The 144179-nt window shown below is 41.1% G+C and overlaps 1 protein-coding gene across 1 annotated transcript; it reads left to right on the top strand.

Annotated features, from left to right (window-relative positions):
- Positions 1–7989: 7989 nt before the first annotated feature.
- Positions 7990–119286, top strand: LOC124775906. Its single transcript, XM_047250741.1, has 6 exons — positions 7990–8569; positions 32488–32646; positions 57606–57853; positions 76390–76561; positions 80451–80902; positions 115415–119286. Exons 1-6 carry the CDS (start codon positions 8438–8440, stop codon positions 116340–116342), a joined length of 2091 nt encoding a protein of 696 aa, XP_047106697.1. The 5' UTR covers positions 7990–8437; the 3' UTR covers positions 116343–119286.
- Positions 119287–144179: the final 24893 nt, after the last annotated feature.

A 144179-nucleotide genomic window follows, 5' to 3' on the forward strand; every position in this document is an offset into this window, starting at 1 on the left:
ACCATGAAAATGTCACGTCACACCTGCTGCCTGTATATGAGGAAGAAGTCCAGTAAATGAAAATTACATTACCTACATGGTAAAGAATGAGAAATTTTACGGCGTCGGAAGAAGCACCTAACAGACATGTGTAGATCTCGACAACAGTGAAGTTAGTTCAACTTAATATGGACTCAAAGAAGAGAAGATATAAAGTTACAGAATTTGGCCATTAATTGGAAAACAAAATAATTGACTTCTGGTTAAAAAAATTAACTTCCTTATTTAGGTAATTTTATTATTACTACTAAGAAAAATTTCATATACAGTCAAATATGAAACCATTTGCATGCAACTCATTCCACGCAACGAGTGACACAACCCAATGTCGTCATGTAAACTAGGCTTAACCTGCTGTTTTTGGTGCAATTCGAATTTATACTTTCGTAATACGAAAATATGCAGCGTATATGTTGCTGCATATCAAAGGTCTTTCCAAAACGTCTCTCCTTTTTTTCATCAAAAGTCTTTCCAAAATTTCTCTTCTGCAGATTTTTTTCTGGGAAGTTATACGCCAGTATATAAAACGTTAACCATTCAAAGGATTGATAAGTTTTACAGTTCTGAGGGAAAAATCTATGGAAAACATACTATGTATTTTCGCATTTGAAAAAGTATATTTTTAATGGGATATCTGGCAATAATACAGGAATTTTTTTTCTTGTCTATGTATACACCCTGGAATAAATTTGTACGAGATGTGCGGATGGTGAAGTGTTAATAAATTTTGCTCAGAGCAGCACTTAGAAGCTTGTGCAGCAGTAGTAGTGTTTTATGGTAAGTCCTTTATAATAGTAGGTATATACAGATCACCTTCAGACAGTTTTAACCTCGTCATAAAAAAAATCTGGAAGTCTCGTTGTCCTATTTCACAGTAAAAAAAAAAAACAAAAAACAAAAACACAAGGAAATAGTGGTTGCTTGTGATTTTAATGTAGTTTTATTGAAAATCTCTGTCAGTGAACAATTATCACAATCAGTAACAGTATCATTCAATTTAGTTTACTGTGAACTTTGTTGCTAGGATATGTAAATGCTTTGAGCCTGCTATTGCTAATATCTTTGTAAACAAATCTAGGGAAAAACGTTTTATCACAAAACCAATAGTAAATGGGCTATCTGCTCACAACTTGCAGCATCTTGCATTAAATGTTGAAACTTGTCAGTATAAAAAATCTATTAATATGATTACAGGAGGGTAATAAATAAGTCAAAAATTGAGTAATTCAGGAAATTGCTCAAAGACATGAACTGGATGGATGTTTAGAATACTTCTGAGTCAAATGGAATATACAAAGCGTTCATTAATAAAGTTCCCTCCACTTTTGAAAATTATTTTCACCTAAAGATAACTCAAATCACACATAACTCAAAAAATAAACCATGAATTACACAAGGAATAAAGATATCATGTGGGACAAAAAAGGAGACTTTATCTAATATCTAGGAACAGCTCTGATGTTAGCATTGTAATGCATTATAAAGAATACTGCAAAATATTGAAGCAAGTAATCCAGAAATCAAAGCAACTTTATTATGATAAGAATTTAATTACATCTGGCCACAAAATAAAAACTGTGTGGGATATAGTAAAGAGAGAGACAGGTGGGGCCAAAAACGAAGAGGAACAGATAACTCTAAAAATAAATGAGACTTTGGTAACAAGTGTACGTAGTGGTTAAAATATGTTAAGCAAGTACTTCATTACTGTTACTGACAGCTTGGTGTTATCAGGTTTGGTGAACAGTGCAATGAAGTATCTGAGACCAATCTTTAAAACTAACTTCAGTAAAATGAAAATGAACACATGTCTCCCAGAGAATTAGTATCCATCATAAAATCTAAGTATTTTAGTGGGTGGGATAACATATTGATGAAGTTAATCCAAGAGTATTCATACGAGTTGAGTTCCAGCTTAAGTTATTTATGTAATCAATCTCTTATCAGTGGAATATTTCCAGAAGTTCAGCTTCTTTACAAGAAGGGGTAAAGAAATATCATCAAAGTATTGACCAATTTCACTTTTGCAGGCTTTCTCAAAAATATTTGAAAAGATTGTGTTCAAGCAGCTCTTTAAGCATCTGACTGCAAATAGTATATCGTCCAAGTCACAGTTTGGATTTCTTAAGGGTTCTGATATAGAGAAAGCTATAAACACTTACAGTGAAAATGTAGTTAATTCATTAGATAATAAATTAGAGGCTACTGGCATTTTCTGTGACCTGTCAATGCCTTTGACTGTGCAACCCACACCATTCTCTTAAAGAAATTAGAATATTATGGTGTTACTGGCAGTGCTGCGAAATGGTTTGAGTCTTATCTAAGTAACAGAAAACAAAGGCATCTTGCCTTGGTTCGGGCGGCTCCCCCTCCCCCCCCCCCCCCCCTCTCAGCAGTTTGGTCCCATAGGAACTTACCACAAAGAGTGTCATTGTGAAATACCTGTGCAGTAAGCGGTCAGTCTTCATCTGATTGGGAATTAATTACATGTGGCGTTCTTCAAGGTTCCATCTTGGGTCCAATGCTTTCTCTTGCGTTCATTAATGACCTCTCGTCTGTTACATTGCCAAATGCTAACTTTATTTTGTTTACATATGATACAAACATTACAATAAGTAGCAAGTCGAGTGCAGATTTAGAAATAGCTGCTAATCAAATTTTCACTGAAATTAATAAACGGTTTAAAGTTAATTCACCGTTATTAAACTTCGAAAAGACACATATATGCAGTTCCGAACCTGTAAGAGACTTCCTTCCAGCATGTGCATAACATATGAAGACATGCAGATTAAATAGATTGACAGTGTTGAATTTCTGGGACTACAACTTGATAATAAATTGAGCTGGGAAGGGAATACCATAGAATTGCTTAAGCTCCTATACAAGTCTATCTTTGCAGTAGTAGGGGACATAAATATAATTATGTCATACGGAATCATTTTCTGGGGTAATTCATCAAACTGAGCAAACGTTTTTAGCATGCTAAAGCGTGTAGTAAGAATCATTTGTGATGTAAATTCAAGAACATATTTTAGAAACTTATTAAACGAATTTTCTGTTCCAACTAGTAGATTTATTCCTTAATGTCATTTGTTGCAAGTAATAACTCTCTATTTTCAACCAATAGCTCAATACATAGTATTAATACTAGGAATAAGAACAATCTACGTGAAGACCTAAAAACATTTACCATGTACAAAATGGTTTCCAATATTCAGGAAAACACATTTTCAGATAAAACACGGTTTAGAGTTTGAATGACCTTTTGATAGATAACTTCTTCTACTTTATAGATGAATATCTTAACAGAAATTGTTAAGCCAGCTTAAGTAAAAATGTCTGTTAGATTTCAGTTTTTGACAGCACTTATTCACAACAGTCAAGATTAAGTATTTTGTGTATGATAAATTTATTGAAAGTGCATAACAATATTTCATTCTGACAGTGTATTAATTACGTAAATATTTACTGTTCCAGTTTATTGTATTGTATTTACCTGTTTTGACCATCTCCTGACAAATGATCAGGGTAGTAAGTATTATATTCAAATGTTTCATGTTTTTTATGTTATACTTTCTGACATGTTCCACATCCACGAGAATCATCTCATTTTTTCGGAACAAAACTGAATCTAATCTAATCTTTTCGTCATTTTTCGTTATTAAGGAAATAAAATACGACAAGTGATAAAAAATCTGTTGCACAGAGGCAAGGTTTAGAGAAGCATATAGAAGATACAAGGCAATAGCTAACAGTAAACAATAACTAATCACACACAGCATCATATAGTGTACATGGCAATGGTATTTTTTTCTGTATAGCAGAACAATTTAGCACCTTGCACCTCTTTAACTCTTTCAGGTATACAGAATTTGACCAAAAAGACAGCTCTAGAAGTACATGACTTACTTATATTCTCAAAAATCGTATAAGCAACATATTTATAATAGAATGATCATAATTATTACCATTCTACACAAAAATTTAATTTTTTTGTAATCATTGCTGGTCACAAGGGAGGTAGTTCATTTTTTGTACCACCATGCATTAAGATGCATGGTAGTCTTGGAAGCAAGACTTCCTTTTCCCTAAACGTAGAGGAACCTTACACATACTACACATCCAGTTGCTGTGAATTTGTTGTTTCTTGGGACTACATGCTGCGCAGCGCCTCCTTGTACATATTTCTGGCTTATGAGATGAACTTTGAAGATGCACAGATTTCGGGACAATGGGTTTCTTCTTGTTGAACTGGATAATGCTGCTCCGAGTTCGCTTTTTTCCTCTTGAAGCTACCAAGGCAGAAGCCACTAAGTCCCTGGTGATTTTTCTTCTGAAATCCTTCATAGTCATCTTAGGCAACTTCATTTCTTTATGGATGATGAAAGCATTCACCACAATGGTATCAATGAAGTACCAAAATATTCTGTGCCGTTATTTTCTGCTCTTTCTATCAGTTTCATATACTCCCTTCAGCTGGCCAAATTTATTGACACAATTCATGTTGGCATTGTAATCAGAGAAAGCAATGCGGCAAGAAAATTTTGTTTCATTTAAATCTTTTTCCTTTCTAGTACCCTCCCTTCTTCGAATTGGATCATGGAATTTGAAAGCAGATGGATCTCTTATCTTTCCACTTCATCATACTCAGGCCTGCATTGCTAATAGCCCAACAATAGTCACCTCTTTTCACTTCTTGTCACATTTCATCATGGGTAAGGACTTTCTACTTGGATTCACTGTATCACAAGCATGCATATTGCACTCTATCAAATCTCGAAGGAGATCTGGGCTATTGAAGTAATTATCAAAATAAACCCTGCGATCCTAAATTTAATGTTTTCAGTGAGATCTTTCACAACTCTTTCTCCTAATTTCTTTTCTACAGCATTATCTGTCTTTCCAGTGTAAATTTTAAGTTCCCAGGCATAGCCAGATTTGCCCACTAGTACCCACACCTTATAGCCTCTCTTGATAGGCTTCTTTGGCAAGTGCTATTTTGGAGAAGATCTGCCTTTAAATTTAATCATGGATTCGTCCACTGCCATGCAATCATTTGGATTTAGTGCTTTCTGAAAGATATGTGCAACATTTTCTAGAAAAGGACGCTACTTATGAAGTTTATCATAGTTGGTGTGCCCTTGTTGTTGCGTTTTACTGTTGTCATTCAAATGCTGGTTGGTGAGAAACCGCTTGAAACGTCTCCTTAACATTAGCTGACTCTCAAACTATCATGTAGGTCAGCACCTGAACTCCAGTAACATCTGTAACTAGGAAGTGGTTTTATGCTCATCAAGATATTTATCCATAACAAAGTTTTTAATTCTTCCTTGGATGTTGGTACATAAGGTTTACCAGTAGTCAGAGACGACTGTTGAGCATACAAGTTCATCTGAAATAAAATTAACTCCATAATATCGTATGAAAGCAGAATGCCAAATAACCAAGATGGTAATGGTGTACCTAACTCCACAATAAAATCACTGGGACCACACTGGGAAGTAAATGCAGGGGCCTCAGTAGGGCATTCAGTTTTGCTCCACTTATGTTCAGTCTCCAATTGATCATCAGCAGTCTCAGATGGAGTCTGATGTGCTGTGACAGTTTAGCTTAGCTCAGTGTTTGGTGGCCTAATCACTAAAACGGTAGCTGGGCACTCATCCTCAGAAAAATTGACGTATCAGAATCAAACAGAATATTTTTGGATGCAGTCACTGCTCTCATCATTTTCCCCGGTATCAAGGGCTTTCAAAATTTCAGACTCACTCAGTTTTCTGTGGCCCCTCATTATCACTGAAAAGTAAAGAGTAAGATCTACCCACGTTTGAAGTAGACTGAGTGTTATGGTATTGTATTGTATTGTATGGAACTGGGGACCTAGAAACGACGGAGAGGCCTCGTCCCTTCCAAAGGCCTCAGTGGTTCACAACCACACAACAGGCTACAGCAGTCCACTCATCCCACAGCTGCCCCACACCAAACCCAGGGTTATTGTGTGGTTCGGCGCCCAGTGGACCCCTCCCCCCCCCCCCCCCCCCCCCGGAAACGTCTCATGTAACCTCAATGTTTGCGTGGTAGAGTAATTATGGTGTTAGCATACATGGAGAAAGTATTTGCGCAGCAATCGCCGACATAGTGTAACTGAGGCGGAATAAGGGGAACCAGTATGTATCCACTGAGGCAGATGGAAAACCGCCTTAAAAACCATCCACAGACTGCCCGGCACACCGGACCTCGACACTAATCCGCCGGGCGGATTCGTGCTGGAGACCTGTACACCTTCCCACCCGGAAAGGAATGCATTAGATTGCACAGCTAACCGGGCGGCCGAGTGTTATGGTACGGCGGTAGATATTTTGAACCGATGAATAATTAGCTACATTTTAATAATTTTTCATAGAATTAGTCTGAACAACACAAAAAATTGTAATAAACAAATGTACTTACATATTACAAATGAAATTTTGTTGGTGACTTCCCTTAGCAGCTAGCAAATAACAATGTTGCACAAACAGTGCCTTCAGTGTTCTTGAGCGCGATTGACGTAGAGATACACGAAGTACTAGCGCTGTTGCAAGAACCCAATTACTGCTGCCATCTGATGCATACATGTAAGAACTACACAGAACGTGCCCTGCTAGTAGTTCAAGTAATCTGTCACGAGGTGTGTTGTTATACGCATCCAGAATGGTGGTTTAAATAATGTACCACCATCCAACTGCGGCCCAACATCCGGTGATCCACTTACTAGATAACTAACATGTTGACGGAGGTGACAGTAGAACTTTTGGTTTGGGCACCACGATGGTGCGGGCGTGGAGGGGCCCCATCTCTCTTCAACTGCGGTGTAACATAGTGTGGTACACAAATTGTACCACCAGACTTGAATGAGTTAACATGGTGACTGACGTCACGCGTCACGGCTTTGCTTCGCGTAGTAGTGTCTCTCCGGTTTAGTATTGAGCTCACTGTTTAATAATAATGTCAAAGCGTGAATATATTGAACGTCTAAAGGGCCCATATTGATGTACTGTCAGTACTAGAAATATGAACAAGCAGTATTGATGGCATTCAAAATATTCTCTGTACTGTCAATACATACTGAACGTTTGAGGTCAAGTATTGACGGTTTGACAATATTCTCCATTGTGATATTGACAGCTTCACGTATCAGTCACGAGGCGTTTTAGTGTGCGCCTTTTGTTTTCAGTTGGCCTTTGTTCGTATCATACATCAGATTCAATTTTTCAAGTGGTCTTTTAACATAAAACAATTTTAATAGACCTATGAGAGGCAAATCATAGCACATACAGCCTTCGGATGGTGAACGGAGGGGTCTCTATGACACTGCTTACATTAGGACAGAATTACAAGGCAGTTCGGAAAAACGCTTCCTCTTCGAAAAGTACATCATATATTTGCAATTACTAGTATGAGGTGTGCGAAATACACTTCAATTTCACCAAATTATTACAAAACGTAAAAAAAAAGTTTTACACCTGTTGTCAGAAAATATTTTTTCTAGTCGGGTATAATTGTTTCACAGATTTAATAGAATTATAGTAATTGTGTTTCCTGATATTACAGAACAAGACTTCGAGCATTCGAATGACCAGAACGTCGCCAGAAATATCAAATATACTCCTCTAATTTCTCGTTGGCTGCGATTGCGTCTCTCATTTACGTATCTTGCTTCCCTGTTTTATCTCGTTTCAAAATTAATAACTTGTTGAGCCGATACGGTGCAGGACTCGTCGGAAAACGTGTGAAATCTTTAGGATATATGGTTCTGATTGTCAGTAAATTAATATGTGGACAATCGCTCCTTTTTTCAGCCATTGTCGGATCCATTTCCTCTTTGTCTCCTGTTGTTGCAAGTTATAGCTAATATAATTGCAGCACACGCTTTCTTTTGGGTGTTCGACATCGTGGCCTTGTAAAACCGCATCGTCAATTGACAATTTTTGTCAATGGTGCGAGGTCGCTTCAGTATAGCATTGTCAATAAATACTGAACGTGTGCAGGCCCCTTAAAATACGAGTGCATTGTTGATATGGTTTATTTCTTGATCAGTTCTTTGACCATTCGTTAAAAGACACCGTGAAAATATATTAACGTTAGAAATACAATATAATGGTGCTTTACATTCTGCCAACATTTCCCTATTCGGTACGAAGCACCACAAAATTTTGCATAGCCCGAAACAAGCTAAAATAAAGTACTTTACTGTCTCTAAATTCGTTATGACGTACAAAATTTTTTCGCTAATAATGTATAGAGAAAGTGTAGAAGTTGTATAGGAAGGAAGGTACGCACCAATAAAGTTTGTCTGTGCTATTCACCAAACACCCGCGGTAGACGGGCGTCGAAGTCTTCATGGAATGAAATAAGAGAGGAAATGATGGTTTTGGAACCGGAAATTGATCCGAATTTGTGCCGACTTTGTGGTAAAGCAGATGGCCTTAAAGTTGATATATTTGATGAAAAACACAATTATCAGAAGAAAATCCATTCATTGCTACCAGTTGCGGTAAGATTCTGTAATGTATGCTTTCTTTTGTTGTGGCAGGTGTCCTAGTTGTGAATGAAACAAAACAGAGTTTTATAATCCGTGCAGTGTAAAATTATGATAAGTTTGAAAATATGGTCATACGTCGAGAGTTTTAAAGTAATTTGTCGGCTGTTTGCGAGATCATCGCACTAGTGAAACAGGCTGTCAACACACATTATAGTCAATAATCATGTACGTTATATTCCCGAATACGGTCGCTCCAATACCCATTTTAACATCACCACACTCGAAAGCAAAACTCCAAATTCACAGTTAATTATAGCATTTATAGAATATTACTTTGTTCGCAGATGACCTCAGCTTGCATTTGGTGGATATCACATTTAAATGAAATTGTAAAAAAGGCAGTGATAATTGTTTGTTGAAAGGCCACTCAGGATAAATTCGTGCCCAGCTACAACAGAACAGATTTTATTTGATGCGGACCAACAATACAGATACACTAAATTTTGCTCGGGGCAAAATATATAGTCAAATTAGTTGCACACGTGATTAGCACCAAAAATGAAATACCAATTTATTTTACACATTTACTTTGAATGTGGTATACATAATCTGAAGGCTTTGGGTGATGGCACTCTAAATAGTGACACTGTTTCAAATGTTGTTTATGTCTGAGAATTTATGTTATAGGTCCAGAAAGTTACATTTTAGCCCATAAATGATGTATGGAATAAGTATGTAGCTTTTCTGTGAAATAATAATTGACAGACTGTTCACAGGTAGATTGTTTGGTGTCTGAAACTATTATGTACCTGTTACATAACTGAGCATTGGTTAAGACAACCCTTTAGATACAAAAATACCATCACATTGTAATTTATCTAATAGGTTTCTTAAATCTGCTTGTGCAGGGCTGGTTCCATTGAGGAAGTAACAATTGTTGTTTCTCAGCCTTGTAAGTATTGGGCTTTAATTGATAATGTAACATACAAACAGTTGCTTGTCTGTTCCATGCCTCAATCCACACCTTTGTTTTGTCTTCTTCATGCTGAGATCTACAAAACACAAGCGATGACTTACGAACTGCCACCATCATTCCTGATGATAATGACGACGAGTCTCATTGGTAGTGCAAAATTCATTGCTTGTGTTTTATTGATATTAGTGCCAAGAAAAGGAAAAAAAAAAAAACAAAGGTGTGGGTAGAGGCAAGGAATGGAGAAACAGCTATTTATATGCTTCACTATTAATTATACTTATTTAAGTATTCATATATGATGTTAATCAAGAGGGGAGTGCTTCATTCTACTTTGAAGAAATATTAGCTTTTTATGCACCCACATTCTCCAAAAAGCACAAGTTTGAAAGACAGTGATCAATGAATAGACTGTCTCTTCCTCTAATACATCAGTATAAGGAGAATGCCACAAAAGAATTATGTAAACATTTAGAATTAGTAATCTGTAGTGTTGCACTGGGAAATGGGTGGGAGCATGGTGTGTTCTGAATGACAAGAGTATGCATATTGGGTGTCACTCATATAGGCCTCCCTTATCAGCCTCATGTTCAAAAACTGTATGAGATTTTTCAGCTAAATGTGTTTCAAGCAAACTGACAAATTGAATAACAAACCCCACATGGTCTGAAAGAAAAGCAGGAAGCAAAGTTAATTTCAAATGGGCATCTAGGTTTAAAATATACATAGCTGAACAGAGCTCTCAGAATTAAACTTTTGTGGTTTGGAAAGCTTTTGATACTAAGAATTCTTATGAAGACAATGTTCTTGACATTGACAGATTAAATGATGACTGGAGAATAGCCTACAAAACGTTTTATAGAATAACATATGTGCTTAAAAATTGTTTCTAAACTTACAGAGAGGAAGAGGGGTTTTCAAATTCCTATTTTAAATAAATGTATGTTACAGTAATACATAAGAATTGTAAAATTTGATGTGTTCTTTGTCTTTTGTCTATTTGGCCATGATGTGTCTGGTCCATTGTTTGGTGGCCAACTGTAAATTTTTGTAGTCAGTGTGTTGGTAGGAGGGGCCGGCCAGACTTTATGTGATTAGCCATGACCCTTTTTTGTTGAGGTGACAGTCTATCAGCAGTGATCAGCCGTAAGAGTTGACATGACGAGGAGGCATGCTGGTCACTAGTAACTACAGAAATACATCTGGATACTAAAGGTGCCACAGAAGTGCACAAAACAAGATGTAAAGCATCTTATTTTGAAGATCTGAACAGTTAAAAAAAAGGGGGGGGGGAGGGGATGAACTTTAACTTTCAGTGCAGAGTCAATTGTCTCGCCTATAGTGAATGAGGCAATATGGCTTGTGTAGACTGTTCAGTCCTTCAGTGTGCCTTGAAGAGTCATTTCCACTAATGACTTTCTTAGCAGGACGAACTGATGTGTATGTGTTACTAATAACATTTACTGATACAAGTATTATGTACAATCTGTTTTCTGTTCAAATTTAATGCAGTAATGCATTCATTGTAAATAATTGTTGTAAAATGATTGTTCTATGACAATGAAAATAATCAAAAAAGAAAGATGATGAAACTTACCAAACAAAAGCGCTGGCAGGTCGATAGACACACAAACAAACACAAACATACACACAAAATTCTAGCTTTCGCAACCAATGGTTGCCTCGTCAGGAAAGAGGGAAGGAGAAGGAAAGACTCTCCTTCCCTCTTTCCTGACGAGGCAACCATTGGTTGCGAAAGCTAGAATTTTGTGTGTATGTTTGTGTTTGTTTGTGTGTCTATCGACCTGCCAGCGCTTTTGTTTGGTAAGTTTCATCATCTTTCTTTTTAGATATATTTTTCCCACGTGGAATGTTTCCCTCTATTATATTCATATCATTAATGAAAATAATCAGTTATTGATAATATAATGTAAATGGATATATAAAAAATCTATTCACCAGGTAGTGGGAGGGGAACACACACAAAAGGGTTAAAGTTATACAAGCTTTTGGAGCCAGTGGCTCCATCTTTTGGGAGAAGAGTTTAAGGGGGAGGAAGAGGGGTGAAGGAAAAGGACTGGAGAGGTTTAGGGAAAGGGGTACAGTTCAAAGAAGTCACCCAGAAGCCTGGGTCAGGAGTGACTTACCAGGTGGGATGAGAAGGAAAGACCAATTGTTGGGAACTGCACCAGACAAGATTTGAAAACCTGAGAGCTTAAAGATGGAAGACAGGGTAATATGCACAACAGAGATTACTACTGAAATATCATGCACAAGTTTATAAGAGTGAAAAGCTAAGTGCATTGTAAGTAACAAGAGGTGGGAGGGGGGATGGTAAAAAATAGAAAATGCAGAAAATGAAAGATGTAGAAAACTAAAATGGAGTGGAGAAAGGAGTAGTTACTATGAATAAATGCTGAGACAGAAGAAATTAACATAAATAAGGCCAGGTGGTGGTGAGAACCAAGGACATGTTGTAGTGCTAATTCCCACTTGTGGAGTTCTGAGAAACTGGTGCGTGGGGGAAGAATCTAGATGGTACATGTGGTGAAACAGGCACCAAGGCCATGACTGTCATGTTATACAGTATGCTCTGCAACAGGATATTGTCTCTCTAGGCTGATAACTAGGTGCTAGTCATGCCAACATAAAAGGCTAAACAGTGTTTACATATCAGCTGGTATATGACATGTGTTGTTTCACAGGATATGTTCTGCCAGTTACAGGGTTGGAATAGGTGATGGTAGGAAGGTGCATAAGGCAAGTCTTGCAGTAGGGATGGTCACAGGTGTAGGAGCCATAGGGTGGGGAGATCGGTGCAGATGGATCATAGGGTCTGACAAGGATATTGTGGAGATTGGGAGGGCGATGAAAAGCTGTTCTAGGTGTGCTGGGCAAAATCTTATACAGAATGGATCTCACTTCAGGGCATGATTTTAGGAAGTCATGGCTTTGTTGAAGTTGCTGGTTAATATGTTCGAGACCAGGATAATACTAGGTGACAAGTGGTGTGTTCAGAAGTTGTTTTTTGGAGGGATCAGCAGTACCAGGATTGGATATGATGGCCCAGGAAATCTGCTTTTGAACTAGACTGTTGGGATAATTATGTCCATTGAAGGCTGAAGTGAGAGTGGTGGTGTGTTACTGTAAAGAGTCTGCATCTGAACAAATCCGTTTGCCTCAAATGTCAAGACTGTACGGGAGGGAACATTTGATGTGAAAAGGATGGCAACTGTCAAAATGTAAGTACTGTTGGATGTGGCTGGAAGTGTGTAGCTGGCCCTCGGTGAGGGTGAGATCAACATCAAGGAAAGTGGCATGGGTTTCAGAATAGGACCACGTGAAATTTAATTGGGTGAATGTATTTAGACATTCCAGGAATGTTAACTGGTCAGCCTCACCATGAGTCCATACGGCAAAGATGTCATCAGTGTATCTGAGCCAGATCTGGGGCTGAAGGCTTATGGATCCTAGGAAAGCTCCTCCAAGCAACCCATGAAAAGTGTGGTGTCACCGCCAGACACCACACTTGCTAGGTGGTAGATTAAATCGGCCGCGGTCCATTTAGTACATGTCGGACCCGCGTGTCGCCACTGTGTAATCGCAGACCTATCGCCACCACAAGGCAGGTCTCGTGATACGAACAAGCACTCGCCCCAGTTGTACGGACGACCTAGCTAGCGACTAGATGTACGAAGCCTTTCTCTCTCATTAGCCGAGAGACAGAATAGCCTTCAGCTAATTTAATGGCTACGAACTAGCAAGGCGCCATTAGCCTTACAGTGATTGTAATTAAAGTCTCCTGTGTATAGTCAAGAGCGATGTACCACAATGATTGATTAAAGATAAGTATTAATCCAGCTACGTACTTTTCTTCATAGCATTAATTACGTAGCCTGTTCTAGTACTTCACGCCCGTCTGCGTTAGTCTAGCGTGCATTTTCAGCCATCTCGATCTACAAGGTGTTGGCCCAGCTGCCGACACATCAAAAAGGTTGGCATAGGAAGGAGCCATCCTGATTCCCATGGCCGTACCCTTGATCTGTTTGTATGTCTGCCCCTCTAAGATGAAGTAATAGTTTGTAAGTGTAAAGTCTTTCCTTCTCATCCTGTCTGGTAAGCTTCCCCTGACCGATGTTATGGGTGACTTTTCTGAACTGTACCCCTTTCCCTAAACGTCTCCAGTCCTTCTCCTTCAGCTCTCTTCCCCTTCAAATCTTCTGCCAGAAGAAAGAGCCACTGGCTCCGAAAGCTTATAAAAGTTAAACCCTTTTGTGTGTGTGTTTCCCTGCTGCTGCTTGGCAAGTACATTTATTATCTATCCATTTACAATATAAAATGATTTTTCTGTTTTTAATGATACAGGGCTACAATAGCCTAAGAATTATCACTTGCACTTCAATGTATTGAATATTTACATGTTTTTTTAAAAGTTTGTTGTTACCTTTTAGATGAAAACAACCTTAAGATTTTTTGACTTATTTCACATCAGTGAGTAACATTTCACTTGGTATCTGTGGAAGGTATATTAGCATATCCATTTGTCTTTGTCAACATTTATTGTGTATTTGTGTTTTCTGACATGTTTTACATCCTGGAGTAACTCTTCCCTGTGTATCTATTGGAACAAAAAATGCATCTAATCTAATGTAATCTATACCATGTGTGTATTGTCACTTTACGGCAAGAAGGTTCGATAACATAAGTTCTCCCTCCAGATTGTCACACATCACAGCTACCTGATGTGAACATTCAGCTGTTATCACGTGATGCACCACATTGAAGATATGCCTAATACTGGTCGTCCACACTCAACAACCCTAGTGAATGACTCTCCACTGTTCACAAACCACTCCACATGAGCAAGTTATTCTCTAGGCATCCCTTACAAGCCCGTAGCACTTTAGTGTAAGAATGGTGGGAAAGGGAACTACTGGAATAGAACCAGGGTCAATGGTATTGGGGGGGGGGGAGATTTATTCGCTGCCTCAGAATCGTCGTGGAAGAGAGCTTATGGGACCAGGTACCAGTTCGTGTCTCAGGCATGCAGTTTCAAAGGTTGAGCAGAAACAGTGGCAAGCCAGCCAGCTTATCATTTAAGGATGTTGTATATCATTCATTGCTGTCCTGATGAAAGCATCCTCCAGCCTACTGTCCAGGCTTAAAATAGACATATCGGTTATGGGTTATTCTTTCAATATAATGCACAACCACACTATGCACAGCTCATGAACACCTCCCTCTATGAGGTAGGATTCAGCTGAATGGAATAGCCTGTAGCATCTGCTCACATGAACCTATTTTAGCATGCATCGTAAATGAACACATTCAAAAGAGGGAGTGCAGAAATTATTGTGAGCATTTTGTAAAGAAACAAATAATTTCCCTGTATTACACCCCCACACAGGAAAGATGACTTCAGTAGCAAAATGACTAAAAGTGACTGTGCATTATTTATTACAAACAGGCATATCACGTCAGCTGTTCCACTCATTAACATAATTTAGAGATTAACTGTTTTCATTCATTTATCACAGAAAGTAACTGATGCACAGCATATTTCCCATCTCATGATTTTCTTTATGAAGAGGTGGTGTGTACAATATGCCGTGGGCTCCAGCAATAGCTGCCTATAGATGAAGTTCTCAACAGTCGCATTGCATCAGAAGACATTGTCTAATGAACAATAGGCAAGTGATTCACCTTGGCCAGATGGTTGTTATTGGCTCTTTGAGTGCCTCTCACGTAGCACACAGAAGTCCTGAAACATGCTGGTGTTCAGACAGGGAATGTTCAGATTGTTGACTGACTTCATGTTGCAGCTTCCATTTGTGCAACAGTTGCGCAGCTTGATTGGACATTCACTCAGTGTTGTACCGTTGTATTTCCATTTGTTCCCCTCACTGATTAAAGTTTTCGACAACTGGTCAGATGCTAGATTCCTGTGTTGCTGGCTATGCATCCAGCCTATAGAATTCTATAAACAGGGCATTTGAAACTTGTTTCCGGCATGGAAAAGTTGTCAAGAGACTCGATGTATTTGTTGAGACTGCTGCTTGTGGCAGTCGTGACATATCAGAATCGACTGTCACCTTTGCTTGCATCATCTGCATCATTATGGTCTTCTCCTGGGGCCACTGTTTACGTGAACAGCATAGGCTTGTTTACTTAAATATTACGCAATGTTAGGCTTTAGTATTCTTAATGCAGTACTACTTTTAATGTTTTATAGTGGGTTAGTTGATTTAGAAAATACAAGTAGCGTGGAGCGTATGATATTCAGATTGTGTTTTGCTTTGGAAACTATTTGGAAATTCCACTGATTTGGTCAGATATATCGGTGGAAGTAGACATCGTTATACTAAAAGTAAATTGAGTTACTGCTACTAATAATTATTATAATGGAAGTAGATTGATGCTGGCATATAAACAGACCTTAATTTTTTTCTAGACTGCTCCCATAGCCAGTAGGCTATTGGATGAAATGTGTAGATTATCATCTTTTGTTTTCTGTTTATAGGGTCATTAATTTTGTATTGTGAAGTTTGATGCATGGAGAGCTGTGTCAAATCAGTCTCTAGACTGAAGATCTTAACAACAGCAACAACAACAATAACAAAGTTTGATTTTTAATTTTTGGTTTCTGATCTTGTTTGTTCATTCTGGATGGTGAAAGGTTTTAAGTACTGTTGGCTATAAATTTACTGAAATAATGAAACAAGTTATATCATGTAATTTTTTCCAACACATTTTTAGAATTCAACCCATCGTAGATAACAAGTTTAACAAAAACAGTATAAACAAATTTATAAATTTTGAACTAATATATCACTTTTCTGTCCAAAACATTGAATGTCCTGATAATTAATTTCTATATGTAATTTTTTGACCATTCTTGTACTGTAAGTTTAGGAGATCTCAATTTAAGGTAACAGTAACTTAAAAGACAAATGATTGTCAGTACAATGCATAAACATGTGATAAAAAAGTAATGAGAATTTTTGTTTTTCTCAAAGAATATTTTTTTATTCATCAACAACAACTTTGTCCCCTTCGAAGTAATTCCCCTCAGATATAATGCACATGTGCCAACAGTTTTTCCAGTCTTGGAAGCACTTCTGGAACTCACTTTTCATCATGATGTTCAGCTCTGCCTGTGATTCTGTTTTTACATCATCATTGGTGGCAAACTAACGTCCTTTCATGGTTCCCTTCAACCCTGGGCATAGAAAAAAGTCGCAGAGGGTCATGTCCGATGAATGCAGTGCCTGAGGCAACATAATGGTTTTGTTTTTACCCCAAAAAATTCTAAATAAGTATTGAGGTGTGAACGGGAGCTCTGGCATGATGCTATTTCCATGAGTGGTTTTCCCACAATTCTTGTCATTTTCTTCAGATTGGTTCATGCAAACGGCGCATAACTTTTAGGAAGTATTCCTTATTGACAGTACCACCTTAGGGCAGGAACTCATAATGTACTATCCCATTGCAATTGAAGAAAGCAGTGAGAGGAACTTTCGCATTAGATCGAACTTGTTGAAATTTTTTCGGTCTTAGTTCTTCAGGCAGTTTCCGCTGGGGCAATTGGGCCTTGGTTTCAACGTCATACCCATGTACTCATGTTTTGTCACCTGTTATAAGCTTCTCTAGAAGTTCTGGATCATTGTTGACTTCATTCAGGATTTCCTGAGCAATGTCTATGCAATGTCATTTTTGGTTGAAATTCAACAATTTAGGAACAAACTTTGCTACTACATGTTTCGTGCCCAAAACTCCCCAAAACATTGCTTGGCAAGAGCCAAAGGATAGGGTGACATCATCAGAAACCTCTCTAATGGTGATTCGGCAATTTTTCCAAAACCATTTTCTTTACACCTTTCACATTGTCATCGGTAATTGATGTAGTAGGATGTCCTGAGCAATGTCTATGCAACGCCATTTTTGGTTGAAATTCAACAATTTAGGAACAAACTTTGCTACTACATGTTTCGTGCCCAAAACTCCCCAAAACATTGCTTGGCAAGAGCCAAAGGATAGGGATGTCAAGGGTGGTCGTTGTGCTCATCTTCGTGACTCTATTTGAAATGTTTATAGCACTCTTAAATTCTTGTCATACTCATAGTAGATTGCCAAAAGCCACAGGCAACAGTACAAATGCGGTATTGTACTTTATTCCAGTTTCAAACAAAATTTAGAGCAAATTCTTTGATCCATCTTTTTCAAAGGTAAAAATTCGCTGAACACTTGTAAATATACATAACCTTTCAGACTGTCAGCAATAAACTAAATATTCAAAACAGCTGAAAATGCCAGCATACACCAGGAACATGTGTACCAACAAGACTTTAAAAAAAATTGTGTGCAACCTGTGAAATTAAAAAATTTCCAGAATGAAATTTTAACTCTGCAGTGAAGTGTGCAGTGATATGAAACTTCCTGGCACATTATAACTGTGTGCCAGATGGAGACTTGAACTAGGGACCTCATATTTGTTCTGTGTGTACACAAGTAATCCTCCTCCCAGTCTTGATGTAGGTTTCACTCACACACACACACACACACACACACACACACACACACACACACAGCCAAAGTTTCAGCACAATTTAGTTGGCTGGGACTACGCCACAGTTTTGAAACGTTTATATTCCATTGACTCTGAAGAAGGAATCTTTCAAAAGCTAGAATCATTATCAGTTTTCTTTATGTGTCTGTTGATGACTATCATGTCAGCTATTCCACAAATTGTTACATTTAATCAAGTATTGCAGTTTAACAATGGCATTCGTAAGTAGCTGGGGATTGTGGGGCATAAATATTTGTCACTGTCACTACTTTTATTTATAACACAACCCACATAATCAGAACACATCAGCTTGAATAATGAAGTAAGAAACAGCAACAGCAAAAGGACACAGAAGTTCTACACTCCTAGGTATTAGCAACAGGCAGCCTCACCCTACTAGTGGTTGTTGTGCAACAAGAGTTCGGAGTGGTATGTGGTGGTGGTGGTGGTGGTGGTGGTGGTGGTGGTTGGGGGGGGGGGGCTGTGGAGGCATAAGTAATTACCAGCTTCAATACTTTTATTTATAATATAACCTATCTAATTAGAGCACATCAGCTTAATCCCTTAAGTGGACATTTTTCAAGCATGCTCCTCTGCCTCAGTTGGCAATTTCTGCTAGCACTGGCTAGTGCCATGTGTCTTACCCAGTCATTAAAACATTTCTTTCTTCATTTTAGTTTGTGGACCAGTACAGAAGACGGGTTGAAGTGCTATGGAATGAAAAAGAGAAATTAAATTTCATTTTTTGCGTTACTACAGATTGTTTTCTGTGTCAAATATTTTAAAATGTGATGTTGCACGTAGGACTCTTAATGCATACTCCATACATCCTTGTCGGTCTTTTCATCATTGTGCATGGCAAAACCTCTAGAAAATGCCTGGCTGCAAGACAATTCACTTTTGGTGATTGAGGTGCATGTCCAATTGGTAACGCTTGTTATGGAGAGGATTCGGACAGATATTCCCCAAGATTAATAATGAATTCCAATCTGCTTTTTTCACTGCCATATTTTTTGTACAGAATGTGTGCATTGAAACATGCAATGAATCGCAAAACACACTCTGATAATATTTGTTCAGTTTGTTTCTAGTCATTTGCTGTCGCTGCAACTGGGAGTCAGTGCTATTGAGCTCTCCCGTATCCCGTAGTCCTTGATAACAATTGGCTTTACCTGATGGAATTCTTCAAAATTACTTCTTGTAATGTATCATCATGAAACCTCCTGACTATAACAATGTCCCTCTTGCTTTCCATACACTCAACATCAGTTTTTTTCTGTAGACAGCCGCCCCCCCCCCCCCCCCTCCCCTCCTCCGGTGGGGCTCATGGTTCTTTCGTGAGTCCGTGCATGGCGCACATGGGTCCCTGAGCTGTTATGGCCCATTCTTCGCCCTTGGCTGCAATTCCTTCAACCTGCCCCCTCTCTCCCTCTTCTCGCTTCTTCCCCGTTGCCACCTCCTTCCCTCGCTCGGTGTTTTTTGATTTATGTCGACCAGGCTATCCATCTGGTTACCTGTATTGGTTGCAATTTTGTTCCTCTTGCCTGTTCTTTCAACCTTTTGGCTTTTAGATCCCCACTTGAGGTTAGACCTCCACTTCAAAATTTCCTGTTTTTAGTGTGAGCCATATGGGGAAGAACTCCCTCTCTAGCATCTACGGTGTGGATTCCTCTCCCCCCTTCCTTCCCCTCTCCCTTCCCAACTGTGGCCCCCTTCCACCCTTCTAGGTCACCAGCACATGTAGCCAGTCCATGTGGTGGGGTTGTTATTTACCCATATGGCTGAGCCCCCTGACAACACAGGGATCCCACTACTGATACCTGAGCTGTTTCCTCCCCATGTATTCCAGGGAGTGGTTGCTTATCTAGTCGGAGCATCAGAACTCCCTGCAACGGCCACTATGCCGGACGGCCCTCGCTGGGGCTGGGTGGCACCCGTGGGGAGAGCCCCTGATCGGAGTGGGTGGTATCATGGCAGATGCTTGGTGCATGAAGTGTATCAAGCTGCAAAAATCTGGCCATTCTCAAACAGCCGTCTCTTCAAATGCTGAATTATCATTAAATGCTGCTTCATATGACCCGGCAACCGTCCCCTCCCTGACTACACCATGGGAGGAGGGCCAGGCTCGCCGTCTTGGGATGAAACCCTTTTCCTGTTACTTTGTCTGTACTAGGATGGTTGAGGACACATTCACCGCCACAAAGCCATTGTTTTTCGTGGGAAATATTGAGGACAAGTTTGGTGAAGTGGAGTCTCTTAAGTGAAATGCGATTGGGCTCCCTGTTGATCAAAGCTTCTTCTGCCACACAATCTGCGGGTCTTGATACCTGTGATAGTCTTGGCAATGTTCCAGTGTGTATCTCTCCTCACCAGTCTCTGAATATGGTCCAGGAAGTAATTTTCCATAGGGACCTCATCCTGCAAACTGATGAGGAACTCCAGGCTAATGTGGAGCGGAGTGTTGTACATTTTGTTCGACACGTGCAAAAGGGTCGCAAAGACAACTGCACTGATACTGGTGCCTTCATTCTGGCTTTCGAGGGGGATACTCTCCCAGGAAAGGTCAAGGTTATGTGCTACAGATGTGATGTGAAGCTGTACGTCCCTCCACCTATGCGGTGCTTTCGGTGCTTGAATTTTGGGCATATGTCTTCCCACTGTATGGCAGACCCTTTGTGTAGTGACTGGCCACCACTCCATGAGAGAAGCCCCCGTGTTCTACCATCTGTGTGTGTCAGTTGTGCTGACGGCCACTCCCCTCGCTCGTCGGATTTCCCGGCTCACAAGAGAGAAAAGAAGATCCAAGAATACAAGTCCCTGGATCGCCTGTCTTATGCTGAGGCCTGCCAAAAGAATGAGACACTCCATCCAGTGTCACTATCTTCAACTTTTGTCTCCGTTACTTCCTTTCCTCCTCCTCCTCCTCCTCCTCCTCCTCCTCCTCCTCCCCCCCCCCCTTTGTTCTTACCCCAGCCCCACCCCACTCTCCTCTCCCCCTCCCCTGCAGTTCCCATGACCTCACTTCAGTGAGCCGTTCCCCCTCCGTGGCCAAAGAAATGCCGCCCTTCTGCGGCAACTGCCAGTGATCGGGCTCCCTCCTGAGACCCCTCTCCTCGCCATCTTCCCCGCCAGAAGACTGTTACCACCACTCGGCCACGAGGTGCACCATCTGTGCGCCCCAAGTTCGCCCGCTCTCTTTTGGTTCCTGATCTTGCAGAAGCCTCTAGTCCCCCTGTGCCCCGCTCTCCTCCACCTCAGACAGAGAAGAAGAAGTAACATAAATGAAACGCAGGGGTCATTGGTCCCCTCCCCCCTACCGGAGAAGCAATAGCCTCCTCCGGCTCCTCTCATGTGGAAGGGGTCCATTGGGGCCCTCTCTCCCAAGGTCTCCACTAATGCCATGGCGGACACTCACCAGTGGCTCAAGGAGCCAAAAGATGCTGGACAAAGAGCTTCATAGTCTTGTTCCATGCCTGAAGCTGCTTCGGAGAAATCTTCCTAGCAAGTCCCTGAAGAGAAGTGAGAGAGCAAGCAAACTAAGAACAAGTCTGCTAAGAAACAGGGCCCTCTCATGGCTCCACCACCATGCCCTATCCATTCTGCATCTCAGGATGCAGTGGAGATCTTAGCGTCCCCTGTTGACGTGGAGCTCACTGATGCCTCAGCCACCGTAGAAATGGCTACAAATACTCATCCGGAGGCAGCAGGTGACCTTGAGGCATAACCTGCCTCCTTGTGCGCTTCATGGCTTCCCAGCCTCATGATGACATCATCCTCCAGTGGAATTTCGGCGGTTTTTTCCACCACCTGGATGAACTACGGCAACAGTTAAGCTTTACACCTGCTTTCTGCATTGCCCTCCAGGAAACCTGGTTCCCAGCAATGTGGACCCCTGCCCTCCGTAGCTATAAGGGATATTACAGGAACCATAACAATTATAATAGAGCGTCAGGTGTCTTTGTCCTGAACTCAATATGCAGTGAACCTGTGCCCCGTCAAACCCCTCTTGAAGCTGTGGCTGTCAGGTTAAGGACGATACAGAAAATAACTGTCTGCAACATATATCTTCCTCCAGATGGTGCAGTACGCCTGAATGCATTGACTGCACTGATTGATCAGCTCCCTAAACCTTTCCTACTTTTGGGAGATTTTAATGCTCATAACCCCTTGTTGGGTGGCACAGTTCTTACTGGCCGAGGCAGAGATGTCGAAAATTTACTGTCTCACAGAATGAGATTTTCACTTTGCAGCGGAGTGTGCGCTGATATGAAACTTCCTGGCAGATTAAAACTGTGTGCCAGATCGAGACTCAAACTCAGGACCTTTGCCTTTTGCAGGCAAGTGCTCTACCAACTGAGCTACCCAAGCATGACTCATGCCTCGTCCTCACAGCTTTACTTCTGCCAGTACCTCGTCTCCTACCTTCCAAACTTTACAGAAGCTCTCCTGCGAACCTTGCAGAACTAGCACTCCTGAATGAAAGGATATTGCGGAGACATGGCTTAGCTACAGCCAGGGGGATGTTTCCAGAATGAGATTTTCACTCTGCAATGGAGTGTGCGCTGATATGAAACTTGAGGAGGGGGCGTGAGTCATGCTTGGGTAGCTCAGTTGGAAGAGCACTTGCCTGCGAAAGGCAAAGTTCCTGAGTTCTAGTCTCGGTCCGGCACAGTTTTAATCTGCCAGGAAGTTTTACTGTCTCCATTCAACCTCTGCCTCATTAATACAGGGGATGCCACACATTTCAGTGTGGCACATGGCACATATTTGGCCATTGATCTTTCGGTTTGCAGTCCTGGCCTTCTCCCATCTATCCACTGGGGAGCACGACGACCTGTGTTGTAGTGACCACTTCCCCATCTGCCTGTCACTGCCCCGACGTCAGGCCTGTGGACGCCTTCCCAGATGGCCTTTAAACAAGGCGGACTGGGAAGCCTTCACCTGTGCTGTCACCGTTGAATTTCCCCCACATGGTTACATCGATGTGGTGGTTGAGCAGGTAACTACAACGATCGTTTCTGCGGCGGGAAATGTGATCCCTTGTTCTTTAGGGTGTCCCCGGCGAAAGACAGTCCCTTGGTGGTTGCCGGAAGTTGCTGAGCTAATTAAGGAGTGTCAGCAAGCTCTACAGTCTCATAAGTGGCACCCTTCACTGGAACACCTCGTAGCCTTTAAATGGCTCCGTGGTCACATTTGCCAGCGTATCAAAAGGCAGAAACAGGAGTGCAGGGAGAGGTGCATGTCGACCACTGGGTGCCATACGTTACCTTCCCAAGTCTGGCCAAAGATCAAACGAGTTTTTGGGTACCAGACCCCAACAGGTGTTCCTGGTGTTGACTTAAAAGGCGTGTTATCTACCGATGCAAATGCAATTGCTGAGCACTATGCTCGTGCCTCTGTGTCGGTGAATTACTCCCCAGCCTTTCAGACTCTCAAACGGTGGATGGAAGGGAAAGTCCTCTTGTTCTCTACATGCCACAGTGAACCCTATAACGCCCCATTTACGGTGTGGGAGCTCCTCATTGCCCTTGCACATTTCCCCGATACAGCTCCTGGGCCCGATCGGATCCACAATCAGATTATCAAACATCTGTCATCTGACTACAAGCGACATTTCTCGTGATCTTCAACCGGATCTGGTGCGATGGCGTCTTTCCATCACACTGTCGGGAGAGCACCATCATACCAGTACTCAAGCCCGGCAAAAACCCACTTGATGTGGATAGTTATTGGCCCATCAGCCTCTCCGACGTTCTTTGTAAGCTGCAGAATGTATGGTGTGTTTGGAGGTTGGGTTGGGTCCTGGAGTCACATGGCCAACTGGCTCCGTGCAAGGGCAGCGTCCGCGTGGGTCGCTCTACCACTGATAAACTTGTGTCCCTTGAGTCTGCCATCCGAACGGCCTTTTCCAGATGCCAACATCTTGTTGCCATCTTTTTTGATTTACGAAAAGTGTATGACACCACCTGGCGACATTATATCCTTGGCACATTATATAAGTGAGGTATCTGAGGCCCACTCCCGATTTTTATCCAGAATTTCCTGTCACTTCGTACTTTCCGTGTCAAAGTTGGTGCCTCCCATGGTTCCCCCCCCCCCCCCCCCCCCCTGTACTTTCCGTGTCAAAGTTGGTGCCTCCCATAGTTCCCCCCCCATATCCAGGAGAATGGTGTCCCGCCATTGTGTGTCCCATCCACAGGGCTCTAGCCCACGGCTTTCAGTTTTTAGCTGCAAAGTTGTGTGTTATGCACTTCTGCTGGCGTCATACCATTCATCCGGAACCAGAACTTCACCTTACTGACGATCCCCTCACTGTAGTCGAGACGTAACGATTTTTAGAACTGGTTTTCGATGCCCGATTGACTTGGCTTCCTCACCTGCATCAGCTTAAGTGGAAGTGCTGGCAGCACCTCAATGCCCTCTGCTGCTTGGACAACACCAACAGGGGTGCAGATCGCTCTACGCTGCTGCAGCTATACAGAGCCCTTGTTCAATCCCGCCTTGACTGTGGGATTCTGGTTTATGGCTCGTCAGCGCCCTCAGCTTTGCATTTACTCGACCCAGTGCACCACTGTGGCGTTCGAATAGCGATGGGAGCTTTTAGGACGAGTCCAGTGACCAGCGTCCTTGGGGAGGCTGGAGTACCTCCATTGCAGGTCAGGCGTGCACAATTGCTCACCAGTTATGTTGCACACATTTGTAGTTCTCCTGCTCATCTGAATTACCAACTCCTTTTCCCATCCGCGGTGGTTCATCTCCCGCATCGGCGGCCCAGGTCAGGGCTTACAATTGCATTTCATGTCAGATCCCTTCTATCTGAACTGGAGTCCTTGCCTTTACCACCGATATTTGACGTCCAATCGCGTACACCTCCATGGTGTACACCAAGGCCGCAGCTTCGCCTGGACCTTTCACATGGCCCAAAGGACTCAGTTCATCCCGCAGCTTTCCGCTGTCACTTCATCTCGATTCTTGACATGTACCAAGGCCAGGACGTGGTTTACACCAATGGCTCGAAGGCTGATGGTCACGTTGGCTTCGCATATGTCCATGGAGGACATATTGAACAGCATTTCTTGCCCGATGGCTGCAGTGTTTTCACTGCAGAGCTGGTGGCTACATCTCGTGCTCTTGAGCACATCCTTTCATGCCCTGAAGAGTCGTTTCTTCTGTGTTCTGACTCCTTGAGCAGCCTACAAGCTATCGACCAGTGCCACCCTTGTCATCCTTTGGTAGTCCATCTATGCCCCGAACAGTCTGGTCATTCAGTGGTATTTGTGTGGAGCCCAGAACACGTCGGATTCCAAGGCAACGAACTTGGGTGACAGGCTGGCCAAACAGGCTACGTGGAAACCGCTTATGGAGATCGGCATTCCAATAACTGACCTGCATTCGTTTTACATCGCCAGGTTTATCGGCTTTGGAGACGGAATGGCATAGTCTCAGTACACACTACAAACTGTGTGTCATTAAAGAGACTATGAATGTGTGGCAGTTCTCCATGCGGGCCTCTCGCAGGGACTGTGTGGTTCTCCGCCAGCTCTGCATTGGCCACCCTTGGGCGACCCACAGCTACCTCCTGTGCCGTGAAGACCCGCCTCAGTGTCGATGTAGCGCCCGGTTGACATTGGGCCATATTCTGGTGCACTGTCCCACTTTGACTGCCCTGCGACGAAATCTTCTGTTACTGGACTCGTTGCCGCTAATTTTATCTGACAACGTCCCATTGGCTGATTTAGTTTTATGTTTTATTGATGAGGTTGTGTTTTATCATTGGATCTAAATTTTAGCACACGTCCTTTGACCCTCTGTGTCCTTCATCGTAGTGCTTTTAGGGTGGAGGCTCTAATGTGTTGCAGAGTGGCTGGCATCTCCTTTTTATTCTCATGTTCAGCCAGCCATGGTAATCTGTTTTATTGTTTTAATTTCTTCTATCTGTTTCTTGCGTTGCTGTGGTTTTCTTCTCCCCTTTTTTCCATTTAAGTGTTTGTTGCCCTTCCGTTGTTCTTGTGGTTTTTCCTTTCTCTCCATTACGTGTTTTCAGTCTTGCTTGTTTTATTCTCACCCTTGTGGCATTGTTTTACTCGGAACAAGGGACCGATGACCTAGCAGTTTGATCCCTTCCCCCCTCTTTTAAACCAACCAACCAACCTTAGCTCTTCACAAGACACAGTCCCAGAGCCGGATTCCATCCACAACCAGATGATCCAACACGTGGATGTTCCCCAGAGGCAACAGCCCCTCAGGGTCTTCAACCACAACCACATTTGGCTCACAGTTGATTTTTCTGTCACAGTGGTGAGACAGTATAGCTATTCCCATCTTTAAGTCCGGGAAAAACCCAAAGTTTCTAGACAGCTACCGCCCCCCCCCCCCCACTCCATTTAGCCTTACGAATGTACTATGTAAACTGCTCAAAAGAATGGTCTCCTTCAGATTATGTTGGCTACTCGAATCTCAGGGCCTTTTGTCTCCATATCAGTGTGGCTTCCAGGCAGGGCGATCTCCAACTGACCATGTACTCTGATTGGAATCAGCCATTCGACAGGCTTTAACTCACCGCCAGCACCTTGTCGCGGTCTTCTTTGACCTACGTAAGGTGTATGACATGGCTTGGCACCATCACATTTTATTTACCCTTTATGACTGGAGCTTTCGTGGTCCCCTTCCGATTTTTATCAACAAGTTTTTATCTTACCGGTTCTTCCAGGTTTGAGTTGGCAGCGCCCACAGATTCAACAGAATGGTATCCCACAGACTTCTGTGCTAAGTGTCACAGTCTTCCTCATTGCCATCAATGGGCTTGCAACCTCTGTTGGGCCTCTGTTTGCTCTGGCATTGTACGTTGACGATTTTTGCATCTGGTGCAGCTCCCACACGGTAACGTCTACTGAGCGCCAGCTCCAATGCGCCATCTGATGAGCCTCTGTGTGGGCCACTGCCCGTGGCTTCAAGTTTTCTCCCTCCAAAATGCAGGTTATGCATTTTTGTCGTCGAGCCACAGTACACCTCGATCCAGAACTTTATTTAGGCAACCAGCTCCTCGATGTTGTAGCACAGTCCCGTTTCTTGGGCCTCTCTGGTAACAAGCCGACATAGCTGCCCCACATTCACCACCTAAAGACTACATGTTTGCGGAAGCTTAATGCTCTCTGCCTTCTGGCCCACACATCTTGGGGTGCAGATCGTTCCACTCTTCTCCATCTTTACCGAGCTCTGGTCTTAATCAGACTAGATTGTTACAGTCAGGTTTATGGCTCAGCAGCTCCTTCCACTTTGAAACTCCTTGACCCTGTCCATCATTGGGGAGTGCATCTGGCTATTGGAGCCTTTCGCACCAGTCTCCTCACAGAAGCAGGGATTCCCCCTCTGCACATTTGACGGAGCCAACTCCTTGTTTCTTACGCAATTGCCATTCTCCAAGTCCCTGACCATCCTGTGTACCCTGTGCTCTTCGCTAATGAGAGATGTCTCGTTCCTAAAACCTGCCCATGGATGGGATTGCTGGTTGGCATGCTTCTCACTTTCCTCTGCCGGGATCTCCATCTCCACTCACTGGACTGCACCTTGTGTTTTTCCTCCCATTCCCCACCTCCCCCCCTCACCTCCTCTCCCCTCACCTCCCCTCCCCTCACCTCCCCTCCCCTACCCTCCCTCCCCTCACCCACGAATTAGGACTGATCTATTCCAAGGTCCTAAGGTCTTTGTTGCTCCTGTGGTTTACTGGCGTCTTGTATGTGCTATCCTTACAGAGTTCCAGGGTGCCACCATCTTTTACACTGATTGACTATTGATAAGGTGGGATACACTTTCACCCCTTCTACTGGCTTTGAGCATCATCTATTGCTGGGATCATGTAGTGTGTTCACAGCAGAGCTTCTAGCTATTCACAGGGCCCTCCTTTTTGTTTCTCAGGCCTCCCTGCAATGTGTTTTAATTTGTTCAGACTCCATGAGCAGCCTGCAGGCAATCAACCGATGCTACTCTCGTCACCCATTGGTCTATGCTATCCATGACCTTCTCTCTGCCCTTTGGCGTGCCGCCTGTTCAGTCGTCTTACTCTGGGTCCCAAGTCATGTCAGCATCCCAGGGAATGAATTGGCTGACCGTTTGGCTAGAGAAGCAGATACTTACCCCCCATTTCATTTCATGATTCCAGCTGTGGATATGCGGATCTACGTCAGATCTCTCTTTGCCCAACAGTGGAATGTCATCTGGACTGCTACTACTCATCGTAATAAAACTCCACACAATCAAGGAGTCTACTGCAATTTGGCGCTCTTCTTTCCGCTCCTCTCGGAAGGAGTCCACTGTTGTATGCCATTTACGCATTGGTCATATCTGGCTCACCCATTGTTTCCTCCTATGTAACCACCCACACCCAAAATGTGGTTGTGGAGCCAGACTGATGATGTCTCACATATTGGTGGAATGTCCCCTTCTTCCGGCTCTTTGTGTTAAGTATAGTCTTCCTGATTCCTTAAATTTAATATTAGCAGATGATCCACAGATGGTTGACCTGGTCCTCAGTTTCCTCCATGAAAGTGGTTTTTATTTCAAGATATAAGGTTCTCCTGTAGTCTTGGAGCAGGGGCAGGTTGGTTGTGATTGGAACTACTTTTGCAGTCTTCTCGGTCTGTGACCCCATGACCGCACCCCCTTTTTTCCCAGTTTTTAGATCTGGTCTCACCTTTTATGCTTTTACTGGGTGTGTTTAATGTTCATTATTTTATAATTTGAGTCCCTTGACTGGATCTGTCCACCTGTAGCAGATGCCCTTCCTTCTGTAACTCACTTTGGAACTGTGGGACTAATGACCTCTCCACTTGGTCCCATACCCCTCTCAATCAATCAGTCAATCTGTTACACAGTTATGTATTCACTTCTTCAATTTTTCATTTTTCATGAAATTGGGGAAACTTCTTTGTGTGTCACCTCATTGGGCCATCAACTTCGGTGTTCTTACTCGTTAGTTTATCAACCTCATATGGTCTAGTTCACCAGTTTTCGAGGTAAACAGAGCACACAGCAAATCAAGAGTAAGGTAGAGGGGGAGAGAGGGGGGGGGGGGGAGGGAAAGGGGGGGATCGATAAGTTATTTTCTCTGCAAGAAAGACTGCCAGAGTTCATGCCTTTGCCAGTATAAGAGCTGAATACTGTTATAACTTTTAATTGGTCAATAATGCATTGCCTCGACTGACAAGAGGTACCATATAGTACAGGAATCATTAGCTATTAGCGTTATAACACATGCTGAGCTGATCTCGTCATTCGCACAGGATGCTGTGGATGGATACATCCGACAAACCCACTGAGAATGAGAAGGCCATGGATGTATATATCTGTTATGTCCACTTAAAGGATTAAATAACAAAATAAGGAAATATTACTTGCACATGACTCCGACAAACAAAAAAGAAGCAGTATATCTGACGTTAATGTTGAGAAAATCTTGATCATTTAAGTAAATGGTGCTTTAAGCTAAACTAACTTTATAAGCTGGAAAATAACTGTAATAAAACAAAGTTGCTGGGCACAAGCTCAAAGTAACAGATAATGGGAGAGGACAGAAACATTCAAAAGCTAAGGCTAAATCTGCAAAACAAAACTAAATCAGGAGGAAATAGTTTCAACAGCACAGGAAAGTGCTTACACTACACTCAGCCTAGATATTAAAAAAGTTACTGAGTTAAAATGACATAACAGTAATATAAGACCATGCCCCCAGGGCCTAATTTGTCACTGAACCTTCTGTAACTGCAGTGTATTTCAGGCAGGCACAACCTGTCTTTGCAGTTGCTCCACCATTAAGACAATAGTACACAGGAAAACACTAAACACTACAACTGTTAAAATAACATAAAGGTGAATCACAGCTAAACCACCGGTGAATTCACAACTGATTTTTTTGTCGAGCACAACCGGCACGACACTCTTCTAGTACACGGCTGTTCAAGTGCGCACACCATAGGTGGTATTCAGTTATGTACGGTTTTCACTGGAGGCAAGATGTCAGGAACCCATGTCTGTGTGCATATAAGTTGCCATTAGCTCAGGCCTAAACTTCATACCAGTCTGCCCCACTACTGACCAAGTGAACTTGCAGCTCTGTCCATATCATGCACACTGCTGTCTCTGTTGTTCTCTTATTGAGTCTTCCGTCTTTGGCTCTCTACAGACTGACTGCTCCAGTTGAGCCCACCGTTAGATTGATGTCTGAAATACTCCTCTGTGATACAGACAAGGGGGATATTGAGTCAGTAACTACATCACTGAAGACTAAGGACTCTCATGGATGTGGTGGAGTGCCTAGCAGAACATTAAAGTACTGTGCTTCACTTGGTAGCCCTGTAGTTAAATGTATTTGTAATTTTTCCTTTAGGAATGGTCAGTTTCCTGAATGATTAAAGTAGTCAGTAGTGAAGCCACTGTATAGAAAGGGATAATGGGATAATGTAGACAATTTTAGACCTATTTGTATGCCATCAGTGATGCTAAAGTTACTGGTAAGGCTGTATGTAAGGATAATTGATCATTTTATATCACATAATTTGCTATCAGATGTACAGTTCGACTTTAGAAGTCAGTTTAACAACTGAAAGTGCTATATTCTTTTTTCTCTGTGAGGTACTGGATGGGTTAAAAAAAGTTTAGAATGCTAGGCTTTTTAATTTAACTAAGGCATTTGATTGTGTTGATCACAAAATATTGCTCCGGAAATTGGATCAGTATGGAACATGAGGAGTAGCTCACAATTAGTTCACCTCTTACTTTAACAACAGACAGCAAAAGGTCATTCACAGTGCTGAGAATGGCTGTGATGTGCGATCTAATTGGGGCACAGTCAGATTGGGGGGGGGGGGGGGGGAGGGGGGAGGAGGGTGCTCCAGAGATCAGTGTTAGGGCCATTCCTGTTCCTTATTTATGTAAATGATATGCCCTCTAGTATTACAGGTAATTCTAAAATATTTCTGTTTGCTGATGACACTAGCTTGGTAGTAAAGGATATTGTGTGCAACATTGGCTCTGTTTTCAATTGTGCAGTTCATGATATAAGTTAATGGCTTGTACAAAATAAACTGGGCTTGTACAAAATAAACTAACTCTAAATCACAGTATGACTCAGTTTTTGCTTTTCTAACACACAATTCAACAAAACCCAACATTTTAATTTCACATAATGGGCATATGATTAGTGAAACTGAACAGTTCAAATTTCTAGGTGTTCAGATAGATAGTAAACTGACATGGAAAGCCCATGTTCAGGATTTGTGCAGACTTAATGCTTCCATTTTTACTGTTCGAACAGTATCTGAAGTAAGTGATCGTTCGACACCAAAATTAATTTACTTTGCTTATTTTCATTCACTTATGTTCTATGGTATTATATTTTGGGCTAACTTTTCCCATTCTCAAAGAATATTTTTGGCTCAGAAACGGGTAGTTCAGGAAATAAGTGGTGGAAGTTCGCAAACCTCTGGTCGACCCCTGTGCACTGGTCTGGTATTCTGACATTGGCATCTCAATGTATATATTCTTTACTGTTGTTTCTTGTTAACAATATCAGCTTACTCCCAAGAATTAGCAGCTTTCACCCAGTTAATACTAGGCAGAAATCCAATCTGCAATTGGATCACACTTCCTTAACTCATGTGCAGAAAGGTGCGCAGTATACTGCTGCATCTATTTTTCAATAAGCTACTACAAGAATTCATCAATCTTAGCAGTAATCCACTCATTTTCAAATTGAAACTGAAAAGTTTCCTCATGGGTCACTCCGATTCTGTTGAGGCGTTCCTTGAAAAATTGAGATGATTCTTATGTTATATTGTTGATTGCTTTACTTAAACTTATGGCTTGACTTTTTTTGGGTTCATAAATATTCTATTTACATCTTTATTACTTTTATGTTGTAATTTCATGTAGTGACACATTCCATGACCTTGGAGATTCGCTACTCTATTGGTCCTATGGAACTTGAGATGTGTAAATAAATAAATAAATAAATAAAAACAGCTAGAGCAGGCTGGCTCTGTCAACAAACTACCACATTTGACATGTCCATTTTAGTAGGTAGAATTCAATGTGCTGCATTCCACCAAGGACATTGCTTTACTTTATTTATATCAATTCTTTTTCATGCCATTCAGCACTGCTATTTTGGTGAGTTGTGGCCTGTTCTCATAGATTATTTCAGAACATGAACTTTTCAATGTCAGTTCAGTTCTGATAATTAGAGACACAAAACATCTGAAAGTGTGTGGATTATTATGTAGACAATGTGATGATTTTTTTAGTGAACAATGTTAGTTGTAAGAAAATTGGTTTTCCTAAAAACAACTACAATGTTGGTACATAGTCAGAACTCACCTACAGTATTTATTGTTGCAGATATACGAGTATGACCCTCTCCCAAAGAAAATGTGCCATCGCTGTATGTTCCAAGTCGATGGCTTTTATGAATTTAGAGAAAATTGTTTGAAGACTGAACAGTACTTAAAATTACAGCTTCCGTGGATGCCACGTAAAGCAAGTAATGGGAGCACTGATGTGAGTTTCAGTTTTTTTTTTAGCTTATTTACTAACACTTTTGAGGACAGCATAGTCCTCTGGAACATAGAGCAAGACGGCTAAGGCAGTGTTAATGCACTTACATTCAGGAGAAGTGGAGTTGGTATCCTTTGTGGCCATTTTCCACGGTTTTCGCAACTTGAATATTGGGATGGTTCCATTGATAGCATCATGCCAGCTACCTGCCCTATTCTCACCCAGTTGTATCCTAGTTTGTGTATGTTTTATATATGTGTGTATATTATTTCTGTGATATATGTGACATGGCATGTACTGTTGTGCCAGTTGGTGAAACAATGGATGGGTGGATGGATGAGTGAATGAATGAACGAATGAATTAATTAATGAATAAATAAATAGATAAAAGTACCATGAGGTGATTTTGTTGGCAAGCTTCCATCATGTGATTATCTAACAAGTATTAAAAATGCAAAAAGTTTGCCAAAGAGGACATTTTAATTCAGCAGTGAGGTTGATTCTAGATTGTAGATTGTATTTTATTGGTCCTGTTGTCTACATAGCAGCTTATGCATAAGACATTGGACAAGTCAAGTTATAAATATACAGGCTGAAAGTAATTTCAAGGCATACATATTTAAGCTTACAATAATACACTTTACACACAAGTATTTATATAACTCATTTCATAAATTTAAATATTCTTCAATGGAGTAAAAGCAGTGATGCTGTAAATATGACTTTAGAGATTTTCCAAATGTATTGACCTCAGTGATAGCTTTTATGTTTTCAGGAAGTTTGTTATAAAGCTTAACTCCCATGTGAAAAGTACCTTTTTGGCACAGTGCTGTGCTGATTTGAGTCATATGTAAGTTTCTGTTTTGTCTGGTAAAGTGCTCATGTATATCACAGTTTTTTTGTAGTCTCTGGTCCTTGCCTATTACATTTAATTTAAAGAATAAAAGGGTTTCCATAATGTATACACACGGTAATGGGGGAATACCAGATTTCTTAAACAGGGGTTTACAAGAGTCTCTAGGCTTGCACCCAAACAAGATTCTAATGGCCCTTTTTTGTAGTTTAAAAGTGCTATTAGCTATTTTAGAGTTTCCCCAGAAGGTGACCCCATATCTAAGACGAGAATGAAAGTACGCATGATATGCATTCAATACTGTTTTCTCACTACAGCATGATTTTAATGAACAAAGAAGATAACATGTTTTGCTCAGTTCTGCATTGAGACATTCAGTATGCTTATTCCATCTGATGTTACTCTGCAGCCAAAGTCCTAAGAATTTGGTTTCAGTACTGTTACTAACTGGTTCGTCATTGATAGAGACTGATGGGATAAACATGTCCTTGTTAGGAACATTGTGGAATTTTAGAGCAACGGTTTTCTTATTGTTTATTACAAGCTGATTACTCTGTGCCTAGCTGCTAAGTTGTTTCGTGACCATGTTTACTGTCTGCTGTAACTGTTCATCATCATCACCTTTTAGTAGAATCGTGGTGTCATCTGCAAATATGATTGATTTGTGTGCATCAGTATTTAAGCTTAGATCATTTATGTACAGAAGAAACAGAAGGGGTCCCAATATGGATCCTTGGGGTACACCACATTTTATTTGTTTATAGTCAAATAAGTGATTAGATATAGTTTTTAGTTCAATATTTGTGTGCTTGACGCACACTGCCTGCATACGATTTGTAAGGAAGGAACTGATCCACTTGTTGGACAGACCTCGAATACCATATCTTTCTAGCTTTGATAGCAGAATTTTATGGTCCACCATGTCAAAAGCTTTTGACAAGTCAATAAAGACTCCTATTGTTTCCTGTTTTTTGTCCATCAGGTTTAGGATGGAATTGATGCACTCATAGACAGCAGTTGTTGTTGATCTCTTATTTCTGAATCCATGTTGTTCATTACATAGGATGCTGTTTTTATTTATAAATTTCATAAGTTTCTCATACATAACTTTTTCCAGTACTTTAGAGATGCAGGAGCATGTTTCCGTAAATACACATGTTAGAAATTCATTTTAAGTAAATTGTATTATAGGTCTTGAATGTTCTTACAGCTGTGAAAAAGCCAATCTCTCCACCAATCTGGTATTCCAAGAATACTAAATCTGTGAAGTTAGCAGGAGCCTCTGTTGAGGCTGGAATGGAAGGAGAATGATCATATAGGCTCACTCATATTTAAAGAAAGTGGATGACTTCAGGATACTGGGAAAATGCAACCAGTCTGCAAAGGTGATTGCTAACTAAACACCTGTGCAATCCATCCTAAGATATTGCTCAGACGTGTAGGCACTGAAGCAATCATTGTTTCTACTCTTTATACACAAAGGGAGTAGGAAGAAACCCTAATACCAGCTACAACTGAAATTACCCTCTTCCAGGCATGTTACATTGGTTTGCAGACTAAAGTTGCAAAGGTAGATGTTATAATGGCACATGGAAGCAGCAAGCTGTTTTGTAACGATTGCTGGATGGTTCAGTTACTTGAGCACTGTGACTAAATTCAAGTGTTCACATTTCAGTAATCACTCTAAAGTAACCTGTCAGAAATGTCATTACCTGTTAATTCCTTTTCACTATTTTCAGTTTATGTTGTTTCACAAGACACACCCATATAGCTGAGTGTGTTAAGCACCTGCTGCTGGTTCCAGATTGTATCTGCATTGTGAGTTAACAACAGGAAATGGTGTGCCAGCTAGCCTGAATTTGGTTTATATGCAGTTTCCCACATCTACCTTCGTAAATACTGCACTGTTTCCAGGTTTTGCCTCAGTTGCGTGCTGCCCAAACACTTTGAAAAGCAGTTTTACTTTTTACCAGGCGATATGTGCTATTTACAGACAGAAGGTGCCCAAAATTTAGTTACATAGTAGCAAAGTGCCACTTGAAACTAGTATCTCTTCAAGGAAATTAGTTGTAAAGATACAGGCACCATAAAATTCACATCCTGTATAAAGACACAAGAATGTGTTTTAACCCTTTCGTGGGCAAAATTATTGAGCAGTTTTTTTTAATGAAGGGAGAGCAGATAGTACTTAACAGATAGGTATATTTGTCATATAGAATATCAAATTTGCTCCAACTGTGAAAGTGGGGTCACACACAACAAGGTGGGAAGTATTCTTCCCACTGCACTTCCGTGGAGTTAAAAGACAAAAACAACTTTTTCATTATGTCATATTTATTTGATAAATTTACTTCTCTTGTTACAATGATTGTTCACAATTACTTGCCATGAAATTTTTTGAAACATGGTTCCACGCAAAGTGGTAAGTGACAATATGTACAAACACAGCGAGTGCTCTTTTCCGCAGCTTTGGTACTACAATCACGGCACGTCCAGTAGGTTTCTCCTAAAATGGGTTGATGCTCCCCTACAGCCACATGACGAAAATCTTCAGGTACTTTACCCCTTTTTGCCAGAAAGACAGGTTTTTGTCCACGCCTTTTTTGGGATGAGGAGCCAGCAATCAATTGTCTGGCTAGATGGATCCTGTATGTGAGCTGATCATGCTGTCCACTTTCTCTTATTTTCCGCAGGATAAAACTGTTCACTGCAGCGACGTCTACCAGGAAATAAAATATTCTGTGCCACCATTTTGCAGAACGTCTGCCAATAGTATACCTTTCTCGTAATTGATCAAACTTATCGTCACCACCCATTATTTTGTTGTATTCTGCCACAACTTCAGGACAAGAAATCTCTATACTAATACTATCTTTGTTTTTCCTTTTCACTGTGGCTGTTTCTCATGGGTCATGAATTGAGGACAGGAAAGTGACTGGATGGTTATCCATCCATTTTACTGCAGAAATGGGTCATTTTGTTTCAAACTGGAACTCTCCTCATTCCAATTTTACGTTTTCCTTCATAAATTTGGGTAAATCAAACGTATTTACCTTATACTATAGCTTTGAGGAAAAAATCACAAAATGTCACGCAAACAGCACTGAAAGGCTCCTCTACAGAGCAACACTCAGCTATACAATGCCTCTGCGCGAAGGTACAGCAAAAATGGCGGGAACTTCCGATTGGAAGTAGTACCCTGTACTGTTCACCAGGGTGGTAGCACCGTACAGAGGTGGGAGCTGTGAATCCCACGGGACTAGGAGCGAGTTCATTGTAGTGGAAAGCACGTTTCCCACGGCTCATGAAAGGGTTAAACTGGACTTAATATGGACAGATCAGTAAGAGACATGTTAAAAGAATGCAAATCAGTAAACAGTAGAATCTCTCATATAACTGTAATGGCCCAGATGTTTTGTATGACTTTTCTGAATATAAATGATCCTTGTAACAGTGAAGAAAAGCTAAGGGATCAGTTCTGTAGCCAAGTAGACTTATTCAAAACACAATGTTAAGATGGAATGTAATGCAACTACCATTGCTCAGGCATCATATAGAGGTGGGCAACGTACAAGTTTTCGTGGTCGCAGTTACTTATCTGTACTAACTGTCTGACCGGACCATGTTTTGGTACCTTGACGCAGCAGACTCCTTTCTCAGGATACCAAGTCCATGCCAGCTGAAAATCTCAATTACCAGTCACTACAAAATAAATTCCTTGACGCACATGTATTTCTCCTCCATTATATACATTCCGTATTACAGCATATGGCTTCAACAGAATTCACAATACATATTAGTGTTCGTCATTTCTGCTCTGTTTATCCTTCCTGAGTTTCCCTTGACAATTGACGTCATGACCATTATTATGCACCACAAGGTTCTGTGGTCCATGGCAAACCTCTGAGGTGGGTGAGTGTTTTCATGTAATAACTGCTCCAACCAGCAGGTGTTGATATGAAGTCCAAAACACTTACTTATAAAATAACAAATGCTTGGTCAGGGTCATGACTGCCCATTGTCGATTACAGAGACAGAGAGAGACAGACAGAATAACACATCACTTTCTCCAAAGTGATATGTTAACAGCTCATATCTCCCCCCCCCCCCCCCCCCAGATAAAGGATGCGACAATCCAATTGTGCAGATAGGCACAATAAAAAGACTGTTGAAAAGTGAGCTTTCGTCTAACAAGGCCTTTGTCGAAAATAGACCCCCCCCCCCCCCCCACACACACACACACACACACACATATTTTCGGGGACACACAACTCACAAATACATGACCACTGTCTGGCTGCTGAGGCCAGACTGCTAGCAGAGGCGCATGATGGGAGAGGAAAGGCAATTGGGGTAAGGAGGAAGGTGAGGATGGGGAGGGTAGCAGGGTAGGAGGGGGGGATGGTAAAGTGTTGCTCATGGGAGCGAGCAGGGACAAGGTGGAGAGAGGTTACGGCACCTAGGTGCAGTCTGGAGGCTAGACAGAGGGCAGGGGGGAGGGGATAATAGAAAAGGAGAGGAGTAAAAAGACAGTGCATTGGTTTAACAGAGGGCTATGTAGTGCCAGAATGGAAACAGGGAAGAGGCTAGATGGGTAAGGACAATGACTAGCAAAGATTGAGGCCAGGAGGGTTACGGGAACATAGAATATGTTGCAGGGAGAGGTCCCACCTGTGCAAGTCGGAAAAATCGATGTTGGTGGAAGAATCCATATGGCACAGGCTGTGAAGCAGTCATTGAAATGAAGAACTTCAAACTGAGCGATGTGCTCAGCAACAGGTTGGTCCAGCTATTTCTTGGCCACATATTTTCAGTGGCCATTCATGCAGACGGACAGTTTTTTTTTGCTTGCCATGCCCACATAGAATGCAGCACAGTGGTTGCAGCTTAACTTGTAGATCACGTGACTGGTTTCACAGGTAGCCCTGTCTTTGACGGGATAGGTGATGCTTGTGATGAGACTGGATTAGGTGGTGATGGGAGGGTATATGGGACAAAACTTGCATCTAGATCTATTACAGGCATATGAGGATTGAGGCAAGGGGTTGGAAGTAGGCGTTGTGTAGGGATGGACAAGGATAGTGTGTAGGTTCAGTGGGCTGTGGGATACCATTGTGGGAGAGGTGGGAAGGGTAGTTGGCAGGACGTTTCTCATTTCAGGGCACGACAAGAGGTAGTTGAAATTCTGGCGGAGAATGTAATTCAGTTTCTCCAGTACTGGATGGTACTGAGTCATCAGGGGAATGCTTCTTTGTGGACTTTGGGAGATGGTGGGTGACTGGAAAGATAAGGCGTGGGAGATCTGTTTCTGTACAAGGTTGGGAGGGTACTTACGATCTGTGAAGGCCGCAGTGAGACTCTTGGTATATTTTGAGGGGGACTGCTCATCACTACAGATGTGACATCTATGGGTGGCTAGGCCATACAAAAGGGACTTCTTGGTATGGAAAGGATGGCTGCTGTTGAAGTGGAGGTATTGCCAGTGGTTGGAAGGTTTTATACGGTCAGAGGTATTGATGTAGCCATCTTTGAGGTGGAGGTCAACACTGAGGAAAGTGGCTTGTTGGGTTGAGTAGGACAAGGTGTGGAGGAATGTGGATAAGGTGTCCCCACCCTGGATCCAGATCACAAAGATGTCATCATGAATCTGAACCAGGTGAGAGGTTTGGAATTCTGGGTGTTCAGGAAGGATTCTGCTAGATGGTCTGTGAATAGATTGGCTTAGGATGTTGCCATTCGGGTGCCCATAGCCGTACCCCGCAGTTGTGTGTTGGTAGTATCTTCAAAGGAGAAATAATTGTGGGTGTGGATGTAGTTGGTCATGGCGACTAGGAAGGAGGTTGTTGGTTTGGAATCCATCGGGTGTTGGGAAAGGTAGTGTTCAATAGCGATAAGGCCATGGTCATTGGGGATGTTAGTGTAAAGGAAGGTGACATTAATAGTGACGGGCAGGGCACCTTGTAGTAAAGGAACAGGAACTGTGGAGAGTTGGTTGAGGAAACAGTTGGTATCTTTTGTGTAGGAGGGTAGGTTGCAGGTAATAGGCTGAAGGTGTTGGCCTACAAGAGCAGAGATTCCCTCAGTGGGGCCACGGTAACTGGCCATAATGGGATGACCTGGGTGGGTGGTAGGGCTTATGGATTTTAGGAAGCATGTAGAACGTAGGATTGTTGGGAGTGTTGGGGGTGAGGAGAGAGATGGACTCCGGGGAGAGGTTTGGGATGGGCGTAAAGGTTTAAGGAGAGAAGGAGATGCTGCTGTATTTTTGGGAATGGGGCATTGTGGCAAGGTTTGTAGGTCGATGAATCTGACAGCTGGCGGAGACCTTCTGCCTATCCCATACAGCCTCCCACCATCACCACTACTTACTCCAGTCCAGTCACAGAAATCACGTATTCCATCAAAGGCAAGGTTACGTATGAAACGAGTCATGTGATCTACAGGTTAAACTACAAGCACTATGCTACGTTCTGTACTGTCATAAGAATAAACCTGATGAAAATATTACACTATGTATTTTTCTGTGTTTGCTTGAATCTCATTGGATTTCATTTCGCGTGGAGCAGAAACCAAGCCATGTCCTGTATAATCAGGTATGGTCATTGTTGTTGTTTTAACTTTAAATGCGAACATTTTTAGGTTAGGCTTTACCGTGACTGTTACTGACATTAAATGAAACAACAAGTTTACTGTTACCAGTCGCCGTTTTATTTTTATTTTTTCCACGACGCGTTTCGAAGGTTTAAACCTCCATCATCGGGTGGATTTACATTAGTTAGTATTACATATGTGTGTATGTTGTGTTACGGCTTTGGAGGAACTTGTGGCACTGCCTAGTGGAGAAACAAGACACTATTTCAGAATATGGTTTTGGATAACTTTTGACAAAAAATTAAACTGATATCTAATGGTAAACTTTAATAAGTAAACTAGAGTACCTCCAGTGGTCACAGGTTCCTTTTTCTGTCATAACACTTCACATGTATACTGCCACATTTGTAAAAAAATATGGCGTCTGGAATCAGCTGGGTGCAAGGTTCATACAGCAGAAGAGAAGACATAATCGCAAAGTGCAAAGAAAATTCATCGTAACAACATTATTACAGAATAATCGTTTAAACCATTTGCAGGTGTTTGTTTTGAGGTGTCAAATATATGTGTGTGTACTTCAGGTGGTATATAAATCCAATTTTGAAAGGTTAAAACAGCTAAACATTCGTACTTGTTTATACAATCAGGTGAAATGTTAAAATGGCTTAAACTTCATACTTGCTAATAACAATTAGGTAAAATGTTACAGGCTTGAATTACAATGATCATATTGGCAACAGCAGTAAAATCATACATAGATGACACTCTTAGAAGAAAGAGAGAGAGAGAGAAAGAGAAAGAGAGAGAGCTTGTACCCCTTGTCAGCTTAAAACTGTATGTACATCAACTACTGGCACAAATGTATATTTATCTGCATACTTTATAACATTAACCAGTGTATTACCCCAACCTTTAGGCAGCTAATATATGCAACTTGTAATCTTAAGACTCCTTGCCATGTAAATGTTTGCTCTCATATAATCACTCCTTCCTCTCTCTCTCTCTCTCTCTCTTTCTCTTTCTCTTTCTCTTTCTCTCTCTCTCTTTCTTTCTTCTAAGTGTGTCATCTATGTATGATTTTACTGCTGTTGCCAATATGATCATTGTAATTCAAGCCTGTAACATTTTACCTAATTATTATTAGCAAGTATGAAGTTTAAGCCATTTTAACATTTCACCTGATTGCATAAACAAGTATGAATGTTTAGCTGTTTTAACCTTTCAAAATTGGATTTATATACCACCTGAAGTACACACACATATATTTGACACCTCAAAACAAATATCTGCAAATGGTTTAAATGATTATTCTGTAATAATGTTGTTACGATGTATTTTCTTTGCACTTTGCAATTATGTCTTCTCTTCTACTGTATGAACCTTGCACCCAGCTGATTCCAGATGCCATATTTGTTTACAAATGTGGCAGTATACATGTGAAGTGTTACGACAGAAAAAGGAACCTGTGACCACTGGAGGTACTGTAGTTTACTTATTAAAGTTTACCATTAGATATCAGTTTAATTTTTTGTTTAAAGTTATCCAAAACCATATTCTGAAATAGTGTCTTGTTTCTCCACTAGGCAGTGCCACAAGTTCCTCCAAAGCTGTAACACAACATACACACATATGTAATACTAACTAATGTAAATCCACCCGATGATGGAGGTTTAAACCTTCGAAACGCGTCGTGGAAAAAATAAAAATAAAACGGCGACTGGTAACAGTAAACTTGTTGTTTCATTTAATTTATTGTTGTTGTTGTTGTGGTCTTCAGTTCTGAGACTGGTTTGATGCAGCTCTCCATGCTACTCTATCCTGTGCAAGCTTCTTCATCTCCCAGTACCTAATGCAACCTACATCCTTCTGAAATCTGCTTAGTGTATTCACCTGACCAGAAGTCTTGTCCCTCCTGCCACCGAACTTCACTGGTTCCCACTAGGGATATGTTTTATGCTGTGTTACAAGCACATAGACTGAGCTATAATTCGGGGTAACTTTTTTACTGGCACATTTAAATTGGACAGCACTGGCCGGCCACCTGGTCCAGGTAATGAACTGCGCAGTTGCAGTTCAGACATAAAAAGAGATGAGTAGAGAGTGTCATTTAATTGGTAAAGAGAATGAAATAATATTTGGCAAAACTCCAGCACTACCACACACTTCTTAAGTGTCCAAACAGAATGCATAAGATTCTTCATTCTCATCTAACATAGTATTTTAAGAAAGCATCGCTCCTGCGAAACGCAACTCGCCCTTTTTTCACATGATATCTTGCGAACCATGGATGAAGGGTAACAGGTGGATACCATATTCCTTGACTTCCGGAAAGCGTTTGACTCGGTGCCCCACTGCAGACTCCTAACTAAGGTACGAGCATATGGGATTGGTTCCCAAATATGTGAGTGGCTGGAAGACTTCTTAAGTAACAGAACCCAGTACGTTTTCCTTGATGGTGAATGTTCATCGGAGGTGAGGGTGTCATCTGGAGTGCCCCAGGGAAGTGTGGTACGTCCGCTGTTGTTTTCTATCCACATAAATGATCGTTCGGATAGCAATGTGCGGCTGTTTGCTGATGATGCTGTGGTGTACGGGAAGGTGTCGTTGTTGAGTGACTGTAGGAGGATACAAGATGACTTGGACAGGATTTGTAATTGGTGTAAAGAATGGCAGCTAACTCTAAATATAGATAAATGTAAATTAACCCTGCTGTTCTGTTCGGGTCTATATGACCCGAAACGAATATGAACGTTATTTTACATTATGTAAATACCAATATATATTTATGAAACTTTGTGACTTTGTCTGAAAATGGATGAGCAGCATGTGTTTTAAAAGGTTTTAAAAAAGTTTAAGAAGTTTGGGCTTCAACTGTAATAGTTGCATATGTAATGTTCGGGTCATAATGACCCGACACAAATATGTTTAGTGTAACTCGTATTTATTTCTAAAATCTGGAAATGGCGAAAATTATTTTTGTTGTGTTGTGTGGGAATAGTGACTGCATCATTCCAACTTACTCTCAACAATCACCTAAAGCTCCATGCGTTCACAACAATGGGCTTGTTTGTTGCTTTCCCCAGGAAATAATAATTGGCAGTTCTCAATAATTGGAATGCTTTGTTTCTGCCCAGTTTGACTTGTGACACCATGGCGATGAGACCATTGAATGATCGTGAGTTGGAAGAAATAGTAAATGCCTCACCAGATGAAGGATCACTTTCTGAGTTTGAAGATCACATCAGCAATGCATCTGAAAGCGAGTGTTCCGATGACAGTTACGACAGTCCACAGCCCATACAAAATAGTGTAGAGACTTTTCTTTCTAAAAATGGGAATATAGAATGGCAGTTGCATCCACCAGCACAACATGGTCGCCTACCAGCTTCGAACATCATCAAGAGTACCCCAGGAGTTACCAGGTATGCAGTCAGCAGAATATCTGATGTAAAATGTTCATTTGAAGCAGTATTTCACACAGCGCTTCAAAATGAAATAATAGAGATGACAAATATTGAAGGGCAGCGAGTTTATGGTGAACAGTGGACAGATATTGATGGTTCTGTTTTCCATGCATACTTAGGACTCTTACTCCTAGCGGGTGTATATCGATCTCATGGGGAGTCTACAAAAAGTTTGTGGGATAAAGATACTGGGCGAAACATATTTCGAGCAACCATGTCTCATGAAACATTCTGTAAGATATCACGTGTCCTGCGATTTGACAAGAAATCTACTAGAGAGGAAAGACGACGTACTGACAAACTTGCCGCAATTCGTAGTATTTGGGAGAAGTGGGTAGAGGTCCTTCCTAAACTGTATAATCCAGGAGAAAATGTTACTGTTGACGAGCAGTTAGTAGCATTTAGAGGTCGCTGTCCATTCAAGCAGTATATCCCAAGTAAACCGGCAAAATATGGGATCAAAATATGGACCATGTGTGACAGCAAAACTTCATACGTACTGAAAGCCCAAATTTATACAGGAAAGGTGAGTGGAGCGGCACCAGAAAGAAATCAGGGAATGAGGGTGGTATCTGATCTCACTTCTGAGTTACGTGGTCAGAATATCACGTGTGACAACTTTTTTACGTCGTACAATTTGGGGCAGCTGCTTCTGAAAAGGAAATTGACTATGTTGGGAACTATACGGAAAAATAAGCCGGAGCTTCCACACAAAATGACCAACAAGGAGGTACACAGCTCTTCATTTTACTTCACAAATGACACTACTGTGGTTAATTATATTCCTAAGAGACACAAGAATGTTGTACTTATGAGCACTCTCCACCATGATGCGGAAATCAGTGACAGGGCTGATAAGAAGCCAAAAATGATTTTGGACTATAATTCAACCAAAGGTGCTGTAGACACGCTTGATCAGTTATTAGGTACATATACATGCAAACGAAAAAGTAATAGGTGGCCAATGATAGTTTTCTACAATATTCTTGATGTTTCTGCTTATAATGCATACGTTTTGTGGATTTCGGTTGACCCTAATTGGAATGCAAGCAAATTGACTAGAAGGAGAATATTCTTGGAGGAACTTGGAAAGTCACTGATAAAAGAACATATTGCATCAAGAACGCATTTCCCAAGAACAGAAGATTCTTTGAGAATGGTCACAAGCATCCAAAACCCGAATGATGTGGGTGGTGTGTCAGAATCGGTAACAACAAGAAAATCTACAAAACGTGCACGCTGTAAGTTCTGTCCATCAAGTAATGACAATAAAACAAACATGGTGTGTGGAAAATGTAGTAAACATATTTGCAAGAAACATGTAACCTACTTGTGTCCACAGTGCAAGCAGTAAGAAAAGAACTGTAGTATTTTATAAGATGATTGTATTGAAAATTCTGTTGTTTCAAATTTATGTGAATACTTGTGCCTAAACTACAATCAGTAAGAAGAGAGGATTCTAAAGTTGTAGTGCTTTCTATGTTGGAATGTAATAAAAAAACTGTAGTGTGTTCTGTACTGTAGTGTGCTCTAAGATGAATATCTGTAATGACAACTGTCTGTTGTTAGAAAATGTCAATACTTACGTCTAAACTGTCAACAATAAGAATAGAAGTATGGAAAAACTGTAGTGCTTTCTAAGTTGAATGCCTGTAATGGAAACTGTCTGTTGTTTCAAATTTATGTGCATATTTAAATGAAAAATATCCCTCAATAAAGTTGTATGCATTGTTATTATTATTATTATTACCATTATTATTATTATTATTATTATTATTATTATTACTAACAAGGTACTGGAATAGAACAACAATGTCGATAGCTAAAACTGTACCAAAATTTATGTTTCTAAAGCATTTTGATATGTCGGGTCATATTGACCCGAACAGTATATATGTCAAGTAAAAGTGAACAGAACAGCAGGGTTAATGCAAATGAATAGGAAAAAGAATCCCGTAATGGCAGTTGTGGGGAAGGCGGATAGTCGTCTTCGGTTCATTGGTAGAATTTTGGGAAGATGTGGTTCATCTGTAAAGGAGACCGCTTATAAAACACTAATACGACCTATTCTTGAGTACTGCTCGAGCGTTTGGGATCCCTATCAGGTCGGATTGAGGGAGGACATAGAAGCAATTCAGAGGCGGGCTGCTAGATTTGTTACTGGTAGGTTTGATCATCACGCGAGTGTTAGGCTGACTGCAGTACAATTTTACTGCCGCCAACTTATATTTTGCGGAAAGACCACAAAGATAAGAGAAGAGAGATTAGGGCTCGTACAGAGGTATATAGGCAGTCATTTTTCCCTCGTTCTGTTTGGTAGTGGAACAGGGAGAAAAGATGCTAGTTGTGGTATGAGGTACCCTCCGCCACGCACCGTATGGTGGATTGCGGAGTATGTATGTAGATGTAGATGTAGATGAATGGGGCCAACAATGACTGAAGAGAATCGTTCAGTGTGACAGAAGTGCATCCCTTCCGCAAATTGCTGCAGATTTCAATGCTGGGCCATCAACAAGTGTCAGTGTGTGAACCATTCAATGGAACATCATCAATATGGGCTTTCGGAGCCCTAGGCCTGCTCGTGTTCCCTTGATGACTGCACTACACAAAGCTTTATGCCTTGCCTTGGCCTGTGAACACTGACATTGGACTGTTGATGACTGGAAACGTGTTACCTGGTCGGATGAGTCTCATTTCAAATTGTATCAAGCTGATGGACATGTATGGGTATGGAGACAACCTCATGAATCCATGGTCCTTGCATGTCAGCACGGGACTGTTCAAGCTCGTGGAGGCTGTCTGTAATGGTGTGGAACATATGCAGTTGGAGTGTTATGGGACCCCTGATACATATGGATACGACTTTGAAAGTTGATGTGTACATAAGCATCATGTCTGATCGCCTGCATCCATTCGGGTCCATTGTGCATTCCGACAGCCTTGGGCGATTCCACCCAAAAAATGCAACAACCCACACATCCAGAATTGCTACAGAGTGACTCCGGAAACATTATTCTGAGTTTAAACACTTAAGCTAGCCATCAAATTCCCCAGACATGAACATTATTGAGCATATCTGGGATGCCTTGCAAGGTACTCTTCAGAAGAGATCTCCACCACCTCATACTCTTACGGATTTTTGGACAGCCCTGCAGGATTTGTGATGTCAATTTCGTCCAGCACTGCTACAGACCTTAGTCGAACCCATGCCACATCACATTGCGGCAGTTCTGCATGCTTGTGGGGGCCCTTCACGATATTGGGCAGGTGTACCAGTTCCTTGTACTTCTTACATTCCACAAAACTAGAAAATTTCCCATGTACAAGCAATTAATCCCCTTATAACATATAGTCTGCCTACTAAGACACATATATTCTCTAAACTAAAAACTCCTTCCGAACAGGCCTTGGAAGGCCCAATGGTACCGACTGGCTGCCGTGTCATCCTCAGCCCACAAGCGTCACTGGATGCAAATATGGAGGGGCATTTGGTCAGCATACCACTCTCCCGTCAGTTTGCGAGACCGGAGCTGCTACTTCTCAATCAAGTAGCTCCTCAGTTTGCCTCACAAGGGTTGAGTGCATTGCCAACAGTGCTCGGCAGACTGGATGGTCACCCACCCAAGAGCTACCCCAGCCCGACAGCGCTTACTTCAGTGATCTGAAGGGAATCGCTCTTACCACTGTGGCAAGGTCATTGGCATATATTCTGTACAATGGATAAAATAAAACTTAGTAATTCTTTATTATTGAGGTAGGTTTGACCCCAGATGATTCCCTGGGATGTGCTCTGCAACATATACTTATGGAAGTATAATTGAATTCGTTATTGCCCTGTTCTCAGTTCAGGGGTTTTAAATGCTGAATGGTATTTGCATACTTTTATCGCTAGTGATTCACTTTATGCCACGATTGGGTAACAGAGATCAGATGCCTGCCTCTTCTTTTTTACCTAACTTTTTCAAAGTTACAGACTGTCAGTTAGTCCAACTTCGTGTTTCCATCTGTTCATTCAAGAGCTTGGAGTAAACAAAAAAAATGTAACGGTGGTGTACTACCCTTATAAACAGTGTTAATTACAACACTTATTGCAGAAAGATACTTATCATTCGTTACAGAGATAGTGCCCCCTTCACTCTTCTTTTGGTGTTGGTCATCCTTTTGGTCCATGCCCACTTTTCTCTTACACAAATATAGTGTATATTATCTCGTACCATATGAAGCATCTATCTACCTTGCATTGTCACCTAGACCCTACTCCTTTTGGTATCTAAGACCCACTTCTACATCTTGAATTTGAACATCCACTAAGGCTGCTCAGGAGCAGACCTCCAAGTGTTAAGAAACTGGAATCTCGGATATTCATACAACTTCTTCATTTGAGTGTAGCTTGGATGATACCAGGTCGTTAGCTATGGTGCGTGCTTCTATTGGCCTGTGTAACCCTTCTCTATTTTATGTGATGTCAGTAACACTTCTTTTTTTTTGTGAACACATGAATAACAGCCAAGTATTATTTGTTTCTTAATTGAACTGTGCATCTGGGGTACAGTGGCAGGATTATATTTTGCATTGTTAATGTCTAAACTTAAATATCATGTACTTTCTAAATTAAACTTATTCATAGATTTGGTTGACACTGTTTGTGTAGTTAACTCATTAATTTTATGTTGTTGTTGTTGTTGTTGTGGTCTTCAGTCCTGAGACTGGTTTGATGCAGCTCTCCATGCTACTCTATCCTGTGCAAGCTTTTTCATCTCCCAGTACCTACTGCAACCTACATCCTTCTGAATCTGCTTAGTGTATTCATCTCTTGGTCTCCCTCTACGATTTTTACCCTCTACGCTGCCCTCCAATACTAAATTGGTGATCCCTTCATGCCTCAGAACATGTCCTACCAACCGATCCCTTCTTCTGGTCAAGTTGTGCCACAAACTTCTCTTCTCCCCAATCCTATCCAATACTTCCTCATTAGTTATGTGATCTACCCATCTAATCTTCAGCATTCTTCTGTAGCACCACATTTCGAAATCTTCTATTCTCTTCTTGTCCAAACTATTTATCGTCCATGTTTCACTTCCATACATGGCTACACTCCATACGAATACTTTCAGAAATGACTTCCTGACACTTAAATCTATACTCGATGTTAACAAATTTCTCTTCTTCAGAAACGCTTTCCTTGCCATTGTCAGCCTACATTTTATATCCTCTCTACTTCGACCATCATCAGTTATTTTGCTCCCCAAATAGCAAAACTCCTTTACTACTTTAAGTGCCTCATTTCCTAATCTAATTCCCTCAGCATCACCCGACTTAATTAGACTACATTCCATTATCCTTGTTTTGCTTTTGTTGATGTTCATCTTATATCCTCCTTTCAAGACACTGTCCATTCCATTCAACTGCTCTTCCAAGTCCTTTGCTGTCTCTGACAGAATTACAATGTCATCGGCGAACCTCAAAGTTTTTATTTCTTCTCCATGAATTTTAATACCTACTCTGAATTTTTCTTTTGTTTCCTTTACTGCTTGCTCAATATACAGATTGAACAACATCGGGGAGAGGCTACGACCCTGTCTTACTCCCTTCCCAACCACTGCTTCCCTTTCATGTCCCTCGACTCTTATAACTGCCATCTGGTTTCTGTACAAATTGTAAATAGCCTTTCGCTCCCTGTATTTTACCCCTGCCACCTTTAGAATTTGAAAGAGAGTATTCCAGTCAACATTGTCAAAAGCTTTCTCTAAGTCTACAAATGCTAGAAACGTAGGTTTGCCTTTCCTTAATCTTTCTCTCCTGATAACGACATCCTCTTGAGTAGTCCCCACCCGGAGATCCGAATGGGGGACTATTTTACCTCCGGAATATTTTACCCAAGAGGACGCCATCATCATGTAATCATACAGTAAAGCTGCATGCCCTCGGGAAAAATTACGGCTGTAGTTTCCCCTTGCTTTCAGCCGTTCGCAGTACCAGCACAGCAAGGCCGTTTTGGTTATTGTTACAAGGCCAGATCAGTCAATCATCCAGACTGTTGCCCTTGCAACTACTGAAAAGGCTGCTGCCCCTCTTCAGGAACCACACGTTTGTCTGGCCTCTCAACAGATACCCCTCCGTTGTGGTTGCACCTACGGTACGGCTATCTGTATCGCTGAGGCACGCAAGCCTCCCCACCAACGGCAAGGTCCATGGTTCATGGGGGGGAATTTTATGTAATTCATCTTATTCTTACTTTACTTTTTTTGTGATATAAAAGCAGTATCTAATATAATGTAGTGTCTCTAATATGTTGAAGAAACAATACTATTTTATCACCAGTTAAACCATTAGTTTGCTAATGGCCATGCTGCAGTGGCAACACTGGTTCCCGTCAGATCAGCCAAGTTAAGTGCTGTCGGGCTGGGCTAGCACTTGGATGGGTGACCATCCAGTCTCCTGAGCGCTATTGGCAAGTGGGGTGCACTCAGCCCTTGTGTGGCAAACTGAGGAGCTACTTGATTGAGAAGAAGCGACACCAGTCTCGCAAACTGACATACGGCTGGAAGAGCGGTGTGCTGAGCATATGCCCTGCTGTTTTAACAATTTTCCACTTATTAGTAATAAATTGCATATGTAGAGCGTACAGTGTGTGACACAATGTGGGTAATCCTTGTTGAATGTTCCCAAAATTTAGCTAGTGACCTAGAAAATGCCCAAAAAATACTTTGTGTTTTCATCTCCCTCCAGTTTTAACTCTGGAAATTGCTTGGAGAAACTTGTTCCATTTCCTAGTTGCAGTTCCTCAATTAGCTCTCCTGACAGTCTGCTACTCCTCTTTTGTTTTTGAAAGCTTGTCCCAGATTTTCTGGAGTTCCTCACCATGCCTATCCGAGAGTGCTTGCGTACTGTGTTGTATTGACAGTTGAATCGATTTTCTTTTGTGCTTTCTGCTTTTCTAAGTCAGTTAATTGATCTTCCAAAATAGCAAAGGCGGAACTGGGAATAACTGTTAAATTTGATTATTTGGTTTGTTCTATTGCAGTAAACCTCAATTGTGTGTCTGAGATTTGTTGCTGTACTGTTTCAAATTGCTCCATCATAAATTCTTGCATTTTCATTATTTACTTCATGAAACTTCATTGACCTGTCTTACTAGATCAAACTGTTTATGTATCTTGTCATGTAGCTCCCCACTTAACATCCTAATTTCAGTTTGTAACTATGTAATTTTAGCATTTATTTCTTTTTTCTTTGTCAAGATTCTCTATTGTGTGTCTCTGAACTTATTTTCGTCCCAGCAATAGCACTGATTCTAGTAGGCAACGCAGTTCATTTCTTAAGCCAGTAATACAAGAAGTTTAAGTTTTGACATCTACTTTTATTCCTTTAACCATTCAGAGTCATTTTGTACTAATTGCTGGCATGCACTAACAAAATCAGTATCACCAGTTCCTAACTCAGTGCCTACTTTTGCAGCACCACAAAGACTCAGTACATACCTAGGAAAGGAAAATTTTGGTCACTCAAACCTGTTGTGATCCCATTAGCATAAGTACACATGCGAGCCCCCTTTCAAGTACAGCTCACCAAAGATTGGGAACAGCACTTGTCACCCCAAGTTGTCAGTGAAAAGTTGATACGCCAGACGAGGCAGACCACGTCGCCGGCAATTAGTCATTTTGCGACTGCAGCCTGGGTGGAATTTTCTGCCGATGCAACTGTGGTTGACTGCAGGTGTGTTGGCACGGTGCCAAGGAGACGATAGCAGCTTACAGCTAACTCATATATTGTTCTTCCCATTTGTGTACTTATTTGCTCCTTTAATGAAGTCGCTCTTGAGGGATTCAGCAATATCCCTGCAACATATTTATTTTTTGTAGAATTCGTTTATTTGCAGCACAAACAACAGTTTATACACTGTCGGAAATCCAAGTTGTTGCCTCCATTGCTATGGTCAACAGCATCATGTACTGACAAAACTGATCTTCTTTGATCCTTTTTTTGCGTTTTAAATCAAACATATTCTTTTTCTTTCAATTAAATCTTCTTATCCACTGGTGCAAGCCCATCCAAAAGTCCTGTTTCAAAAGGTGCCAGAATGTCATAAAATGAGCCAACCATTGTTCAGGTGTCTTATCGAGGTAAACTATGTACAAGTTTTTGTGGTCACCATTACTTACCTGTAATAACTGTTTGGCTGGACCGTGTTGCTGTATCTTGAGGCAGCAGACTCTTGAAGATGCCAAGTCCTTGCCAGCTGGTAATCCCAAATGCCAATCACTCCAGAATAAATTCTCGTGTTCCTTCTTTATTGTGTGTGTATTTCACCTCCATTACATACATTCCACGTTACAGCATACAATTTAACAAGGTTCATAATACGTATTAGCCTTTGCATTTCCACTCTGTATGGCATCTCTGAATTTCCCTGACAACTGATGTCATGATCATTGTCATGCATGTCAAGGTTCTGTGATTTGCAGCGAAACTCCGGCGTTGTACATTGTTTTCATGGAATAACTGCCGTGACCAGCATGTGTGTCTATGTGTTGGAATCCTTGTGCTCATCGCCCCTACCTTGCAGATATAATTTGCTCACAGTTGCTCTCAAATGACATGTGCAAAAGAAACAGAAAATTTTGTGCATAATATGCAGTCCAAAACAAACACTTCACTTTCTCCAAAGTGATATGTTACGTCTCAAGTCCTGCCAATTGTAGGGAACACTAGTGTCCATTAAACTAGTACTGACATTGACATTCAGCTAATCAGCTTTGCAATCGATAACAACAAGGGAATCCGTAATGTCCGCCTGTGGGCATACTTTTACATGGTAGATGATATTTCCATTCAGAAACTGTTTCTCTAATAGCAAAATTTATGTCGGAATTTACAGAAGTGCATACTGTGATATATGTGTCTTGGAAGAGTGAAAGGAAATCTGAAAAGAGCTGGCGAGTAACTTTCCAGAAAAGTTAAGTGTGAGTTACACAGCTTCAGCAACCTGTAAGTTCAAGTGTGTTTTGAGAATGACAGAATCCTCCATGTAGCTAATAGAGAGAGGGAGATAGTGAAAAAGACGTAAACCTCAGCAGAATAGAGATAGAAGATGTAATTTCTGGAGTAATCATATAGTTATGGAGAGATGAAAAATACCTAACAAAGTATAGGTCAGCTAAAATAGGAGTGATTGAAATTTAGTTTAGAAATTCACCTGGCTGTAATAGATTTCAGAATGGCACAGCAGAGCATGCACAGACCAATCCTGTTAAACTTTCCAGTTCCCACTAAGATAATTCTACCAGCCATTGACAGTATTATGAAAAGGGTACATTTCTACTCACCATGTAGAGAAGATATTGAGTTTCATACAGGAACAACAAAAAGACTATCATTGAATGCTTAGAACATTCTTCAGAGTTAGAACCAGAGGGGGAAACTTAGAGTGTTGAAAGTCAAAACACACCTCACAAAAAGAGGAACATTATCCTGAGTTCTACTCAGTTTAGAGCTAGAAAGAAACTGAGTGAGAATTCCAGAATGCCAACCAAAATGAGTAAAAGCAGGAAGAGTAACTCTATTCCGCATTGCCGAAGCTGATGATGACATTATACTAATAAATGAAAGTAGAGACAGCTTCATGAACGTGATGTTGAAGACAGGACTGTAAAGCAGTGAAGGGAAAATAGAGTACCTGGTCATCAGTAAGAGCGACTATGAAAAACATCCATAGCAGTTAGTGATCTGACGTAAAAACATATTGCTTTAAATAGCTGTGAAAACATAATTAAAGCAAGACTATCAGCAGCTAATAGAGCATATTTTGAATTACCTCATATGCTAAGATATGGATCAGTGGACTGAGTCATTGAAATGACTGTGCTAATTCTCTGTTCAACTAGTATCCTGTATTCAAGTGAAAGATTAACCTTCAGAGAGGCAATTGGATATAAACAGGCAGTTTCTGAATGAAAGTCTCCCAGAGGGGGCGGAGGTCTCTCTGGGGGACCTTGTAACGCTAGTAGAATATGTTGTTGTTGTTGTGGTCTGCAGTCCTGAGACTGGTTTGATGCAGCTCTCCATGTTACTCTATCCTGTGCAAACTTCTTCATCTCCCAGTACTTACTGCAACCTACATCCTTCTGAATCTGCTTAGTGTATTCATCTCTTGGTCTCCCTCTACGATTTTTACCCTCCACGCTGCCCTCCAATGCTAAATTTGTGATTCCTCGATGCCCCAGAACATGTCCTACCAACCGGTCCCTTCTTCTTGTCAAGTTGTGCCGCAAACTCCTCTTCTCCCCAATTCAATTCAGTACCTCCTCATTAGTTATGTGATCTACCCATCTAATCTTCAGCATTCTTCTGTAGCACCACATTTCGAAAGCTACTATTCTCTTCTTGCCCAAACTATTTATCGTCCATGTTTCACTTCCATACATGGCTACACTTCATACAAATGCTTTCAGAAATGACTTCCCGACACTTAAATCTATACTCGATGTTAACAAATTTCACATCTTCAGAAACACTTTCCTTGCCATTGCGTCTACATTTTATGTCCTCTCAACTTCGACCATCTTCAGTTATTTTGCTCCCCAAATAGCAAAACTCCTTTACTACTTTAAGTGTCTCATTTCCTAATCTAATTCCCTCAGCATCACCGGATTTAATTCGACTACATTCCATTATCCTCATTTTACTTTCTGTCCATTCCGTTCAACTGCTCTTCCAAGTCCTTTGGTGTCTCTGACAGAATTACAATGTCATCGGCGAACCTCAAAGTTTTTATTTCTTCTCCATGGATTTTAATACCTACTCTGAATTTTTCTTTTGTTTCCTTTACTGCTTGCTCAATATACAGGTTGAATAACATCGGGGAGAGGCTACAACCCTGTCTTACTCCCTTCCCAACCACTGCTTCCCTTTCATGCCCCTCGACTCTTATAACTGCCATCTGGTTTCCGTACAAATTGTAAATAGCCTTTCGCTCCCTGTATTTTACCCCTGTCACCTTTAGAATTTGAAAGAGAGTATTCCAGTCAGCATTGTCAAAAGCTTTCTCTAAGTCTACAAATGCTAGAAATGTAGGTTTGCTTTTCCTTAATCTATTTTCTAAGATAAGTCGTAGGGTCAGTATTGCCTCATGTGTTCCAACATTTCTACGAAATCCAAACTGATCTTCCCCGAGGTTGGCTTGCACCAGTTTTTCCATTCGTCTGTAAAGAATTGCGTGTTAGTATTTTGCAGCTGTGACTTATTAAACTGATAGTTCGGTAATTTTCACATCTGTCAACATCTGCTTTCTTTGGGATTGGAATTATTATATTCTTCTTGACGTCTGAGGGTATTTAGCCTGCCTCATACATCTTGCTCACCAGATGGTAGAGTTTTGTCAGGACTGGCTCTCCCAAGGCCGTCAGTAGTTCCAATGGAATGTTGTCTACTCCCAGGGCCTTGTTTCGACTCATGTCTTTCAGTGCTCTGTCAGACTCTTCACGCAGTATCGTATCTCTCATTTCATCTTCATCTACATCTACATCCTCTTCCATTTCCTTAATATTGTCCTCAAGTACATCGCCCTTGTACAGACCCTCTATATACTCCTTCCACCTTTCTGCTTTCCCTTCTTTGCTTAGAACTGGGTTCCCATCTGAGCTCTTGATATTCATACAAGTGGTTCTCTTTTCTCCAAAGGTCTCTTTAATTTTCCTGTAGGCAGTATCTATCTTACCCCTAGTGAGATAAGCCTCTACATCCTTACATTTGTCCTCTAGCCATCCCAGCTTAGCCATTTTGCACTTCCTGTGGATCTCATTTTTGAGACGTTTGTATTCCTTTTTGCCCGCTTCATTTACTGCATTTTTATATTTTCTCCTTTCATCAATTAAATTCAATATTTCTTCTGTTACCCAGGGATTTCTACTAGCCCTCGTCTTTTTACCTACTTGATCTTCTGCTGCCTTCACTACTTCATCCCTCAGAGCTACCCATTTTTCTTCTACCGTATTTCTTTCCCCCATTCCTGTCAATTGTTCCCTTATGCTCTCTCTGAAAACCTGTACAACCTCTGGTTCTTTCAGTTTATCCAGGTCCCATCTCCTTAAATTCCCACCTTTTTGCAGTTTCTTCAGTTTTAATCTACGGTTCATAAGCAATAGATTGTGGTCAGAGTCCACATCTGCCCCTGGAAATGTCTTACAATTTGAAAGCTGGTTCCAAATCTCTGTCTTACCATCATATAATCTATCTGATACCTTCTAGTATCTCCAGGATTCTTCCATGTATACAACCTTCTTTTATGATTCTTGAACCAAGTGTTAGCTATGATTAAGTTATGCTCTGTGCAAAATTCTGCCATACGGCTTCCTCTTTCATTCTCACTAATTCCCACTATATCTTACTTCAACGTATCCATTTCCCTTTTTAAATTTTCTAACCTACCTGCCCGATTAAGGGACCTGACATTCCATGCTCTGATCCGTAGAACGCCAGCTTTCTTTTTCCTGATAATGATGTCCTACTGAGTAGTCCCCGCCCGGAGATCCAAATGGAGGATTATTTTACCTCCGGAATATTTTACCCAAGAGGACGCCATCCTCATTTAACCTTATAGTAAAGCTGCATACCCTCGGAAAAATTATGTCTGTAGTTTCCCCTTGCTTTCAGCCGTTTGCAGTACCAGCACAGCAAGGCCATTTTGGTTAGTGTTACAAGGCCAGATCGGTCAGTCATCCAGACTGTTGCTCCTGCAACTACTGAAAAGGCTGCTGCCCCTCTTCAGGAACCACACGTTTGTCTGGCCTCTCAACAGATACCCCTCCGTTGTGGTTGCACTTACGATATGACCATCTGTATCGCTGAGGCACGCAAGCCTCCCCACTAACGGCAAGGTCCTTGGTTCATGGGGGGGGTAGTAGAATATATTAAAAAACAAAGGACTGTTGGATCAGCAGTCAAGTCCCAGCATTGTAAATAAAGTGAAATAGTGTTGATATAGTTAGGCTGGGTGCATATTGAGGATGCCAGAAAACAAATTTGTACTATTGACTTTCAGAGGAGCTGTGGGTGGGAACAGGAGACACGGAGGCCTCAGACGATGTGGAAAGACTAAATTGATGAAGGTGCTGAAGAAATGGTTCTTGCAAAGAAATCCAGCATATGATAGCTAGTCTGAAGCAACTAGTAAGAAGAATAAGAAAGAAGGGTTGGACACAAATTTTAAAAACAAGCTTAATTGAATTTGTGAGATTTGATAAGATTTGAAGTCGTCACATATTATGGAGCAGTGTAAGGAAAGTGAAAAACAAGTATCTCATGTTCTTCCCTTTGTCGTTGTTGTTCCTAACCCCCTCCCCTCGCCCCCACATCTTCTCTCTCTCTCTCTCTCTCTCTCTCTCTCTCTCTCTTTCTGTGTGTCTGTCTGTCTCTGTCTCTCTCTTGGCCCTTCCTCCTGCTTTTCTTGCTGCCCAGTTTTTCCCTCTTACTATATTCATCAGTCTCTCACATCCTTCCTGCCCCACTCCACATTCTGCCTCTTTACCCCCCCCCCCCCCCCCCTGCCCCTACCGTCATGCTCTGTTCATCACTTCTGATTTTCCCATGTACATTTTTCCTCATCCTCCCCTCTTTTTCTCTCATACCATATTTATCAGCTCCCATCACAACCCTCCACCCCCCCCCCCCTTCCCCACCACCCGTATTACCAAACGCCTCTATTGCACTCTTCTCCAATAATTGCCCTTCTCTCTCACCTGCAATCTCAAACTGTAATAATATCAACATAAGACTTGATGCACATTTCAATTCATACAGTTTTATTTACTACATACAGTATCTGAATATATATTTCCAGAACTAATTTTGAGGCATATTTGTGGTTCCAATAGTCAGTTCACTCTGAAATCACATGCTGTGAATGTTGGGTATTCTTACTATTTGATGAATAATTATCATTGAAATATGTTTATTTAATTTTTCATATCATGATGATGTGAATAGAACAATTTACTGCTTCGAAGTTTATTATTCAAATTATACTACTTTGATTTTGGTATATAATGTTGTTACAGGATTCAACACTGAATAAAGAGCCAATGGTACACATAAGTTCACCAACACTGAATGCGTTCACCATGGACCAGTGGTTTGTTGCTCGCAACATGATAGAGGCCGATGATGATGATGTTCAAATAGTGGATGTATTTTGCCGACCTCGTCAATCTAATGATAGGACTGCCAGTTCAGACCAACCTGAGGAAAGGCAACTAGACGCAAATGGTTCAAGACCTACCAGCAAAATTAATGATGGCAAAGCTGGGTATGAAATTATATCCAGTTTATCTCTATTTGAGGTTGTTAGTATTAAGCGAGGGTATTATCTTAAAAATAGCATTCTTGCATTGATTTCCAAAGATGAGTACATATATCAGATTGCAGCTGATTCTTTTAACAGTAATTGCCCTAGTGTAAAAGGTAAAAATATATTCATAAGTTATTTTGCGCACCAAGTGTTGGCATCTTTCCCCGAAGGAAATTCAAGTAGGTTATTTCTAATTATCTAGTACTTCTCACACTGACAGTAGAGTAAACTTTACAATACAATACAAAAGAACAGAAGCTGTTACCAAGTTATAGGAACCTAATCAACTCTAGGATAGTTGTCCTGATTTTAGAGTTACCATTATATTCTGTAAATGATAATGTTCACAAATTCATTAATGTATTTGTGAACATTCATAAGTGATACAATTTCATGACATGATTAAATGCCTTTCTGCTAAGAAAGTGGTTTAGTTGCCACTCCTCAAAAGACTGGAGATCCTTCACAACAGTTAATAGAATGTTTATTGAAATCAAATGCTGTAGATGTCAGTCAAGCTGAAATTTTATTCACATAACTAGTTTCTATTAAAATACAAATCATTCTCGTGTGCATTAAGCACAGCCACACAGCAGAAAGTATGAAATAGAATTAAATGCCTTAGTTTGAGCAGAAGTAAAAATCATTTTAGTATGTGACTACTGTTCTTTGCATACCATTGAATACACTTCAGAATGATTCATAACTCTGTCAAAACTGGTTTTGTGAATGAAATTGTCACTTAATTAACAACTGGCACCTTTGATTTTAATAATTATGATTTAAGTAAAATCTATTATCCATACAAAAAACTTGCTTACAACTTATCAGCTGGGAAAGGTGTGGGTACAGCAACTTGCAAGGTTCTACTTGATTCTGTTGGCTTGATGACCATTGCCTATGACTCTAAGACATAGCCTATTTACAACCACCCTGTAATAACTCCCACACAAGTAGATTCACACAACTCCTCATAAGAGAAATGTCTCTAAAAGCAGTTTCAGTTGTAATGTCTTTCCCTTCTGTTTTAAGAGATTTAATTAACATTAGAGTGAACTCATTTTATTGTCATTAATATTTAAATATTCTCGACATACTGTTGATTAAAAAAGGGACCAATACATTTCAGAAATAATAGTTGCAGTTTTATGTTTTGCCTACTGACTACCTCTTTTGGTACACAGACCCTCTTCAGGCCATCCCCCGGGATACATCATCACACTTTTTGACGAAAATAGGACGGATCCTCAGTAAACACAAAGTGAAAGTGATTTTTCATCCTCCACTAAAGACTGCAGCTCTCTTGGGTTCCGTTAAAGATGATTTGGTGCTTTGGAAGCGTGGGGTTTATAAGATCCCCTGTGAGTGCAGCCGTTCATACTTCGAACAGACAACACGTACAGTCCAGGAGAGATGCACAGAGCACCGCAGGTACACCCGTCTCTTACAACCTAATAAAACTGTGGTGGCAAAACACTATTGACACTGGGCACTCTATGGTGTGTGATAATGTCAAAATTTTAGCCTTGACTTCATCTTTATGGGATTCTGTAGTGAAAGAAGCAATTGAAATTCGGTTGGCAACAAATTTAATTAATAGAGATAGTGGCTTCAGCTTGGACAAATCATGGAATCTGGCAATTTTTGTAATTAAATCACAAAGACATCATGACGGTACAGCTCTTCGTGACACATCGATATCGCTGTGTGGATCGACTGCGCAGCCATAGATTTAATTTCCATGCATATGTTACACCTCTTTGCTGCCTATCTACATCTCTGGCACCTTGTGTATCTTTGCCCAGATACGCAGTGGTTCGGTCCTCGGGTTTAAAAGGACGGAGCAAGTGCTGGAGCGCTAGTCACCTCGGCTCACTCTGAAGATGGCTGGGCGGTATTCAGCCTAAATATTAGAAGAAGCAGCTTAATTTATACAGCTGCATGCCCAAAATTTTATGGAACACTTAGAACAATTTCACGTGATCCTCTGTCCCTACCATCCATCATAATCACGACTCTCCTAGTCGAACTGGTATGTTAAAATCTCCACTTAAAAATGTAATGTGACCAGGAAATGTACATGAAATATTCTTGATGTTTCCCATCAACTGTTTCACCACTACTGCTGGTGAGGCAAGAGTCTATAAAAGTATGCAATGACCATGTTTGATCCGTCTTTAACACTTGTTTTCACCCAAGTTATTTCACATTTGGAATCTGTACTAATCTCGCTAAATATTATCATATTTTTTTGTGGTTATAAACATGCTTCTGCCACCAGCCTTCAGCCTATTCCAGTTGGGATTTAGAATTTCGTTGCTGCTGAATTCTGGTTTCAGCTAGCTTTCTGTCCCTAGTACTCTGTGGGCATTGTTACTGTTTATAAGCGAGATTAGTTCGAGGACCTCTCCATTGGTGCTCCTGCTGTTAAGTAATACTGTGTTAACATTTTCTTTTTCCAGTCTGCTGTGATGAATGCTACTCTTTCTGGATTGAGAAGACATCTCATCAAGGCTGTCAGGGATTTCTCTATCCTAAAAAAAAAACACATTTGCTCACCACCTACACTCTACTACCCTCATAGCTACTTCCTGCATGCAGTGTATGTGTGACCTATGAAAGAGAACCTGACAGTTTTGTACCTGATAGTGGAGGTAAAGAAATTTGCATCTGATGTAATTGCAGAATCGCCTTAGTCTCTGGTTTAGACTTTCCACTCTGCTCCAAACCAGAGGACTGCAATCAGTTCTTGGAACAATGCTGCAAAACAATAGCTTTGCTTCCACCCCATGTGCGAAGCTAGCTGTCTTCATCCATACACTCAGCCACATGTAGGAACAGAGGATGGCCTCTGAACTCAGATGGTAGTCATCATTTGTGCTTATGTGAACTCCAGTTTGCTGCTAGCTACACCCAGTGTGCTCAGCCCCTGCTGGGAGAGCATCCTCCACATCTTGGATAAGACCCCCCCCCCCACCAACGGCAAGCATACAGAGTGGATACTGGCCTTCTTTCCTGATCAGCCCAATTTTCCTGAGGGGCTCCATCACCCACCTAAAACTGGAGCTTCCAGTGACAGGCAATCACACCCTCTGCGGTTGTCTGGACATCTCAGTAAGATCGGCCACAGTCCAACAGGTGAGGTGTCCCATGCTCGCTCAGACATACTTTCAGCAGTAGGCAGTAACTCAAACCTTTTTTTAAGACTTAAGGGGACAGCCATGTGGCTGGTACTTATGTTACCCTACAGGCCACAGATTCGCAACCCTACCTCTCATCACAAATCACTGTCAAGTAACCTACAAATCCAGATGTTAAATGGTAGCTATTCAGACGCATATTTTCGTAGATACACCAAATTGTCACATAAATGTCAACTGAGTGATTACTGGGAGCAGAATTGATGTAGGTGTTGTTTGTTTACTTGTTGACTAGGACTCTCACACAGGTGTCAGCATGTTCACATTTGGCGATTGACTTTCACAGTGAAGATGTTATGCACTTCCTTCCCGACTACAGACCGACTATTTTGGACGATGTCAACTATTGAAAGAGTAGGGTATGAACAAATAGTTGTTTTGCAACTACACAATCATTTCAAATACTGCTAGGTTACATTTTGCTACTCACAGAAGACTGTAACTATTAACAATAAACCGAGCGAGGTGGCGCAGTGGTTAGCACACTGGACTTGCATTCGGGAGGACGACGGTTCAATCCCGTCTCCAGCCATCCTGATTTAGGTTTTCCGTGATTTCCCTAAATCGTTTCAGGCAAATGCCGGGATGGTTCCTTTGAAAGGGCACGGCCGATTTCCTTCCCCATCCTTCCCTAACCCGAGCTCGCGCTCCATCTCTAATGACCTCGTTGTCGACGGGACATTAAAAAACACTAACCTAACCAAACCATTAACAATAAAGTTGTTTATGAAATATTTCATGGTCTAGAAATTTAGAAAAATTTATGAAGCCATTTTATACTTCCACATTGGAAATACTCTATCCACAAGTACAAGTGCCATTTTGAAAGTTATGGTAAATTATGCAAAACTCGTAATTAATGGCTTAATTATTTAATTAATTAATGATGTATGCCACCTTGTGTCTAAAATTCGGGTCAATGATATTACAATGGGAAAGGTCGGCATCCAACATGCACAGAAGCAAAATCTGCAATGTAAAATGTACCTGCTTCTGGACTACTGTTATTTATCTTGTAGGTTAATTAGTTTCATAGAATTTGAACTACTTTACAGTAAAGTCAGAATGTCAGTTTATATAATGAACGCCATCACTAAATTTGTACTAGCTCACATGATACCATCTAATTAGTACTGCAATAGTGGGGTTGCTAGTCCCCCAATGGGCACCTCCCCAGGTGGCAGATAGTGGAAAGCCTCTCAGATATGGGTGGCACCGGGGAAATGCAATACCCAGGGTGGACCAAAACTAGCAACGTGGTTGCGTCTGTACTCTAGTGGAGCAGCCTACCAAAGGCGTCTGTACCCCATGTCAGGGGTGGCCTGGAAATTATATCCCCAATCCATTCTGAAGCAAGCATGGCAATTATGCTTCTCACCTTTGAGTCATGATGTGTGACATTAAGTTAAATTTTCTGGAGTAAGGATCTCTGAGTGGGAGCAACTTTGATGTCCAAACACCAAGATGTGCTGAGAAAAAGATGCAGATGTTTCAAGTCTGTTCATATAGCTGTCGCTCTCTAATAGGCGACAACAGACCAGAAGAGATCAAGAAAGAGCTTACAAAAATCATCTGGAGTATGGTTGGTTTAAGCAAAGGGGAAGACTGTCTCTGTTTGCACTCCTGCAGCTTGTTCTACTTTTGTGGCGACCCAGAAGAAAAACTCAATGGAGTTGGGTTCTTAATTAACAAGAATATCACTGATAGAGTATCTATCTTAGTAGGAACTTCTAAGAGGATAGCTCGAATGGTCCTTAAGGTGTCGAATAAGTATAAAATACAGATTGATCAGATGTAAGCGCCCACCTCAAGCCACCCTGACGAAGAAATAGAATCTTTCATAAAAAGCCTGGATAGCACCTGTAAAAAAGGTAGCAATTGTCACTTCCAGATGGTTATTGGTGATTTTAATGCAAAAGTTGGCACCAAGAAGCAAGGTGACACAGTGGTGGGCAACTATGGGATTGATGACCTAAACGATTGAGGTGAGAGATTAGTCCAGTTTACTGAGTACACCAATATGTCCATCATGAATACGTTCTTTAAGAAGCAGCCTGACCAAAAATGGACTTGGAGGAGTTCAAATTTCAGTGTCAAAAATGAGATAGACTTTATTCTGTCAAACATTCTGCACATTGTAAAAGACGTATTGGTGCTAAATCAGTTCAACACCGGCAGTGATCACTGTCTGGTGCGAGCAAGGATCGAACTCAGTGTAAGAGATGAAAGGAATAAACTTATGAAAGGGAATAGAAGTGTAATCAACCTCAAAAAGCTGGAAGAACATTCGTCTAAATTCCAAGAAGTCCTCCAAAGCAAGTTCCACATAACTAAAGATGGAGATTTGGCAGAAATGATTGTTTCAAGTGCACATGAAGTTGGTGGCCTATGCCAAAAGAATAAACAACCAAAGAAATTCAGTGCCAAAACTGAAAACCTGTTACAACAGAGGAGGAAAATGAAAATCCAAACCGATTGCGACATGGTAGCGTATTCCGAACCATGTAAGGCATTGTGAGGAGAAATGAAAACTGACATACAGAAATTCAGTGAAGACACCTTACAAGCAAGCTTATGGAACAAGACAAGTTTAAAGTCAGCCAAACGCAAACTCACAAGTGTTAAAAAGCAAATTATTGCACTTGATGAGAAATGACGGTTGAATCGCTGAAAAGAAGATGGTTTTGAAGTTCACCAGAGACTTTTATAGCAATTTGTATAGCAAACAAAGGGAAAATTAGAGTGTATCTAAATTAAATGATGTACCTAGTGTTCCAGATATACTCCCATTGGAAGTCAGGTGTGCTCAAGATAGCATGAAGAAGGGAACAGTGACGGGTGGTAATGAGCTCAGTGCTGACATCATGAAACTGGCAGGAGAGGTAACAATAAACCACTTGGCAAAAGTATTTACTTCCTGCCTGCACTATGCTTCAATCCAACTATCGTCGAACAAGGCAAAGATTATATTTATACACAAGAAAGGAAGATTCACAATAGCAAAAACTATCATCCTATCAGCTTGCTCTCAGTTTTGTACAAAATTTTCACAAAGATCCTGTTAAATCGAATTAGTTCCACCCTAGACTCAGCCCAACCTATAGAACAACAGGATTCCGAAGCAGTATTAGCACTATTGACCACATTCTGACAGTTAGTGAAGCGATACTCAGAGCAAATGAATAACAACTGCCTCTCTGCATTGCTTTTGTTGATTTTGAAAAGGCGTCTGACTCCGTTAGACATATAGCTATCCTCCAGACTTTGAGTGAGCAAGGAGTGGGGGCAGCATACATTGAAGTGGTGAGCAATATCTACGAGACTTCTTCAGCTTATGTTAATATCAACGAATCAACTCAAAAATTCCACATTATGAGGGGTGTCAAGCAAGGTGATCCTGTCTCTCCAAAATTGTTTTCGGCTGTGCCAGAAATGGCTATGTCAAAGCTGAACTGGTAAGGTAGGGGAATTAGAATTAATGGAAGAAGGCTTACCGACTTGAGATTTGCTGATGATATTGCCGTACTGGCCAACGACTTTGCAGAGCTCCAAAACTTCGTTGCAGATCTTGCGTCGGAATGTCAGTTGGTTGGATTGAACGTGAACCTTTTCAAAAGAAAAGTAATGTTCAACAAATGGGTCCCAGCTGGAGATGTGAAAGTCAAGGACAGTCCGTTAGAAGAGGTCAGTGAATATATCTACCTTGGCCATATTATAAATATGAAGGGAGATGTAAGGCCAGAAATCTGTCAGTGCATCAAGCTTGGCTGGCAAGCATTTGGGAGGAATTCAACAGTATTCAGATCAAAAATGCCAGTAAATCTGAAGAAAACAGTATTTGATCAATGCTTTCTTCCTGTTCTGACGTATGGTTGCGAGACATGGACACTGAACACATTTACAGAAGGGAAACTTAGGACAGCACAGAGAGCCATGGAAACATCAAAGCTGGGCTATACAAGAAAGGATAGGAAAAGGGCAGATGACATCCAGTCTGTGACAAAGGTTAAGGACATCTTAGAGACAGTAGGCTCCTTGAAATGGCAGTGGGCTGGCCACATTGTGAGAAGAAAAGACAGCAGATGGACGAAGCCAGTACTGGAGTGGAGTCCGAGAGACCATCAGAGGCCTATAGGAAGACCACCGGACAGATGGGACAAAGATATCAAGAAGATCACTGGTAGCACCTGACAGAGAACTGCCCAAGACCGTTCCACTTGGAGAGGACTGCTGAAGGCCTACCGTTAAACGGGGTGATTTCGGACACCGGGGCGAATTCGGACAGTATGGCTTATTTGCTCTTTGCCACTACATAGAAACAAAGAGTACTTATTTTAACGTCCGAGTGCCAGTTATTTTAAGCACAAGATTGCATTTATTGCTTTCCACAACTTTTATTTTGCGTCAATTGTTTCCCTAGGTGAATAATTGATTAACAGTCTCAGTGTTAAAAATCCATACATTATTGTAAAGTGGGAACTTTAAATTGTTGTGCCTAGTGGGAAGTTATTGTAACCGTAATTGTCAATGCGCTCAGTAGCTAATGGCATTGAGACAGTTTCTGTACAAGTTTGTCGAGTTTCTCATGCAAGGTTATAAAATAACGACGGTTTTTGTAAAACTGTGTATGGTGTGGGGTGATTTCGGACAATGCCAAGAATGTATAAGAGCGGGAGACGTGCTACAGTACGGTCTAATTATGACCCAGAACTTTTAGATAAAGCTGTTCGTGATATTCAGTGTGGTAAATTATCATACAGAAAAGTGTGTGATTTGTATGGAATACCTAAATCAACCCTACAAAATAAAGTGCTGGAAGCACATCCGAAAAAACGGAGGACAGCCAGTGCTAAATAAAGAAGAAGAAGAAGAAGAAGAAGAAATGTTGAAACAAGGTATCTTGAGGGCTACACATTGGGGATTTCCCTTCACTAAATTGGATATTAGATATTTAGTTAAAGGCTACCTTGATGAATCTGGCCGAAAAGAGAAGAAATTTCTTAATAGTTTGCCAGGAGAAGAATGGGTGCATTTATTCCTCAAATGACAGTCAGAAGATCTTTCCGTTCGCTTAAGCGAAAATATTAAACAAGCTCGTGCAGAAGTGAACAAAGAGGCTGTTAAGGTGTTTTTCTCCAATATCAAGGCAAAGCTGGAAAATCTCCCACCTAGCAACATGATCAGTGTGTAAAATGTCACCAAAATCAAACAAAAAGCATGTAGAATTTTAAAAATAGGCAGCAAAAGTCCGAATTCGCCCTCTATATGCTGTAACTTCGGACAGAGATTTAAAAAACATGTGTCCGAAATCACCCCAATCAATGGGGTGACTTCGGACACTTTATTTAACTGCCTCAGATAAATATACCTACACATACACTTTCTGGTTCTGGGATATTTTATTCATTACACATATACTCTACCACTTCCGTAACAATCAATTTAATCTAACAGTGTATACAAAAGTTACAATCAAAATAACGACAAAACCGTCTGAAATCACTGCGTTTGACGATACCTGAATCCATGACTCGAAGAGGCCACATCATTTAATGACTGAATTGGCTGATGATGATGATTGCAATAGAAAGTTCAGTTATCCATATATTATAATTGGCAAGAAGATCTCCAGTAGAACTTCCTCATTTGACCACAACATGGAATCAGGGCACTGTAGCACCTGCAGCCCATCACTGGTGTAAACCTCCCAACTATCTCCAGTACATGACTTACTATGTGAGAGTGACAGACACGCTGCCCACTGTGAGTGCAGAAGGTAAACACTTTTGCTGCAAGTTAGCAAAGAGAGTAAGAGAAACTATAGATCCTGGACCTTGCACGGATCAATATCGTACCAGCAGTTCACTTCAAAGGTACAACATAGTATTGCCGTAATGCCTAAGCGTCATTCCATGTCAAAGGGACCAATATTAAAAAGTTTCCCCACTCAGCCATCTCCAAATTTAATGAAATTTGGTGTGAAGGTTCTTTACGGTCTTTGATGGTTATATACCAAATTTCAGTCCAGTATCTTCAGTGGTTAGATTTTTAGGGGTTTTTAAAGAGAGGCTACTCACCCTTGCATCATGTACGAAGATGCAGATGCGCCAAGTTTGCTAGGCTTTTTTTAAAGTGCTAGCACACATTTGGTCGCTTGCTTTAACATACATTGACAACTTTTTATGCTGAATCACACCACGGCAAAAGTTGGGGATTTAACTACACCTAAATATAGATATAAGCCTCTAAAGTGGTTAAAAAATTCATCGTGCTATTCTGAGAGCCAAGGTTTGAAGCAATCACACCAAAAACTTCAGAGGGTTGTTCCTACCTATGATGTCTGTATGTGCATCAAATTAATTAACACTGGATGCCCAGAAGGAATCATACACATCTGCAAAGTTAGCCAAAATTTTCCATGTGCAAATTTTAGGGTATTTTTGGGGGGCAATATCTCAACTGTGTCTAATTCAATCCTCTTTTTCTTGCCACAGCTGGAAAGAGCATGCTTTAAGCTTTCAAAGTTACATTGTTTAATTTCAGGACCTTGCATATTGATGAGTAGGAATACCTATTCAAAAGTAGGGAAAATGGATTATCGATAAATACAAAAAATTAATACAATTTGAAATTGTAAATTAAAAAATGTGTAAGTGTGTCTTTTGATAGTACAAGATTTGCCTGCAGTTTATGGAATGTAACTGTGTTAATAAGTGTATTGTACAATATTTTACAGTATGGAATATAAATGTAATAAAACCTCAGAAAATGCTCTTAAGATCATAAAATCTAGATGAATGGAATGTTACATTGTTTAGGATGTTCTAACCCTACAACACTTGGTGGTGCATTTATGCATTGTCACTCAGTTTCCATTGACATTATAAAACAGCAGTAGTTTTTAAGACTCAATTCTCACAGTCGTGATGCATTGCTGCCGGCCGAAGTGGCCGTGCGGTTAAAGGCGCTGCAGTCTGGAACTGCAAGACCGCTACGGTCGCAGGTTCGAATCCTGCCTCGGGCATGGATGTTTGTGATGTCCTTAGGTTAGTTAGGTTTAACTAGTTCTAAGTTCTAGGGGACTAATGACCTCAGCAGTTGAGTCCCATAGTGCTCAGAGCCATTTTTGATACATTGCTGAAATACCACTTTCAATTGTTGCTTTCATTATTGAAAATTTTTGCTTGTCAGTCTCTGTGTCGTGTAATCTCTAGTGTTGACATTGTACAGTCTTAGTGTTGAGTGCTGAGTGTTTGAATAATCAACAATTATTGTTGTATCTGAAGGTAAGCACTAAAACAATATGTTTTGATGGTCTAATTTATGTCTTTTATGTACAAACAAGACTTAATCTTCAATGCTCCAAACCCAGATATTCATAAGCTTTCAAAATCACTTGTTATAGATTAAAAAACTATTGTATAAAATGAACCAAGAGACGCTTTTACCCAGCTATTATGGTGGAACAGATGGAGCTGATTGCCATAAGTCATCACCGTCCTAGTATGACAAAAGTCAACTACAATCAGTTAAGAAAACGTCACCAATAGACAAGGAGCTTCTACGGCATAGGTCTGGACTTGATTTCAATGAAAATGCCCAAATTTGTCCATACCATAATGCTTTGTTGATGACAAAACTTCAGTTCCTGCAGAAAATATGCTGCAACACATTTGTTAAAGAAAAACATGTAACCAAGAAGGCTTGAACAGCATTAATCATTGCAATGTCTGATAGGCTGAAGTTACTGACTAATGTTTTTAAACCTGGTCATAAAATTTGTACCAAATGTAGACAAGAAGTGGCCCAAAAAGAATCATTCCACCAGGATAAGCAAGAATGACCATCCACTGAAGACATGGATGTTGTTGATGCTTGCTTTACTGCTAATACTTCATTGTCATCACTTGGAGAGTCACCATTAAAGGTTCAATGTCTCAGCAAAAGGGTTACATGAAGGCAAAGTTCTGAAAGCCCAAGGCAGAAAAACTAAGGTAATTGCCACAGCTGCTGGTAGATATTGCTCAAATACAGATCGAAGAGTGCCAAAAATTTAGAGATTGAATATCTTAATTGAAGATAAGCTTAGGGCTTCAAGAAACTGCAGTTAAGTTGAAATTTAGACCCTGGCCCCAAATAGCTGTACTGTTCAAAAAATAGCTAAAGAATTTGTTGTTTTGACTAAAATGGAGAAGTAGTCGAGGAAACGAAAGATGGAAGATGGGATTTTGGCAACATCTGCAAACTGGAAAGGCAGAAATCTCAATGATGAAGTAAAACAAAATGTCCTCACTTTTTTTTTAAGATGATGATGTTTTCTTATTTATGCCCAGGCTAAAAGGGTTGTGTTACAGTAAAAATAAATGAGAAAAATATTTGCAAGCAGAAACATCTGCTCCTTTGAAATTTGAAGAAATTTTCATTGTTTATTGTAAGTAGCATGGAAAACAACTGAGCTTCTCAAAATTTTGTGAGCTCAGGCTGAATGGTGTACTACAGTTGGTGCTTCTGGATCACATTCAATATGTGTATGTGCAAATCATCAAAATGTCAAATTAATGTTGGCTTCAGAAACATCAATCCAAGATGATTACAATATATATTTTTTTATGGGAGGGGGGGGGGGGGGGGAGAGAGAGAGAGAACTGTATGCAGTTTGGAATCAAAAGATTGTATACTACAATGTTGCGAGGAATGTCCAGGAAAAATACAACTAAAGGTTTTTCTTCAAAATGCTTTTAAAGACTCTGAGCCTGAAGAAACGATGCAATACCAACAGTAGGTCCATACTGGCAAACATTGGAGACATGTCAGAGAACTGTTCAAGATTTCATGAGGCACTGATTTTGAAAATTACTGGTTTAAGAAGTTATCACTTCGTGACAAAACACTATAGTTTATACCTTAAGTAGCTAAAAAGAAATCTTGCAGAAATTGAATTAAATTATATTGATGGATTTTGCTGAGCATTATTCATTTGTTGTTCAAGATGCTGTGCAAGGATTTCATTGGGAGAATAGTCATTTGTTATTTATTTTGATGGCAAAGAGTGTCAGAGTATTAGCATTTGTATGATCAGCAGCTGTCTCTGTCATGATACCATTGCCTTGTGACGACATTGGGAGAACAACAGAAACTTGCAGCCTGTGCTAGTTTGCCAAGGCCCTTAGATAACCAGGTATTGACTCCGTATCATTTGTTCAAATTCTGTGATGATAGTATTCCAGGAATAAAGTATTTTATGTACCAAAAGAAGATACTGAAAAAAATCCAGGTTTGCTATGGGCCATACAATATCTGGAACAAGAGAAAAACATCAGTTTAAGCAAATTAATTGTGATCCCCTCAGAGTAGGCAGAATTTCCAATGGTGCTCCAGCATTCACAGTTAATGGCTCTGAAGCAGATGAAGAAATTCCAGCAACCTCGATTGCAAGTTTACAACCAGGATAGTATGTTGCATGTACGTATTGACAATTTTTGTGGGTTGGAAAAGTGTGAAGTTTTACATGAACAACAAGATGTCCTCAATTGCTTTATGCACCCACGTGGTTCTGTCCATTCATTCCTCTGGCCAGCTGCTAAAGACACCTGCTAGATTCCTGAGCAACATATTTTCATGACTTTAGAAGCACCATCACCATCATCATGAGGAAGAAAATACAGTTTTCCTCAGTCTGTCCTTGACAAAATTGTTGAACTATTTAACCAAAAATGGAATTGAGTCTTAAGTGTTTTTGTTTTGCAAATTTTCTATGTTGCGTATTATGCTTGTTTTATGGCATACATTAAATTAACGTTTGAAACTGATTTATATACTAAAAAAAAATTATTGTGGGACGTAATGAATAAAATATTTCACTTTTCAATCTCCTTGAAGTGCTGAAATAATAATTTTTGAATTGTATTCTTACCCAGCTGTGTCTAGAAATAGAGGATTGAATGAGCCACGTTTGAGATTTTGTCCCCCAGTCTTTTCTTCTAGGCATTCTATGTTAGTTAAATTTGATCCGTATATAGACATCATAGGTAGGAAGTTTTGGTGTGATTGCTTCATATGAAAAGTGGCCAATACCAACAGTAGGTCCATACTGGCAAACATTGGAGACATGTCAGAGAACTGTTCAAGATTTCGTGAGGCACTGATTATGAAAATTACTGGTTTAATGCTGTCTCCGAAAATTATTTCGAGCAGTTAGTCCACGAACCCACGCGAATTGTAAATGGTTGCGAAAACACACTTGACCTCTTAGGTACAGAAAGCTGGCTAAAGCCTGAAATAAGTTCTGCAGAAATTTTTACGAAGTCTCAGACGGTGTTCAGGAAAGAAAGATTAGGCAGAATTGTTGATGGAATGTTTGTGTCTATCAATAGTGGTTTATATTGTAGTTGGTGCACATCGACAGCGCAGAAAGATACGTACATAGCTTCTTTTCTGTGTTTACTTTGTAGATTCTTACTTAAATTGCGTCTGAGTTTCGTATAGGAGGTGTAATTTCGAGTTTTAGTTACTGTAATCGTAAATTCAGGCAGATTGTAGCGCAGTCGTTAGGCATTTGTTTTGTTTTGGTACATCAGTGGCACTTGTCTGTCTAGTAGGCTCTCAGAGACCAGTGTGGCCTGAGCTCCCAGTTGGTGCACATTGACAGCACAGAATCGATTAGAATGGACAGGGACTGTGATTACTGTGTTCGGATGAGGGCTGAGTTGGCATCCCTTCGCTCACAGCTGCAGGCGGCGCTGACTTCGGTCACGCAGCTTGAAGCTGTTGCCAATGGGCACAGCTGTGGGGAGCCGGACTTTGGTATCACGGGGATGTCAACCTCGTCCCGTATGTCCCCAGATCGGTCTGTCGCTGTGGTTGCCCCAGTTGCTGCCCGCAGTGGGGCTGAGCCCTCGCCTGTGGTTGATTGGGAGGTCGTTCCAAGGCGTGGCAGGCAGCGAAAGACGTCCCCGGAGGCTGATCAGAAAGCCTCCCCGGTGCGTCTGACAAACAGGTTTCAGGTACTGTCTCTGGCTGAGCCAGATACAGCTGCCTGCCTGTTTCAGAGGATGGTTCTCAGCCTTCACGGTCCGGGCAATCGCAGAGGTTGGGCTTATTGGTAGTTGGGAGCTCCAATGTTAGGCGTGTAATGGGGCCCCTTAGGGATATGGCGGCTAAGGAGGGGAAGAAATCCAGTGTGCACTCCATGTGCATTCCGGGTAGAGTCATTCCTGGTGTGGAAAGGGTCCTTCCGGATGCCATGAAGAGCACAGGGTGCAGCCAGCTGTAGGTGGTGGCACATGTCGGCACTAATGACGTGTGTCGCTTTGGATCTGAGGAAATTCTCTCTGGATTCCAGCGGCTATCTGATTTGGTGAAGGCTGCCGGTCTTGCGTACAAGATGAAGGCAGAGCTCACCATCTGCAGTATCGTTGACAGAATTGACTGTGGACCTTTGGTGCAGAGCCGGGTGGAGGGTCTGAATCAGAGGCTCAGACAGTTTTGCGACTGTGTTGACTGCAGATTCCTTGACTTGCACCATGGGGTGGTGGTGTTTTGGGTTCCGCTGAATAGGTCAGGAGTTCACTACACTAAGCTGGCGGCTACACGGGTAGCAGAGGCTGTGTGGTGTGGACTGGGCGGTTTTTTTAGGTTAGAAGGCCTCGGGAAAGTACGGGATGGGCTGCAATCTCAAAGGGTGCATGGCAAATACAGGACGTGATTGGATCAAGGAACAATCAGAATTGTATTTGTAAATTGTTGTAGTTGTGCTGGGAAAGTCCCTGAGCTTCAAGCGCTAATAGAAAGCACAGAAGCTGAAATCGTTGTAGGTACAGAAAGCTGGCTAAAGTCTGAAATAAGTTCTGCAGAAATTTGTACAAAGTCTCAGACGGTGTTCAGGAAAGATAGATTAGGCAGAATTGGTGGTGGAGTGTTTGTGTCTGTCAGTAGTGGTTTATCTTGTAGTGAAGTTGAAGTACATACTCCGTGCGAATTGGTGTGGGTGAAGGTTATAATTAACAGCAGAACTAAGTTAATAATTGGCTCCTTCTACCGACCCCCAGACTCCAATGATATAGTTGCTGAACAGTTCAGAGAAAATTTGAGTCTCGTAACAAATAAATACCCCACTCATACGGTTGTAGTTGGTGGGGACTTCAACCTTCCCTTGATATGTTGGCAAAAATACTTGTCAAAACCGGTGGTAGGCAGAAAACACCTCCCGAGATTGTCCTAAATGCTTTCTCCGAAAATTATTTCGAGCAGTTAGTCCATGAACCCACGCGAATTGTAAATGGTTGCGAAAACACACTTGACCTCTTAGCCACAAACAATCCAGAGCTTATAGAGAGCATCATGACTGATACAAGGATTAGTGATCACAAGGTCATTACTGTTTCTTCCAAATCCACTAGAAACAAATGCAAAATAATTTTATTTAAAAAAGTGAATAAAGTGTCACTAGAAGCCTTCCTAAGAGACAATCTCCATTCCTTCCGAACTGACTATGCAAATGTACACGAGATGTGGCTCAAATTCAAAGTTATAGTAGCAACAGCAATTGAGAGATTCATACCTCATAAATTGGTAAGAGATGGAACTGATCCCTCATGGTACACAAAACAGGTCCGAACGCTGTTGCAGAGGCAACGGAAAAAGCATGCAAAGTTCAGAAGAATGCGAAATCCCGAAGATTGGCTAAAATTTACAGACGCGCGAAATTTGGCACGGACTTCAATGCGAGATGCCTTTAATAGGTTCCACAACGAAACATTTTCTCGAAATTTGGCAGAAAATCCGAAGAAATTCTGGTCGTATGTAAAGTACACAAGCAGCAAGACGCAGTCAATACCTTCGCTGCGCAGTGCCGATGGTACTGTTACCGATGACTGTGCCGCTAAAGCGGAGTTATTGAACGCAGTTTTCCGAAATTCCTTCACCAGGGAAGACGAATGGAATATTCAAGAATTTGAAACACGAACAGCTGCTAGCATGAGTTTCTTAGAAGTAGGTACCTTAGGGGTTGCGAAGAAACTCAAATCGCTTGATACGGGCAAGTCTTCAGGTCCAGATTGTATACCGATTAGGTTCCTTTCAGATTACGCTGATACAATAGCTCCATACTTAGGAATCATATACAACCGCTCGCTCACCAATAGATCTGTACCTGCAGATTGGAAAATTGCGCAGGTTGCACCAGTGTTTAAGAAGGGTAGTAGGAGTATTCCATCGAACTACAGACCTATATCATTCACGTTGGTTTGCAGTAGGGTTTTGGAGCATATATTGTATTCAAACATTATGAATCACCTTAAAGGGAACGATCTATTGATACGTAATCAGCATGGTTTCAGAAAACATCATTCTTGTGCAACGCAGCTAGCTCTTTATTCGCACGTATCAGGTGTTCCCCAGGGAAGCGTCCTGGGACCTCTGCTGTTCCTGATCTATATAAATGACCTGGGTGACAATCAGAGCAGTTCTCTTAGGTTGTTCATAGATGATGCTGTAATTTACCGTCTAGTAAGGTCATCCGAAGACCAGTATCAGTTGCAAAGTGATTTAGAAAAGATTGCTGTATGGTGTGGCAGGTGGCAGTTGACACTAAATAACGAAAAGTATGAGGTGATCCACATGAGTTACAAAAGAAATCCATTGGAATTCAATTACTAAATAGTTCAATTCTCAAGGCTGTAAATTCAGCTAAGTACCTGGGTGTTAAAATTACGAACAACTTCAGTTGGAAAGACCACATAGATAATATTGTGGGGAAGTCGAGCCAAAGGTTGCTTAGAAGATGCAACAAGTGCACTAAAGAGACAGCTTGCACTACACTCGTTCGTCCTCTGTTAAAATATTGCTGCATGGTGTGGGATCCTTACCAGGTGGGATTGACGGAGGACATCGAAAGGGTGCAAAAAAGGGCAGCTAGTTTTGTATTATCACATAATAGGGGAGAGAATGTGGCAGATATGATACGCGAGTTGGGATGGAAGTCATTAAAGCAAAGACTTTTTCGTCGCGGCGAGATCTATTTACGAAATTTCAGTCACCAACTTTCTCTTCTGAATGCAAAAATATTTTGTTGAGCTCAACCTACATAGTTAGGAATGATCATCAAAATAAAATAAGAGAAATCAGAGCTCGAACAGAAAGGTTTAGGTATTCGTTTTTCCCGCGCGCTGTTCGGGAGTGGAATGGTAGAGAGATAGTATGATTGTGGTTCGATGAACCCTCTGCCAAGCACTTAAATGTGAATTGCAGAGTAATCATGTAGATGTAGATGTGGCAGTGGTTGGTCAAACCTTGGCTCTCAGAATAGCATCATGAATTTTTTAGTCACTTTATAGGCTTGTATCTATGTTTAGGTGTGTCTAAATCCCAAAATTTTGCCATGGTGTGATTCAACATAGAAAGTTGTCAATGTATATTAAAGAAAATGACCAAATGTGTGCTAGAACTTTAAAAAAAAAGGCCAAGAAAACTTGGTGCATTTGCACCTTTGTATGTGATGAAAAGGTGAGTAGCCTCTTTTTAAAAGCCCCTAAAAATTCAAACACTGAAGATAGTGAACTAAAATTTGGTATATAACCGTCAAAGACTGTAAAGAACCTTCACACCAAATTTCATTTAATTTGGAGGTGGTAAAGTGGAGACCCCTGGTCCCCTCAATGTGGAATGACCCCTAATTCACTGTTGTGGCTTATTGTATATTGCAAAAAGAATGGTAAAGTAAACTCCAAATTACAGGTGGGTAGGGCAGACCGATAGATCAATACAGTGCATTATAATTCACTGCTGCTGAATACACAATGTTCCCCATGGTTCTCAAAAACTGCCACCATCCATATTGTCATCTCTTATGCTCTCCTGCTCAGAGTTCATCACTGCAATAGATAGCTTCAAGCCCCACCATCCAACAGCTAACTGCTTCCAAAACAGCTCTCTCTTCTTCACAACTCGCAACCTCTCTCCCCATATGCACTGTTGATGAGACCCACTCGACTTGCTCTCTACTTGCCTGCAAGTGCTGCACCAATATCAGGGATGAACATACTGACCATTCCCTGTAGGGGGCGCAGCATGTACTTCCTTCAAATGATTGGCTGTGTGGCAGATTCAAAAAGTGTGGGAAATCAGCACAGTGCAGAGAATCTTGCTGTATGCATCTCCTAAGTCTTGCACTGTAAAATTGTAACACTAACTTCATCTGTAGGTCCATAAGTTTGCCTTGCTTGTCTGTCTGATAATCACATAGTCATGAATCACACTTGTAATATTCATAATCTTTTTGTCTGGTGTCTATTCCAGAACCCCTGACTGTGAACAAAATATGCCAGCAGAACCAAAAACACTATTAGCTATAAAAAGCAGAATTGAGAAGAGGCAGAAGAAGAGCAAAATGCAACAACCGAAAGATTTGTCAGCTACAGATGCTGTGGCACAGGAAAATACTGCAAACAGCAGCAGTGATTGTACAATGGTATGTCAGTCAAAACTCTTTATCAGGAGGATACTGATGCAGTGTTTAAAATAATTACTGTCTCCTCAGGTAACCTTAGTACCTGCACCAGCAATTTGCTGTGTTCTGTCACTGAGCATGCTGTGCATTATAACAGCAATGGCCGTGGTAACAGTTTTTGCAACACCTGTGATTTGTATTCCACCTTTGAATGCCATAATTCCAAACTTTGCAGAAGGCAAATGCCTATCCAATCAGTGTGAGTGATTTAATTAATGATTCACAGGTTGCCAACACATAGTATTAGATAGCCCAACTATTGTGAAAATTATGCAAATTACAGTAGAAGACACGAGGAAGATGCAAGTGTTTTGTCTTGTCCATAGCATCCTCTATGTTAGCCAAAAATGGACCAGCGTGTGTCCCTGATATAGTGACCATAGAAGATTGAAGGTTGTACCATAGACCATAAGACTGAAATTTTACATGGCTAAAAGCTAAAAGAAACCAGTTTTGCTCTAAATAAAGTTACAAGTATGCTAATGGTAGACTGTAGTACAGTGTCTCACTGGTCTAATTATTTTTGTGGTGTTTGTGTGAACATAAATAGTGAAAAAGGAAAACTGCAAACATAAACAGATAAATGTAGTTTAGGTGCACTTGATGAAGATTGTTGTGCGACATGCAAAGAATTTTCTGAGACTACAGGGAGTCCACTGTTAGTATTATAGGTTAAACATGAATCCCTCACTGCTTGGTAGCTCAACTGATGAAGCAACTTAACATCGTGCATTGCTCAGGTGAAATATTGGCAATAAAACCGTAGTGTTCTTGCTTTGAATTGTCACTATTGATGAAATAAGAGTTAAACGCCTCGAGCAGAATGTGAAATGACAGTCCAATGAATGGAGAGGTACAACTACTGCAGAAGAACAAAAAGAAAATATTTTCAGGGCAGAGATAAAACAAGTGATGGTTTCTGTGTGGAATAAATGTCGTTGTAGCAGTGTTACGACTTACATGAAGAAAAATGTACAAAACAAGACCGCGGTTGCTAGAGGCAAGACTACTCATTCTCAAAGACAACACTCTAAAACCGTAGAAATACTGCCTGTATGAAAAACTGTGTGAACATGGCTGGACAGTGTTAACTCATGCTCCCTAAGTCCGAACATGAATCAGCTACACTGAAGCACGAAAGAAAATGGTATAGGCATGTGTATTCAAATACAGAGATACGTAAAGAGGCTGAATACAGCACTGCGGTTGGCAACACCTATATGGACAACAAGTGAGATTGGTTATGCTACTACAATGGCAGGTTAATGAGATTTAAGTAAGTTTGAACATGGTGTTATAGTCAGTGTACAAGTGATGGAACACAGCAGGTAGCGATGAAGTGGTGATTTTCCTGTATGACGATTTCACGGTGTACCTAGAATATCAGGAATATGGTAAAACATCAAATCTCAGACATCGCTGCAGCTGAAAAAAGATCCTGCAAGGATGGGACCAACGATGATGGAAGAGAATCATTTAGCATGACAGAAGTGCAACCCTTCCACAAATTACTGTGGATTTTTTTGTGGCGGCGTTCGTAGCGACAAACAATTCACTGTAGAAACGGCTTACGAAGTCACCGCCACACTTTTAATAGCGGGCCGACCGGTCCGCTGGAACAGTGAACAGAAAGATGAAAACCCAAACACTCTGATTAAATAAAAGTCGGTACTTATCTTTATTACAAAGATACAGAAATACAGTAGTGAACTCCGTGTCTACAGAAATCTGTCTAGTTCGAGTCGGAGCAGCTAGGTCAGCGTCGGCTGACGACAAACAACAACTCTGCTGCGATGAACACACAACTGACTAGCAAGTACACAATTCGGTGGCGAGTATACAACTGAGCGGCGAATACAGAACTGTCCTAGCGCTTGCGACTCCAGCGCTTAAGAAGCCAGAAGCCAGGGGTGGCGCGCGCAGACTTGCGGCGATTTCCTGTATCGCTGGCGCTGCTTATGCGGACGGCGTCTGGACTTTGATGCTGCCAACCTGTTGGCAGCGGGCTCGGGTGGCATTACTGGCTAGGATATAACAGATTTCAATCCAGGGCCATGAATGTGTGCTTTCGAAGCTGGAGGCCCACTTGTGTACCCTTGATAACTGTACGACACAAATATTTTCATCTTGCCCTGGGCTCATGAACAACCACCTTGGGCTATTGATGACTGGAAACATGTTGCCTTGTTGGATGAGCGTTGTTCCAAATTGTATCGAGCAGATGGACGTGTACAGGTATGGAGGCAACCTCATGAATCCATGGACCCTGTATGTCAGCAGGGAACTGTTCAAGTTGGTGGAGACACTGTAATGGTGTGGGGTGTGTGCATTTGGAGTGATGTGGGACCCCTGATACGTCTAGATGTGACTCTGACAGGTAACACATACATAAGCATCCTGTCTGATCACGTTCATCCATTCGTGTCCATTTTGCATTCCGATGGTCTCGGGCAACAGGACAATGCAACACCCCATACGTCCAGAATTCCTACAGAATGGCTCTTGCAACACTCTTCTGAGTTTAAACACTTCTACTGGTCACCAAACTCCGAAACATAAACATTATTGAACATGTCTGGGATGCCTTGCAATGTGCTGTTCAGAAGAGATCTCCACCCCCTCATATTCTTATGGGTTTATGGACAGCCCTGTGGGATTCATGGTGTCAGTTCCCTCCAGCACTACTTCAGACATTAGTCGAGTCCATGCCACATTGTGTTAGGCACTTATGCACACTTGCAAGGTCTCTACACGATATTAGGCTGGTATACCAGTTTCTTTGGTTCTTCAGTGTATAATTCAGTGTATTCTCAGAGCTGGACAACCTGTGGATAAATGTCTTTTCCTCCTCTGGAAGAGCTTTCTGTCACCATTACTGAGTCATATGACAAATGAACAGAGAAAGTGTCCCAGATGGAACACTAGAGTTTCTGAGATATTGGAACATGGCGATTGAGAGGCAGTGGGAATGTATATTGAAGAATTGTAGAGAGATACCGGAAAATAAACAAACAGTAAGGTAAACAAAAAAGTGTGCATTAATTATGAAATCTCTCTCTCTCTCTCTCTCTCTCTCTCTCTCTCTCTCTCTACCTCTACACACACACACACCAATCAAACATTTCCAATTTAAATATTTCCTTTTTTTTGTATTTTCGTTCGTTTCCTTTAGACGTGGTCCATAATTTTCTGAAGTGACTTTGTATTGTTTACATTTGCGCTCTGTGATTTGCTTCTAATTTAGAAGCATATACACCCAATCAATTACATATTAATAATAATCTAGAATGTGAATGTGTTGGTATTTAATTCGTTGTTACTGTAGAACCTATTTCCTGCACCTTTGTGTTCTTTACACTTGCACTCTGTGATTTCATTCTAATTTAGAAGCATATTCACCCTATCAATTACATATTAATAATAATCTAGAATGTGAATGTGTTGGTATTTAATTCGTTGTTACTGTAGAACCTATTTCCTGCACCTTTGTGTTCTTTACACTTGCACTCTGTGATTTCATTCTAATTTAGAAGCATATTCACCCTATCAATTACATATTAATAATAATCTAGAATGTGAATGTGTTGGCATTTAATTCATTGTTACTGTAGACCCTATTTCCTGCACCTTGAGCTTGCCCTGATTCACAGTTGGATACAGCTGTCCTTCCCACCAGTACCTGCCATCTCTTCCTATTGCATTTCATACTGATTGTTCCTTTTCATCTCTTATTTCAATGGGAGAAACAGATAAAGGTTTTGAAAACTAGTAGAGAAATATGCATTTTTAATGTTTATTATTTATTTTCATATTGTTGATTTTATTTAAAATTGTGCTGCCTTTTCCACAGGCTATAAACACCTTGGCTGAAAAATCTACAACACAGAGTGTAATCACCAAGGTTGTTAATGAAACTGAAAATTCTCTCTCAAATAACTCTAAAAACGAACAGCAGCATGTACAGGAGCAGCATCAGAATGTACCTGTCTACACAGTGTATGATGAACAGGAAAATGAAGTGCCTTGTATTGTTAAACAAAAGGGTAAATTATTAAATAAGGAAGATCAAGGGAAGTGTAAACTAGTTGTGAAAAACCATAAAGAGCAAGAACACCACCAAAAAGCTGAAGAACAGCGAGGGGAACAAACACAACAACAAAAACTTAAAGGTGGCCAGGAACAAAGTGCTCTACTAACACAGGCCCAAAAACCACTGGAGTGTGATGTGGAGGACAGAACAGTATATACTGACGCATTGCATACGACCTCTGTTTCTGAAGATACAGCGTATCTCAGTGAAAGGTGAGCTGATATAATTTTAAGTTGTTGGTGCATATAATTCAGTCTTGAGTTTTTCTGGAAACAACATGGACATAATCATCTAAAGAGACAAATTCACAGTTTTCCATGTCAATTCAGTGGTCCATTTACACCTTTGAGGAGAAGCAGATAATTGCCTTTTGGAGAAGACACCTTTTTTTTAGTTAAGTGGGTATTGCTGATGATACTGATAATTACCTTAGATTTTATTGACCACTATAATGTGCATATCTTCACACCATGGAGCGTTGTGCCAGCTTTTGAACTCTTGCTTTCTGAACAAATACTGGGTACTGGATCTCAGAGCGGTAATGTAGCAATCCGCTTCTTCTCAGTTGTATGTTCAGTTTGAGTTGTTTTATTTTCACAATTTTATTTTGCGATATTGTTATGTTTGCTTTCTTTTTCTTTGTCGCAATGATGAAACTTCTTGGTTTTCCTAATATTCAGTTCATATTTTTGATATGCTGGATTTACATCTTGTATCATGGACTTCAATCTTATCTCATCTTCATGTGATACTGTTAAGTGAAATTCCAAAGTTTTCACATCAAAGTACTTACTTACAGTGCACATTTCTTACAGTCTCTTCTACGTAAATATTGGGTGGATAAGAAGCAGGCAATATTTCTTATCTGTGGCCTGACTTTCTGCTCCACATATAGATTCTTATTAGTTTACCACAATATTATTGCACCTTGTGTGAGGGTACTTCAGTCGATGTATCTTGAATTTTGTCATCATATTTCACAAGGACAAGCTGAACTGCATGGTAGTACATTCCATATGAAATTATTCAGCATGCGATGCGTTTTCCTTTCTCGTCACTTTACTTGTTTACTATAAAATCACAGCATATTTCTGATATGGCCACGGGAGGACAGATGGAATAATATTATGGTCAGGCAGTAATTGAATATCTTTCCTTCCAACCCATTCTCTTATCTCTCAAAACCAATAACTCAGTAAGATCTTATCTTATTCTGCTCTATCAAATTTTTCACCAGACAACACAGACAATATATACTTGACTGTCCTTGTCTGGATTTCTCTCTCTCTCCCCTTATTATCAATCATCCAGTTACATCTCTTGCTCCCAATGCTCTTTAAATCATTCTGTTTTTCATCATTACAGCTCCCTATCTTTGGTTATATCCTCCTATTTAACAATCTCATTAGCACTTTTACTGCACTTACTGCTAGGCTGATGGTTGTGGAAGCTTCACTTTTTTTGAATCATTGCAGTTGTCAAGAAGTCTTCTGGCCACTCCACCTTTTCTATATTTCATTACATACACAATGTTCCTCCTTGTTAACCCCACACAAACCCTGCCTATCTGACCTCTTCAAATTGCCAGATCCCCCAAAACTTCATACCAACACTCTACCAAATCCAGAGCCGAAACATTCCCACCGAAACCCTCAGCCCCACAGAATTTTCAGTGCTATCGAGAGGCCAAACCTTTAGCCCTACACTCAAATTTAACTGTGTTGGACCTGTCAAAGACCTCCTGTGGGTCCGTGGATAAGAATAGGCCCAAGGTATTCCTGCTTGTCGTAAGAGGCAACTAAAAGGAGTGTCACATATTTCAGCCTTTATTTGTTGGTCCCCTGTAGGGTCTGACTTCCAGTCTTCAGAATTTTTCTGAAGGAGTCTCTCACATTTCGGCCTTTATGTGTTGGCCTCCTGTAGGATTTGACCTCCATTCTTAAATTTTTCCGAAGAGCAAGCCAATTGGGGAAGGGCATCTTACATGGTGCATCGTATCCATCGTGCATTGAGATCTTTGGCCCACTTTCTCGTCATTGCATTGCAGTCCCACCCATTCTCTGTCTTTTGGGCAAGGACACCTTCCTGGGTGCATTTTCCACCATGCACTATGCAGTGCCGTTTCCTGCGCCAATGATGACCATGGACTTCTTTGCACCTGATATCCAGCATGGTAGCCAGTCTGTGGTGGTGGGGCCACCATGTACCCTGTTGGTGGTAGCCCCCTGACAACACAGGGATCGCTCTGCTAATGCCTGCGCCGTTAATTCCCCATGTATGCCAAGGAGTAGATGCCTATCTCCCTGGGGCATCGGGACTCCCGGCAATGGCCATCCTGCCAGGTGGCCCTTGCTGAGGCTGGGTGGCACCCGTGGGGAGGGCCGTTAGTCGGAGTGGGTAGCATCAGGGTGGATGACATGCAATGAAGTGCGGTACGTCATCCCTTGCTGGTGGCAACCCACTAGCAGTCTCTAAGCATTCCAGGACTCAATTCAATGCGCAGAAGTATGACTCCAAATTGTTTCCCTCCCTGGTCACACCATGGGAGGAAAGCATGGCTAAGGATGGCAGTGAAGCTTGGTACCTTGTCTGTACGAGAGTTGATGGGGACTCATTCATGTCAACGAAGCCTCAGTTTTTTGTGGAGCATTTAGAGGACACGTTTGGGGAGGTGGAGAGCTTGTCCAAAATGCACCCTGGGTCAGTCTTAATAAAAACAGCATCCTCTGCCCAGCCACGGACATTACTCGCCTGTGACAAGCTGGGGTATGTTTCTGTTTCCAACACGCACCATAAGATCTTAAATATGGTCCAGGGTATTATATTCCATAGGGACCTTCTTTTACAGTCTGATGACGAGATGCACACCAATTTAGAGTGGCAAGGTGTTCACTTCGTCCGGCACGTCCATCAGGGTCCGAGGGATCACCAGGTTGCCACCAGTGCCTTCATCTTGACCTTCGAGGATGACACATTACCCGAGAGGGTTAAGGTGATGGTCTACCGCTGTGATGTCAAGCCATATATCCCTCCCCCAATGCGGTGCTTTAAGTGCTGAAAATTCGGTAATATGTTTTCCCGCAGAACTTCCAGTGCCACCTGTCGAGATTGTGGATGTCCTTCCCATTCCAATACTCTATGTGCCCCACCTACCATCTGTGTCAACGGTGGAGAGCACCATTCCCCATGCTCGCCGGACTGTAGGATTCTCCAGAAAGAATGGAAGATAATGGAATACAAGAACCTAGACCGCATTACCTACACTGTGGCTAAGTGAAAATACGAGAGGCTCCATCCTGTGCCTGTGATATCAACCTATGCCGCCGCTACGACAACGATTCTACCATCTCCCATTTTGCCACATACAGTTGGCTCTCAGAGTCATCAGACTCCACATGCCCCCTTGATGGTAGGGGGCACTTCCTCGCTGTTGCTCCTGCACCACCTACTTTGGGAGCAACCTCCTCCCCCAACCATCGGGGACAACAGTCTCTGCTTCTCAGCCGAAGAAGCATAAGTCTTCTTTGGTTCCTCTTGCCAGGAAGGTGTCCCTTGGGTCACTCTCTTCCCAGGTTCCGACCAGTGGAAAAGCAGATACCCATCAGTGGCTGAAGTAACCACAGGTAGCTGGTCGTAGGGCCCCATGGTCCTCCTCAGTTTCTGAGACTGACCCAGTGAAGCCCTCCCAGCCAGAAACCCCAAAGGAACAGCAAGAGAAACCAAAAGAGCGGAAGGCACCTAAGAATCCAGACCTTGTGGTGGCACCCCTACCACCGCTCCCTATAAGCTCTGCATCTGAGGATGTGGTGGAGATTCTGGCATCTGCTGAGGATCTAGATCTCGCTGAACCCTCAGAGACAATAGATGTTGATTGCACAGGTACTAAAACGGTGGCAGAAGGTGACCCTGAGGCATAACTTGCCTCCTTCAGCACTTCATGCCTTCTTATCCTAACATTGACTTCATCCTCCAGTGGAATTGCGGCGGGTCTTTCCACCACCTGGCTGAGCTATGGCAGTTGTTATGCTTTACACCTGCTTTCTGCATTGCCCTCCAGGAAACCTGGTTCCTGGTAATATGAACCCCTGCCCTCTGTGGCTATAGGGGGTATTACAAGAACCGTAGCGAATATAATAGAGTGTCAGATGGCGCCTACGTCTATGTCCTGAACTCGGTGTATAGTGAACCTCTACCCCTTCAAACTCCTCTTGAAGCTGTGGCTGTCAGGATAAGGACGACGCAGGAAATACCTGTCTGCAACTTACATCTTCCTCCAGATGGTGTCGTACCCCTGAAAGTCCTGGCTGTACTGATTGATCAACTCCCTAAACCTTTCTTACTTCTGGGAGATTTTAATGCCCACAACCCTTTGTGGGGTAGTACCGTGTTTACTGGCTGAGGCAGAGGAGTCGAAAATTTACTGCCCCAACTTGACCTCTGCCTCTTAAATACTGGGGCCGCCACACATTTCAGTGTGGCTCGTGGTAATTACTCAGCCATTGATTTATCCCTTTTATCCACTGGAGAGCACATGACACCCTGTATGGTAGTGACCACTTCCCCATCTTCCTGTCACTCCCCCGGCATCATGCCCATGGATGCCTATGTAAATGGGCTTTAGAAAAGGCAGACTGGGAAGCCTTCACCTCTGCTGTCAACATTGAATCTTCCACACATGGTGCCATCAATGTTGTGGTTGACCAGGTCACCGCAACAGTCGTTTCTGCAATGGAAAACGCGATCTCTCGTTCTCTAGGGTGCCCCCAGCGAAAGACAGTCCCGTGGTGGATGCCGGAAGTCACTGAGGCCATTAAAGAGTGTTGATGAGCTCTACAGCGACATAAGTGGCACCCTTCCCTATGTACTGGTTGTTACCTATCTCGTTTCTTAGATAACTGAAAAATTGTGGAATCTTACGCGGTATGTTGTGGTAGGACCACACTCTCACCACGTGTTTTTGAATCAGAATGATACGAGTAGTTCCAGCACAATTTCAGCAAGACTTATTTATTAGTAGCTGCTGAAAGATTACACACTGCAGATCTCGTTTGTGTAGGGGTTCTCGAAGTTTTGTCTGCAAAATAATCATTCCAACAAGCATGGCCGGGGTTTTCTTCTTGTTTGAAATAAACACTACCGGATCTGAAATACTTTCAGCTAAAACTTATATTTATTCGTGCTTTTTGTTAGTAACTACACCATTTTCACTATGAGCATTGATACCCTAAATGCATTATACTGCACTTGTCACATAACACGTCCATCTCCCTCCAATACAGACAAAGAAGTGGTGGGCAAGCCAACATGTGCCCGGAAGTTGCAGACGTTCCTGCATTCCAGATTCTCAGATTCTTTGGTCTACTGACCTTAATAAACTCTGAAGATATGTATAAATAAACACATATAAATACATAACATTTAACATCTCATCTCAAACGAATCCATTATTTATCATAAAAGAAAATATTCATAATTAAATAAATTAAACACATTTTCTGGCAACATAATGAAATTACCTTAACCTTACTGTGGGCATCGTAGTTTTCACATGAGATAAACTTTATCTCCGACAGTTAATTACATTACAATTGCCCATCAGGACTTACAAGTGTACCCTGGTCCACTTGTCAGTCCGATACAGAAATTGCATCACTGTCTTGGCTTGTATACAACTTTTTATCACAGCTATAGTAAATTGTTTATTTTTACATCACCCGTTGACTTCCTCCTTTGTCTCACAACATAAAGTACATAAACACAGATATCGGTTTGTTGCCCAGAAATTTACTATAAAATAATACTAAAGTTAAAACATTTTCTCATATTAGAATAAACATAGCACTAACTCCTATATCATCACTGAGGTTGCAGAAAGTATTTCAGTTCAACAGTACTATTCTCTCATGAGCCTTATAGATTATGTGATATCAAAATTAAGAGGCAAAATAAGCCAACATAAAGTATCTGTGTTGTGTTATCAACACAGCTGAATAAAAACAGTTATCATGGTGAGCATGATGTAAAACAAAAGCAAACTTGCATATACAAGAAAATATAGTCTATTAACTATAGAACATTTTTTTACAAGCATTATGGTATATTTAAGTGAATGAACAAGATTTAAAAAATTGTAAGATTTGCTATTCTCATCAGCAACATAAAATTCCTCATTTATCAAGTTTACATTTTGCAATTCATTAAATATTGTACAATTACTTAAACAAGTACAGAGGAATCATGAAATCTAATCTTATAATAGAATTAAGTGACAATCAGTCTAGATACAACATTGTTTTGCATGAGGTATGTGACATGGCATAGTATGGTGACTGCAATTTTTTCCTGTGACTTTATCTCACAGCATTTTGATTTTTTTTATTTATTTATTTTTTTCTTCCAGTAAAAATTCTTTCCAGATAAAGGCATGTTTGTAGGCTCAATTTGTTCTTTTCTTGATATATGAAACAACATTCCTAAGACCAAACAGCTTTCTCGACTTGGGATATACTAATCGGTATGCATTTGGGTGGGGGTTCTCAATAATCTCAAATGGCCCAATGTAAAAATCAAAGAACTTCTTGAGTTCTGCTGTTAGTAACTTCGATCGTTTGTGGGATTTCACTAAGACATGGTCATCTACTCTGAATGTGGTAGCTTTTATTTTCCTATTATGTCTGTTTTTCCTAGCTTCACATAGTTTCTTCATGGTTTTCTTTACAATCTCTTCACTTTCTTTCATTGATATTAAGCTACATTGTGGAAAGTCTATTAATTCAGAAATAAGATTCGCTGGTCTGAGATGAAACATAATTTCATATGGTGAAAATCCAGTAGAGCTATCCTGCAAGCTGTTCATGATGTCCTCAAAGTTGTTTACATGGTCGGACCAACTAGGGTGTTTATGACTACAGTATGTCCTGCAAAGTCTCCCTATTTCTCTCATGTACCTTTCTGCTGGGTTTGAAGATGGGTTGTACACGGATATCAAGATGTGTTTTGTGTTAGTTTTTTCCATGAATGCTTTCCAGTTTTTTGAAACAAATTGTGAACCATTATCAGATAGTATGGCTTTAGGTTTCCCTACGCTCTTGAAGTAATCTCTCTCAATCTTTGTAATGATCTCTTCACTTGTAGCTTTTCGAACAGGATAAAGTTTAATTAGTTTGGAAAATACATCAACCATGACGAATGTAAAACAATGGCCATCTTTGCTTTTAGATAAAGGACCATAAAAGTCTACAGCTATTAAATCTAATGGCTTATCTGGAATGATGTTCTGCATTTCTCCCTGACATGTTCTGTTGCTTACTTTTACTCTTCAACATTTGTCACATGTTGATATTTCGTTCCTCACCTTCTTTACCATGTTATAAAAGTAGGTATTTTCTTGTAACTTATTTACATATTTCTGTATTCCACAGTGACCATAACTCTCACGGGTGTACTTTATTAACTTGTCTGCCTCACACTCTGGCCAACATAGCTTCCAATTGTCAGAGTCTTCTAAAGAATGTTCCCTTAAAGACCTTATAGTGTTTGTCAAGTTTATCATACCCTCTTTTGCCTAAACAGTCCTTAACCAGTTTCCAATTAGGATTGTTATTCTGTCCCCTCCTGATGTTATTGCAAAGTGTCCTTATGAGCTTTTGATCTTGGATTCCCTTCATGTATCTTATTTTAAATTCCTTTTCTTCCTCTTGATCAAACATTTCCTGATCTCTTCCTACTGGTAACCTGGATAAAGCATCAGCTACTACATTTTCTGACCCTTTAATATACACAATTTCGTAGTCAAACTGTTGCATGAACATTGCCCACCTGATTAATCTACTGTGATATAGCCTACACTCCTGCAAGTAACTTAAAGCTTTGTGGTCTGAATACACTTTTATCTTGTGTCCTAACAGGTATGTTTTAAATTTTGTATACGCCCAGTGTACTGCGAGTAATTCTTTTTCTGTGACTGTGTAAGTTCTCTCATGTTTAAGTAACATTCTGCTGGCATATGCAATAGTACAATGAAGATTTTTTCCATTCACAACTTTCTCCTGAAATAGTTCTGCTTCTAGTCCATAATCACTACTGTCAGTGTGAAGACAAAATGGCAAACTAAAATCTGGTCTGTGTAAAAGACTGTCCTTACAAAGTTCATTCTTAATTTTATCGAATGCTTTCTGACACTCTTCAGACCAATTCCATGTAGCATTTTTTCTAAGTAAGTTGCTTAAACATGTTACATTAAGGCATTGTCCATTTATATATTTTCGATAGAATCCACAGAGCCCGTAGAAAGATTTTAATTGTTTTCGGTTTCTAGGAGATGGAAAGTTTACGATAGATTTTATTTTCTCAGGATCTGCACTTATCCCTTCCTTAGTAATGACATGACCTAAAAATTTGAGTTCTGACACACCAAATTTAAATTTTTCCAGTTTTAATGTCATTCCCCCTCTTCTGAGTTTCTCACACACCTTTTTCAATAACTTCAAATGACCCTCCCAACTTTGATTTGACACTAATATATCGTCTACATAAATTGTTAATTCTGACACAACTTCTTGGCCAAGTACATAGTCTAGTGCCTTTATAAATTTGGCGACTGATGAGATTAATCCGAAAGGCACTACACTACACTGGTAACATCTCCCATTGTATAAGAAAGAGTGTACTTTCTAGAACTAATTGCAAGAGGTACTTGATAAAAACCTGAAGTTAGGTCAAGGCTTGACATAATTTGGATATTTTTATATTTGTATAACAACTCATTGATGTTCTCTGGGTGGTCAGTTTATCTGTATAAACATTTGTTTAACTGTCTGGAATCTAGTACTGACCTGACTTGCCCATTAGGTTTATTTACAATAACTAAGGGATTATTATAAGGGCTTATACTCCTCTCAGTGATTTCACACACTTCCATCTTTTGTAATTCTTTCTCCACTGCTACCCTTTTCGAGATTGGAATACTGTACAGTTTTGTAAAGAAAGGTTCATGTGGCTTCAACTGTAAAATACATTGGTATCCAATTACTTTACCTGGTATATTGCTAAATACATCACTGTATTCCCACAAAAATAATTTCAGATCTTGTTTTTGGTTCTCAGTTAGTTCTCTAGCTTCGGCTACTTTCTCATTTACCAACTTTTCAAATTCTATCTCATCTGTATCAAAATCTGTGACATGGCTTTCAATGTAATTACCTTCTTTTGTAAATTCAATACTGTTCACAGCCTTATTCATACACGACACATTTGATGCAAGAAGTTTTGTAGTGATGACTTCACCACTAGGTAGAGTCATCATTAATTTCTGTCCTACCCAATCAAACGCTGAACTTACTTTTGTTATCCAAGACATGCCTAGGATAAAATCCTCTGTGAGACCAGGAATGACGAGACACCCATGTGACCATGATACTCCTTCAATTTCAGAAGTAATAAAAACCTGACTCCTTATTGATTTACTGTGCTTCCCTGTAGCACCTCTTATTTTAATTCCTATTACAGGTAACTCAACATAATCCTTATTATTTTTCAGTTTTTTACTTAATGATTGTGATATCCCAGATACTTTACTTCCTGTGCCCACTTTCCTTTCCATGATCCTATCTGTACATCAATAAATGGACTGCTTACATCAAATTCAAATATTTTGTTAATATTCTCCTGTAATAAGTCATCTTCAATTTCACTAAATCCATATCCCTTTCCAGTGTCCTTACCTGTATCATTACTACCAGAGTTATTTGCTGTTATTACCCTAATTGCATTTTCTTTGGCCTGATTACTATTCCTGAATATTTCATTAATCCAACTACATTCATTTATGCTATTGTGTCTCCTTTATATTTATCTCTTAACATTTGAGCAATGTGATACTTAATTCTATGCCACCATTCTGGATACAAAGTTTCACATATATCAAGTGTTACCTTTCTGAAATTTTAATAATCTTTAATGGCGCTACTGTTAACCCATAAGTTAAACAAAAATTGCTCACTATCTGACATTTCATCATCTACTCCCCTAATGCTGTTAAGATTACCTGCTGTCAATTCCTTCTCGTTTTTCTTACATGTATCAAGATCAAATAACTCACTGACTAAAATTCTGGCATCCTTATCATTCAAATTGTCAACTGTGTTTATATGTACCTCGCTAATTTCATTACTATCCTCTTTTATATCAGTAATCCCTAAAGCTTCCAACTCCTCACTTACACCAATAAAACATCTTTCTTCGCTACTATCCTCAATCTCCTTTTCTTCCCAATCAGCATCACAAAAATTATCCTCTTGATCCTCTGCACCCTTACCTTCAGTATGCAGATACACATTTAAATCATCTTTACTAGGTGCTCTTTTCACTCCTAGCCCACCAGACTCTTCCATAAGTTCTCTAATTCCTAATACACTTTGATCATTTGAACAACTATTTTCCAGCAAGGTGCCCCTCTCAGCCCACCCATAGAATGAATCTAAGTTTAATTCTTCACAGTTTTCTAAGCAATCAGTGTCTTTTAAATAACTTACCTTTTGTTTCTGGTTTATTTGTGTGACATATATTATTTGAAACAGATATCACATTAATGGGATAACACTTCTCTTTAAAATAATTACTCACTATGTCACTGGTATCTTTCTGTTTAGTTTGACAGTTTGGGTTGGCCCTTTCCATTTGTGTAAGTAGCTCCTACCTTGCAGACCGCCAATGGAGCCCTATTCAGTTTTTTAACTCCTGTTCAGTTCTCCCCTTACCATTATGTCTACTCCACTCCTTTGGTTTATTTCCAAAGTGTGTGTTACCAAATTGATTATGACTATTTCCATACTGACCTTTGTAATGGAAATTGTGTCCTTGTGATCCCTTGAAGTTGTACTGGTGATTTCCGTGATGAAAATCACAACTTTCAAAATTGTGTGGTTCCTTTTTATCGTGTTGTGTGTTTCCCCAATTTGTATGCCCTGTCTTTTGAAAATGGTTTTGACTATGGTGTGGTGGTTTACCCGTTTTCTGAATAATTCTGTCTAGTTTGTCAACATGTTTCAAAAACTGATCTATTGTGTCATCTGGACCATAAGCTAACTCCCACTGTAGTTCATACGGTAGTCTCCTTTCAAGTGCATCGATATCAGTGAGTTCATCAAAAGGTTTGCTTAGGTAAGTGAGTTTCCTTAACTGATTTCTGCAAAATTGCTTCATGCTACCAAACTCATGTTTATAAACAGGTCCATTCAAGAATTCGCTTTTTATTCTTGCTTGTTCTGCCTCTGACCAGAATTTACTTAAGAATCTCTCCTCAAACTCTGCAAAAGCCATTCCCTCCGTACAATAATGATTAGTCCATGACAATGCTTCACCTTCTAGAAATCTTTTCACAAATTTAATTTTCAAATGATCATTCATATTTGGAAAAAAGTTACCTTTGCAATGCTGCAGGAAATCTACTGGACGCATACTACTCCCATCTGAAAAGTTTTTTGCTGGAATGTTGCACCACAAAGTGCCAATATTGTTCGGCAAACTATTGGTGACCATGTTGCTACTAACACTTTCAAGTTTCTTAGTGATGTCATTAATACTACTTTCTAAACTCTTGACTTCATTTTTGCTTAACTGGTTATTTACATCTTATTTTTCAGCAATAATTCCTATCTTTCATTCAAATTTGCTTTCTGCTTTAACAATTTTATCCTCTACAATAGAAATACGATCAGATACTGTTTCTTCTACATGTTTGATATCTGAATGCACAACTTTAAACGCATTACAGTTTTCTCTCTACCTGTACTAACTTCAGTTTTCAGATTTTTTACTTTTGCATCTACATTTTTAACTTTTCTCCGGACATAATTGACCTTACCCATGATCTTAACCATATTACCACTCAAACTGGAAATTTTTGCTTCTACTTTTTGAAAGTGATCGTCATTTTTCTTTTCATATCCTTTGAACTGTTTTTTTCAAATCTATCACTGATAAGCTTAAGATTCTGGTCTAACTGAGCAGCGTTGTTTTGCTCCATTTGTTCCAAACGAATCTCATTAGCATCGAGTATGTCTTTAATATTTCCTAACCACTGCCCATTTTGTCTGTTAGTGTCATCAATTGCCTTAAATTTTCCCTCCATAGAATTCATTATTGTTGATAACATGTCTTTAACTTCATCCTGTCTTTCCGTATGAGTTTCAACTTTGCCTACAGGATCCAGACTATTACTGTTGCATTCACTTGCGTATGATAAATTTACATCGGTACTAGCGTTGGCGACACCGTCGTCAATACTTTCCTCTTTTACAATAGTCATCTTTTTACACAGGAATAAACAAAATACAATAAATTTATCTTTCCTAAAGGATACTAAATTACTTTACTCACATTTTACTGATTTTCTTATCTTATAACATCTTCTTTGTTGATTGGTGCGTGATGGAATTCACAACACTGAAACACTACACTTATATGAATATTGCCCCCCCCCCCCCCCTTTTTTTTCACAACACTTTACATTTTTTTCTTCTTTCTTGACTTATTGTGCCGTTATTCTTGCTCCAGTAACTGCATTCCATTGTCTTGAAGCTATCAGCATACGACTTCCTTTGTCTTGAATGTATCAGCATATGACTTCCTTGAACATTTTCATCCAGGATGTACGAATTCTGTCGTTTTCTTTGCAATCTTGGTGGTAATTTATTTCGGTAACATTTTCAATAATCCCGGACAATGTCACCATATTGTTGGTTGTTACCTATCTCATTTCTTAGATAACTGAAAAATTGTGGAATCTTACTTGGTATATTGTGGTAGGACCACACTCTCACCACGTGTTTTTGAATCAGAATAATATGAGTAGTTCCAGCATAATTTCAGCAAGACTTATTTATTAGTAGCTGCTGAAAGATTGGACACTGCAGATCTCATTTGTCTAGGGGTTCTCGAAGTTTTGTCTGCAAAATAATCATTCCAACAAGCATGGCCTGGGTTTTCTTCTTGTTTGAAATAAACACTACCGGATCTGAAATACTTTCAGCTAAAAATTATATTTATTCGTACTTTTTGTTAGTAACTACACCATTTTCACTATGAACATTGATACCCTAAATGCATTACACTGCACTTGTCACATAATACGTCCATCTCCCTCCAATACAGACAAAGAGGTGGCGGGCAAGCCAACATGTGCCCGGAAGTTGCAGACATTCCTGCATTCCAGATTCTTTGGTCTACTGACCTTAATAAACTCCAAAGATACATATAAATATACAACATTTAACATCTCTAACAAATCGATTATTTATCATAAAAGAAAATATTCATAATTAAAAAAATTATAACTCTCTACTGTGGGCATTGTAGTTTTCACATGAGATAAACTTTATCTCCAACAGTTAATTACATTACACCTAGAGCACCTCATAGCCTTTAAACGGCTCCGTTCCCGCGTTCTCCAGCTTGTACAAAGATGGAACAGGAGTGTTGGGAGAGGTACGTCTCAACCATTGGGTGCCACACGTCACCTTCCTGAGTATGGACGAAGATCAAACATCTTTTTGGGTACCAGACCCCAACGGGTGTTCCTGGTGTTCACATCAATGTCATGTTGTCTACCAATGCAAATGCAATTGCCAAGCACTTTGCTGAGCACCTGAGCACTCTGCTTGCACTCTGCATCGGAGAATTATCCCCCAGCCTTTCACGTCCTCAAATGGCGGATGGAAGGGAGGGTTCTGTCGTTCATCAGACGCCACAGTGAGCCCTATAATGCCCCATTTACAGAGTGGGAGCTCCTCAGTGCCCTTGCATGTTGCCCCGACACAGCTCCTGGGCCGGATCGGATCCACAATTAGATGATTAAACATCTCTTGCCTGACTCCAAGCAGCATCTCCTCATTGTCTTCAACCGGATGTTGTGTGATGGTGTCTTTCTATCACAATGTCGTGAGAGCACCGTCATTCCGGTGCTCAAACCAGGTAAGAACCTGCTTGAAGTGCTTAGCTATTGGCCCATTAGCCTCACCAACGTACTTTGTAAGCTGCTGGAACGAATGGTGTGTCCCATTTTGGTGACTTGCGTCGATGAGGCTGAAATTGTTATAACCTTTAATCACCAATAATTGCGTGGATATTCAAACTTAGAAACAATAGCTGGTTATATGATAACAAGTCTCTCTCATACGACTGCCGTGCCGTGACATGCGGCCAGCGCCGTTCGTAGCTAGGTGGCGCTCCCGCGCTCAGCCGAGTTGCGGAGCGCCTCTATCGCCGTTTGCACGTACTGTCTTGGCGGCACTTTAAATGTCGTGGCACTGTCATAACACTTTTCCCCCCTTGAAAAAAAAAAAAAAAACACTCACTTCCTTGGAGACATGGACAGTGCGGAGACATCCATGGCCTCTTGTGAGGCCCCGAGAAGATCCCGCGGAGAGACACGAGAGTGTGGTCGAAAATGTCCAGGACGGAAGCTCTTGCATGGAACGTGCCTCCTGGACGAGATGATGGGTGAAAACTTCGGAGCAGCATCCATAGGTGTCGTGGACCTGTGGGTGTGCTCCAGCGAGATGGGTCCCGGAGAAGGCGGCGTCGCAACTGGGGCCGGTTCCGGCGTACTCGGAAACGGTTGCGATGGCGGCTGCATCAACGCGGATGGTAGATCGGCAACAGCGACAGGACTGGCTTCTTGGGCTGGTGGAGGCGAAGGAAGGGGCGGTGGCACCGGCGTGGCCACCACGTGTGGGTGCATCTGGTCGTAATGGCGAACAACCATGCCGTCGTCCTACACGTCAGCGCCCACCGAGTATTTTCCCGCACTAGGGGACACAGACAAGGCCTGACAGGGTGAAGCAGGTGCAGTAGAGTGCGCGGTTGGCGGCCATGCAAGAGTTCAGCAGGGCTGCGATCACCCAGAGGCGTGAAGCGATAAGAACTCAGAAATTGCAGCAGAGCGTCATCTGTGGAAAAATCACTAAGGAATTTTTTCATCTGGCTTTTGAAAGTGTGGACAAGGCGCTCGACCTCCCCACTCGATTGCAGATGGAAGGGCGGTGCTGTAACATGATGAATCCCTTGTCCAGTACAAAAATCACGGAAGGCCTGCGAAGAGAACTGAGGGCCATTGTCCATGACGATTGTGGATGGAAGACCTTCTAGCGTATAGATTTTGGACAAAGCCAGCGTTGTCACCGCAGTGGTGGGCGACGGACATCGAACAACAAACGGAAACTTCAAGAAGGAAGGGGCCGGCAAAGTCAGCGTGCACCCGTTCCCATGGCTGTGCCGGATCAGGCCACGGAGAGGGCATTGTATGAGGTGCAGCCAGTTGTTGAGCACACTGACCACAGGCAGCAACCATGTGGGCGATGTCCGAATCAATACCGGGCCAATAAACGTGCCTGCGGGCCAGGGACTTAGTCCAAGAAATCCCCCAATGGCCTTCATGCAACAGTTTGAGAACATCTTTGCGAAGAGAGGATGGCACCACGACCCGTGGAGATGCGCCATCCGTGGCCAGAAGAACAACACCATCACAAACAGACAGATGAAGGCGCAAGGCATGGTAGTTGCGAAGGGGATCCGATGCCCGGCCCTTTGTCCTGTCCGGCCAACCCCGTTGAACAAAACCGATCACCTGACGCAGGACCGGGTCCCGCGCAGTAGCCGACGCAACCTGCGAACCTGTAAGTGGAAAACCCTCGACCGCACAACGTTCTGCCTCATCATTGTGGAAACAGAGTAGTTCATCACGATCGAAAACTGGGTCGGGGCCCGTTGGCAATCGCGACAATGCGTCAGCGTTGGCGTGCTGGGCTGTGGGGCGATAGTTAATCTCATAGTGAAAACGAGACAAGTATAAGGCCCAACGTTGCAGGTGGTGAGCTGCCTTATCCGGAAGCGACACCGATGGGCTGAACAGAGAGACCAGCGGCTTGTGGTCGGCGATGAGGTGAAACTTAGAACCATACAAAAAAACGCTGAACTTTTTTAGAGCATAAATGATAGCGAGTGCCTCCTTTTCAATTTGAGAGTAACGCCGTTGCGCATCGTTCAGGATCTTGGAAGCATAGGCGATGGGTCGTTCCGACCCATCCTCATACCGATGATCGAGAACAGCCCCTAGGCCATACTGTGACGCGTCAGTCGCCAGAACCAAGTGCTGACCCGGACGGAATGTGGCAAGACAAGGCGCCAACTGCAAATGAGCCTTCAGGCGGACAAAAGCCTGCTCACTCTCGTCGGACCAACAGAAAGGGACGTTTTTGCGTAACAGCTGATGCAGAGGATGAGCTACCGCCGCCGCGGATGGAATGAATTTGTGATAATAAGCAATCTTGCCTAGAAACGCGTGAAGTTCTTTGACTGTAGACGGCCGGGGTAGAGCGTTAATGGCCGCAGCGTATACCCTCATGGGACAAGTGGAAACCAAGATACACAATGGAGGGTTGGAAGAACTGTGACTTGTCCAGATTGCACTTCAACCCAGCTGAATGCAAAACCCGAAACAGTGAACGCAAATTGAGAAGGTGCTCCTCAGTGGAGGCCCCCGTGACAACAATGTCATCCAGATAATTTATGCAGCCGGGAACGGAAGCCGTGAGCTGTTCCAAAAAACCGCTGAAAAATGGCCGGCGCGCTAGCAATGCCAAATGGTAACCGCTGGTACTGATACAACCCACAAGGAGTGTTGATGACAAGATATTCCTTGGAAGAAGCATCCAACAGCAACTGATGGTACGCCTCCGATAAGTCAAGTTTGGAAAAGAACTGGCCCCCAGCAAGCTTGGTAAATAACTCCTCAGGACGGGGAAGAGGATAAGTTTCAATAAGGCTCTGAGCGTTGACGGTGGCTTTAAAATCACCACACAATCGCAGACTCCCGTTTGGTTTAGAAACCACCACGATTGGCGATGCCCATTCCCTGGAGGTAACAGGAAGGAGAATCCCTGAAGCTATTAACCTGTCTATCTCAACCTTGACAGGTGCACGCAATGCCACCGGAATAGGGCGTGCCTGGAAAAACTTAGGGCGAGCTGTAGGTTTAAGAGTAATGTGGGCTTCAAAATCCTTGGCACAACCCAGACCAGCAGAGAACACGGACGAAAATTCAGAACACAATCCATCCAGCTGTTGATACGGAATATCCTCAGATATGAGGTGCACATCATCATCAATGGAGAACCCGAACAACTGGAAAGCATCATAACCGAACAGGTTTTCAGTGCCACATAAAACATGATCCACCACATAAAACGTGAGGGGCCTAACAACAGACTTGTAGGCAGTGGAGGCATCAAACTGGGCAATGATAGGAATTTTCTGTTTATTATAAGTTCTCAGATTTCACGTAACTGGAGACAAGGGAGGGGAGCCCAACTCCAAATACGTGCGAGAATTTGCAGAGCCAGTGTCCACTTGCATGCAAATGTCTTTATCCAGAACACGAACAGTAACAAACAACTTATTTGTTTGAGAAAGCACACAGTTAACATCCATGTCCGAGGCCTCGTCCCCGTCGACAGGAACTTTAGGGGACTGACACACAAAAGCAATGTGGCCTTTTTTCCTACATGAATTACACGTGGCCCAATGTTTTGGACACGCGGCCCTGTCATGCTGTACGAAACAACGTGGACAAGAAGGAAGTGCGGAACGAACCTGCTTCTGTGGTTGCTGTTTTCGCTGCGACATTGTTGACGTGAATGAACCGCCACCACATCTTCGTTCTCATGTGAAACAGGCAAATTGTCCGTGTCGAAAGTTGACTGTACAGCACCTACATCACACCACGCGTCTATTTGCACGCCAGCAGCGTGCGACACTTTAAAGGATTGAGCGATGCTTAGAACTTCCGACAACGACGGGTTGGGCAGTTGTTGGGCATGTTGCCGAACTTCTTTATCAGGAGCAAGCCGTAGAATAGCATCCCTAACCATTGAATCAGCATAAGACTCATGATGAGTGTCCGTGACAAACTGACATTTCCTACTCAGACCGTGTAGTTCTGCCGCCCAAGCCCGGTAAGATTGATGGGGCTGTTTACGACACCGGTAGAACGCCACGCGGGCGGCAACGCCGTGGGTGTTTTTGCGGTAATAGTTAGACAATAAGTCACACATTTCTTGGAAGGACAGAGAGGCAGGTTCCTGCAAAGGGGCTACCTGAGATAGCAGCTGATAGATCCGTGGGGAAATCCAAGATAAAAATAACGACTTACACATAGGAGCGTCGACAACGCCGAAAGCCAAGAAGTGTTGCCGCAAACACTTCTCATAATCCTCCCAGTCTTCAGCGGCCTCGTCGTAAGGAGGGAATGGAGGCGGAGAAGAGGAAGACAGACGATGAGTAAGCGACGTCGACAACGCCTGAATAGCAGCCGACAGCTGTGTTTGCTGTGCCGTCGGCTGTTTTTGTTGTGCCTGAATAGCAGCCGACAGCTGTGTTTGTTGTTCAGTGAGCGCTTGCATAAGCTGTTCCATGTCTGCCCCACCACGAACACACAAATCCACAACGCAGTGAAAAAAAAAAAATCCGACCTCGTCGCTAATAAGTGTTATAACCTTTAATCACCAATAATTGCATGGATATTCAAACTTAGAAACAATAGCTGGTTACACGATAACAACTCAGTCTCTCTCATACGACTGCCGTGCCGTGACATGCGGCCGGCGCCGTTCGTAGCTAGGTGGCGCTCCCGCGCTCAGCCGAGTTGCGGAGCGCCTCTGTCGCCGTTTGCGCGTACTGTCGTGGCGGCACTGTTAAATGTCGTGGCACTGTCACAACAGAAATGATGGCTCCATTAACCCCACCGCTCTCCGCTGTCACTTCTCCTCAATTCTTGACGTGTTTCCGGGGCTCTGGCATGGTTTATACTGATGGCTCAATGGCTGATGGTTACGTAGGCTTTGCATATGTTCATGGAGGACATATTTAACAGCACTCCTTGCCAGATGGTTGCATTGTTTTCACTGCAGAACTGGCGGCCATATCTCGTGCTCTTGAGCACATCCGCTCATGTCCTGGCGTGTCATTTCTCCTGTGTAGTGACTCATTGAGCAGCCTACAAGCTATCGACCAGTACTATCCTCACCATCCTCTGGCAGCATCCATCCAGGAGTCCATCTATGCCCTGGAATGGTCCTGTCATTCAGTGGTGTTTGTGTAGATCCCAGTACATGTCGGAATCTCAGGCAGCGAACTTGCCGACAGGCTGGCCAAACAGGCGACACAGAAACCGCACACAACACCCAGTCACTGAGCGGATAAAAGTCTCTGACGCAGCCGGGAATCGAACCCGGGCCCTTAGGATTGACATTCTGTTGCGCTGACCGCTCAGCTACTGGGTACGGATGCTCTACTACTGATAATCTGGTATCCCTCGAGTCTGCCATCTGAACAGCCTTTTCCAGACACCAACACCTGGTTTCCGTCTTTTTTTACTTACGTAAAGCATATGACACGACCTGGCAACATATCATTGCCACATTGTATGAGTGGGGTCTCCGGGACCTGCTCCAGATTTACATCCAAAACTTCCTGTCACTTCATACTTTCACTGTCCAAGTTGGTGCCTCCCATAGTTCTCCCCATATCCAGGAGAATGGTGTCCCGCAGGGCTCTATATTGAGTTCTACCTCTTTTTAGTGGCCATTAACGGTCTAGCAGGAACTTCAGGGCCTTCAGTCTCAGCACCTCTGTATGCAGGCGATTTCTGCATTTTGTACTGCTGCTCCAGTACTGGTGTTGCTGAGCGGCACCTACAGGGAGACATCCACAAGGCACAGTCATGGGCTTCCAGTTTTCAGTTGCAAAGTCATGTGTCATGCACTTCCGTTGGCATTGTACCATTAATCCAGACCCAGAACTTTACCTTCATGACGATCCACTCACTGTAGTGGAGACATATCAATTCTTAGGACTGGTTTTCGACGCTCCATTGACTTGGCTTCCTCATCTTCATCAGCTTAAGCAGAAGTGCTGGCAGCACCTCAGTGCCCTCCATTGCCTGAGCAACACCAGTTGGGGTGCAGATCACTCTACACTGCTGCAGCTCTACAGAACCCTTGTCCAATCCCGAATTGACTATGGTAGTGTGGTTTATGATTCGGCAGCGCCCTGAGCCTTGCATTCATTTGACCCTGTGCACTACTGCTGGGTTTGACTAGCCACAGGAGCTTTTAGGATGAGTCCGGTGACCAGTGTACTGGTGGAAGCTGGGGTCCTTCCATTGCAGATCAGACATACACAACTGCTTGTCAGTTACGCTGCACACATTCGTAGTTCTCCTGAGCATCCGAATTACTGTCTCCGTTTACCACCCACAGCAGTCCATCTCCCACTTCGGCACCCCAGGTCAGGGCTAATGATTGCAGTTCGCGTGCGGTCCCTTCTCTCTGAACTGGAGTCCTTCCCTTTACCATCTCTTATTTGCAGTCCGCTCATGTACGCTTCCATTGTGTACGTCTTGGGCGCAGGTTCGTCTGGACCTTTTGTGTGGCCCTAAGGACTCTGTTAACCCCATCACTCTCCGCTGTCACTTCTCCTTGATTCTTGACGTGTTCCAGGGCTCTGACGTGGTTTACACCGACGGCTTGATGGCTGATGGTCACATAGGCTTTGCGTATGTGCATAGAGGACATATTGAACAGCACTCCTTGCCAGATGGCTGCAGTGTTTTCACTGCATAGCTGAAGGCCATATCTCGTGCTCTTGAGCACATCCACTCATGCCCTGGCGCGTCATTTCTCCTGTGTAGTGACTCATCGAGCAGCCTACAAGCCATCGACCAGTGCTACCCTCACCATCCTCTGGTAGTGTCCATCCAGGAGTCCATCTATGCCCTGGAATGGTCCTGTCATTCAGTGGTGTTTGTGTGGATCCCAGGACATGTCGGAATCCCAGGCAACGAACTTGCCGACAAGCTGGCCAAACAGGTGACGCAGTAACCGCTTCTGGAGATGGGAATCTCTGAAGCTGACATGCGTTCTGTCTTACACCGCATGGTTTTCTGGCTTTGGGAGATGGAATGGCATAACAGTACGCACACAAAATTGTGTGTCATTAAGGAGACTACAAATGTGTGGAAGTCTTCCATGCGGTCCTCTTACAGGGAATCAGTTGTCCTCTGCCGGCTCCACATTGCCCATACACAGCTAACCCATGGTTACCTACACCGTTGCGAGGACCCATCTCTGTGTCACTGTGGTTCCCAAATGGCAGTCGTCCACCTCTTGCTGAGCTGCCCACTTTTAGCCGCTCTTTGACAGACTTTTAGCTTTCCCAGCTCCCTACCTTTGGTTTTGGGTGACAATGCCTCAGCAGCAGCTTTAGTTTTACATTTTATCCGTGAGAGTGGGTTTTATACTTCTATGTAGGTTTTAGCGCATGCCCTTTGTCCCTCTGTGTCCTCCACCCTAGTGTTTTTAGGGTGGAGGTTTTAATGTGTTGCAGAGTGGCTGGCTTTTCCTTTTTATTCTCGTGGCCTGCCAACCACTGTAATCTGCTTTCTTGTTTTATTCTCTTCTGTTTCTAGCATCTCTCTGTTGTTTTCTTGTCCTCTTTTGTTCCCTTTAGTGTTCGTTGCCTTTTCTGCGTTCTTGTCATCTTTGTTTTCTTTCTGTTTTGTGTTATATGTCTCGTCCATTTTATTCTCACACTTGAGGCATTGTTTTATTAGGAACAAGGGACTGATGACGTCTCAGCTCAACCATCCAACCAACAAACCATGCAAAGATATACTCTCATTCTCCCAGTCCCTGCAATAGAAACACATCTTTGCCAACAATCCCTTCAACCAAACCAACTTAATCCTAATATTGAACCCTGCCTCTCCCAGTTCATACCACCATCCAAATCTGATCCTCCCCCCTCCCACCTAACCAACCTCTGGTCACCTTCCAGGAAGTCCTTACCTCCAACTTGGCCTCACCATCCTTCCCCAGGTACCGTACTCGGAATACCATCATTTCAGCAGAAGAAAGGACAGCAATATACGACCTCAAGACAAATTCTGACCTAATCATCCTACATGCAGAAAAAGGTTCCAACACTGTTGTTATGAGTCGCAGTGATTACCTGGCAGAAGGCCTCTGCCAATTACATAACCTCCAGTCCCTGTTTAAAGCCTAAAGCCCTTCCCAGAGCCTCTCCCCTGAATCCATTTCCCTCCTGACCCCCCCCCCTCCCTCTCTCTCTCCTTCCCCTCTCTCTCTCTCTCTCTCTCTCTCTCTCACACACACACACACACACACACACACACACACACACACACACACACCTTCACCTTCACCTTCTACATGGTCCCCAAAACCCAGAAGCCTGACAACCCTGGATGCACCATTGAAACTGGTTATTGTGCCTCCACTGAAAGAATTTCACTCCTTGTTGAGTAACATCTTTAACCTATTGCCCGTAATCTAGCCTCCCATGTCAAAGATATCAACCAATTCCTTCACTGACTCTCTGCCAACCCCACCCCTATACTTCCTGGGTCCCTGCTTGTCACTGTTGACTCCACCTTCCTATTGAGCACTACCATCCCAACATCGTTCAGACTCCAAATCCACCACATCTTCCTCATATACCTCACTAACTATATCTTAAATCACATCTACTTCTCCTCTGAAGGGAAGACAGACAAACCAATCTACATCACAGCCATGAGCATTGCATGGCACCCTCCTGTGCTGACCTGTTAAGGGTCATCTAGAAGAGACCTTCCTAGGCTCCAAAACATCAAACCCCTAGTCTGGTTCAGGTTCATTCGTGGTATCTTCATGATCTGGATTCAGGGCTAAGGTGCCTGACCTTCATTCCTTCACAATCTCAACACATTCTCTCCCATCCACTTCACCTGGTCCTCAACTCAGCGTACCACCTTCCCAGACGCTGACCTTCTCCTCTGATTGTCCCACCCACACATCTGTCCACATTAAACCCACTAACACAACAGTACCTACATTTCGGCAACTGTCACCCCTCACACACACACACACACACACACACACACACACACACACACACAAAACAAAAAAAAAACCACCTCTGATGCAGGCTGGCCACACATGGATCGTGAAACTGCAGTGACACGAACTTCCGTGCTCAGTATTATGCTGAAGGTCTTACCAAGGCCTTCACGGAGAGGCACAGCTCACCAGACCTAGTGTGCAAACAGATCTCCTGTGCCATTTCTTTTCATACCCATATCACCCCCAGGAAACAGGTGCAAAGGAGTATCGCCTTCATCACCCAATACCATTCTGGACTGGAACAGTGACCCACATCCTTCGCCAGGGCTTTGCTTACGTATTATCTGGCCTGGAAGGAGAGCATCCTACCCAACATCCTTCCGACCCCTCTAAAAGTGATGTTCCATCACCCATACAAACTCCGTAACATCCTACATCTACATCTACATCTACATCTACATCTATACTCCGCGAGCCACCTTACGGTGTGTGGCGGAGGGTACTTATTGTACCACTATCTGATCCCCCCTTCCCTGTTCCATTCACGAATTGTGTGTGGGAAGAACGACTGCTTGTAAGTCTCCGTATTTGCTCTAATTTCTCGGATCTTTTCGTTGTGATCATTACGCGAGATATATGTGGGCGGTAGTAATATGTTGCCCATCTCTTCCCGGAATGTGCTCTCTCGTAATTTTGATAATAAACCTCTCCGTATTGCGTAACGCCTTTCTTGAAGTGTCCGCCACTGGAGCTTGTTCAGCATCTCCGTAACGCTCTCGCGCTGACTAAATGTCTCCATGCCATGACGAATCGCGCTGCTTTTCGCTGGATCATGTCTATCTCTTCTATTAATCCAACCTGGTAAGGGTCCCATACTGATGAGCAATACTCAAGAATCGGACGAACAAGCGTTTTGTAAGCTACTTCTTTCGTCGATGAGTCACATTTTCTTAGAATTCTTCCTATGAATCTCAACCTGGCGCCTGCTTTTCCCACTATTTGTTTTATGTGATCATTCCACTTCAGATCGCTCCGGATAGTAACTCCTAAGTATTTTACGGTCGTTACCGCTTCCAATGATTTACCACCTATGGCATAATCGTACTGGAATGGATTTCTGCCCCTATGTATGCGCATTATATTACATTTATCTACGTTTAGGGAAAGCTGCCAGCTGTCGCACCATGCATTAATCCTCTGCAGGTCCTCCTGGAGTACGTACGAGTCTTCTGATGTTGCTACTTTCTTGTAGACAACCGTGTCATCTGCAAATAGCCTCACGGAGCTACCGATGTTGTCAACTAAGTCATTTATGTATATTGTAAACAATAAAGGTCCTATCACGCTTCCCTGCGGTACTCCCGAAATTACCTCTACATCTGCAGTTTTTGAACCGTTAAGAATGACATGTTGTGTTCTTTCTTCTAGGAAATCCTGAATCCAATCACAAACCTGGTCCGATATTCCGTAAGCTCGTATTTTTTTCACTAAACGTAAGTGCGGAACCGTATCAAATGCCTTCCTGAAGTCCAGGAATACGGCATCAATCTGCTCGCCAGTGTCTACGGCACTGTGAATTTCTTGGGCAAATAGGGCGAGCTGAGTTTCACATGATCTCTGTTTGCGGAATCCATGTTGGTTATGATGAAGGAGATTTGTATTATCTAAGAACGTCATAATACGAGAACACAAAACATGTTCCATTATTCTACAACAGATTGACGTAAGCGAAATAGGCCTATAATTATTCGCATCTGATTTATGACCCTTCTTGAAAATGGGAACGACCTGCGCTTTCTTCCAGTCGCTAGGTACTTTACGTTCTTCCAGCGATCTACGATAAATTGCTGATAGAAAGGGGGCAAGTTCTTTAGCATAATCACTGTAGAATCTTAAGGGTATCTCGTCTGGTCCGGATGCTTTTCCGCTACTAAGTGATAGCAGTTGTTTTTCAATTCCGGTATCGTTTATTTCAATATTTTCCATTTTGGCGTCCGTGCGACGGCTGAAGTCAGGGACCGTGTTACGATTTTCCGCAGTGAACCAGTTTCGGAACACTGAATTCAGTATTTCTGCCTTTCTTCGGTCGTCCTCTGTTTCGGTGCCATCGTGGTCAACGAGTGACTGGATAGGGGATTTAGATCCGCTTACCGATTTTACATATGACCAAAACTTTTTAGGGTTCTTGTTTAGATTGTTTGCCAATGTTTTATGTTCGAATTCGTTGAATGCTTCTCTCATTGCTCTCTTTACGCTCTTTTTCGCTTCGTTCAGCTTTTCCTTATCAGCTATGATTCGACTACTCTTAAACCTATGATGAAGCTTTCTTTGTTTCCGTAGTACCTTTCGTACATGATTGTTATACCACGGTGGATCTTTCCCCTCGCTTTGGACCTTAGTCGGTACGAACTTATCTAAGGCGTACTGGACGATGTTTCTGAATTTTTTCCATTTTTGTTCCACATCCTCTTCCTCAGAAATGAACGTTTGATGGTGGTCACTCAGATATTCTGCGATTTGTGCCCTATCACTCTTGTTAAGCAAATATATTTTCCTTCCTTTCTTGGCATTTCTTATTACACTTGTAGTCATTGATGCAACCACTGACTTATGATCACTGATACCCTCTTCTACATTCACGGAGTCGAAAAGTTCCGGTCTATTTGTTGCTATGAGGTCTAAAACGTTAGCTTCACGAGTTGGTTCTCTAACTATCTGCTCGAAGTAATTCTCGGACAAGGCAGTCAGGATAATGTCACAAGAGTCTCTGTCCCTGGCTCCAGTTCTGATTGTGTGACTATCCCATTCTATACCTGGTAGATTGAAGTCTCCCCCTATTACAATAGTATGATCACGAAACTTCTTCACGACGTTCTGCAGGTTCTCTCTGAGGCGCTCAACTACTACGGTTGCTGATGCAGGTGGTCTATAGAAGCATCCGACTATCATATCTGACCCACCTTTGATACTTAACTTAACCCAGATTATTTCACATTCGCATTCGCTAATAACTTCACTGGATATTATTGAATTCTTTACTGCTATAAATACTCCTCCACCATTGGCGTTTATCCTATCCTTGCGGTATATATTCCATTCTGTGTCTAGGATTTCGTTACTGTTCACTTCCGGTTTTAACCAACTTTCCGTTCCTAATACTATATGCGCACTATTTCCTTCAATAAGAGATACTAATTCAGGAACCTTGCCCTGGATACTCCTGCAGTTTACCAATATTACGTTAACTTTTCCTGTTTTTGGTCTCTGAGGACGGACGTTCTTTATCAACAATGATAATGTCCTCTCTGGTAAGCCGTCAGGTATTTTATCGTTTCGCCCAAGGGGGGGTCCCTCTAACCTAAAAAACCCCCGTGTGCACGCCACACGTACTCTGCTACCCTATTAGCTGCTTCCGGTGTGTAGTGCACGCCTGACCTGTCTAGGGGGGCCCTACAGTTCTCCACCCAATAACGGAGGTCGATGAATTTGCAACCATTATAGTCGCAGAGTCGTCTGAGCCTCTGGTTTAGACCCTCCACACGGCTCCAAACCAGAGGACCGCGATCGACTCTGGGCACTATGCTGCAGATATTAAGCTCAGCTTGCACTCCGCGTGCGATGCTGGTTGTCTTCACCAAATCAGCCAGCCGCCGGAAGGAACCAAGGATGGCCTCAGAACCCAAGCGGCAGGCGTCATTCGTTCCGACATGTGCTACTATCTGCAGCCGGTCACACCCAGTGCGTTCAATAGCTGCCGGAAGGGCCTCCTCCACATTACGGACGAGACCCCCCGGCAAGCACACCGAGTGCACACTGCATTCTTCCCCGACCTACCCGCTATTTTCCTGAGGGGCTCCATAACCCGCCTAACGTTGGAGCTCCCTATAACTAATAGGCCCGCCCTCTGTGACTGTCGGGACCTTGCCGGAGAATCGGCCACTGGCCCAACAGGCGAGGCATCCTGTGGTGGCTCGGAAACGATGTCATCACCACTAGGAAGCACCCCGTACCTGTTGGAAAGGGGTAAGGCAGCTGCCACGCGGCCAGATCCCACCTTCGCCTTTCGGCCAGGCACGCGCGAGCCCACCACTGTCCGCCATTCACCCTGGAGTGATGGCTGACCGGTAAGATGCTCACTGCCGGAAGACGCAGCGACATCAGGGGTTCCATGTGATTCCAAGGCCACCGAAGTAGGCATAGGTCTCACCACAGTTGCCCCAACGCCACTACGAGCCGACGCCTGCGCCTCAAGCTCGATGAGCCTAACAGACAAAGCCTCCACCTGCCCCCGAAGAGTGGCCAATTCTCCTTGCGTCCGCTCACAACAACCACAGTCCCTACACATGACTGTGTTTACCCTACTCTATACGGTGACAAATTCCCAAGATAATCTTCTGATGAGCTACTCTGATAATCAAGAAACACTCACTGAAATACGAGACGCGAAAACTACGCTAGGTTTTCCCAGAAAAACTATTTAAAAGCTAAGCGCAGCAAATAAGTACAAAAACGCTTTATACAAACAGTACTCGCTGCTGCTGGTGCTCTCGCTCTGGCTGTCACAAGACAACTGCTGATTCAAGTGACTAGTGGCTAACGGCCGCGAAACAAACACAAGACGGTTTTAGGGCGCTTTCTGTTCTAAACGATCAAGAAAACACTAAGAAATCTAACACGAAAACTACGTAAAGTTTTATCAAGAACTGTTAGTTACTATGCAGAGCAGATAAACACAAATAGAATCCCTTCCTTAGTGGAAGGTCGTAAACAAAATGCAAAATAAACGCTTTATACAAACAGTACTCGCTGCTGCTGGTGCTCTCGCTCTGGCTGTCACAAGACAACTAGTCCATCACTATGCCACTCCCACTCCCAACCCCTTGCCACAGGGATGATATTACTGTTGAAGACCCAGTTGCAAGACCTGCCCAATCCACCCATCCAGCACATCCTATTCCAGTCCTGTCATAGGCTTATGCTACCCCATCAGAGGCTGGGCCACCAGTGAAAGCAGCCTTGTCGTATACCATCTCTTCTGCAATAACTGCACAGCCTTTTATATTGGTATGACTACCAACCAATTATCCTCTAGGATGAACAGTTGTCACCAAGCTGTGACCAAAAGCAAAATTGACCATCCTGTGGCACAACATACTTGATTTAAGTGGCTGCTTCACTACACGAGCCATCTGGATCCCCTCTACCACAAGTTTGTCTGGACTTACAGATGGGAGTTATCCTTACAACACATTCTCCACTCCCAAAAAGATCCTGGTCTCAACCTACATTAACCTACTGTCCCCACACCCTCCACCCAAAATTTTCTACCCTCTGTCATAAATCACCTTCTCCCTATTCTTATCTCCCACTATCCTTTGCCAACACACCCGCCCATCTTTCCCCTCCTTTCTTGCTTCCCCCTCCCCCTCCCCCCCCACACCATCACCTCTGTACCTCACAGGCTCCTGACACTATGCCTGTTGACATCCTACTCCCTGCATGCTCTGCCAGACAAGACTGTTCTCTCCACCACCCATATCCTGCTATCCCTTCCTCTTCCCCATACCCTTCTAGATTGCTGCTTATGTTCTACATGACAGTTGCATTCTGGTCTGAGATACCGGAGGTGGTGGTCCGGTGCGTGCGTGCGTGTGGGGGGGGGGGGGGGGGGGCGCGTGTGTGCGCGCGTGTGTGCGTTCATATGTGTGTGTGTGTGTGTGTGTGTGTGTGTGTGTGTGTGTGTGTGTGTGTGTGTGTGTGTGTGACAATGGCTTTGCCCGAAAGCCAATGTGTAAGTGCTTTCTCATTGTGCTTGTCTGCAGCTTGTCTTCGTCCTTCCATGACCATCTCTCTTCCATCATCTTAAACATTGCTTTTCATCAGTTATTCACCTACCAGGTCTCCCAATTAAGATGGGAAGCTTCCTATTGTCCATTTTTTCTCATGCCTATTGGTTATTCCATTATTTCTTGTGATCTTTAAACTGCGTCCGAACAGGCCAATGGTACCAACTGGTTGTCGTGCATCCTCAGCCCACAGGTGTCACTGGATGCAGATATGGAGGGGCATGTGGCCAGCACACTGCTCTCCCAGCCATATGTTAGTTTACGAGACCCGAGCTGCTACATCGCAATAATGTAGCTCCTCAGTTTGCCTCACAAGGGCTGAGTGCATCCTGATTGCCAACAGCGCTCAGCAGACTGGATGGTCACCCATACAAGTGCTTGCCCAGGCCGACAGTGCTTAAATTCGGTGATCTGACGGGAACCGGTGTTACCACTGTGGCAAGGCCATTGGCTCTCATGATCTTTAGCTACTCATAATTATTGACAAACCTAAGATTTTTTTAAAAACCCTGCATTTCAATTTTCTTTGGACAATGGCTGGAAGTCCTTCACTAATTAGTCATTATTAATCGATATACGTATTGAAGTTCATAGAAATCAGTAAGTCATGCACGACCTGTTGTATATTGTTATTTTTTCTCTTTCTTGTGCATATTGTAGAATGTATACTACTGCTGGTCTGTGTTATGCTCTGTTTGGACCTAAGATTGTGTGTTGTCATTGTGCTTAACCGAAGTCATTTATTATTGAACTTACATCATCTTCTTCCTTGCATCCTATGTCCTCAATTATTTTTTGTATGTCTCCCAATCTCTGTTTTCCATTACACAGTGTACCTTCTACACCTCCCTCGGTACCATAGAGGTTGTTCCTTGATGTCACAACACGTGTCCTTCCATCCCGTCACTTATTCTTGTCAGTGTTTCTTACCTGAATCCCTGAACAGCTTTATTTTTGTGTAAGAGGTTGTTTCACATTTGTCTTATCCATAATAATCTGAAACAATGGAAAATCCAGGATGGAACGTAACAGTTATTAAAAGGATAGTTGCTACTCACCATATAGCAGAACCACTGAGTCACAGATAGGCACAACAAAAATACTGTCGGAAAGTGAGCTTTCAGCCAATAAGGCCTTTGTCGGAAATAGGCAAAATACACATACACACTTCTGCAAATGCAACTCACACACACATGACCACAGTCTCTGGCTCAAGAGGCCATGTTGGCCGAAAACTTACTTTCTGACAGTCTTTCTGCTGTGCCTGTCTGCAAGTCAGCTTCTCCGCTGTATGGTGAGTATTAACTATCATTTTCACAGTGTCATAATAGTCTTAGTGTTTTTATTTGGTCTTTTGTTTTTCATTATACCAAAAAATATATAACTCCATTTTCTTGAAAAAGATTTCATAATAGTTTCCATGTATTATCAAATCTAGGAAAGGTCCATTGTTTGCATTTTGTGCTCTTTACCGATGTTATGTTTGTATGTCACATGGTAGAGAAGGCATGTTTCAAAAAACATGGAAACAAAAGAGCACCAAGAAAACATTAAGATGTGAATAACAATAAAGAACTGGAATGTTGGAACAAGTGAAAGTGATGGGATGATAAAAGTTGAATGCTTATTTAAATAATTTATTTTAAAACACAATTTGCCAATGAATTGCACTGGCCATGTGAGTCACATATTTGGAAAAAGCGTGCAAGAACAAAAACTGTTGCAGTTATAGGAGAAATGGCAAAAAGGAACAAGAAGAAATTGTAGAAACTTTGAAAGACAGGCCATTTTCTATTTCAACTGACAGTACCAACAAACAGTGTTCTAAACTTCCTGACAGATTAAAACTGTGTACCGGACCGAGACTCGAACTCGGGACCTTTGCCTTTCGCGGGCAAGTGCTCTACCAACTAAGCTACCCAAGCACGACTCACGCCCCGTCCTCACAGCTTTACTTCTGCCAGTACCTCTTCTCCTACCTTCAAAACTTTACAGAAGCTCTCCTGCGAACCTTGCAGAACTAGCACTCCTGAAAGAAAGGAGTGCTAGTTGGCGTTGAATGAATCTATTTGGTTAATGAATAAAATTATTCTCGTGCACTCCCCATAGCCGGAGGTATTCCCAATAAAACTTAAAGAAGTTTGAAAACATTTTAAACAATAACCCAGGCTTTGAACCCTAGTGCCGAATTGATAGTTTTATTAATGGGATGGGTGAAGTTTTACCAGAAACAATAAGTGCCAACATAGCACCCAAATTCAAATACTGCCCAGTTACCTCAGTTGATGTAGAATGGTTCTTTTCTGCTTATAAAAATATTTTGAGTGAACGAAGATACAGTCTTACTACCGAACATTTGGAACAGTACTTGGTCATTTATGTTTACAGTAATAGAAAACTGTAAAATAAATTGTAAATTGTGCTATGGTCCAATAGTATTAATTAAAAGTTAATGCTGTTCAAAAAAATTCTGCTTGTATCTTGTCTTTTAAATAGAGTTTTTAAGCATACCCCTCTGTGTGCGATATATCTCGAAGTTGGTCCTGTGCATATCAATTGGTTTGCTGTGACTCACTCGCATCACATCAGCTTGTTACCGACAACAATAGCAAAGAAGGAACGATTCTTGAAACATGGTGTACGTCCTCGTTTTGCAAATTTTTAGAAAAAAATCCCAGAGAGGCCCTCTTCCTAACCTCTACAAGAAAGTATTCAGAAAATGGAAATGCCGTGTGGCTAGGGCCTCCCGTCGGGTAGACCATTCGCCTGGTGCAAGTCTTTCGAGTTGACGCCACTGCGGCGACTTGCGTGTCGATGGGGATGAAATGATGAATGATATGAGCATTCTAAATGTACTGATTTTTCGCGTGACTGGTGCTCTTCCTTGTAATTGATATGCACAGGTTTGACTCTTATATTGCACACAGTAGCTACCATGTTTTTTATTATTTGATCTTGCATATTTCGGCACTCTTCAGGTATTTTAAGCATTTTTTGTGCACATTTTAAGGTTTTTATAATGCATATAATCCAGTTTCTAGTAATATGCCACTCAAGCCAGTTGTAATAATGCACCTGTAATGGTTGGAATGAGGAATGGAGTTGAAGGCATGTTGAAAAATTATATGCATAATGCCTTTGTTGTTGGATGTCCTTGACATTTGTCAAATTTGCCTACATAATTGGGAGCTACATGTCTGCCATTCCAAACATGATTATTTAGTGGACATAAACTGTTTCCTGCAAAGGGGTACAAAGAGAAAGGAGAAACTGAAAGAATTTCGGAAATTATACAGGGTGAGTCACTAACTATTGCCACTTAGAATAACTCCGAAAGTATGATAGTAGCTGAAAAGTTTGTGGGACAAATGTTGCATGGGACAATTGGGACCATAATATGACACGGGTTTTTTGTTGCTAGGTCGGATTGCATCAGAGATATAAAGGTCAACTTTGTTTTTTTAAATGGGATGCTATAATTTGGTTCTTATTTTCTGATAGCGGCTATCGAGACAAATCCAGTCATGTGTAACAGTAAGGTCTTAGAAGGTCAAAAGGGTGGCATGAATGTCCATTTACAGAAGGTGTTCGAAGTGGTGACCATTGGTATCAGTGCAGTGCTGCAGTTTTCGTATCATGGATTGAGTGGTATTTGTTATCACTTCGGCACTTATCGAAGCACATGCTGTGGCAATTCTCTCTCGTATATCATTCAAATAGTAAATATTCGCTGAATACAGTGTATCCATCTAACATGTCACTGACATGTAAACACCATTTGATGGTTTCACAGTACAACACTAATAGGAATGGTAAGACTAGTATCATTGAATTAAGGGAATGTGAATGATGTATTCCTTCGAAGAACAAGTTGATATGCTTCTCATTTACAGAGAATGCCAACAAAATTCAGTGAGAGCTGGAGACTTATACGCTGAAAGATATCCTCAACGTACTCACCCTACACATCCACTCGTACATTTAAATATGTGTATGATAAATTGAGAACAATGGATCTTTAACGTATCAGAAACATATCCGGCAAAGGAAAGTTACTAATGAGGAAACGGAAATTGATACTCTTGCCACTGTCGTTCGAGATCCTTGTGTTAGTTCACATCAAATTGCAAGGGAATCTGGCATGAGCCAGAGTAGTGTTGTTAGTGTTCTGCATTGCCATAAATACCATCCTCATCATATCAGTCTCCACGAAGATTGTATGTGTCGCATTGAATTCTGCCGATGGTCTCAACTTCAGATTCAGAGGGATGACACATTTATTTATTTGATTTTAACTACCGATGAGGCTACATTCACGAAACATGGAAATGTTAATTTGCATAACATGCATTATTGAGCAACTGAAAATTCGTGTTGACTGCAGTAAGTTGCACACTAAAAACCGTGGTCTGTGAATGTATGGTGTGGGATTCTGGAGGACAGAATTATAGGCCCCTATTTCATCGAAGGAAATATTAATGGTAGGAAGTACACCACATTCCTGCAAGAACCATTAGGTCTGTTATTGGAAGAAATACCTTTAGGAACAAGGAACAAAATGTGGCATCAACACAATATGTGTCCGGCACATTTTTCGCTGATGGCTAGAAATGAGTTGCAGAGGCAATACCCAAGTTGTTGGGTTGGACGCCAGACTTTACGAGTCTGGATTTTTTATTTTGGAGATTCGTAAGAGGCATTGTATATATAGGTGTTCCAACTACACCTGAAGATATGCGAGAGAGAACTGTCAGAGCATGAGCTTCGATAAGTGCCGATGTGGTAAGGAATACCACTCAATCCATGATAAGAAGATTGTAGCACTGCATTGATACCAATGGTCACCACTTCGAACACCTTCTGTAAATGGACGGTCATGCCTTCTTTGTGGCCTTTGTTGACCTTCAAAGACCTTATTGTTTCACATCATTGGATTCGTCTCAATAGCCGCTATCAGAAAATAAGTACCAAACTATAGCATCCCATTTAAAAAAAAAAAACAAAGTTGACCTTCATATCTCTGACGCGACCCCACCTAGCAATAAAAAACCAATGTCATATTACGGCCCCAGTTGTCCCATTCAACTTTTGTCCCACAAGCTTTTCAGCTCCTGTCATACTTTCGGAGTTATTCTTAATGGCAATACTTGGTGACTCACCCTGTATAATGTCAAGAATAGAGAAATTTTTGAAGAATGTTTGCACCCATTGTTTCCGTTGAGCAAATGTTTATTTTGATTATTGTAACAGTGGAAGCCTCTGTCCAGCCTGTTCACTTATGAACTGAAGTCTGGTAAGAATGATCAGTTGGATGACTCCAAACTTATCGTGTACCGGGGGGAGACAATCTCAATTGAGAGTAGTGTGTCTTCAAGAAAAAGAGCTAGTTACACTGGTATCACATGATGAAAACTGACAAAGATATAGATTCAGCTCATCACATCAGCTAACAGTTGTGATACAATCACTTCAGAACTGATAAGCTCTTGCAAATTAAACAGTAAATGTTGTAATGAAAGGGCTGAGCAACATCTGAAAAATTAAAAATGAACTGTACTTGAAATAATAATATGTAACAGTTTTCAAGGAGAAATAATTCTATTTCTTAACAGAATTTGACCCACACTTCACATAGAGAAATAAATGCAAAGTCACTGCATAAAACAGTATGGTCATTATGAAAATTGCTTCAGTATCCATCCCAGTAGTGAAAGGAAAAAAAAATTGTGTTCTTTTATTGTAAGCTAAGAGAAAGTTTTATTTGAGGTTACTAGTACTTCAGCAGCATGACAACCATAAATTAAAAAAAGGTTTACATTTTGACATGATATTGAATCTCAGTAATTATGTTTCATGTGATAGAATGAAACACTGAATTCAAGTTGTGGGTGCATTGTTATAAATACATCTCTCTGTACAGGGGCATTGCACATGTGAGGAAGCAGATGAAAGAGCAGCAGAAGAAATCCCTCCAGGTCAGCATTGGCTCAAGAAGGACTAGTGCTAGCAGAGAAGGATGCCCATCTGGCTGTCGACGGCGAAGACCTGGTGCTCAGCAGGATGACATGTCTGGCAGTGCAGCTACAAAACTGTCAAAGATAAACCGAAAACATGGAGGATCATTTTTTATATCACAAGAAAAAGATACTAATTATGCAAACAAGCCAGATGAGGGAGAAAGAAGAGTACTAGCTCCTAAAAATGTTTTAAAAATTACCATTCCAAAGAATCGCCTCACAGATGGAGCTTCTGATGCCAGCGAAGATGTTCATAATAATATTTGTAATTCTCAAGAAAATCGAGATTCCGATAATGGAAATGTAAACAGAAGCAGTAAAGAATTCCATAAATCGTCAGAACTGACAAGTGAACCATTAGAAGAGAATAAGACAATGGAAGAGCGGCCAGGCATTATTGTCACACGTATTCCAGCTGCATGTGATATCTACACTTGTGAAGCTTGTGAGCGTATGTTTGTGACTCGGGAGACTGCGTATAGCCACATGTGTGATGAAGGGGGAGAAAGCAATAGCAGTGAGACAGAAACTGGTGGTGAGATACGATTAAAAGCAGGTACATCAGCTGGGGATTCTGAACGGTATAGTTGTTGCGTCTGTGGGCAGCGATTCTCACGCAATGCTACCCTGGTGGCTCATCTCAAGGCACACACTAAGGTTTGGTCTGAGAGTGATGACAGTGATGGAACTGGCATTCTCAGAGATATTAGTACAGACAGTGATGACACTGAAATCCGCGGAAAGGGAAACAGAAGACGTCGCAGAGGAAGCCGCAAAAGTTCTACGTGTCCTAGGAAGTCAGTCAAGCTGTCATTACCTGTTGTTGTTTAGGTACCTGTGTGCTTTGACTGTACTTTCCATACATTAAGCTATTTTTGTCATTTATCTGTCATTAGCAGTAATGAATGACTTTTTAAGGGCATACTATAAGTTCTTGAAAGGCATATATTTATTTTTCCTTTAACTGATTTTTGTATCAGATTTTCTTACTTGTCTTGTGTAAATAATTTGGTAAAACCTTGCCAAATGCAGTCTTTTTGTGTGTATAATACATACAAATTCTGCAGATGCGTAAGAACTTAAAATATAAATAGGGCATTTAGGATGGCCTATAATGGCTAATAATGATCGTGTCCACAAGTAAGTGTATTGCACTAAGTGTGGCTGGTACAGAGGCCTTAAGTTTCTGTTGTTACCAGTTATTTCATTCAGAGATTTGTGGTCATTTGTTATGTGTACAAATTTTTGTAATGGTTGTTATTTTTTTATTATTTATGATTATTCTTATATAAGAGTTTTATCACTGTTACATAGTCATAGGTTTAATTATATAGTCTTACAACACAAAAGATAATGCTTGCTTTACAATTAAGCTTTTGAATGTGTATTGTGTGTTTTACTGTCAGTAGTTCATATTGATTTCGTCTGTCTCAATTACCAATTACATTTTGTCACTTTCTAGTGTACACTGTTTGCAGAAATTGAGAACAAAATGTATGGTATGCTTATCATGAGATTTTATACTGCCAAAGTGTGTGTATTTATTAATTTTTTGAACATTTGATTACTATATATGTGTGTCGAACTGATATGAGTTTCCTAGTGCCACTATTAGAATATGAAACTGAGATAAGTTGAGATATTTTAAAATAGCTCAGATACAGATTTTTGAAAAAATCTTACGAACTTTTTTATTTTCTATAAAATGGAAAAAATGGGAGAAATCATCATGAGTGTGTAGCCAGTTTTCAAAAATTAATGATGATTATGATGATGATGAGAAACAAAGTATTTACATTATTCTTCCACAATTGTCTCTTTTTACAAAATAACAGTTATAATACAACTGTTGCCTTCAGTTTTACTGATGTCTTTTCTCTCATTTGCCTTACAAGTGAATCCACGAACATGAGAAAGTTGAATCATGTAAGTTAACTTTTTGATGAGTAACATAGGTCCCATAGGTCCACTGCAGCACACGAATGAGACTCATTCAGCAGTTTGTGCAGCTTTGTCTGTGAATTTTATATCTGAATGAAACTAAAGCTTCCATGATCATACCTTGCAGGCTTTCACAAAACGTTATGCACCGAGGCATGCCTTAGATTGTGGCCTAATGACCATATAACAAAAATCACCAAGTATGTAAAGCTTCCATTATTTGAATTCCGTAAACTTTTGATATGTGAAATGATTATTTACAGGAAATAACTAAAACAGAAAATTTTTAGCGTGTCAAGTATATTTTTGAGAGTCTCTTAAAATGCCTGTATTTATTTAATGTGAGAAGTTGTCTTCCTTTGTAATTTGAACAGTTTTTTTTATCATGATCAGTAGTGTATTAGTGTTTCTTTGCCTTTATTTCTCTAAAGAACTAGAGATTTGTAGATGGGAAGAACAATGTTTACTTGCCCATTGAAGATAATGAGTACTACATCCACATCTACATCTACATGGATACTCTGCAAATCACATTTAAGTGCCTGGCAGAGGGTTCATCGAACCACCTTCACAATTCTCTATTACTGAACAAAAGTTGAAGATGGACTACAATCGTCTTGCAGATGAATCTTGGGTAGCATGCAGGCACACCTAAAGGGTCACCTCAGTGTGACACAGTAGTCAGACTGAATCCAAAGGTCCAGGATCCAGTCCTTTGTTGGTCATAGGGTATTTTTTCCTACCAATTATCACTTCTTTCACCTGGAAATGATTTATTATATGAACATTGTAAGTTTGTATTGTGATTTAGAGTCTACTTTAATCTGTAGGTCCCTCTCTTACTGTCTAGGTCAGTCAGTTCAGAGATCAGAGGGAGGCAAGGACATACCACTACAGTAGGGACATACCACTACAGTAGAACCTGTCTAAAGCACTGCCACATTCAGACCAACTTTCAGGTTGAGAACTACTTTACTTTGTAGTGCAATTCTATTATTTTTATTTTTGTCAATTTTAGTGTGCCTAAGCATCATCCTTCATTCATCTGCTAATGAATGATTGACTTGTAATTTTTTATTACCTTCTGGGAATTTCTGGCATGGAAATTGTCAATTTGTATTGTGAAAAGAGTCAGTAGATGCAATAGAATTTGAAATATTTGTGAAAAGTTGAAATTGTTTGCTGGACTGGGACTTAAACCAGAATACTTGCTTCTGCCAGGCAGTGGGCTGAGTTGCATTAATTGTGCATGCCTCACAGACTGATTTAAGATTTTCATTTCTTGCATGTTTCCCACCTCTTCCAGGTTGAGAATGCTAGTCTGGTATAAAAATTTAAGTTGTCACAATTATTTCATCACACTTAATTTCAGCTAAGAGTAGAAAAACTTTTATTCCTCAAAAGATGGTAATTAAAATTTACTTTATCTGTTAAAATCAGGAACTCTTGTTGATTCTTTTTGTTATCCAATATGTGATGCTGTCATAGTGTTTCTGGTTTTCTTTTCATAATATTTGTATAAACTTGTACTGATGTTGTTCAGTTGTTTTTGAAAGTTTTTTTGTAAAAGAACAAATTGTGCACTTATCAGCGTTTAAACAAAATGACTTGTTTGAACCACACTTAACAGCATAGGAGGTTCTGCTGTGGTTTTACCAACAGTGCTCAAGAAATACTAAATTATTATCAATGAATAAATAGCAACATAAAGCTTCCAATAGCTTAAGTGTAATGACTTTTTAGATGTGTATTTGATGATCTCTTTTTCTAGTTATGTATAGTCACTTTTTGAATATTATATAATCTCTTTTCTAATAAATGTGTATACAAAGAACTTTGAATTATTATTTCGGTTTTGTGACAGAGACTACAGTTCAGCCATTGACAGGGTTAAGAGGTTGTGTTGAGGGGAGAGAGGAGGTGGGGAACAGTGTGATAACATGGAGTAGTGCATTATAAGGGGACGAAAAAACAGAGAAAGTGGAGGCTATGTGGAAGACGTTGTGGGTGCAGTATGAGCGGAGTTAGTGTCCTCTGGCACCATATAGGTCTGTCATGTGGAGGTCGACCTGTGCCAGAGAACTAGAGGAGAATTGAGTCCAGAAGGCTAATGAAGAATGAGTCCAGAAGGATTATGGGAACAAAGGATGTGTTGTGAGGATAACTCCAGTCTGTGAAGCTGAGGGAAGGCGGAGGGGGGGGGGGGGGGGTGAGATGCAGATGGCATGGGTTGTGAAGTATGTGAATTCTTTGTTCCAAAGGGAAATTTTCATAACAGAATATTTGTTGCCATGGGCATTCAGTTTATTGGTGTTACTTCCAACAAACTATTTTCTCAGTCTGTGGTCAACTGGCAAGAAGTGATTTTGGAATAGAGGCTGTAAATGTGTCGGTTGGCTTTGTACTGATCATTGCTGTAATGGCTCCTTCCTAAGTGGTAACAGTGTCTGAGCTAGTTGGAGAGAGTAATCAGGACATACATTATACTATAAAACCAGTGTGAACAGTCTCTGAGCTCATGCTATGTTTAGCATTAATGTGGCATATTTTGTCCAAGTTGTAATTTAGTGGGATGTATTTGCCACTTAAGATAAATTTGGATCCACAAGTCTAACAATTTAGTTTCCAACACAGGGCATATATCAGAGCTATCAGTTTTCACATAAGTCTCAAATCTTGGTCTTAGACATTAAAGTTCAGGAAGGTGGTGCTGCAAAGTTTTCATTCGAAATTATTCTGACGCCTCATTAAACTGTCAGCATTTGTACACAGTTGTGTAGAACACAACAGTAGCAAAATAACTCACCTGGAATGTGTAAACTAAAGTTTTTTTTAGTATGTATTAATGAAAATATATTGATGAACATGTCTTGCACATTACTCATGGAAAATGCATTATGATGATAAAAACACCATTTGCTACCAATCAACAATTTACCAAAAATTACGTTCCATACATTTAAGGCATAAATGACACTAACTAAGAAATAATGAGAGAGCTAGAGAAAGTAACACACAGGTGTCAAAATATGTCTGGTGCATGAAAAGTTTTATTTTGCAGTAATGAACAATTTTGACTCTTCTGTCACTTTAAAGGAAACATGTTACAGTGTGCACAGATATGCCCAGATTCACAGTGAAGTAGGCACACCAGCCATTACGCTTTTCGGTGTGGTTTTTGGGATGCAAATTTTCCCCGTAATTCGCAACATCATGTCATACGATGATATGCCATTGCCGTTGACGTCTCCATCTTAAGTCCGAAGACGGGTGTGACACGGTTTTCCATGTTAGTCTATTCTGTGCAAGCTTTTTCATATGAGAATAACTACTGCATCGTACATCCATTTGAACCTGATTACTGTATTCATGCTTAGGTCTCCCCCTACAATTTTTACCTCCCACACTTACTTCCACTACCAAACTGACAGTTCCTTTATGCCTCACAATGTGTCCTATCAACTGACCCCTACTTTTAGTCAAGTTGAACCATTTTTTTTTTTTTCTCTAGTTAGATTCAGTATCAACTCATTAGTTACTTATCTGTCCATGTAATAAAAGTTCTGCTATAGCACACATCTAAAAAGATTCTACTCTCTTCTTGTCTGATCTGATTATCATTCACGTTTCGCTTTTGTACAAGGCTGCACTCCAGACAGTGTCATCAGAAACAACTTTGTAACATCTAAAGTTAAATTCAATGTTAACAGAGTCCTCTTTTTCAGAAATGCTTTTCGTGGTACAGCCAGTCTGTTTTTCATGTCCTCTCTGCCTTGACCATCAACAGTTATTTTGCTACCCAAATAGCAAAACTTGTCTACTACTTTTAGTGTCCCATTTCCTAAACTAAGTCCGTTGGCATCAACTGATTTGACTATAGTCCATTACCCTTGTCTTACTTTTATTGATGTCTCTAACACCCGTTTTCCACTGCTTCTGTGTATTGAATATAATAAATATGGATTTAATAGAATTGAGATCATATAATCTCTTTTTGAGACACTATCCTTTCTGGTCAACTGCTTTTCCAAGTACTTCATTGTTTCTAATAGAATTAAAATGTCATTGGCAAACCTCAAAGTTTTTATTTCTTCTCTATGAACTTTAATTCCCTTATCAAATTTCTCATTTGTTTCCTTTGCTGCTTGATCAGTGTACAAGTTGAATAACATGAGGGCTAGACTACAACTCTTTCTTACTTGCTTCTCATCTACTGCTTCCCTGTCATGTCCTTTGACTCTTTCAGCTGCAATATGGTTTCTTTACTAGTTGCAAATGGCTTTCTGCTCACTCTAATTTTTCCCTACTACCTTCAAAATTTCGACAGTGTAGTCCAGTCAACAGTGTCAAAAGCTTTCTCTAATTATACAACATAGGTTTGCATTTCTTCAAGCTATCTTCTAAGATAAAAATTAGGGTCAATATTGTGTCATGTTCTTACAGTTCTACAGAATCCAAATTGACCTTCCTCGAGTTTGGCCTCGACCAGTTTTTCCATTCTTCTGTAAATCATTTGTGTCAATATTTTGCAACCATTATGGGCAAAACTGAGAGTTTGATTGTATTCACACCAGTCAGCACCTGCCTTCTTTGGAATTGGAATTATCACAATTTTTCCTGAAGTCTGGGGGGCATTTCCCCTGTCTCATGTATCATGCACACCATGTGGAATTGTGCTGTCATGACTGGCTTTTTCAGGATCTCATTAATTCTGAAGGAAAGTATCTACTCCACTTGTATAGCGTTACAGTTGTATGAGACAGAACTGACCATCAGAATGCGTTAAGACCGGCCGGAGTGGTCGAGCGGTTCTAGGCGCTTCAGTCTGGAACCGCGCGACCGCTATGGTCGCAGTCGAATCCTGCCTCGGGTATGGATGTGTGTGTCGTCATCCTTAGGTTAGTTAGGTTTAAGTAGTTCTAAGTTCTAGGGGACTGATGACCTCAGATGTTAAGTCCCATAGTGCTCAGAGCCATTTGAACCATTTTTTTGAATGCTTTAAGATGCTCGTGTTTAGTGTTAAGTCTTTCAGTGCTCTTTCTAGTTATTCTCAAAGGATTTCTCCTGTCCCATGTTCACCTACTTATTCTCTTTATACAATATTGTCCACAAGTTTGTTTACAGTATATGGGTCCTTATATATTCCTTCCACCTTTCTGCTTTCTCTTCTTTGCTTAGTACTGTTTTACCATTGGAGCTATTGATATTTGTACATGTGGTCTGCTAATGCTGTACTTACAAGAAAATGAAAATGAGTAAATGAAATTAAGTGAACAGTTAAAATTGGGCACTAGCAATGAACTGACACCCTCCGTGGAAAGGAATAGACCATTTTAGTCAATCAATGGGTCCAAGCATGGAAAAAATTAAATTTATAAAAGCGAAATTTATTTAACAAGATGACAAAACTAACTTCAGTGTCCTGGAGGCAATTGTTTGCTTTGCTAATAACATGGTAATCTGAGAATTAATAAAAGTTAACATAACAATTAATCTATTACTTTGGTGTGTGATATAATCTTTTTTTTTAAATCGGAGTCCGCTTGCGATGACGCAATTTGTGATACGTTGTAGTGTTAATATTCAAATATTGGTTAAGTTTTATAAGTGTTGAAACAATTTCATGAACCTTGTCACTGCCACCAGAGCTCTGTTTATTGTAAAAGTGATGAAATTGATTTGGATGCATGGGAAGGAAAACGCCTGTGAATAATTTGTGTCCATAATGCGACCTTCAAAAATCGAGGGCCAAAACTAAAAAGAAAACCTTTCTAATTAAAAAAAAAAATTAAAGAGTGATTGCAAAACACCAATGCAGGAACCATGTGAAATAGGACTTGTGGTCAATATTGAACCTATTCTATACAGAAAAGCACAGCATGAAAGGTCACAGGTTGGTTGACTTACAGGAGAGCATCAAAGAAATGGTGAAAATTCTAAATTGGCAGATGATTGACTAGGTATGCTAGCTGTAAAACAATCTACTCACTAAGTGGTGGCTGTGAAACACACATACAAAAAGATATAACTTTCACAAGCTTCCAGAGCCAGTGGCTCCTTCTTACAGCAGAAGAGCTGAAGGGGAAGGAAGAGGGGTGAAGGAAAGGGACTGGAGAGGTTTAGGACAAGGGGTACTTTTTGACGAATGCCTCTGTGTTTAGTGTCATTGACTGCAATACCTGCAAACCACTATGAATCCTGACGATATTCATGAAATGGCTATTATCATGCCTTTGGGCTTGTTTGAGTTTGTTTATGCTGTAAAGACTTAAGAAGGCTGCTCAAACAAGGCAGCACTTTATTGATGACGTGCTATTCAAGTTTTGGTTCTGTTACGCCAATTACCCTAATTTTCCCACCAGACAACGAGGCCCATAGTTTGCATCTCATACAAATGTCAAATGCTGGTATAATAATAAGTGGCGTAACTGTCAGAACATTGAATGCAAGCATGCAAATGTGCAGGTGACAGATACCAGGTTTTGGGAAGGAGTTCCACGACTATTGCACTTGGGGGATGATTAATGCTGGGCAACATGTTGACACTCTATAGAGCATGTTGGGTTACAACAGCTGTATGGGCAAGCATTATCCTGTTAGGAAACACCCCCTGGAATTCTGTTCATGAATGGCAGCACAACAGGTAGAATCTCCACATTGACGAACAAGTTTGCAGTCAGGGTGTGTCGGGTAACTATGAGAGTGCTCTTACTGCCATATAAAATAGCATCACAGACTGTAACTCCAGGTGTAGGTCCAGTGTGTCTAGTACACAGTCAAGTTGGCTGCAGGCCCTCAACTAGACTCCTTCAAACCAACACACGGCCATCACTGGCACCGTGACAGAATCAGCTTTCATTGTAAAAGACAAGACTTCTACCCTGCCCTACAGCGAGCTCTCGCTTGGCGTCACTGAAGTCGCAAATGGCGGTGGTTTGGGGTCAGTGAAATGCGTACCACAGCACTTCTGGCTTGGAGATGTCCTTGAAGTAACCAATTTGTAACATTAGTTTTGTCACTGCGGTGCCAATTACCGCTCATATTGCTGCTGCAGATGCAGTACAATGCACCAGAGCCACGCTGAACATGATGGTCTTCCCTCTCGGTAATGCCACGTGGCTGGTAGTGAAACATGGACTCTTGGAAAACCAGAACAGAAGAGAACCTAATCATTTGAGATGTGGCGCTACATACAAATGTTGAAAATTACGTGGACTGATAAGGTAAGTCTTCTTGTGGGGATACATTCTTGTCACTACCACTGCCAGCAATCACGTACAGTGGCTATATTGCTGCCAAGCCTTTGCACAGAGTTGCAGAAGGAACATCCAGCCTCTCGTAGCCCTATTACATGACCTCATTCAAACTCAATGAGGTGTTGATAATGGCGTCTTTGTTGCCTAAAGGCATTCTTGACTGACATCAACTCACCACGTTCAGTCTCAAAGGTAATAAACACTCATGACCATCATAGGGTGTATTTGAAGCAAACTTGATTTGCGTCCACATAGTGGTGCTACTAGCACCACTCTTATGTGACTGGTGCGAAATTTGAATAGAAGTTAGCTTTCAGGTGTAGAAACATGTCTGCCTGCTTTCGTTTATGTCACACAACTACTTCTCAGTGTTGTGATTCTTTTCCCGTCGTCATATCTGAAACCTTCCAGTTCGGGAAGGGGTCTGACTGCATCCAAATGTACATACCGCAATCGTGCAAATGGTATCTTGAAGTGACCAAGGGCTGGGTGTGCATGACGCCCAACCTCCCTACATTGGCATGTCAAGCAGGTCTGCGTCCAGGTAGGACAGTCCCATTTGATACTAGGCCACACAAATTGTTTAGTCATCATGGGTTGTACACCCAGGTGGACCAGGTTGTGAATTAGCTCAAATAGCGTGCAGTGCATGGATGCTGGGAAGAGGGGTCGCACCCAATTTTGTCAGATGTTGCACAGTAAATGGACTTTGGTGCCTGCCATAGTATGCTATTCAACACTTAACTTTGATGAACTGTTTGTTATTAATGAAGTATACAATTGATGGGTCAAGTGCTTGGTCATGAGTGAGGGCATTATAGTCCATGTGGAAGGAAATTATTTTAATGCATGAAAGGTAGACTGCAAAAATCTGCATAGATATTCCGCAAGCTACGGTATGGAGCATGGCAGAGGGTACCCAGTACCACTACTAGTCATTTCTTAAGGCTGCAATATTATCAGCTCTGCAGAAATGTCAGACATTGGTTGTATGTTGATAGATGAATCACAAGAAACAGAAGCATGAGGTGTGACATCCTTGGACAGGTTGTGTATCACATCTGCCAGTGGTTTATGGTCCATACCTGTCACTACCTGTCTGCCTTCGATATCCTTCCAGAAGTATAGTACTACTGCATACATGGCTAAGAATTCCCAGCCAGAGGCAGACCACTTCGATGTGAGGTTGTAAATTTTTTCAAGAAAAAACAAAGGAGTTACTGAAGAACTGCACTATTAGCCATAGCGCTTGTGTCTTTCCCGACCATGAGTGGTGTATCTGGGAGGGGATGGAGGTGCACCATTGCAAGGTCGAATGCAATTTACACTTGTGATGTACATACCAAATTCTTCTTGCCATGTGTGTCCAAGGGCAGCGAGAACTAGGTCAAGGTCATGGTCATGGTCTTGGTTGTTGTTGGAGATCAGGGTCTCGCCAAGATATGTATAACAACGGTCTATTTCAAGAGGATACTGACTATGTATCTCTGCCAAGTTTGGGCAGCGTTTTGGTCATAAGGCATGAACATGAATTCAAACAGGCTGAAAGGGGTAATGATCACTGTCTTAGCAATGTTCTCTGGTTCATCTGTATTTGCAGGCATGCCATTTTGCAGTCTGTCACAGTGAAGATTGTCGCACCCGCAAAGGAATATGTAAAATCCTGAATGTTGGGGATTGGGTAACTATCATATGTAGCTTGAGAACTGAGCACTCTAAGTAGCCACAAAGTTGGAGAGAGCTGTCTTTTTATGGAATGAGTTATATGGGTGATGCACAATAACTGTCAGAGGGGCGAACAACCCCAGACTGAAGGAGGTCATTGATCGTCATTTCAGCTGCTCGCAGCAGAGCAGGAGCTAAGCGACATTGCTTGTGGCACACGGGCAGGCCAGGGGTAGTAAGAATGAGATGTATTGTGCTGTCGTGAATAGCTCATTGGCGAGCACTTGTGCACATCACAGAGAGAGTGGAATGTAAGGTCACTGGACTGGGAGACGAGGCCGAAGGCGGTAGACTAACCTGTATTTGCAGTGTTGAGTTCAGCCCATTGGTGGCGCGTCTGCCTGGCGGTGGTACAGCATGTAAGTGGGCGTCTGCAAGCATGTTGCACTGCTCAAGTCTGTGTGCGAGTTCTTGTGAAATGTTCTGGAGGTGTAGGTTTCCATTATCATTGTGAAGAATCTGGTTCTTGATAAGTGTCGAGGTACTGCTGATGTGTCATCACAATCACATCAATGACTGTTGCACATTCTTCAGTGATAGCTGAGCTTTCATTGTTGAAGGAGCTGGACCAGTGGACCCCATGAGGGTGTGCACCAGTGAAGGGGATACCAGAGCAAAAGACCCAGGCATGAGGTGTCGCATCATACGGTGTATGAGAGCTGCCTGTATGAGGTGGTTAGTTGAGAGACAGAAATGTCGAAGAAAGTCGAACACCTAACATCAGTAGGTTTACGTCGGTAGTGAGGAAGGTCCAAGGGCAGTGGAGATTTTTGCTAAGTTGTAACACATGGTCAACCATTCCATGTACAGAAATGATAGTCATTGGCTGCTCAGAGTTGAATCAAAGATGTCTCGTTAAACTTTCTGAACATCTCATTAGGGACTGTTACATCACCGGAACCAATGTCCATGAGAAAGTATGTGTCTCAGTTGTAATTGAGGGTATATAGTTGGCCGTGTAATAGCTTATTCATTGTTGAGGACGTGTGTCTTGCTTGGTACATGTGAAGGCGGCTTGTCATTTGCGTGCGGGATGATGTGCCTACTTGAGTCTGTGCTTGATGTTTGGAATGAGCAGGGAAGCCGGCAATTGTGTGTGATATCATCGATTTGTGTACAGTACCAGCACAGCTGTGTACAGCTGGGCCACAGCCAGAGTCATGGCAGTGACATCACTGTCGACTATTCCTGGCTCTGTTCAGAGTGGCTCAGAATGTATTGCATGTTGTAGCACTCTGTTCTGTGATGGTATGGCGTCTTTGAAGTTTACACAGTGACAATCTTGTAGGACAGTAAACAATCAATCTGCTAGGGCAAATTTTTGATCAAGCAACTCCGCTTTGTGCGGAATCGGTGCTAATTGCTGAGGAAGTTCGACTGTCCAGAGCATATTGGTCAGCATGAGATTGGTCTCTAGCAAAGTTCTCAGCTGGCGCCACAACTGTTCATCATATATGACCTGTCACCAACTGCTGTTCGGGAATGTGCCAGCTGTTGTCATAAGGCAGATTTTGCTGTAATGTTTTATCACACACAGGAGGTGTGAGGAGACATCGCTAATGATCTTGGCATGTTCAACCAGGTCGCAGTTCAATATGACAAATTTGGAACTGTTGTCCAGTATTCCCAGTGAAGCAAAGATGCAATCTGTCAATGTGACCCCTAAGGCTGATTGCTCAGGGCAGAATGGAGGGAGATTAGGTTGTTTAGGAAAGTCTTTAGAGGGTAGGCATGGTGTCCAGTTGTGATCGTCCATGAAATGTGTAAAATGGAGCGATTGTGGAAGTGTCATGGAGCACTCATGGCACAGATGTAGAACACATAATGGCATCTGGTATGTGATAACACTGGTGTCATAATTATCCAGCACGGCAGAGTGTTCGGCTGAATTTCACAGTCCAGTTGCTACAACTGGCTCAGAATCGGTCGTGATGTTTGAACATCGAGAATCAAGTCCCAGAAACAACTTGTGCAATGTTGGATCTTGTGCAAAGTCTAATAACAATAACTCACACGATGGGAACCATTTGTATTATGTGATATTTGCGAGAGCTTGGGCCTGCATCGCTTGCACACATGAATCACTGTTCCATTATTAAAGCACTCACTGCACTAAATGTGCACATATTGAGGCAGAATCTGTATGGTGTCATCACTGGGAACAGTTTATGTCTATGGCATAAATAAATAAATAGCACAAAATGGCTGGATTGATAGTGGTAGTAGAACAAAGCAAGTGTATTTCCGTCTGGCTTGGTTGTCGCATTAGTTGTGGGTCACCAATGTAGTAGATCTCCACTACGGATATGGGGACATGTACTGATGACGTGGTTGATATAGTGACGAGTTTACAATTATTCATTGCGATGCAAAGCTCTGAACCAAACTATCTTTCACTCTCTGTCCCACAGGTAAGTACTGACTTGACCCGTAGTTTATTTTACCAGATGATGAACGTGTTTTGAATATTTATTCATATTTCTTGTTTCATGTGTAATTTGTAAATTATTAACAACGATAACTCATTCCTGAGAGAGACAGTGTGTGTGCACTCTGTATGTACATAACATCAAATACTACAGACAAATTTCTACAAAATTAATAAGGAAGCCCCAGAACCGTTTAAAAACGTGAAGAAGAAGAAAAATTCGCGTATGACAACAGGACGCAAAACAGCTACACAACTGCATCACAGTAATTTTACACTTAATAACCGCTATACTACGAAGAACAAGTGAAATTTTGATCTCTTTACTACAACGTACATCTCTTGAAAGCTTTACCCGCTGATGTGTCAATATGTGACGTTTAACTACAACAAATCGTTCCAAAAAGACGTGTTTTAGAAAGCTACAATGTACTATTGTTTTCAAATGGTGTACTTTCTTAATATGCAAGTTAGGATGCGAAATTACGAAATCCGGTATGGTGTGTACCAGGAGCCCGCACTGAACGCTAAGGAAAGTCAATAGCAGTCACTGCTGTCTTTAATAACAGTGTGTGACATTAAAATGATGTCACCTTTGCACAAAGTCTTGTTAAATGTAGGTCAACGCCACCTACGGAACAGGCCAGACATTGCTAACCATGCCGTTACCGCGTTGAGTACTCCTCCTTCCGAACTCGTGTTACGCATAAGATAAACTGACTGTGAAGTTTTGCTATGTGAAATTATGGAAATATCTCTCGTTCATTTTATTTTTACCTTTTCACTTTTTGTGGTTACATAGAAAAATAAACTTCATATTTCTCATAATAATATTAACATGAAAAAACTAACGTAAATATCGCATTAGTAAGCATGAAACTATGACGTTTCATTTCAAGAATATAATTGCACATTTTTAAATTACAAGGAATGACTTCAGGAAACAAATGAATGACTGTGTAATGTAAGGCAAACAATTATTGTTTCTTTTCTTTACATAAAAGGTAACATTTTAGACAAAGACACTCTTGTAAGAAATTTTTGGGATATTATGTACCATTTTTACACAAAGAAATGAATATTTTCGATACCGTACTTTCTTTTAAATAAACATTGACACTGTGAAATGTGAACTTCCTCTCACCTCTTGCTCAAAATTTGGTACGTCTATAGTTCAGCTGTGTCAGGCATGGTTTGCCTTTACTTGATCAGTTTCGATTTAACGAAATTTTTTAGTACAACATCACTTGCAATGTGCACAATTTGTACCTGGATCACACAGGGCAACATTGTCCCTAAAAAATGTTAGGCAAACACCTTCCAGCCAAAATTTTTAATGCTCTGTCTGATTCACTCTTTGCAAAAACTGTACCCTGAAAGGGTTGACTAACATGTTCATCACAGCATATACACTAGATGTCCCACTATCTACCGCAGCAGTTGAACTATCGCATGACATGTTTTCTCTTGCATAACGCTGTGCTGTCGTAAATACTGTATAGTAACTGCCTATTATCCACTTGTTAAAAATGGAAATGAGCGTAAGGCCGTGTGGGCCGAGAGTCCCTCATTCTGGGAAGTTCGTCCGCTGAGGTCAAGTACTTATTGCATCCGACGCCACACTGGGCGACTTGCGCGTCGGAGATGGGGATGAAATGATGATGAGGACAACACAACACCCAGCACCTGAGCAGAGAAAATCTCCTGCCCCAGCTGGGAATCGAATCTGGGCCCCTTGGCGTGGCATTACGCCGCGTTGACCACTTTTTTTTCCCCTCATTTTGTTCGATATTGTTTGTTGCATTTGCTCGGTGCGGATGTCCCATGACACCCGTTCAAGTTCGGTGTTGAGCTGATGACTCAGTTTTTTTATTACAGAGGGTGTCCTGCCTGAGAGCGACCATGTCGCGCTACAAGATGGCTGCTTACAAGGGAACCTCCCCATCGCACCCCCCTCAGATTTAGTTATAAGTTGGCACAGTGGATAAGCCTTGAAAAACTGAACACAGATCAATCGAGGAAACAGGAAGAAGTTGTGTGGAACCATAAAAAAATTAGTAAAATATACAAACTGAGTAGTCCATGTGCAAGACATGCAACATCAAGGAACATTTGAGCTCAAAAGTGCCGTGGTCCCGTGGTTAGCGTGAGTAGCTGCGGAACGAGTGGTCCTTGCTTCAAGTCTTCCCTCAACTGAAAATTTTACTTTATTTTCGCAAAGTTATGATACGTCCGTTCTCTACTCAGTTTGTATATTTTGCTTATTTTTTTCATAGTTCCACACAACTTCTTCCTGTTTTCTCGATTGATCTGTGTTCAGTTTTTCAAGGCCTATTATGATGTATCATGCAGCGTAACTTGCTGTGACAGTGCGAGAGGGAGACAAAGATATTGTGTATTACTCTGTGGTGGTCAGCGCTCACATAATTATTCTTAGGATATAGAGTTCTTTTGTTCTGGTTAGGGGAGGAGAGCCATTCTTGTGATGTAAAAAATCGACGCCATTGCGAGTTTTTGATTCACATTGTAAAATATAAGTGCATATGGAAGGAAATCAGTTAATAGAACAATAAAATATTGTTCATTTCAGGAAGGTACGTCTTATTATACACCCAGCGATGTACTGCTATTGTGATGTACTAATAAACACCAGTTGAGAACAGTTCCGACAGGAGCGTTCAGTTCTAGTGAAATAGTTCGATGTTTTCTTCGGAAAAGAAGTCACTTCATGGATCATTCAAATCCACAATAGTAACTGGACATTTCTCAGAACTGAAAGCAATCTGATTGCTATGCAACAGAGCCCCGAAGAATATTTCTCCGTACTTTGGTTACCATTTTCAGCTCAACACGGTATCTGCAGCATCTGGAGCAGATTTCTACAACAGCGGAAGCGTGTAACCAGCATCAGTTTCACACACCGCCCTGTGTACGCTGTATGTATTTACCCACAACAGTGAACATACAGCTACTCACACACATAGAAAGTCAATACTAGGTGGTGTGGGGAAACATTTCAGTATAATGGCCCTGTAGAGCTAAACAGTAATTAGCCTAATAATAAAAGGAGTCATTATAAATGGCGACCGTGACAGGACACGATCCTGATACAACACTCATAGTGAACCTGCAATATAAATATGTTAGTAATTTAGTAAGTAATGTTTCATTGTGTGTATATATGTCTAGTTTTATAGAGTAACTACATTATGGTCCTTTGTATGTTTCATGCTAACGCTAACGTGCGGGAGTATCTTGTGAAGAGAACGAGTGCGCCGTCCCAGCAGCCGAGCAGAAACTTCAAAAAGACCAGAACATTTGAATTACTAGCTTTCTTGAGCATTTATTCATTGTAGTGACCCTTCATATATAAATTTTCTAAGTATAAATAGTGTTGCTATATTACTTTTACTAGAATTCCAGTATTTCAGTAGATATAGTAAGACAATATTTTGTGTGTTATCTATGCACTGTTTTTGTGTCACATTGTAAAGTGTACATGAACAGCATTAGGACATTAACGTTTTTGCGTGTGTAAAAGTTTAATAGTCACTTTTGTAGGACTTATTTAGAGGAGAAACTGTCAATTGCTCATTTACATGGTGATAACTAGATCTATGTTCAAAGCCAATAAGCAAGCACGCATCACAATGCCACAAAATGAATTAAATAGTGTGAATGCATCATCAACTAGTGCCACAGAATTTAATACCGGCGTAGTTAGCGATATGTCGATTACGGCTGAGCAACCAGCAATAATTAATGCGCTCACGCCGTCGACACAAACGGTTGCTAGTTCCGACATTCATATGTCGAAAGAAGTCCAGAGAAATATGCAGCAACCAACAAACAACATGAATTTCATCTCTGACACAGACGCGTGCGAAAACGAAATGACTGTACCGAAAATTGTGTCGGTACAATCCTCATTAAGCCCAGTGCAATCGCCAATTGCTGAGAATACCGATTTGTTATCCCAGCTGATGTCAAGTTTGACTGTCATAACACAAGGGATTAAAGCATTGGAAACCACGCAATCCACGTTTGCAAATGACATGAATCGTAGATTCCAGGCATTGGAAACCACGCAATCTAATCTTGCAACGGCACAATCCACGTTTGCAAACGACATGAATCGTAGATTCCAGGCATTGGAGAGTGCGCAATTTAATTTGGCTCAGGAGCAATCTAATAAACTAAAAGAAATAAATGATAAGACTACTGAAAAATTCCAGAGTTTGGAAACAAAGCAGAGTCACTTGATTACCAGTCAGGCACAACTCATAGTTACACAAGAACAACAGTATCAGGAATTAACAAACAAATACAAAGACATCTTATGTCGTCAAGATACACTAAATCATCAAGTGCAAGAAGTTATTCATGTACAGAACACTATTGCGCAAGACGTGAATACAATTAAGCACGATAACGAGCAAGCTGTCATTGAGCTTACTCGGAGGATAGACACTCTCAGTCTCTAAGGCGAGAAACACATAGAGAAACTTTTCAATGAACATAAGATCGCATTTTCTAAGGACATTGAAGATTGGGCGAAAGAGCAAACCGAGACAGTGCGAAATTATGTTGACAAAACCTTGAAAGAAACAGTTTCTAACGTGCAAGTTAACAACGAAGCTGCACAAGAACAACTTAAAGCAGAAGTTAAAGAGATTAAGGAGAATATAGGAGATGAATTTCCTGCTTGGATAGCAAAGATAGAAAATACATTAAAAGCATGCCAGCAGGGTCTAGTTAATACTAGAGGGGCACATACTACTTGCAGTTTATCAAAAGCAGACATTATTCCTGATGAAACCAGTGAAACCGAATCCATGCAACAATATCCATGTATTGGTGCATATTTACGTAATCAACCAGAAACAAATTACCGAGATTATCATTCACCGCGTAGTAGCCACCAGAATACACCTGTGACTATGAATGAAGAAAAAATGCTTAAATATCGTCAATTCCAGATATTTATTCCCGAAAGGAAGTCGATCAATCCCATGGTATTTATCAAGCAATTTAAAGGGATATTGCCGCGAATGTGGACTGAGCAACAAAAAATTATGTACGTTACAGGATTCATAGATGGAGATGGATCGATGTGGGCGTCAGAAGCATCCGATTGGTGTCAAGATTATGACCAATTTGAACGCGCTTTCTTGCACAAATACTGGAATAAAGGTGTACAAGAAAGACTACGTAAGGAAGTTTTTGACCCACAACCTTTTTCTTTCAAAAATGGATCTTTAAGAAAGTATTTCGAGAAGTATATAAATAAAAGTAAATACTGGAATGAACCAATCCCGACGCGGGATATCATTCGAATATTAAAGGGCAAACTTCCACTTGAAGTTAAGGAAAAACTTCTACATGTGCCTGAACAACATATGGAAGATTTTCTAGCCACATTGGATTCAATAGACATTCTGTTCAAAGAATCTCATGTGCGCTATAACCAACCAAGTTACCAACCTAACAAATACAATAGTAACAACAAACAGTATGGAAACAAACCTTTTGCACACAATTCACCAAACCCACAGGTGAATTATTTCCAGAAAAACGTGAAATTTGGTAACGAAAATCCCGACCAGTGTAATCATGACCAACAATGTGAACAATCTAATAAACGGAAATGGAGGAAGAATAATAAGAAGTGGAGAGGATACTATCAAGAAGGGAATTATCAGCAAAAACGCCGATATCAGCAACCAACCCATGAATATCACAACCAACCACAAACTTCAGGTTGGGTACCAAATGATAATGCAAATGAATGGAGAAATCAACCACCAATAATAACCGACGTAACGGAGCAGACATCTACTAATAATGGACAATCGTCAAACTAAACTCGACTGTCAGAAGCCCCGACGGTGCAGTCGAGGAAGTTTTCAGGGGCGAAAATTCGAGCGTCAAATTTTTCCGGTACAATGAAGGCAGATTATTAATAGAAGAACTTCAGCAGGATATGATGCCTTGTCAAGAGGAACATATCACTGTACCTGTTGCGAAAATTCAGGCGGCGATTGAAGGCATTACTGTGCAAGTTACTTTAGATACAGGAGCAGCAGTAAATGTCGTTTCTGAGAAGTTATTTCAAAGAATACTTCAGAAAGCAAATCCACCGATTTTTCCTGTTCAATGTTGTAGAATTGTAGGTCCTACTGGTCATAAGTCTTCTCAGGTTAAAGTGCAGACTCAACTCCAGTTAGATATAGGAAATGTAGCTATAAATTGCACGTTCCTTGTAATAAAAAAATTGGTTGAGGACTGTATCCTGGGTATAGATGAATTTAGAGAGAGAAATTGGCATATCGATTTTTCTCTAGGCCGTGCCAGTTTTACAATAATGGAACAGAAACATCAACTGAATCTTCTCAGGGAATATAGTACCCATGGAAAGTATTGTCAGGGACGAAAGCTGCAAATAAAGTGGATACATAGCAAACCTGTACGGTATTACCAAATTAATTACTTGCAACCAGTTTTAAACCCTGAAGTTATGGTATATGAAAAGGTGCAAGAACCTGAATATTTGCAACAACACCAAAGAAAGCAATTATATGATCTTCTACAGGAATATCATGAAGTCTTTCAAGAAAGACCTGGTGTAATCAAGGGATACACATGCCATTTAGATGTGATACCACACCAAGTTTTCTGCCGTATTTTTTATCCAGTACCATGGCACCAACGAAAGGCAGTTGATGCAGAAATCCACCAGATGCTTGAATGGGATCTGATCGAACCTTCGACGAGTCCATTACTGTAGTCCGCTTCATGTTGTCTCGAAAAAGGGAGGAAAAGTTCGTCTCGTGCTAGACGCACGGCAGATAAATAAGATTATCATGCCCGTGCGAACCCACCCGGAAAACATCGATGAGCTAATTCAAAAGTTCGAGGGGATGAAATACTCAACAAATATTGATTTGAGAAGTTCATTTTGGCAGGTGGCTCTAGACGAACCATCAAAAAAGTACACCGCATTTGTACATGCAGGTAGAAGCTATCAATTTAAGGTTTTACCTTTCGGGCTAAACGTGAGCTCAGGAGTTTTTATAAATGCTCTAGATCATGCATTGGGACCTGCACTTCGAAGCAATTTAACTTTATTTGTGGACGACATGCTCATAGCTACGAGCACATGGGAGGAGCACGTTGATTTATTGAGAAGAGTGTTAGAACGTTTCAAGGAAGCAGGTATAACCGCAAATCTGCAAAAGTCCCGTTTTGCTCGAGATAAAATCAAATTTTTGGGTCATCTTATAAATGGAAAAGGCATCTTACCGGACTCCAAGAAACTAAAGGCAATCAAAAACTTTGCAGTTCCAACAACAAAAGGACAGTTAAAGGGCTTCCTCGGAGTTGTCTCTTTTTTCAGGCGTTTCATTCACGACCACTCTATTAATGCAGAACCGTTGTACAGCTTGTTGCACAAAAATACTCCGTGGGTGTGGACGCAACAATGTCAGAATGCATTTGAAGCAATAAAACATGCCTTAGTCAATTCACAAATATTATATCATCCAGATATGAGCCAAGAATTCGGTTTAATGGCAGATGCTTCGGAAATTGGAATAGGTTCATGCCTCTTCCAAGTAAAGATGATAGATAGGAAATCAACTTTCTGTCCAATAGCTTTTGCTAGCCGAAACTTAACTGCTTGTGAAAGAACATATACGACTACCGAAAGGGAAGCATTGGCCGTAGTTTGGTCATTTAAGAAATTTTACTATTACTTATATGGAGCGAAGACAACAGTATACTGTGACCACAAAGCATTAAGTTTTTTGCAAACATGTAAATTATTACATCCAAGATTAGCAAGATGGACGCTCTCACTCCAAGAGTTTCAATTTGAAATTAAATACCTAAGCGGACAGGATAATTTCATCGCTGATGCACTGTCTAGAATGCCAGATGGAGATTTGTCAACTATCAACATCACCGGCAATCCGTCCGAATTTAATGTTCTTATAATGACTGATAGAATATATAGGAAACATTTTCTTGACATGTGTAAGAACATGGAAAAACTACAGAATGAAGATCCTCGTTGGCATTCAATAAAGGAAACTTTAGCAAAGCCTGGAAACGATGACCTGAAGAGACTGTACAAAGTTGAGGACGATGTCTTATTTTTCAAAGGGCATCTTGATTCAGATAATTGGAAGGTGTGTATTCCCGAGAAGAATGAGAATGACTTAATTTTGCACACGCACATCACTTGGGGACATTTTGGAGTATTAAAGTGTGCTCGGAAGATTCAAGCATATTGCTACTTCCCAAACATTCGCAGGAAAGTGCACAGACAGTTAAGGAAATGTAAAATTTGTCAGCTAGCCAAACCAGGAAATTTTTGTGTGAAAGATTTCCTACATCCTATTATACCCACTAAACCGCTGTCAATCATTTCGGTCGACGTCTGTGGTCCTCTACCATCATCAAGGGGAGGATGCAAATATATTGTAGCTTTTCTTGATATATTCACTAAGTATGTCAAACTTTATCCATTAAAATCAGCTACTGCTGCATCCATAGCCAAGAAGCTGGTCAAAGATTATATAGTCAAAGTAGGCAAACCAGGGGCTATTCTTTCTGACAATGGGTCAATGTTCACTGGATTTCGTTGGAGGCAAACATTAGCCAGTTGTGGTATAAACCAAATTCTAACATCAGTGTACCACCCTTCGGCGAATCCCGTGGAACGAATTTTTCGTGAATTAAACCGGTTCATGAGAACATATTGCCACAACCAGCAACCCAAATGGATCGATTATCTTCATGATTTTCAGGAAATTGTAAACAATATGCCACATACTACGACAGAATACACCCCATACGAACTGATGTTTGGAAAACAGGAACAGAATGACTGGATTCGACCAATTCCTAAAGTAGCTATTAACAAAATAGACCTACAAAATAAAGTACGACAATCCTTACTCAATATAATGGACAAGGCAAGAAAAAGGAAAATATATTTTGACAATCGACTTGGAAAAATAAAAACATATAAAGTGAAAGACCAAGTTTTAGTAAAAACTCATCCTAAGGCTTCACTTATACAGAGGAAGAACACAAAATGGCAATTATTGTATCAAGGACCATTTGTGATTACCAAAATACCCCATCCAGGAACTTATGTTTTGAAGGATGTGAAGAATGGAAAGGTGAAAGGAATGTATCCTCATCACTTGTTAAAGCAATTTCATGATGACTGAAGATTCTGAAGATTGAAAATACTATTCTTATCAAATAATATTGATTAGAGAATTTTCATTAAACCTATGAATCATATCATACTTAGGATAGTTTCTTTTTTTTTTTTTTTTTGCAATTTAGTAGTTCGTTTTTCTTTTCAGGCATACTGTACGAGAGATATGCAGACATTATGTATAGGTTTTCCACTGTAAGGATAAGTTTTCTTTTCAGTATGCAGAGAATTTAGCTATAGTATGAATGATTTCTTTTAAAATTTTTTTTATTTAGTAGATAGTAATTTCAGTCAGGTTTCACAATGCATAATGACCATGGGTTAGTGACTCAAATGAATCTGGTCTATGGCAAGATATTTTTCCTTATGTCAATTTAACAATGTCAGTGTATGTTTGTATTTGCTTTTTTTTACTTGCTGAGCTGAAGTCATGCTGTTCGGAAGGGGTAACCCGTTCTCAGTTTTAAAAGGACGCCTATTACTTTCTTTCAATCTTTTGTGATGAACATTGTCTTTATAATTGTACTATTGTTGTAACATACCTGTGTATGTAAATTATGTTATGTCAATTGTTACTCGTGAAGTTACCAACTGAGCAAATGCCTTTCAGTTATAAGCACATCAACAAGTGTAAAAGTCCATCTGAAAGATGACGAGCATAAGTTGACACGGCAGCACCAGTTGGATTCGTGTATAGTGCATTATAGGGTTGTTGATAGAAATGAAGAACACCTTACGACTTCCGAATATTTCGAATTCAGGACAGACAATTAGAAAGAACTTTAGATTAGATTCTATTTCAGCTCAGCATAGATCAAATACCTTTTCCACGGAACTTACACTGACTCTTATTTTCATGTTAACCATATGCGGAAAACCATAATACCCACGAGGAGACGGTGAAATGGGAATAGAATTCCATCAGTTACCAGGAGATGACAGATAGAAGGGAATCGTAGATGGACGTAAACCAACGCGTCGACGGTTCACCTCAAGACACAGAAGATTAACAGTGTTGTGTTTCTTTTGTGAACAGTGTTTAAATTCATTTAAAAAAATCCATATTGTAAATATTTTTTTTATTTTACATTGTAATTCAATTAATTTTCTTTGCAAATGAGAAATACGAGGATGGTAAATCTACCCCGAGGTTTACCTTGGTTTTCCTTTGTGGGGCTTGGCCAAATGGCTAGATTATCCGTTTGAGACATCCCAAGGCGAGTGACAGAAGCTCTGAGTGATGATGAAAAATGTTTCTGATCACATCTCATGCCATCCTCGACAAATGAATAAAAGCAAGCATGTAAGCTATGCATATATGCTGCATCAGGAATTCAGCACAGGCTTTGCAGCAGTATATGCACCCAAATCAATAATTTACATTTAGTCATTCACTAATACCAAAATATCATAAGAAATACAGTGGACATTAATACTCTAGTGGACATTAATACAGCGTCATAAACAATCACCGATATAGTGTTGTGTGAACGCTCGTGTTTGTTTTTGCCCAAAAATGTTCGTCCACAAGAGGGGCATATATGATGTATCATGCAGTGTAACTTGCTGTGACAGTGCGAGAGAGAGACAAAGATATTGTGTATTACTGTGTGGCGGTCAGCGCTCACATAATTATTCTTAGGATATAGAGTTCTTTTGTTCTGGTTAAGAGTAATTTTTTGGGGGAGGAGAGCCATTCTTGTGATGTAAAAAATCGACGCCATTGCGAGTTTTTGATTCACATTGTAAAATATAAGTGCATATGGAAGGAAATCAGTTAATAGAACAATAAAATATTGTTCATTTCAAGAAGGTACGTCTTATTATACACCCAGCAATGTACTGCTATTGTGATTTACTAATAAACACCAGTTGAGAACAGTTCCGACAGGAGCGTTCAGTTCTAGTGAAATAGTTCGATGTTTTCTTCGGAAAAGAAGTCACTTCATGGATCATTCAAATCCACAATAGTAACTGGACATTTCTCAGAACTGAAAGCAATCTGATTGCTATGCAACAGAGCCCCGAAGAATATTTCTCCGCACTTTGGTTACCACTTTCAGCTCAACACGGTATCTGCAGCATCTGGAGCAGATTTCTACAACAGCGGAAGCGTGTAATCAGCATCAGTTTCACACACCGCCCTGTGTACGCTGTATGTATTTACCCACAACAGTGAACATACAGCTACTCACACACATAGAAAGTCAATACTAGGTGGTGTGGGGAAACATTTCAGTATAATGGCCCTGTAGAGCTAAACAGTAATTAGCCTAATAATAAAAGGAGTCATTATACTATCCACTGTGCCAACTTATAACTAAATCTGAGGGGGGTGCGATGGGGAGGTTCCTTTGTTAGAACCAACTAGCTGTTTCTATAAAACGGCGTCCCTAACCTGTAGAATACTGTAGCTGGAGAGTAAGGCTACAGAATTAGGTTTACTTAAGAAAATAAAATGAAAAGGAATGCTGTGCATGAAATTTACAAAGGAAGGAATCTCCATGGAGAATTTCATAAATATCATCAACTACGAAGATCACTAGACAAATTCTTCGAATACACGTGAATGAGCAGAGGAGCATTGGACTACCTCATCAATAAATTAAATACGAATGTTTTTTACATGATCAAGAAATTTTAACAGCCAATAAATGCGGAGTAATGACTACTACATGACTAACTACTCCAAATACAAGACATTGCTGAACAGAGGCTAGCTGTGGTGTAGGGGTAGCGTATAGAATTACTGATTATGTGTTAGTAAAAAGTCCTGGGTTTAATTCCGGTCTGTTCTTATGTTTTTACTGACTCAGTTACAATTCTGTATACAAAGTTTTATGTATACTGTTTACACTGCATCGCTAAGTAATAAGTATATTTTTAAGGTCTTGCCAAAGAACTTGATCTTCACACCTATCCCAATATATCACACACACTTAATTCCTAATAAATTACAATGAACCATGAAATTTTACAGATATTTGATGTTGCAAACGTAATTAATCAGCAGTCAATGTTAAGGCCAAGCGTTTCAATTACTCTAAATATTATGTAAAGGTAAAGCTTATAAAATTTTTGAAAAGAAAGTCAAACGTTTTGTGTAATGAATGATTTGTCTAAAAGTATGAAATAAAAAAAATAGGGAAACGTTTGGTGCACCTCTTTTTCTGCTCAAGATTTCGAGCATCATTCAAAGGCACACAGAACGTTTCTCTGATCTACTTATTTCCTTTACACAAATCATTTAATAAAATACTTGACTTCATTTTTGATTTCGAGCTTTATTCAGAAAGCATGATCTTACTGACTCCTCATTTGCTTTCCTAACATACTTGATTTGAAGGAAGCCTATTTGACATTTAAATACCGCAGCAATGTATCTTTTTATGTGCAACACTTTATTTACATAGCTTGGCAGCAGCTTTCTGTGAAATATTTCATTGTTTTCTTTAATTACCTTGATTACTTTCAAGCAGTTAAATGTTTTCATCCCAAACAAGACCTCATGCTGGTCACTTTGATACCCCGTTTACCTGTTTCTCTCCCTTTGTTTGGCTATGAAAAGTTGGACAAAACCTCTTGGTGTAAGTTACAGGGAGTCTTGTTTTCATTCTGCTCACGCGTTTACACACACGTGTAGAGTGTTAATCATATGATAAAATAGTCCTTTATGTGTGTTGTCATTTCCAAAATTCGTCTTTTCGATATCTTGAACCTTTTATGAGATACGACGATTTTTACGACCACTTGATTCCGTAGTGCAGGAAAGGTTCGGACGCCCCGCGAGCGACCTGTCCGCTGATATAACTGTCAATATTTCAAGAATGAAAAGAGATATCATTTCGGTCTCAACTATAAATACAATTTAGATATATTGGTTACATTTCATACGCAATAATGTTTGGCCATAAATGAACTACACAGAAAGACTACACAAAGTGATTTTACTTCTGCAAATTCTTAAAAATTTCGTGCAGCCATATACTCAGTTTCGTGCAGCGTAGTAACTATGATGAACAACGAAAATAAATGCAGACTTTTATCGTTTAAAGATATCAAGCTATATGGTGGGAAAAAATCAAATTATTTCACCGAATAGTTTTCTAAAATCGGATGTTAAGTAATTGTGTTTATTAACATGGCAGAAAGTGTAAACTGCTAATGTGTTAGCTCTACAAATATAAACGTAAATTGAACGAAAAATGTACGACATACGTAAAAATCAGTGAATACTGCAATCATAAAAGCATTGTGCGCGATGTTATAACTCAAGTGTCCGGAAAATTCGGTCTAGAAATAGTGAATTACTGATATGTATATGAAATCAAATGAAATGGCTCACGAGTGTGATGTGCACAATGTTATACCACGCGGAAATACAGCCATTGAAAGTGAAAATATTGCATGTAACAAATGTGTAACAGATATGGAACATTTAAAAGAGTGTATCATAAGCATGCAAACAGCGATTAACACTTTAAAGAATGATTTAACGAAACTTCGAAATGAAAATACCGAACTGTTAGGTTATCTGAAATCGAGTGCACCAATCAAAACAAAACCGACAAAAAATGTAAATAGTGAGAAAGAAAAGCAGCATGAATGGATTAGAAGCAAAAACACTACAGCGAAGGACTCAAGTGCTTGTGTTATGAAGTGCCCTGACAAAACCAACAGCGTTAATACAAATGAAAACTGTAAAAAAGCAATCGACCAGTGCCCCAAAAAAATGATACACAGTGATAACAAGAGACAGAACGTATTAATTCTTTCTGACAGCCATGGTAGTCACTGTGCAAAAATTATGAACAGTTCTCAAAATCAAAAACACTACATCTCTTCTGTAATAAAACCTAGCGCACAGTTAAAGGACGTGGTTTGTAAAATAGACGGGAAGACGAAAGAATATAGGAAAAATGACAGTGTCATCATTCTAGGTGGGACAAACGACATCCTAAAGAAATTTCAAATGTGCCTTAACAGATTCTCCGCATAAGACAATCCACACAAAAGTTACCTTGTGCACAATTCCGTACAGATACGATGTACCAAAACTGAACAACAGAATCTATCCTACAAACGTATTCTCAATGATGACAGCAAAAAGTTATGAGCATGTAATGGCAGTGGACGTCAATACATTCTTCAGTAGAAGCGATTATACAAAGCATGGACTTCACTTGCGAATGGAAGGCAAAGAGAAATTATGTAGACATTTACAACTAGCAGTAGGTGCCAATCTGCAAATACCAGCTCTAACATACATACAATGTGAAGACCTTTCAGCAAATATGACAGTGAAAACAAGAAAAATCAGCAGCAGAAATTGACTTATCCAACTCGATAGTTATGAAAGATAAACAAGGAGGCGCAAAAAAGAACTGTACTACACATTCATCACTCAAAGAAGACACAGCGAAACAAAACTACCATCGACTAAACCAGCCTGTGATACCAGCAAAAGCATCTAACCCAAAAAAAGCAGCAGAACCAAGTTCCAGACCCGAAGATGTTCTAGATACAACAAGAAGAACTGGGCACTGGCAACCAGAAGCAGTACCTACAGGAGAGCCACTAAGGACATCAGCAGATCCAGTCTCAAAAGTATCACCAAGGACATATAATTTTACATCTATCAGTGAACACCAACAATCAACTAATACCACCCCAGCAACAGGAGGAAGTTCAGCAATTCCAGTGAGAAGATATGTAAGGCGACCATGTCATCTACAAGATTTTTATTCCCAAAAAGCCTCAAGACCAAATTAGGATAACTAGAGCACCTATCAACACCACCTCCAGTAGCAGTCCTTGCATCAAAAACAGAAACCACCTCAACATCGACCACACAAGTAAAATGACCAGAGAGATGGAGAACTGCCCCTTTTCACCATTAGGACATTTTCTTATGACTAATGGAAAAAACCAACTCACGCTTCTAGATGAGAATGAAGATTTCTCACACAATTTAAATTCAGGAATAAAGGTAAGTGGTCAACCAAGTACAATCAGGACAAACCTAAAATCTCACCAGGTCACTCTTCTTCATCAGAATATACAGTCACTTAGGAATAAAGTAAGAG

The sequence above is a fragment of the Schistocerca piceifrons genome, chromosome 2 (genome assembly GCF_021461385.2).
Source record: "Schistocerca piceifrons isolate TAMUIC-IGC-003096 chromosome 2, iqSchPice1.1, whole genome shotgun sequence".
In the NCBI taxonomy this organism is placed as follows: Eukaryota; Metazoa; Arthropoda; class Insecta; order Orthoptera; family Acrididae; genus Schistocerca; species Schistocerca piceifrons.

Coding starts and splice junctions, on each gene's coding strand:
- LOC124775906 (XM_047250741.1), top strand. CDS start 8,438: ATGATGGTTTTGGAACCGGAAATTGATCCGAATTTGTGCCGACTTTGT. Junction 76,562..80,450: donor GCAGCAGTGATTGTACAATG/GTATGTCAGTCA, acceptor CCTTTTCCACAG/GCTATAAACACCTTGGCTGA. Junction 80,903..115,414: donor ACAGCGTATCTCAGTGAAAG/GTGAGCTGATAT, acceptor CTCTCTGTACAG/GGGCATTGCACATGTGAGGA.